Source organism: Dromaius novaehollandiae, chromosome 8 (genome assembly GCF_036370855.1).
Source record: "Dromaius novaehollandiae isolate bDroNov1 chromosome 8, bDroNov1.hap1, whole genome shotgun sequence".
NCBI classification, from domain to species: domain Eukaryota; kingdom Metazoa; phylum Chordata; class Aves; order Casuariiformes; family Dromaiidae; genus Dromaius; species Dromaius novaehollandiae.
This window is the reverse complement of record NC_088105.1, coordinates 13,574,010-13,700,722: the sequence shown is the minus strand read 5'-3', so window position 1 is coordinate 13,700,722 and position 126,713 is coordinate 13,574,010. Positions and strand designations below refer to the sequence as shown.

The 126,713-nt window shown below is 48.0% G+C and overlaps 3 protein-coding genes across 7 annotated transcripts; all 3 read right to left on the bottom strand.

Annotated features, from left to right (window-relative positions):
• Positions 1–7,983: 7,983 nt before the first annotated feature.
• Positions 7,984–9,802, bottom strand: CRIP1 (cysteine rich protein 1). Its single transcript, XM_064515728.1, has 4 exons — positions 9,661–9,802; positions 8,579–8,673; positions 8,441–8,498; positions 7,984–8,352 (listed from the first exon to the last, which is right to left on the bottom strand). Exons 1-4 carry the CDS (start codon positions 9,698–9,700, stop codon positions 8,312–8,314), a joined length of 234 nt encoding a protein of 77 aa, XP_064371798.1. The 5' UTR covers positions 9,701–9,802; the 3' UTR covers positions 7,984–8,311.
• Positions 9,803–16,111: 6,309 nt separating this feature from the next.
• CRIP2 (cysteine rich protein 2) lies at positions 16,112–24,367 on the bottom strand. The gene is made up of 8 exons (XM_026123398.2): positions 24,204–24,367; positions 18,884–18,978; positions 17,562–17,619; positions 17,299–17,439; positions 17,158–17,226; positions 16,924–17,018; positions 16,746–16,803; positions 16,112–16,620 (listed from the first exon to the last, which is right to left on the bottom strand). The coding sequence occupies exons 1-8, from the start codon at positions 24,244–24,246 to the stop codon at positions 16,553–16,555; spliced, it is 627 nt and encodes a 208-aa protein (XP_025979183.2). The 5' UTR covers positions 24,247–24,367; the 3' UTR covers positions 16,112–16,552.
• Positions 24,368–32,295: 7,928 nt separating this feature from the next.
• Positions 32,296–123,073, bottom strand: MTA1 (metastasis associated 1). 5 transcript variants are annotated; one of them, XM_064515723.1, is made up of 21 exons: positions 122,851–123,073; positions 103,254–103,321; positions 100,736–100,829; positions 92,653–92,779; positions 92,422–92,485; positions 86,417–86,534; positions 84,718–84,820; positions 81,713–81,812; positions 80,050–80,238; positions 78,880–78,954; positions 70,516–70,574; positions 63,147–63,262; positions 62,148–62,299; positions 60,286–60,475; positions 59,784–59,873; positions 56,695–56,847; positions 55,427–55,462; positions 47,293–47,304; positions 42,106–42,137; positions 39,181–39,332; positions 32,296–33,951 (listed from the first exon to the last, which is right to left on the bottom strand). In XM_064515723.1, the coding sequence occupies exons 1-21, from the start codon at positions 122,876–122,878 to the stop codon at positions 33,813–33,815; spliced, it is 2,097 nt and encodes a 698-aa protein (XP_064371793.1). In that variant the 5' UTR covers positions 122,879–123,073; the 3' UTR covers positions 32,296–33,812. The 5 variants fall into 5 exon arrangements, with proteins under 5 accessions (XP_064371793.1, XP_064371794.1, XP_064371795.1 ...); XM_064515724.1 differs by lacking the exon at positions 47,293–47,304; XM_064515725.1 differs by lacking the exons at positions 47,293–47,304; positions 55,427–55,462.
• Between the last annotated feature and the right edge of the window lie 3,640 nt (positions 123,074–126,713).

The following is a 126,713-nucleotide window of genomic DNA, read 5'->3' as shown; positions in this document are numbered from 1 at the left end:
AGCCAGTACACCCCGGTACAGCCCAGTATGGTCCAGTACAGGCCAGTGCAGCCCCGTACGGCCCAGTGCAGCCCAGCAGGGCCAGCACAGCCCAGTGCGATCCATGCTGGCCCAGCCCCAGCAGGGAGAAAGCCGCCCCCGTGGAGGCGGCTCAGACCCGTGCAAACTCTGCCGTGGGCCCGGGCTGCCGCCAGCTGCTCGCACTGTGGCGGCGGCACAAACGAGCCGGCACCGCGGCCCAGGGCCTGGCTGGGCTCCCCGGCCCCAGGGCACAGCTCGTGCCAAACGTGGACCAAGTCCACCAGGGTTTTTTTATTCCAAAATAACAGCGCGGCTGTCTGTAGTCTTGGGAATTGAGTTACTAATTTGGTGCAGCCCTGCATGCCTGTGAATCCAGGTTTTCGCTGCACAAACCAGCTTTCCCAGTGCATTGCAAAGCTCCGCGTCATGTTCATAGCGATTTACTGTGTTTCCCAGGCCCCCGAGTGTCAGGAGAAAAATGTAAATGCGTTTCCTTGTTGGCACATAGGAAATGCCGAGTACTGCGGAGCCTGGCCTGGGTGCAGCATCTCCCGCCCATGGGGCAGGGGAGAAGCTGGAAAGAGCCACCGCTCTCCCTGGCTCCTTATAATTCACTGATCTTTTCATTATTGATCCTTTCCTGTGCTCATGTCTTGGGCCAGAGAGCTCACTTCTTGCCTCTCTTGGAGAGTCACCCGAAGCCGAGCAGAAGGCGCACAGAGGAAAGCCGGAGTACCGAGGGCCTCGTGGCCGACTGCGTGGGGCGAGGGAGGGCTGTCTCGCAGCACTCGCCAAAAAGCCCAAGGCAGCCCAGCAAGATCCCCCACGCTTCCTGGCCGAAAGAGCTACTGCAAACCCCGAGCTTCTGCTGCTCTGAAAACGTTATTCTGCTGCTGTCAGAAAAAAGGAACCATTTCTCTGCTGATAGAAGACTGTGCAATTTTGGCAGCAGGGGATCATTTCCAATCCTCGTCTTCTTGAGCTCCTCTTAGTTTAATGGGGCGTGATGCAAAGCTGCTTTCAGGCAGTTCAGGGCCCAAGACATTTATGCTCTTAATTGAAGCAATCCCAGAGACTGATGCCCTTGTTAGGGTACTGAACAGACCTGCCCGCAAGGCACGTCCTCCAGCCCCACCACCATTGCTGGGGCATCGCTCCTGCCTGACGTTCCCCACCGCGCCGGTTCAGCCACTGCGGCCTCCAAAGGCCTCGGCATGTGGCTGGGTGAGCGGGCACCAGGTCTGAAGCAATCCGCTGAGCCCTGGGGCGAGCTGGGCTCCTGGGTCACTGCCAGGACCCGCCATGGCGTAGCGTTCCCACGACCATGCGTCAGCCGCACGCCGTAGCAGTGGCAGTGCAATGCTACCGCTTCAGCACCATCCGCAAGGCGCCGAATCTACTGCCGGGAGAGCCCGGCTACCCACTGACAATTTCGTGGCCAGTTACCCTGTTGATAACCTATGTAACATGGATCTAGCATAATGCTTTTTCTTTTTTTCTTTCTTTTTTAACATCTGAACATCATGAACAACACATCAAATTCCTTCCAGCTATGGAATTGCCTCTGTCAGCCAAACTGTTGCTCGCAATGAGGAGAGAAATCACTTTTGTCCGGCCAGACACTCTACAAAACCCTGCTTGCTAACTTGAACTGTGTTTGCACTCTTTCCTTTCGGTTACCCACTCGCAGGCATTCCCGTCCCTCTGCCTGGGAGTGCCTTCCCCGTTCATGTATTAGCATTGCATTAACGCTCTCCCCATCCTGCAGAGTCTGGCTGCTGCTCCAGACAGCCCTGAAAGGACTCCTGGGTGTCAGTTATCCAGGCTTAAGGGGCTTTTTTCCAAATATCTTCTCTAGCAGCTGTTGTCTTGCATCCTCCTTAGCTCCTAATGGCCTGGAAAGTATTTCCTCAGCCCTGTGCGAATTTATCCTGCTCTAGCTCAGCGATATCTATCCACCGTTTTGCTGTCTTTGCTAACAGGTTTGGCATCTCCATATGGCTGCTTCCCTGGGTACTCCCCTTTGGGTCCCAACATCCTTTGAAGTGCTCTTCTGTGGCCTGGAGCCTCGTTGGACCCAGACTTTCCTGTGCTGTCTTTGGCTTCCCGTGCCCGCCTTCTGCACCGTGCTGGTATCAGGCCCCGTCTGGTCCATCTGTGACACATCGCTTGTGTATTCCCCGTCTCCGCTGCAGTCTCCAGGCAGGAGGACCTTCAGCTGGGGCCAATTTCCTCTGTTTTCTTGACCACGCGATAAACCCGTCTCAAAGCCATCCCTGTCCCCACACACATTCCTCCGTCTGGGCCTCCTCCCTGGGGCAACGCACGCCTGTGCTGCCGCTACAGCAGCAATGGGTCGGTGCGCCCACCCTTCGCCCGGCCGCGCTCGGGACGAAGCCAAGGCCGGGCAGCAAATCCCCGCCACTCTGTCGCCAGTGCAGCTCTCCTCCTCCTCCGCGGCGGCCGGAGGCCCCCCGTCCCCAGCGAGGCCGCGCGGTGCCAGCAGACAGCCGCGCGGCCCCAGCCTGCTGCCCATGAGGCCCAGCTTATCCGCTCCGGCAGCTGCAGGAGCCGCTTTCCCAGGGTCTGAGACGCCAATGGGAAGGCAATGGTTTCCTCCTGCAGGAGCGCGCTCCCGAAGGCACGCGGACCATGCACGCAGCTGCGGAACGCTTGGACATACAGAGGAGCCGTGATGCCGCTGCAGCCTGCCTGCAAACACGGGGTTTTCCGGGGGGAAGGGAACCCCAGGGACCGTGCGGCTTGGGCCGGCGGCGCGTGATGCCACCCGCGGTGGTTTTCTTTGCAGTGTGTCAGCTCAGGTCGCTTCCGCCCGGGGTGACTCACCCGGGGACAAGCGCACTGTGTTTGCTCCCGTGCTATAGCAACCCACCGCCTGCCAACAGCACGGCTCACCGCACGGCTTGCCGGCCGCTGCCAGAGATGACGGCCGTATCCCATTGCCTCATGCAGATTGTATGCGATAGCAGCAATCGCCCGGCGCTGCTGGCTCCAGCCACAGCAGGGCTTCCTGATGTCACCTCGCCAGCCCGCCCTGCCCGGAGAGAGGTGTGAGCTCCCCTCCGGGGAAAAGCGCCCTGTCCGCTCTTTTTTTGTTCCAGTATTATCCTTCCAAACACTCATCCGAGACACAGCCCGCCCCCGGCCAGGCCCTGGGCATGCATCAGCGCTTCCCGCGGCCCCGCTTCCCACGCTCCCGCCACCCGCTCGGCCCGCGGGAGCGGCTGCTCGCCTCCCCCTGTGCCGGCAAGCGTCACAGCTGGTTTTGCTGCTTGCCTGAGCGAGAAGTTGGATGGCTGCAGCATTTCACGCCCTGAGCCGATCGGACCGCACCTCCGCCAGACAGACTGCCGTTTCCCATTGCAAACGTTCCCAGCCCGTTTCCAGGGCCTGCCTGGCTCTTTTAGATACGTTCGCTATCACCCTCGCTGGGATAATCTTGGTGGGAAAAGACAAGGCCTGGCAGGCAGTGGGGCTGGTATCCCAGCGGGAAACACCGTGGGGGTGGAGAGAGGCCACGGGTGCAGACTGCCTTGCAGCGAGGCAGCTGTGCCACCAAGCCGGGGCCTCGCTGCCAGCCGCAGGGAAGGTTTGGAGGGTCCAGGCTCGCATCCTGACTCAGAGAGGTCTCTGCTGGCAGATCTCCACCTCCCCAAGGGAGGGGAGCAGCCAGCTGGGTCTCGCCTGGCCGGCCAGGAGCTTTGCTGGTGTCACCCAGCCGCGGAGTGGCGGCAGCACCGCTGCGCAGACGCCCCGGGGCAGGGCTGTCTGCATGCAGCGCACACGTCTGCAATAGCCTGCAGGGCCAAATCCAGGGCCAGCTCCTGGCGGGTGCACGCCTTGGTGTGGCAGGCCCTCTGAAGCGGGTCTGCGCTTATAGCATGGTAAATGAATTGGGAAGGATTTGAAAGAACAAGCAAACACACACACACACACCCTGACATCTTCTTGCGCCTCCTTTTCCCTGTTACTTGAAAACCAACTTGACATTCCTCTTCACACCCGGCTGCTCTCCTTGAAATACGTGTTTGCTGGGGATTTCATTACCCATCAGGATCAAAGTTCGGCTCCATCGCTGTCGCCTCTGCAAAGCTGCTTCAGCCAGCGGGACGGGGCCTCCCCGACCGCAGGCTTGGCCGAGCTGGGCCAGGAAGCCCCGGCTGGCCGAGCGGGCATGCAGAGCTCCTGCCCGCCCGACGTGAGTCGCAGTCTCTTATCACCGCCTAGATAAGCAGGAAGATATCTGAGCAAGAATCGCCCAAGCAGCAAGCGTCAGGAGATGGGTGGACACTTTCTGGCTGCTCTCCCCAGGAGATATCAGAGTTTTTTGAGCTTAACGCATATTAGCCTTAGGAAAAGAAAAAAAGAAGTGGTTGTGAGCTGGGTACCACCCTGTTACAGAACCGCTGCCCAAGACCGAGCATCTGCCACGCGCTTCCTTCCTACGAGTCCTGCCCAGAGCCATGCACAGCAGCGAGCGGGAGATGCTCTGCCCCAAGCGAGCGGCAGCCCGTCTGCGTGCCCGGCATGCCACGCTCGCCGGCCCTGCTCAGCACAGGCAGCTGCCTGGGGAGCCGGCTGGGCCAGGAGTGCCTCGCACCCCTCCGTCCTTCCCTGCTTCTCCCTTCATGCAGAAAGCCACAGAGCCGGGGGGTTGCAGCAGCGCCACTTCTGAACCCCGCCTGTTCCCTGCCCTTTGCCAAAACCTCTTCTGCTTCCCTGCCCAGTGCTTTCGGGCTGACCCGCACTCAGCCGCTGGAGGAACGGCTGATTTTGTTTGGTTTTTTGTCACAATGATGACATGTTTATAGCAACCGCCTGTCAGCAAGCCGCAAGCTTCACTGATCTCAGCCCCAGCTTCCGAATAATGGTGAAGGAAGGAGGGCCCCTTCCTCCGGGGTTAGCGGCCGCCGCGGTTAAGGTTGCCACAAAGCAGCGGCCTTCGTGCTGCAAGCCATCCAAGCACAGGTGCCTCGGGGCCGTGCTGGGACCCGGCCCGCAGCGGCAGCAATATCCAAAACTGGGAGCTGGCCCCCTCCCCAGGGTCTCCTTTTGGCCACAAGAGCAACCGGTGGGGCACGCTGAGCCAGCATCCTGCCGGTGTGCCGCGAGAATCGCCGGGATCGCCCCGGGCATCCTGCCCGCCTCTGCACCCCCCAGCAGCAGTGGGGTGGCTGGGGCACTGCAGTGCCGGGAAGATGGGCACCGTCCCCGCTGGGGGCTGCGGGAGACCCCATGGTCTCAACCGCCTTGCCGGAGCCGGGAGCGCCGCGGCCGAGCGGCCCTGGAAGCCATGCTGCCGCCTGTCTGCGCGGCTCGCGCTCCGGGCCAGGAGATTTACTGTTTAATGGAGAAAAGATCATGTCTGCTGACAGCCCGCCTCCCCGGCCCCCGCGGCGGTGCCGCACGGAGGAGGGGGCCTGGCTCAGGTGCAGATTTTCCATCCAGATGCAATACAGCTGTTTCTGCTTCCTCTCCAAAGACCGAAGCAAGCTTTAAATCAATTTATCATGTATTCTCCTTGAGTGAGGCTCCGTCCGGATGTGACCCGCGCCTGAACCGCCCAACCTCACGGCATCGAGGCAGGACTCGTCCCTCAGAGCAGGCCCGAGGGCATTACTCGGGCAAGCACAGCGCGCGGAGGGGAGCGTCCCGGCAGCAAGCCCTGCGGCTCAGCGCCCTCTCAGCGGGAGTGCCTGCTGCAGGACGGCGCGAGGAGGAGGACAGCCACAGGCTGATGGAGCTATTTGTAGAGCAGAGGGAATCGAAACCCAAGAGCTCATCCCCGGAGCCCGTTTGAGGCATCCCCAGTTTCCACCCCCCAGGCGGAGGCAGCTGCAGCTGGGGTTTAGCTTCGTTGCGTGCTTCCTGTGGCTGCAGGGGCCTTGCACGGCTCGGTTCCTGCATCTCGGGGCGCTGAGCAAGGAGACTCATCCCCAGCGTCACCAACACGCAGCAGCACCCAAGGCAGGTTGCAGCCTGGGCAGCCGCGAGGAGCCTGCAGGATGGTGATGGACAGCACGGGGCCCCATGGACGCAGGACCAGCCTCGGAGACCCAGGGAGGATCCACCCACAGCTGCTGCGAGACAGCCGCAGTGCACCGAAACCCGCAGCGGTCAGGTACCTCCATCAGTCCACGGGAGGTCCTGGGCTGGGAAGCAGCTCTGGAGGTCTCCAGTCCAAGGCCTGCCCCAGGTGGGGCCAGCTTCCCAACTCCACCAAGCTGCTCGAGGGCTCCTCCAGTCATGTTTTTTCTTCCATTTTCACACGGCCAGCAGACTCCTTCCAGGGCAGCTCCCCACCATCCTGTGCCAGGCCCACCACATTTCCCACTCTGAAGCAAATTGCACTTTCCTCCACGAAGCCAATGAGGCCGTGGGTATGGTGGGGCCAGGGCCCCCCTCCACCCCGGTGCCAGGGCAGGGAGCAGTCATGGCAGGCAGGAGAACACAGCAGATCACCAAGCAAGGTCAAACCTGCCTTCATCACAGTGTGATGGAGCTAAACGATCATAAAACAGCCTGTTCAGGTTCATCCGAGCCCCCTGCAGAGGAGAGCAGGCTGCTCTCACCAGCACAGCGCTCGCAGCTCGCAGCGGAAGGAGGATGTGGTGGCGCAGCCCGAAGCACGGGAGGCTGCAGCTTCCTTGCCCTGTTGACAGGGGCTTTGAAGACACTCTGATGAAGGCAGGGTGCACCTCCTGCCCCAGGTGCCACCACTACCCACTGAAAGTGCTTTTATTTAGAGCCAGGTTACCCTGAACCTCTGCCCAGCCAGCATTTGATTTTGCCAAAACCTTATCTGGTTCCCTGCTGGTGTGGGCTCTTATGCGCTCCTGGAAAGCTGGTCTAAAAAGTTTTGGTTTGCAGCCTTGTTTGGGAAGACCAGGAGACCAATTCACAGAGCCCTCTCCCAGCTGGACGCACTTATGCAAGCCCAGAGGATGATGAGGCTTGTGCCCACTATTATTTTTAACATCAAGGGCAAACTCGCTCATTGGCATGCTCGAGGCCCCTGGGACTGTGTCGCTAGCTCGCTTTGAAGCCTGGCTTGCAGAGGAGAGCCAAGTTCCCCATACCAGAGCAGGCCGGGCGCCAGCTGTGCCTACCGGGGTGGATAGGCAGAGCCCACAGCGCCGTCCGGGGCCAGGTCTCCCGGGCGGGTGCCGTGGGAAGGCTCCTGGCAGTGGCACGGGGCGAGCAGCAAGGCACGGGGCCCCGAGAGACCTCACCAGCAGGGAGGTTCGTGGGCGATGGGACAGAAACAGCCCCGATTTGCCTTTCCATGGCCGCGAGCGATCACCGGGCCAAGTGGGCGGCAGGCGAGGCGGCGCCGGCTGCTTGAGTCCATCAGGCTGCAGTGTGCTTAACGGGCGCGGAGGCTGCTGACATGAGGCATGCGGGCCGTTCTCAGATGCTTGTCAGCTCAGGCTGCCCACAACAGCAAAGATTTTGGCATTAGTCGAGTACCTCTGACCCCTGAGGGTTTGGGGCCAAATCCTACTAAGGCCAGCGTCACAGCAAGACGTGGAGCAGCTTCTAAAGAAATGCCTGTGTAAACCGCGGATAAAGTAGCCCAAATGGGGTGCGGAGTACGCAAGAACACGTAAACGGGGTGGCTGAGGTTAGGAAAAGGTACGCTTCAGGCTCCGCGTCATGCACATCCCTCAAACTGACCTTTTACCCCTGCGGGGGTGCGCTGAGCCTTCCCAAAGGACTTGGCGAAGTTGTAGCGACTGAGGTTTTCCTGATGCCACCGGAGACGGTCCCACCCCAGGGACCCCACGCCCACACTCGGGGCTGCAGCACCTCCTCCCGAGCCCCCGCAGGGGCCGGGGCGAGCCGGAGGGGCTCAGGGGCGCTCCGGCCGGCTCCTTGCCGGGGCCCCGACAAGCGCGGCCCGCGGGAGCCCCCCGCGACGAGCGCAGCCGGCACGCGGGCGAAGTGCCTTTCGGTTTATTGCGGGTCGCGAGTACAAGCGCAGGCGCCGCCGCGAGAGCCGGGTGCCAAGAGTGGGGCTGGGTGGTGGCTGGCGGCGGGGGGGCAGTTCCTCCCCCCACGGCCTTCGCTGACACCGGCCGAATTTCCTACGGGGCGGCGGGAGCTAAAACGCCTGTCGGCCGCGGCGCGCGTGCCAGCTGCGTGGGGGCCGCCACGCCTTCAGGGGGCCGGGAGCAGCAGCGGAGATGTCCCGGGCACGGCGGACGTGGCGGCGCGCACCTTCCCCGCAGGCAGGAGGGGGCTCCGGCGGCAGGCACCGACCCGGCGTCTACTTGAACGTGTGGCTCTCGGCTCCTCCCCGGCCGAACCCTGGCAGAGAGGCAGAGTGGGGTCAGCGCCGCCCGCAAACGGCCTGGGGCGTCCAAGCCGCCCCCCAACACCCCAAAACCCACCTCACCTTTGGGCCCGAACAGGGCGGCGTAGCAGGGGTGGTTGCAGTACGGCTTGCCGTCGTGCTGCGGGAGAGAGCGAGAGTGAGCCGTGGCCCGCGGTGCAGCAAGGGCCACCCCGTCCCCGACCCCGCAACACGCCTCACCTCCGCATGGCCCCCGGATGTCAGGGTCTTGTTGCACTTCTCGCATCTCAGGCAGGGTCGGTGCCAGTCTTTCCCCAGAGAAGTCACCTTCTCGGCTGCCGGGGAAGGAGGGGGGTTAGCGGTGCCGCTAGCTGTGGCGCGGGGGGGGAGGAGGGCATTTTCCGCAGACGCGCGAGCTCCTGCTATGGGCAGCTGCGCTCCTGGGATGCATTAAGCGATAAAGCGGCGTTTCCCACGGGAAGCTGCTAGCGCTGGGTCCAAGCGCTCTTCCCACGCCTAGAGAAGGAGGATGAGCGACAGGATGGAGGCCCTGGGCAGCAGGCGGCCCCTGAGCGCCTTCTCCTCGGGGGCCAAACGTGCCCACGACAGTTTATGCAAGGCACCCAGATGCCACGAGGCCGCCTGGCGCTGTCCTGCCGCGGTGCAAAGCGCTGGGGCCGCGACATCCTCCCCGGAAAGCCCCGGGCAGGAACGAGGGCCTCTCCCCTGCCACAGCGTTTCAGAGGGACCGACCTCCCCAGCGCCGGCGCACCTGCCGGCACAGCAAACCGCGGCAGGACGGTGCCAGGGCGGCATCGCAAGCCCGTCCGCCCAGGGAGCGGGAGGACCCGGAGCGCACTGGGGGCTCCTGCAAACCCGAGTTCAACCCAAGCAGGCAAGCGGGGATGCTCGGCTGCTTCAGCAGACGCTGCTGGCGGGATGGGTGACTCAACCCCCCCAAAACCCGCTCATGGGAAGAGCGCGGGAGCACGGTGGGCAGGCCGCACCAGGCAAGGCTCGCGGTGAGCTGGCGATGCCACCCCCAACGCTGCGGGCACCGCTCTCCCGGCCGGCAGCTCGCCGTGCGGACGATGCGTGGGCAAGCCCCGGACCCCGGAGCGTGCACGCTCGCCCCGGCCGGGCCCAGGGTCCGCAGCGGTGCCGGGCAGGGCAGCCCGAGCGCAGTGCACCTTCTCCTTGGTGGCCTCACGGAGCCACCCAGCCCGGGCACCCGGGGCCCCGCAGCGCCGGGGTGCAAACCGTGGGGGCGCCTCAGGGACTGCAGCGGCGGGGGGCGGGCCGGGGGGGGCAGGGGCCCTTACCGAAGTAGACCTCCTTCTGGCAGCGGGGGCACTTGGGCATGGTGCCGGCTCGGCTCGGGGCTCGGCTCGCAGCGCCTCTGCGAGGCTCCGCGCCGGCCCCGCCGGGTCACTGCGCGCCCGCCCCGCCCCGCCGCGCCGCCCCGCCCGCGGCACCCGCCCCGCGCAGCTTGCGCCGCCGCCCCCCCGCGCCCCTGCACCCCCTGTAACCCTGCACCTCTTGCATCCTGCACCCCTGGTAACCCTGCAGTCTTGCACCCCCCCGCTCCCCTGCACCCCTTGTACTCCTGCAGTCTTGCACCCCCCGCACCCCTTGCATCCTGTACCGCCTGTGCACTTGCACCCCCTGTACCCCTGCACCCCTTGTATTCTTCACCCCTGCACTCCCTTTACCCCTGAATCCCTTGCATCCTGCACCCCCCGTTCCCTTTGCATCCTGCACCCCTGCACCCCCTGTACCCCTGCACCTCTTCCATCCTGCACCCTGACACCCCCCTGCACCCTTTGTATCCTGCACTCCTGCACCCCCTGCACCCTGCACCCCTTGTATCCTGCACCCCCTGCATCTTGCACCCCTGCACCCTTGTATCCTGCACCCCCTGTACACCTGCACCCCTTGCATCCTGTACCGCCTGTACACTTGCACCCCCTGTACCCCTGCACCCCTTGTATCCTTCACCCTGCACCCCTGCACCCTTTGCATCCTGCACCCGCCGTACCCCTGCACTCTTGCACCCCCTGCACCCCTTGCATCCTGCACCCCTGCACCCCCTGTACCCCTGAATCCCTTGTATCCTGCACCCCCCGTTCCCTTTGCATCCTGCACCCCTGCACCCCCTGTACCCCTGCACCTCTTCCATCCTGCACCCCGACACCCCCCTGCACCCTTTGTATCCTGCACCCCCTGCATCCTGCACCCCCTGTACGCCTGCACCCCTTGCATCCTGCCCCCCTGCACCCCTTGTATCCTGCACCCCTGCACCCCTTGTATCCTGCACCCCCTGTACCCCTGCACCCCTTCCATCCTGCACCCCTGCACCTCTACACCCCCTGCACCCCTTGTATCCTGCACGCCCTGTACCCCTGCACCCTTTGTATCCTGCACTCCTGCACCCCCTGCACCCCCTGGCATCTTATGCCCCTTGTACCCCTGCACCCCTTGTATCCTGCACCCCTGCTCCCCCTGTACCTCTACACCCCCTTCACCCCTTCCATCCTGCACCCTCACACCCTTGCATCCTGCACCCCCCGGCATTTGCCCCTTGTACCCCTGCAGCTCTTGAATCCTGCATCCCTAACCCCCCTGGCATCCAGCACCCATTGCACCCCTGCCGCCCCGTTCCCTTGCAGCCCTGCGCCACTTGCAGCCTTTGCAGCCCCACGCCACTTGCAGCCTTTGCAGCCCCACGGCCGCTGCACTCCATGCACCCTGCGCCCCACGCCCTGGCACGTTGTGCACCGCAGCCCGCACCCTCGGCAACCCCTGCTCCCTGGCTCCCTGCCCCGGCTCGGTGGCAGCACTGCCCTGAGCCCAGTTTGGCGCAGGCTGGAGGTGTGACAGCGTCTGCAGCTAACCACGGCCAGGCCCTGCTCTGCGGGGCACGTCTGGGCGTGCGAGGAAGCAGGAGGGGCTGCAGCCCCCCGGTGCCCCAGGCCCGGCGCGGGTGCGGGACACGGCGCCCTACGGACAGCTGGCCCATGGGCATCGCTGCCGCTGTGGCTTTGTGAGCAGCAAGGCCTTGCTTTCCCTTTTGGACTCGGCCCCAAGGCACGTCCGGGGCTGGGGCGGAGGACAGCGGGCGTTCCTCTGCGTCTGGTGGCGGAGGAAATAAAAAGCCGATCCAAAGGTCTGTTTTGTATGAAATAATCGTCCCCAGGGCATGTTGCTGGGCTGGGAAGGTCACGAGGGCTCCTGAAGCCCGGTGGCAGGACGCCCAGTGTCCGCCTCCAGAAACGCGGGGCGTCTAGCGCACTGTGCCTGCACAAAACAGGGCCCTCCGGCTGCCAGAGCCGGCTGTGACCCACAGCTGGAGGGGGCGGGGGGCAAGCCGTCCCCGCAGGAGGAGAAGGAGAAGGAGAAGTTCCCGGATCAGCTGGGCTTGCTTTGCGCCCTAACCTCTCCTCCGGGGGGTGAGTCCCCATCCTCATGCACCACAGCAAGGGAGCTTGGGGCAGCAGTGCCCCCGCTCGCGGCACGGCTGGGCACGGCGCCGGGCGGCTCCCCGGCGGGGACAGCTGTCCCCAGCTCCGCTCCCTTTTAAGGGAGGTTTTGTGCCGGCGCTGGCCTCCCTTGTGGCTCCCCAGGCCTGGCACGGCCCTGCAGCCGATCCCCATGGACCACTCGGCGGCTGGCCCAGGACCAGCACCACTCGGACCGTGACCCCCTCCCAGAGGCCGGCATCACCCTGGCACCACCGTGAGCTGCCCGGCGGGAGCAGAGCACTAGGCTCGGCCTTGCCAGGCCCCACTGCCTCCCCCACCAGCCCCCTTTGGGGTGATTTAGCAGAGCCCGTTGTGGCGTGGCACAGGGTGGGGTGCATGCGCCCTGCACCACGCCTCGCTTTATGTGCGCCCCGTCGCATGCGGTGCAACGTGCGGCCCCACCTGCCTCTTGGCAGGCGAGCACCAGGGTGAACGGACCCGGGTTCAAACACCTGGCCCTGCACCTGAGTCCATGCCCGCATCATGCTCAGAGCACGGCCCCAGCGCACCCCACGGTGCCCCGCTGGGGGAACAACCCCCCACCACTGGCTCCCGCAGCCGCCCCAGCGCCCCGCCGGCTTATCTTATCTGGAGACCTTGCGCGGGCTCATTCAGCATGCCTCAGCTGTCTGGGCCCTCCGATACGCATCTAGGGGCGAGGCTCCGTCCCAGCGCATCCAGCACGGCCACAGCCTCGGAAAAGCCTGGGCTTCCCGCTTGCCGTGAGGGCCGAGCAGCCCCACCACGGCCCGGGTACAGCGGCGGGTGCTTGAGCACGTGCTGGCCCGGCAAACGAGGGCAGCGGCTGAGCCAGAACCTGCTTCGCCCGGGTCTCTTGCAGCAGCGAGGACGGGCTGGCGGGAAGGCCTGCAAGGAGCTTCCTGGGCTCTTGGAGTGGATCTGGGGCACCCCACGTCCCCCGACCCCAGGGAAAAGCACCCAAAGCGGGTCAGCTCCTAGCTCTGTTCCCTCCCCAGCTGTCCTGGTCCCCCTGCCACGGAAAACGCGACCGAGGAAAACCCCGGAGGCGTTGCAAGCTGTGGCTGCTGCTCTCAGCTTTCGGGGAGGCAACGAGCGGAGCTGGGCTAGCAGCAGGAGTTTCCACATGGTCCCACAGCCGCGGCTTCTGCAAAATCCCTCTGCGCTCAGCTGGATTGCAGCTGGCATGCGCCAGAAGCGCGGACCCGCTTAACCGAGACTCTCTGCTGCAAAATACGTCCTTCCAGCTGAACGTGAGGAATAAGCCGGGGGGAATAACTGGGAATGGGGAGGCCGCAGGCGATAGCCTGACGGCGGAGGGGGAGGTCGGCAAGGAGCTGCTCGGAGCAGCGCTCCGGAGCATCCCCCAGCACCCCGGCACTGCCGCAGGCAGACAGGTGGGCGCAGCCAGGGTGAAGTTCGAGCTGTTGGACCTGAAGCTCTAAAGCCTCCAGATGGTTTGAGGCTGCAAAATGATTCCCGACCCTGCTGGGCGGGGTGCAGAGTCCGGCCCTCCCCGGCCACGAATGATTGCACAACTGTTTGTGTCAGGCACTGCAAGTGCGGTTAGGCTGCTGCGTGCCAGTGGGCGTCGCTTGTTCGCCCGCCTCCGGAGCCAGGGCGTGGGTTATCACCGCCCTGTAAATGTTATGCTGCTCCAGCAACAACACACACGTGACGCTTCTGCAGCCCCGCGTCCGGCTCCGCAGGCCGGCAAGGCCGCGCGCAGGGCTGCGCCGGCTCAGCGCATGGGCAAAGGGCTTCGCTGCTGCAGGTGCTGCGCGCGGCTCCCGCACGTGTATCCCCACGCCGGGGCTCCCGGCGCCCAAACCCCGTCCAGCCGCCCGCCGGGGAGGAAGGCTCTCGTCCCCCGCGGCGACGCGCGGCTCGCCTCGGCGGCAGCGCCGCATCACTCAGGTAACCGAGGAGCATCACTGACAAAGTGCTTCTCTCTCGCCAAGCAGAAGGAGGTGCCAGACGCTGAGATAGACGGGGCTTAGGCTTCCTGCAAGTCCCCGGGCGGCATTTCCCCCCGGGAAGGGCGCCGCGTCGCGGGGCGTGTGGGGCTCTGCGACACGGCCGGGCGCCCCGACGGCGCCACTTGGGAAGCTGCCCGGAGGCAGCGCCCGCGGGACGTCTGCCCTGGGCCAGGCCCGCGTTGCTGGCAGCACGCTTTCCCCTCCCAATTAAATATTCACCCGGGCGAACCCTCGCTAGCCGCCGCTGCCGCAGCCCCGGGCTTTGCTGCTGCGGGTGCCCGGCGCCGTGAGGGGGCCGATTTGCAGGGGAGCAGCACCCGCCGCCCCCGGGACGCAGCTGCTCGGCTCTGCCTTGCCCGAGCGGGGCCGCGGACGGCAGGTCGAGAGCCCGGAGGGGAGGGAGGCCAGGCGGCGCTGCGCGCCCGGGAGGATTTACAGCCCCAGTCCTCCTGCGCCTGCTTTCACGCCGCTCCTCCTCCTTCATCCCCGCCCGCTCTCCTTCACCCTCTCCAGCATTTACACCCATTAGTCTAACTTCCCCCTGGGGCCGGGCCAAAGCACGGCCGAGCCAAGCAGAGCCGTGCCACCGGCTCCAGGGAGTGCCGGAGCTGGTTCCCGGCCATGGGGGAAGTGAGCTGTACTGACTGGGCTGCTTTTAATATCCCCTCTTAAATCACGTCTTCCAGCACTTCATCACTTTTGGCTCCTATTTACCAAATTCCCAGCAAATGCTTTGAATCCGTCTTGCTTTTCTGCCCTCCGCACCGCTGCAGCCTGAGCAGCAGCTGCGCCGCACTCTCCCCGGCCGCGGCACCCTCCTGGCGCTGCTGCCTCCCCTTGCGCCCACCGTCCCTGCGCGGACTACGTGTCCCCAGGCCGCGTCTCCGCTCGGCGCTCCCGACCTCTCTCAGTCCCTCCCTGCTGTTCTGTGTTTCCAGCCTGCCAGTCCCCGGCCCAGGGCCGCCTGGGAGCAGCGCTGCTCGCCCCTGGGCACGGTTACTGCCTGCGGGAAGAGGGACGAGGGATGCTCCAGCACAACGCTTAGTTACAGGCGCCCATCGCGGGGGGGGGTCAGGCACTCAGCCCATGCCCCACTGCCGCTGCTGGCAGCACGGGTGCGCCGAGCTCCCGCTTTGCATCGAGCAGCGCCACTAGGTGACAACCCTGCTGCTCGGGGAGCCACCGCGCCGGACGGGGCTGCCAGCCCGGCGGCTCTGCAGGGCAGAGCAACCGCAGCCCGCGGCGCCCCGCTGAGCTCTGGTGTCTCCCAGAAAAAGCTGCCTTAGAGAGAGCAAGGAAAACAGCACAGGAGAAGGTCACAGGGCTGGAGGGTTTCCAGGCGAGCCTGCATCTACCCTGGTATTTTTCTCTCGGTACCCTGGGGAGCACATCCACAATCACCAGATCTCGCCAACTTTCTTATCCTGCTTGCAAGTCACAGCTGAAAAAAATAACGAAATACTTGACATCCCCGAGGGGAAGACCATTTTCCAAGCCCCTTTTGGCAAAAAGGGGGCACTTTTAGCTCACGTAGGTTTCCCAAAAATACATACAAGAATGCAACCCCGTCCAAGGGTCACCAAGCCAGAGGGAGCAGTCAGTGCTGGAGTGCTCGGCAGCAAGGGCTGGGCTGGGCTGGGCTGAGCCCCAGGTCCAGGCTCGCACGGCCCGCGGGCACCCTCTGCGGTGACATCCCAGCTCCACAGCTCCCGTGGCCCACGGGCACCCTCTGCGGTGACATCCCAGCTCCACAGCTCGCCATCCTGGCAGGGATGCTGTGAAGCGGGCGGGGGGGGGCATGGGCTCAGGTGTGTCATAGGAAGCATCAGCTGTGTCACCAGCCTGCAAACATCCCTGCTGCAGCAGTGCTAACGGCCAGCATATTTATCTTGTTAATTAGCGATGGCACCCAAGGATCACCCCGAGAGCAGGCACAGCTTGTTCAGTGCCAGCCTGCGGCACGCCAACAGCTGCGAACCCTCGGGGCAGCCCCCCTGCCCATCACCGCCGCCCCACGGAGCAGCCCTGACCCCCTTCCCCAAGCATCAGGGGGTCAGGTCTCCACAGAAATGGTGCCTAAACAAAAACACACGCATCTGCTCGCCCGGCCTGGGAAACACGGGGAAGGGGCGGCAGCAGCAGCAGCACCCGGCTCCTCCGCGTTGCTGCTGGGTGCACGGGGCGGCTGAGGGGCTCGGGGCCACGGCTGCTGCAGGAGCCCGCGCAGGCACAGCGCCCCAGGCATGATGAGCCCCAGCTGCACGCATCTCCCCCCGTGGCTCAGCCACACCAGGCATCTCTCAAATCCTTTATTGGGGCAAATACCAAGAGGGCCAGCCCTGTGGCAGGCTGGGGGCGGTGATGGCTGGGGGAGCACGTGTTGCTCTCCAAAGCTGGGAGCACGTTTGCGTCTGCTTATAAATAAATGACAAAAAAAAGCCCCCCCCGCAGAGGGGCTGGGGGAGCCAGCAGGGCATGCGGGGCGCTGGCTGTGCAAGGAGGGGCTCGGGAGGGCAGAGCACATCGGGGACAACCAGAGACACCTTCCACCTTTGCATTTAAACACTGAAGCTTATATTAGAGACTATGACATATACTCCGAGGGCAGGGCAGTGCTGCTGGCGCGGGGCGACAGAGCCCGGCTCCGTGGCCAGCCTGGCGCAGCTCTGCTCCGGCCGGCCGCCCACACGAGCGGCAGGGTGGCGGGGCATGGAGCGGGGCTGTCCAGCCGCCCTCTAGGGCTGGTTCTTGGCCTCGGGGTCTTTGTCGTAGATGTAGCTGCCCACAGCGCCGGTGTTCACACCTGCAACGAGAGGGGCGCAGGGGGAGGCGTTTGCAGGCGGGACGGCGGCATCCCGGCATGCACGGGGACGCGGCACACTCCAGGAATGTGGCGCGCTCCGGGGACGCAGCGGTCTGGGGACTCACCCTTGGGCCCGAAGAGGATCCCGTAGCAAGGTTTGTGGCAGTAAGGCTGTCCGTCATGCTGCATGGGAGAAATGTGTCACCCATGGCACAGGGGCAGGCGCAGCAGCCGGGGAGCGAGCTGCAGCACGCGCAGCAGCACGGAGCAAGCTGCAACGCACAGGAAGCGGGATGTGCTTACCTCCGCGTGGCCCCCCGGGGTCAGGGTCTTGCTGCAGCGCTCGCAGCGCAGGCAGGGACGGTGCCAGTCCTTCCCCAGCGAGGTCACCTTCTCAGCTACGGCGGGAGGAGGAGGAGGAGGAGGAGGGAGGGTCGTTCCCCCCGCGCCAGTGCCTTGCACCACGCCGGCACGGGGACGTCCCCTCCGTGTGCAAAACGCGCCCCCGAGCCCAAACCTGCCCGTGTGCCCCCTTACCGAAGTAGACCCTCTTGCCGCAGCGCGGGCACATGTTGGGCTCCCCGGTGAAGGTGGTGACACTGGAGGCTGCAGGGGGAGAGGAGGTGAGCGTGGCGCTGGGCACGCCCGGCGCGGCACGCACCCGGCGCCGGCCCCCACCTTTGCTGGGCCCCTTGGGCGGCGCGGCATTGGCCTTCCTGTCCTCCGCCTTCACGGCGTGCTCGATGGGGCCCGGCGCTGTCTGCCCCTCGATCTGCGGCTTCTCGTAGATGTAGGAGCCGGCGCCGCCGATGTTCACCCCTGCGGCGGGGACAGAGCGCGGCTGCAGCGTCCCAGGGGCTGCGTGGGGTCCCGGCGCCACCCGGCCCAGGACGCGGCGGCACCGCGGCGGCACAACTGGGCACGGCCACGCAGCCACCTACCTTTGGGCCCGAAGAGCGTGGCGTAGCAGGGCTTGTGGCAGAAGGGCTTCCCGTCGTGCTGGGGGAGAGCAGGGCATGAGGGTGCCGGGAGCAGCCGCCAGCGCCGGCGCATCGCCCAGCCCAAACGCGGCCGCGCGACTCGAGCGCCCGGTGACACGGGCTGCTGCAGAGAGCGCTGTTCCCGCGCCCAGCAGCCGGTTCCCACGGGCAGCGGGAGCCAAGTCCAAGAGCAAAGAAAGAGCATTTGTGGGCTGTGGCGCCAGCGAGGCCTGGACTGCAGCCCCCGGGGCCGAGTCCCTGCCCTCGGGCAACCAGACCGCCCCCTCAGCGCAGGAATGGCCCCGAGCCGCCCCACAGGAGGAGGCGCCCGGCTGGCGGGGGCAAAGAGGCTGCTGCGCGCCCCAGGTTTGGGGGACGTCCCTGCGCTGGGCAGCTCCGGCGCCGAGCGGAGGCGGCGTGGAAGTTCCCGAGCCGCCCAGCCGGCTCCACTCCACGCTGCAGCCCTTCGGGCCCTGCCTTTCACCCCCCGCCCCTCCCGCCTGCCCCCGGCAGCTGCAAACCATTGCAAGGCATAAACACGAGTGCACTCAGAGCGTTTCTGCGCTGGAAGAGAAGGTAAACATTTAGCCGGTCGCCCCGCGACACCTTTGCAAGCTGGCAAGCTGGCTTTGGAGGAGCACAGAAAAGCAGGGCAGGGCCCGATCCAGCCCTCTGCACTGCCAAGGGGGCTCGGCTGCCACCTGCCCCCGGAGCAAAATCTGGCCCTATATGGAGAGGCAGCAAACTCCCCCGGGCTGAGCCAGCCTGGAGCACGGATGCACCCAAAAAGCCCCCACGGCGGGGCGAGGGGAGGCTCCGGCTGTCCCTGCCGCCCGCCCAGCTGTGCCACATGCCATGAAGGCGCTAAAGAGCTGGTGACACCGCGGCACGAGAGGCACCGCGCAAAATCCGGGCCACGAGGTGCAAATCACATCAGCGAGACAGTTGCCGCGAGTCGGCTGGCGCGGTGCCCCTGCACCCCCACGGCTGCTCTCGCTGCGCACCGAGCCGCAGCGGTGCCCGGGGGCTCCCTCCCGGCTCCCGGCACAGATGGGCAGGGTTTAATCCTGTTTTCTTGCTAACAGCGTAACTTAATACCTGGCTATTTGTGCTGTTAAGCACCCAGTGAAAACAGGCAGGCTGCAGAGGTGCCAAGCCAGCGTCGCCATGGCAACCTGCTCTCTCCTGCTTGCTGCAGCCCGCTTCCGCGCTGCATCTCGGCTCGGCACGCCTGCAAGTGCCGGAGCTGCCCCGAGGAGCCCACCCCACGCGCGGGCTCTTACCTCGGCGTGCCCGCCCGGCGTCAGCGTCTTGTTGCAGCGCTCACACTTCAGGCAGAACTTGTGCCAGTCCTTGCCCAGCGAGGACACCTTCTCAGCTGCAAGGGAACGCCGAGGCGAGGCGAGGTGAGCCGCCGCCGGCCCCCATCGCCCCCACCGCTGACTCCCTGCCCCCCGTGCAAGCCCGCCACGTGGCAGGGCCCACCATCCCCAGGAGGGCGTCTGCGAAACGCAAGCCCAGCAACGGTAGCATTTTCCTTTTGACTCCCCGTGTCTATTTTTACCCACCAGGCTACCCGAAATGACCTTCCTCCGACTCAAATATTTTGTGTTGCCATGCCCACCCCAACCCCACCCGTTTAGTCATCCCCGCCTCGCGCGCATCCCGCCGAGCTGGCTCCTCTCCCCGCGGCCTCCCATGCATTTCCGTGCCTCCCCTCTGAGCGCCCCGGCTGCTCCGTGGGAAGCACCGGGAGATGCTGCATCCCGCTGCCGGGAGTGCCACGGACGCAGCTCAGGGAGCAAGGCGCCCCGCCGGCACGTCTGCGCGAGGGGACCTCGGGCACTGGAAACCGCCCGATGCGGGGCAGCAAGCAAGCTCACGGGGGAAAATCCTTGGAGATAGGTTACCCAGGGAGACCCTCGCCCACCCCCGTGGCCCCAGGGCGGCTCAGCCCCGTGTTCGCGGCCGCTTCCCTCCCCGCCGCCCTCGCACGCCCACAGACACAGCTGGGAAATGGCACTGCTCCATTAAAACCGCCGTAAAACAAAATCGCAAGAGCCAAATAAAATATTTAAAAGGCAAATAAAATGGCACGGCTCAGATCACCTCCCTGGCGGTACCGTGCTCCCCGGCCCTTTCCACCCCCAGGGCTTCAGCCGGGGCGGCGATGGGGCCGCAGCGGCCCTCCCCGGCCGGGTCAGCAGGCTGCTCCCATTGGCGGGAAGCTGCCGGAGCCCGGCTTCAACAGCGCGCGCCGTCACGAGAGCTGGCGCACAACAGCGCTGCTCCCCCTCGCCCTGGCGCGCGCGGGAATGTGGCGGCAGCAAAGCTGCGGCTCCCTGCGGGCGCTGCGGGAGGAAGCTCCCGGCGGATGTTTTGCCGGAGCCGAGGCCGCATTGTTCGCGCCGAGCGCAGGAAGCAGCTTGCAGCCGCCCCGGCCCATTCCCAGGGCGCTGGCGTCCCGCTCGCGTCTGCGCTGCCCTGTAAATCACTGCGGGGAGAAAACGCCCGCGGGCAGATTTCCCGTCACCGAGCCATGTCTGCCCGCACCGTGCAGGCAGCACCCGGCTGCGCCCGCATCCCGCACACCTCCCGCGGGGGGCAGCTGCAAGGCGCCAGGCGCCGCGTCCCCCCGGGAGAGGGGCGCAGAGGCGCTTCGAAGCGGCTGCAGGCACAAGGGGAAGGGATGAGGCTGGGAAGAGGAGCCTGGCAGGAGGCCGAGAGCAAAGCCGACAGCCTGGGCGGCCGGTTGCTTTCCAGCCGCAGCCCTCCCGCGCCGCGCAGCTCCTCTGCGCCCCGCGCTCCCTGCCTCCAAAACACAGCAAGCGCCCTGCCGCCGGGCAGGGAAGCTGGCACAGGCACAGCAAGATCGCTTCCTGCCCGCGTGCCGGGACCTGCGTCCCGACCGTGCCTCCCCGCCTGGCTCAGCACTTACGGCGTGCCGAGGCACAGGCACCGCCGCTTGCACCGCCACGGCCGAAAGCAGCGCCAGGGCGCACGCCCCGGTCTCTGTGCTCGATTGCAATGCTGCAGCGACGTGTCTTCCATCACCTCTCGCTCGGGCGTTCCTCCTCCGCCTTGCCTTCGCTCTGCCCGCTGCCGCCACCTCTCCTCTCCCGCCTCCGCGTGCTCCCCCTGGGCCCGGGGCTCTCCCAGCCGGCCGGCCACAGCCTAGCGAGGTGGCTGCGAGGTCGTCCTTGCAGGGAGCACGAGCCATGCATCCCCCCTCTGCCCCCCGCCCGGCCGACGCGGCACAGGGGCTCAGCCCCGCTGCCCTCCCCTCGCCCCCCAGGCAGGGTTTGCGAGCACAGGCACAGGGGCAGAGACCTCATAGCCTCCTGTCCCACCCTCCCACAGAGGATTTGCTACTGCTTACGGCATTTTCCTGAGGGAAAACCTAATGCTAATCACCATCCTTGAGCTTCCCGCAGACGCAGCCCCCCCCCCCCCCCCCCCCCCGCCAGGGCCCTGCGCCGGGAGCGAGAAACTGGTGCATCCTTAGTTACCAGTCTGCGAGGTCCACGCGGGCCCCGGGAGCGGCCGCGCTGAGACACCGCAGCAGGCGGTTACGCAAGGAGCCAGCCAGCGTCTGCATCGGCGACCGGAGGCTGTGCCAGTGCCGCCACACGGGCCGCGCTCGCGGGGCCGGATGCAGCTCCTGTGCCGGGAAAGGCTGCAACGCACGGGCGAAACACCCCCCGGCTCCGCCACCCGCTCAGCCCGGCCCAGGCGCCCGCAGGGGACGGCCGGTGCCCTCACCTAAGGACAGCGGTTACTTATTAATCGTGGGGCGGCTTCTGCGGCTTGAATTTCTGCTGCTCTGCAGGAGAGCACCCCCGGCCCCCGTCTCGCCCCGGGCCCTGGGGACACGAGCGTGACGGCGGGATGGCATCTGCAGGCTGCAGCCGAGGAAAGCGGGAATCCTCCCGCCTGGCCCGTGGGGCCGGCGACCCTGCAAATCTCATTTAGGCGATGCAAAAGGGAGCGCGGGAAATCGTGGGCTGCTTGGCTTGGGGCGGCGCCGGGCTCTCAGGAGCTTCCTGCCGGGACGGATAACCCCAGGCCGCAGCCACCTGCCAGCGCGGGAAGGGGAGCAGCCCCGGCTAGTCCGCGGTTAAACATTCACTTGAGCAGTCGGGCCGCGGGAGCAGAGGAAAGCCAGTGCGCCCGGCCCAGCTGCTACTGGAAACAATGTCACAGATCCCAACGCGCTCTAAGGGGGAAAAAAAGCCAAAACCTATTTTTATATTTTCCTGTGCTTTTTAAAGAAGAAAAGCTCATTCTGTAGCTCAGGAAACACCCACATCCTTCTGACTGCGCAGGGCGGAGCCTGCTGGATTTTTCCAGGGAACATGAAGCAACAGGCAGGCTGCAAATTAGTTTTCCATCGGTACCAATTATCGTTAGTTTTGCTCACTCGCCCAGCCGGTCGCGAGGCATCGTGCGGGAGGGCCGGGAGCGGGACGCGCGGCGCTCACAGGCGCTCCGCGGCTGCAACCCCAGGCAGGCAAGGGCTCACTGAGCAGCGGGAGCAGCGCTGCCGAACAAGCAGGGCTTTATGAATCGCTCCCTGCCGCGAAGCCTTGGCCCGGCCGAGGAAGCCGGCGCACAGCGAGCCTCTGTGCGGGGCTGCCCCGGGCGCCCGCGGAGGAAGCGCCGGATGCGCCCGCCTCGCGGCACCGGGGCCGCCCGGGGAGCCGCTTCCCGGCCGCCAGGAAAGGCCGCTGCGAGCTTTTGTTCAATTCACGTGCGTCAAATAAACCGGCTTGGCTTTATTCTTTGGCGGCCCAGGCGGCTCCTCAAAGCGACGCCGGAGACGTCAGCAAGGACGCGCTCCACCGCATCGCCACACCGGCCCGCTCCCATTTCGACCCGTCCCCATCCCCTCCCGCAGGGATGCGACAGGCACCCCCCCGGGCGGCTCCCCCCCGAGCGTGAGGCGCCACGCTGACCCCACACCAGCGCCCAGCAGGCCAGGCAGACAGGCAGTTTTCTGCTTAAAAAGGAAAAGATTCACACGAGGAAGCGCATCCAAGAGGCCGAGCTGCTCCCACCCCCACGCAAATAGATTTATTTAAAGGAGGAAGACAGCAAATTCCTATTTCTCTGTGTTTACTTGGAGATGGCCGGAGAGGAATGAAAGCTCCCAGTGCCTCAGACGCCCAGCCACAGTCAGGACCCGTCGGCATTCCTCTCCCAAGCGAGCTGGCCGAGGCGGCAGGGGCCTGGGGAGCCAGACCCTCGGGGTGGGTGCTCTGCTAAGCCGCAGCGGCACGCGGGAGGGCCAGGTCGCGTCGGCTCCCGCTTCCCTCGCAGCCCTTGGCACCGTCTGCGCCCGAGGCATGGCACTAACCCCGGGATGCCCAGTGTGAGACCCCGGAGCCCCGCCAGCCGCAGCACCGCCCCGGTGCTCGGGCACCCGCGGGCGCTTGCTGCTGCCCAAACGCAGCTGGGGCGCGTCCAGCTGCACCTCCCAGCTCAGACACCGCCTTGGAGAAAGCACCGTAAAACCCCAGCACATGTGTCCGCGCGCCCATCCAGGCCGGGCGGAAAGGCACGCCTGGGGCACGAGGCTGGCAGGGAGCGGGAGCTAAGCGACCGAGCGGGGATTTCGCTTGCACCTGCCCCCTTCTGCTCCTCCACACCAAGAGCCTCCCGCGGCTCACGGATGCTGCCCAGCCCCCCAGGACGGCGCGTCCCAGCCCCGGTGCCCAGGCCACATTAGGTGGCCCACACTCCCCCATGCCCAGGCCAGCGGGTGCAGGGGGACACGAGTCCCCCAGCCCCAAGCATGGCACACCTCACACCAGCCCTCCGCACCGGGATGGGCTGCAGGCACGCGCCCCACGCAGGACCCCTGGGAGAAGACGAGGGTGCCCAGGTCCCTGCTGCCACCTGCCCCCCGGCGTCACCTGCCCCAGGGCTACCCCCAGCTCAGCCCAGGGGAGCAGTGCACCGAGCTGCAGCAGTGGCAGAGCAGGGGGGGGGGCCCTGCCACCACGGGGGGGGACTGGGGAGGGAGGCAGGGGCTCCAGCGGCAGTGGCCCCCATGTTGGGAGCAGAGGGTGGCCGGGATGCCCACGCCAGGGTAAGCACAGGTGGGGACCTGCGACCGGGGCAGAGTGGGGGCCCGGGGATGCCCCCCAGCTCGGAGAAAGGGGACCCGGGCACAAAGAGGGGACCTGGGGATGCCCCCCAGCTTGGGGAAGGGAGACCTGGGACAGAGAGGGAGACGTGGCGATGCACCTGGGCTTGGGGAAGGGGGACCCGGGGATGGAGAGAGGGACCGGGGATGCACCCAGCTTTGGAGAATGGGGACCCGGGGATGGAGAAGGAGCCCGGGGATGCAGCCGGGTTTGGGGAAGGGGGACGGCGGATGGAGAGGGGGCCCGGAGATGCCCCCCGGCTTGCAGAAAGGGGACCTGGGCACAAAGACGGGGACCCAGGGATGCACCCGGGCTTGGGGAAGGGGGACCGGGGATGGAGAGGGGGCGCGGGGATGCAGCGGGGCTGGGGAACGGGGGAAACGCCCTGGCTCAGAGAAGGGGGCGAGGGGGCCGGGGCCGAGCCGGGGGCCGCGGCCGGGGCGGAGGCGCTCACCGAAGTACACGGTCTTGTCGCACTTGGGGCACTTGGATGCCATGGCGGGGAGCGGAGCGGAGCGGAGCGGTGCGGTGCGGAGCGGAGCCGTGCCGTGCCGTGCCGAGCCGAGCCGAGCCGTGAGAGCGCGCAGAGCCGCGCAGAGCCGCGCGCCCCGCTCCGCCCGCCCCCGCCCATTGGCCGCGTCGCCGCCGCCGCCGGGGGGCCGGGGCGGGGCTGCGGCGGAGCTCGGCTCGACCCGGCCCGGCCCGGCCCGGCGGCAGGTGCGCGGACCCGCGCCGAGGGGGCCGGGGGGCGCGGCGCCGGGAGCACGCTGCCGGGCGGGCAGCTGCTGCGCCCCCTCCTCGCAGCCTCCCCAGCCTCCCCCGTCTTGTTGTGCCCGTGCGCTCGCAGGCCTCGCAAGTCCTCTTAGTTTTTTCAGAAAAAGAGGTTGAAATTCGCCAAAATGACTTGGCTTTTTTTTGCACCAGCTCGCGACGGGTGAGTCTGGGCCCAGTCGTGCCCAGCGCACGCTCGAGCATCAGTGCATTGCCGCGTCTGCGCGGGCGGCTGTTGATGCGCGAAACCCGCAGGTGCTGTCCCCACCGCCCCTGGCCCAGGGAGCCGGCACAGCGGCGCTCTCCCAGCCCGCTTTCGGGGCTGGGCGAGGGGACGGGCCGCGCGGCCTCGACGGGGTGCAGCAGGTCGCAGCGGTCCTTTAGCGTTGCAGACTGGTCTCCGAGAAAGCCCCAGCTCTGCACGGGGAAACGTCACCGAACGCACCGGGCCCCAGCGCCGTGGGCAGGGAGCCGCGGGGCTGCAGCGGGTGGCTTCGGCAGCCGGCTCGCTCAGGAGTGCCCTGCACGCCCCGGCCTCAGCTCCGGGCAAGCCGCCTTTCTCCCCTATAGCTGCAAGCTGCGGAGGGTGCGAGCTGTGGGGCTGAGCCATCACCATAACTGGCCCCTGGGAACCTGTTGTGGGAGGATTGCTCCCGCTGCCACCAAATCGGCAGGAATCAGCCCCGAATATGGACTGTACTCACTGCTGGCCACAACAGCCCGGCAGCCCCTCTGCCTGCCGTCCCTGGTGGGAACCGCAGCGGAGGATGCGGCACCGCAGCCAGCGGAGGAGCAGGGGCCGCCCGCGGCAGCCCAGCGCTCCGGCCCAGCGCGGGACACGTGCGAGGTATTCTTAGCCACATTTTTTCCGGATGGGATAACTGAGAAACCCAGATTAAGTAGCCAGGACGACAGGCCTGATACGGGAGACCTTGGGGGGGGGGCATGAGGAGCAGAGATAGCGCCAAGGGCGGGCGGGTGGGTGAGGGGGGGTCCCGGCATGGGGCGGCGCTGCCCAGCACGGGCGCCCGGATCCCGCTCCCAGGGAGGCAGGAAACCCGCCGTTCGTGTGCGTGGAGCCGCTGCATTATTCATGGGTGCATGTTATATAACTCCCCCTTCCCGCCCCACTGCGGCGCAGCACCTCTGGGGTGAAAGCGGGTGACGGGCCCAGGCGCGCAGGGGGCCGCCGGCCCGGTGCCGGGCGGGGAGGGCTCCCGGGAGGCCAGGCGGCCCCATCGCTCGTCCAGGCCGCGCAGCTGCTGCCGTGACAAAGCGCGGCTTTGTGGGCCGCGGGGGCAGCTGGCCGCGGCGCCGGGCTCGGGGGGAAATCAGGCCGCGACACGCGCCCCCAGCCCGGCCGAAAGGCGCTCCGGCGAGGCGCCCGCCCGCACGGCGGCTCGGGGCGGGGGATTAGGACAAATCGCCGAAAGGTGTGAATGCGTGCGTGCTAAAGCCCGAGCGGATGTGCTCGCTCGGGAGCAAAGTGGCTTTAGTGCGTTGCGCCTTAATCTGCCCGGCTTAGGCTGTGCGTGGACCGCTCCCGGGCCTCCGTTCCTCCCGCCCGCCGGAGGAGCGCGGGTTTCCCTGGAAACGGCCGCCGAAGCAGCCCGGGGACGCCCGGGCGCCCCCCCGCCGGCAGCGCCGTCCCCCGGCCCTCGTCCCCGGCGGCGCGCGGAGCCGCTGACCCATTTTCCTGCGATGGCACACGGCCCTGAAACGGCCCCGGGGCTTCCCGAGCCGAGCCGTTCCCGCCAGCTGGCTGCGGCACCAGCCGCACCGAGCAGTAGAGTTTGCTCTCCGCCGAGCTGCCGCCGCGGTGATGGCCCCGCTGCACAGGCGATTTGGGGCACCTCTGACCCCCTGATGCAATGCCCGATGCTTCCCCTCGCCTCATTTCTGGTTGCATTTGTCTCATGTTTTTTAGCATCTAGAAGTGTTTTGTCTTGTTGTGAGGGGGGAAAAAGCTTTTAATAATAAAAAAAGGCTAAATAAAATGAGAAAAGCCACAACGCGTTGCTTGCCAGGTTTGCCCAGCCGCGGCCCCCGAAGCACCGCGGGGACAAGGGCGCGGGCCGAGGCTGCCGGCGCTGGCTCTCGTCAGGCAGCACATGCCCCCCGCTATCTGCAGCGCCGAAAATCCTCTCGCAGCTCCTCTCCTTTAAAGGCAGCAGAGCCCCGGCCGTTATCGGGAAGAGCAGATAGAGGCCATCGCGCCCTCTGCACCGGCTCCACCACCTCCTCGCTCCCAAGCACCGCGGCGCTGGCACCGATAACGGCCTTCGATAACTGCCGCCAGCCGCCTTGCTCAGCGTAAGCATCCTGCTGGCCCTGATCTGCCGGTGCTTACCGAGCCCAGGCACCTGCTTGCCTCCAAAGTCATGATTCAAGCGCTGTTTAAGGGAAAGCAAATTGTTTGGCCCTTGAAAAAACACTCAGATTTCAGGGGCAAAAAACAAAATACCCCAAAAAACCAAAATGTTCATTTTTCATTCACATTTTGGGCCTGGCGCGTGAGCTGCTCTGACCCCGTCCACCGCGCAGGCACAGAAAGGGCTCCGGGGCGCGGGCTGGCCTCCAACACAGTCTCGGCGGCAAAGTTCAGCTTTGGCCCGCACAGCAGGACTGGTTTTTATTAAACTCTCCCTTTGCACCCACCTCCCCTCCCGGACGCACCGTGGCCGGAGTTCAGGCCAGCAGCGCGGTTTGGGATCGCCGCAACGTCTGCAGCAGCAAAGCGCCCCCACGGCTCCGGCTTCTCCTCCCGCAGCACGAGGCGGCACCGGCCGTCAGCACGTAGCTACCCCTCGTATACCTGCTAACCAGGCAGTTTTAACAAGCAGAGGCAGCAGGAGGCCGAGCCTGCTTCCTCTGCTCGGATAGAAAATCCCCGACTGAGAGCAGCCCGGCCGAAGCCTCGCTGCGAGGACATGTAAATCTGCTCGTGGCGCCGCTGCCAGCACGCTGCGAAGCCCGAGCTGTGCACGGAGAGCCCCGCGCCGGGCCGTGGGGGAGAGAGCTGCCTGGTGCTGAATTTATGGTACTAACATTTGCTCCAGGAATGCAGGCGACTACAGTCGCAAAGCCCAGGGCAGGGATCAGCTGCGTTGCAGCCTTGTCCTCGCTTGACTCCTTTCCAGCCGAAGGAGGAGCGGGGGGAGAGCAGAGGGGCTCCCAGCCCCCGCGCAGCCCCTGCTCCCCGGGCTCGAGTCGCGGTGCAGATTGAGCCGTGGCGGCAGCTCTCCGGAGCCAGCTGAAAAACCAGGGACTCCTGGGCAGCGCGAGCCTGGCTCCAAAGCCCCCGCAGGCAGACGCCTAAAAATGCTAAACATTTGCTCAGCAGAGCGCTTGTCAGCTGCCGCCGGCCGCGAGCACAGGAGTCCCGCGAGCTCCCACCTCCCCAGCAGGCCCTAAACCCCCCCCAGGCACCGCTACAAACGAGCCAGGACACCTGCTCCCCCGGCACCAGCAAGAAACCCTCTCCGTCCCCTGCAGCAGCCCAGCAAGTCCCTCCCAGGGCGCTGGGCTGCCGCTGCCGCACACGGCTCTCCTCTCCTGCCGCTTCTCCCTCGCAGCACAAGGCATCTCGCAGCCCAGGCACCTGCGTCAGGCCTCGCGCGTGCAGGAGCGCCAGGCTGCAGCCTCCTGCCAGGAAAGGCGTAAGGGCAGCTCCCTGCATAGCCACGTAGGGCCCGAGCCAGGAGCAGTGGTGCTGCTCGGGGGCGGGGGGGGGGTCAGCAAGGCAAGGGGCCCCGCAGCATCCCTCCTGGTCCCCCCCAGCCACACAGATCTCCAGGCCTGAGCACCCCAGCAAGCTGCCCTGGGGTTTAATGCAGAAGGAAAGGTTGGGTACTGCCAACCCCACGGGGAGAACATGAAATGGAAAGATGCCTTTTAATGCACGGAATGAGGAATGATAATAATGCGCATTATTAGTAGAAGGGGGAGGTGGGGGACCATCACCAGTGCAGCTCTCCGAGCGCTGCTGGAGGCACGGGGGAGCTGCCTCAGGCCCGACTGGGGGGGTGAAGCAGCCCGCACCTCCCCCTGCTCTGGGCTGAGCAGGGACCAAAAGCAGCACAGGCTGCTGCTTGGGGGCTGGGGACAGTGGAGGCAGCAGCTCTCCTGCACACGTGACAGGGCTCCTGCTCAATGAGCAAGAAGCCGAGGAGAAAGCAACGGTGACAGCTGCCTCCACCCTGCCCTCCTCTTCCCTTTTCCTCTCCCAGCTTCTGGCTCTAGTCTCTAGCTTCTGTCTGCTTTCCTTCCTCCCCCCTCCATTTTCCTATTTTTCCACATGGATTTATCAGATTTTATTTAAAAACAAGTAGCCTTTGTCTTCGCTTTCCTTCAGCCCATCCTTTCTCCCCGCAGGTCCTCTGGGCTCCTCAGAGCAGCACAGCACCCACAACGCGCAGCCCGGTCTGCAGCCCGAGATGGCCACAATCAGCATTTTGGGCCTAGGAACAAACACGGAGGCAAAGGCATTATGGAAAGGGGAGGAGGAGAAAGGGGACAGACCAACCCCGGGCAGCATCCTCTCAAGTTACTGCCTGTCTTTTCTTGCGACAGCCTCCCCGTCCCTCCCTCGGGCCCGCACCGGATGAAGCGAGCAGCAGAAGCTCCATCTTTTGCCAGTTTTCCAAGGCAGCTGCCTGGGACGAGCTGCCTTACGCGCATCTCGGGGGGAGGAATGGGGCACGGAGAAGCCCATCCCCTCCCGGGGACGCCAGGGCTCAGCCTCCTCCCTTGGCTACATGTTCATAACCCCGCGGCGGGGATCACGGCACACTCCCAGCACTGCCAGCGCTCACAGGCTGCACCCAGGCAAGCCAGGCAGCTAGAAAAGCATCAACTCACTCATGAGCACGTTTACAGACAAGATACACACAGACAGAGCATGTAACAACCCAGTCAGAGAGGACTGTCACACCACGGCTCGCCTGGCTGCAGAGGTCTCTCGTTTTCTCCCTTTGACACTACTGTCAATGCTTATTCCATGTTAAAGGCGTTTTAATCCCTCAAGAAGGCAAAGTTTAAACAAAAAACATGATAAGGTTATGAAAACTGGACTCTGCAACACTCTTCTTCCTTCTCCCCCCAATCATAAAATTTGCTAAAATATTGTCTTCTCTTAAATCCCACAGCACGGCACACTTCCAACACCACTATGCTCCCGGCAGAAGATTCCACATCAGCATAGCATTTCCCCCAGCAGGTTAATTGAACTTTAGTCCTCCACAGGTCCCACGCGGTGGTGGAAAGCAGCTCCATCAGCACACAAACCAGCCCTCTGAAAAAAGACTCTGAGGTTTCCCAAGGTCTGGCTTGTGTAACATCTGCACCAAGCACCCAGAGCTGGAGCAGAGCTAGCACAGGCTCCAGATGTCCTTTGGAATGGAAATCTCAAAACTTATTTTGCTTTACAACTCTACAGCAATGCCCCAGTAAAGTCCACCTCCCAAAACAGGAGTCCGAATTTCAGAATTGCTAGTTTTGGTCATATTTGCTTTTTTCCCCACACTATTTCAGTAGTGCATGTTGTTAAAGAGAGCATACTGCTGTCATGTTACTGTGTCAGAAGCACAGCTTGCATGAAGCTGCTACTGAAAAGCTAGTAAAATGCAAAACCACACATAAAAAAAACCAACCCAAGTTAACTAAAAAAAAAAAAACAAACCACAAAAACACCACTCTGTAAAAGTGTTTTGTCTTGAAGTATTGTGGGAATATTTGAATTTGTGGATTTTTTTTCTTCTTCCCCAAAGATTATTTTGATCAGCTCCCTGCTACCTTTAAGCCCATAAAGTTGGAAGCATTGCCACAGGTTTAGAGGCTGGTGCCCTCCACCTGCCTGACAGCTCGCCCAGGACAGGGCCTGGAGTACGGCCCTACCCGAATGGAGGAGGTGAGCCCACGTTTGCTTCCCTGCTAGGCAGAACAGCAGGTAAAGAACGAGGATGCCAGCAACACACTTCTAAGGGAAGTTATTCACACGTGCGTGGCAAAACTCTTACTATAGACCGGAGAAATATGCAGCAGGAAACGACTGCTGTGGTTGCTGCGCAGCCCCAAGCCGCAGGCTCCACAGCATGCCAGCTAACGTACCGAGAGGAGAGGACACGTCCCCATTCCTGAACTCAAGCAGTGATCTCCGACTGCAGTCCCCGTCCGACAGAGCTTCCCTTTGCAATTTGCCCCCTACAATCTGCAGGGCTCTTTAGGAGGTGGAAGGAGGATGTGTGGAGGGGACGCTGGAAGCAAATCACTGTCCCAGCGGTACACACCCTTTTACAAGGCTCTACAGCAGAAACAAATCAAAGGCAACCCCTGCAACGACAGCGTGCGTAGCACACCAGCACGTGAAGAGGGTACGGTTTTCAGCAGGAGGAAGAGACGGTGCTGCGGGACAGGGTCAGTGACAGCAGCTGGCTAAAAAGCGACGGCACCTACCCATTATGAATCTCTGCACTTCTTGAAATACAGCATATTTCTTTGGTTTATCTAAAGATACCTTCCAAATCTTCTTTCCAAATATACACAGTGAAACACAAGGGGATGAAGGCTGTTACAATACACCCAAAAACCAGCATCCCTGTTAAAGAACGTGTAAGGGATCCTTCAAAGCCAGGGAGCACAGGATATTTTCGAGGGCTGCCGGGACTCATTTCCGAAGCAATCTCCAGAGCTGCTCTGAGAAAGCTTTTAAGTTGTTTGAAACTGCAGAGCTGGCACCCCCAAGCGGTCACTGAGCCACGCTGTGCGGTTTGAACAGTCAATAGCTCACCCGCTGACAACCAAAGTGCATCACTCACAGCGTGCAGGGATTTTCGAGCTCCCTGAACCTCCGCTGCTATCGGAGCAGACATGGTGGAGTACAGCCCTCTGCTACAGCCGAGGCGTCAGCTCCAAGCACCACTGCAGATGGGCTAAGGCCGCTTCAGATACAAAGACACCTTCGAAGCGATCTCCTCCGATTTCATTCTGCAACAGGGAGAAATCACTAGGGGACCTTCCCCTCCCGGAGGAGGGTCACAAGCCACAAAACCTTCCCGCAGCCAGCAATACTTCCTACGCACAGAGGGCCAGCTCTACCAACTGAGGAGGCAAAGGAAAAACTACCTGCAGACTTCACAGGCCTTCCAGGCTAGCAGGCCTGGTCCCTTCACAGACAGCATATCCTTCAGGTACGGCTTTAAATTATGGATAGGAAAACAGGAGAAGCAACACAGGATAAATTTATAATTATCTGCTAAGCTGCACAGCTATGAACAGGCACCGAGCAAGTCCTACCACTCCCAAGCAGCAAACGAGAACAAGCGTCAAACCCACTTTGCTTATCCCAGTAGGGAGTGAACACAGAAATGATGCGCTTAAATGTCAACGTCTTCTGCACGCAGCCCACAGGGATTTCACCCCACCACATTTCACAGCACCGATCAGCAAGATGTGTGAGCCATCGCAGACAAAAGGCTCATTCAGAGCTTCGGCGCTGCCTCCGCGGCGGTGCTCAAACGCAGGCGGGAGTGAGCCAGCTTCTGAAGTGTCAGGAATACTCGAACTGCGTATTAGTGGCATCAAACCACGAACCTCTCGCTCTGCACAACACAGTGGCCCCGGCGCACAGCGAAGCGCCACAGTTGCACAGGCACTTCAAAGCCCAACACCTCGCAGAGGGACAGGCGCAGAGGCGAGCGCGCCAGCCAGATGGCACCCCAAGCAAGGGGCCTGGTGACTGCTTCAGAACAGACAAAAAGCAGATGTTTCACAAAAGCTCACTTTCCAGGTTTATTAAGTAAAGTTAACTGAATCGATTTCATTTTGTGGGGATTCCTTTCTGTCTAACCCAGCGGGCTGGCAGAGTTGCACAGAATCACGGTTGGACTGTGATAACCCAAATACAACTTTGGCTCATCTCACTGCTGACACATATGGAATGACTTGGGGGTTATTACATGCTGTGTCTGCTTGAGGCAGGTACATGTACAGATCAGCACAAGTTGCAAATGATAGTTTACATCCTTTCAAAACAGAGCAGGGCATTCAGCAAATGCACTGCAATGAGAAGACATATGAAAAAGAAATTATACAGACTTGCAAATACATAGTAAGTTCAAGAGATGCAAAAAACCTCAAACACAAGAAATGTCAAGGGAGGAAAAAAACACTTAATTTCAGACACAATGTGTTCAAATTAAAACCCAGCTGTAATTTAAATTCCCTTCAAAATGGGAAACATACAAGAACGCAATTTAAGAGAAACCAGGTTTTGTCCTGGGAGAGATGTGTCCAAAAACACCGTCGCACAAACAGGTTCAGAATTCTAAGCAAAATGTCCCTGGGCATTGGTGTACTTGACTCTTGGAGCCAGAGCAAAGCAATTCATTACACTTGCTGGACTGCTGGGCCTACTGCTGGGTCTCAGTGGTATAACAGCACGTAGGATTCCAGATGTCAGAGAGAAGGCAGCACGCAAACTGCTGGTTACTGAGAGAAATGCTACAAGCCAGATCTCCCAGGGATCGACTAGAATAAGGACACCTAATTCTGGCAGCCTGGCCTCCACTGCACACAATGTTAGTGTAATGTTCTGCAAGGTTCTTCAGTTCTTAGCTCACTCCTTTCTCAGCCTGAGTTGTTTCTGTCTTGTGCAGGAGCACAACTGGCCGTGCAAAAATGATCCAAAAAACATAAGGGACAGGACCAAAGAAAACTGGCTGAACCTGGGGCTGGCTTTCAGCTCTTATTTCCAAATATCAGTTAAAGGTTGGAAATTTATCTACAAAAGAAATAATATAAATGAAATAAAAAATGGCACCGTCCACAAAATTAAAAAAAAAAAAAAAAACTTACAACACAGCCTCGTAAAAACGGCTTTGCAACGAGAGCTCAGTCACAAAATGAAGGGTTCTAGCTCTTCATACATCAGAAGAGGAAACAAAGCTAAAAAGTACTAGTCCACATTCTCTTAATAAGTTAAACTTACTTTCCCTCCCCTGTCTACAAAAGGGGTAGAAGCAAAGGGGAAAATAGGCTACCAAAAATAAAATAAAAAAAGAAAGAAAGAAGAGAGAAGGAGAGAGCGCGCGCAAGAGAGAGCAGTCTGTGGTCAGAGGCTCAGAGCAGGGCTGAGTTCCTTTTAAGGGTTTAAAAGATGCAAAACAGTTCCTCAAAAGTTCCCTCTCTTCAACAGTTAGTTCAACGCTGTAGCCATAGAAACTCAAGTATACGCTGGAGGAGAGATTCTTTCAGGCAGATCCACCGTCATTCGGCGAGAGCTGCTCAGTGTGTGTTAATCCTCGATGATTATGGGTTCATCATTCATGGGCTGGCGTAGCTGCACTGCCTGCATGGGCCGGAGGATAATAGGCTTGTAAGGGCGTCTGGCGGCTCGCTTGGCTTCGGAAGAGGAAAGCAGCTTGCGGATTTTCCTGTAGAGAGGGGAGAAGAAAGGAACCGATTACAGAGAGCAGATGCTTAGGCATTTTAGATTTTTCTATTCCTCCAAGCAAAACCAGGCCTGCACATGGATAGGCTGCTCACTAACGGGGGGCTGATGCTGCTTACTCCAGCAGTGTTTTCCCCCGGGAACTTGTTTGCTGCTACATAAACCCACCGGGGAAGACAGAATTGCATCCTCTGTTGCAGAATCATTCCTCTGCGCAGCGGAAGGCATTCTCACCCAGCTTTGTAGGGTCACAGCCCAACATTGTAAATATAATAACATGTGAAACCGTTACAACAGTCAGCTTCCATATCACTAGAGGTTTATTTTGATGTGGGCAAGCATGTGTGACACACTGCAGATAGCTTTGCGGGAATCTGCAAAGCCAAGCTACAAACAAATCTCTTCTGGCAACTTTGGTCCCTTCCGCGCCCGTTAATCTGTCTCTCACAGGGCTCGCTCCGACATTCTCATTCCTGAGCAGGTGCACACAGCTGCTTCTTCCAAATGGACGTCAGAGCACAAGCAGCAAAGCCAGCAACGCTTAGTCTCCCATGGAGTTATGCTGCAAGGCCAAACTCCCACAGGGGAGCCCTATGACCGCTATTAAAAAGTAAACCAGTACTGGAGCTCCCCCCCACGCTGGGTGCAGATAATGCAAACACATCGATCTTTCTCCAGAAATTTCCTCTCACACTCTGCACTTCCTCCCATGCTATATGGTACCAACTTAGAAACTGGAGATGAATTCACATCTCACACTGGTTAAGAGTTTCCCTATATGCTAGAAGAAGGGAAACAGAGGCAGGAAGCAGACTTCCAAGAGGAGAGAAAGTAAATGGACTCTTCAGCTTGAACAAATGGGGGGACACGCTCAAGGTTTAAAATTTTAACAAAATGAAGTAGAAAGGGTCAATAGAGGATGATTACTTGCTGCTTTCCATCAATATCAGGCTTAGAGCTAAAATAAGTACCTAAAAAAACACCCCACAGCTTATAGTCAAAATGAGGAAGTCATGTCCACGGGATGTTGTGGTGGTCAAAGGCATGTAGAGGTGAGAAAGGAAAGTTATATATACATTCTCACAGAGGAATAGCTCACCAGAACTTACTAAATACAGATATCTGAACCCTACCATCAGTTTGGGAACCTGGCCAACAAGGAGGGTTTGGTGAGGAAGGACTGCTTCTCCCTTACAGACTCCTACCTTTAAGATGGTTTGACTTACTGCGAGCATGCAGATTCTGGGCCAGAGGAAGGGCTGCCTCATCAGTGCTACACTTCACAAACACTGCCATCTATCCCCCAAAGGCAACTTTCACGTTTTATAACTTGGGCCCCAGAGGAATTAAAAGCAAGGTGTGAAAGCAGTTTTGGTCGCTCGGCATTGTTGGGGCCACTTTTCTCCTCAAAAGAAAACACGTTCTAGATGGAATTCTACTTTTCCCCCTAAAATTTACCCTGCCCAGCAGAATCACTGAGAAGTTAACAGTGACTTCAGCTGAAGATTTTGAACCAGCTCTGGTCAGATTTGGTCATCTCTTCATGTGCTTTTTTTGCCTGCAGAACAGAGCACACCTGCTACATCGGGGTTAAACACACAAATAGACACACTTCTTTTTGTTTGTTCAGCATCCCCATTTCTCCAACTTCTAAAGTTGAAATGGGGTGGGGGAGAGGGGAGATGTCGTGAACCGTGATTTTTCCAAGACTCATTTAGCTGAAGCTGAGCTACTTGGAGCCAGCAGACTCCCTACGGTATCGGTGGGTGCTGTATGAAAGACACCTGCCACCAGAAGCAAGTCTCTCAGGAGTCCTGGATTCTGATCAGGTCACCCCCTGCCTTCCTCTGCATAAATCACACCTACTGAGCTCCCCAAGCTCCTTACTGTGAAGCCTGAATTCAAAGTCTTATTCCTTTCAGTCTACCAAGATTTGAAATCATTCCCTCATAGCTACCCAGTTTTCTAGTACCATTCTCAACAGTACTACCCAAAAGGGGGTAAGGGGGAGGCCAAACCTTAGGAAAACCTGCATTCTGCAGCTGAAAACAGTCTGACCCTCAGCCGGAGGATGATACGCAGATATTGAAGTTAGATTGATTGCTACGGAGGCAACACAAAGCTCAGATTGTTTCAGAGCTCACAAACAAGCCTTACATTCTTGACGCTGGAATGCAGCAGATGGTTCAGGGAAAAGTTAGAGGTGAAATGCCCAACAGAAAACCCGTGCCGCTTACAATGCTACATCACTCGGGCCTCTCTGCTTTTCAGCAGGCTGCCAAACATCTCTTTTCAGTACTCATCAGTCAGCTAAGCAGCAAGTCTGTCAGACAAAGGAGCCCGTTCTTTTTTTAAAAATGGAGGAGATAAGGTCTTACGGAGCTGATGTCTATCACTGCGCTATGATTTCTGCGTTTGAAATGTGGCTGCTGTGGAAGGGATCTTTCCTGCCTTGGTCAGTGGGCTGTAAGAGCAGGCAATTCTCTGGCCCTATAGTAACTTGTTCTCATGGCTGATACCACACTTGATGAATATTCTCACTGTTCTGCAGAGATCAAAGAGCAAGACCTTCTAGTAGGGCTGAGACATTTCTACCAGGAATCTGCAGTATTTCTTGAGGGCTGGATGATAAATATGTCAACAATTGTTCTGTAGATTCAGGATTATGAAATAAGCTTTGAGCATCTAAGGACTGAGCTAAGAGACTGAACATCCTGTGTTTGAAATGGCACATGAATTTGTCTGAGCTGAAAGTCCGTAACAGGATCCCAGTACCTCTCTCCCGGAACATGAGAACAACAAGAATAAGAGAAATCATTTCCCTTGAAAATTAAGCATCTCTCTCACTCTCCTTACAATCATAGAAAGAATCCCACTTCTTGCTTTCACAGCACCTCACGGAAAGAAGAGTAGAAAGGGAGAAAGTGAAGATACTTTGAAAAGACAGCACAGCATACATCATCTGTGCTGCCAAACGAACAGGGTTACACTGGTAAGGGACTTAAGAGAACACATTAGTAACCTTAAGTCTAACAATCTACTTATTCATCCAAGTTACACATCCAGGCCTTATGCTAAGAGATTTCTTCAGCCCTCCTTTTTGAGCAAGGATTTGGTAGGTACTGTGTGTCGTCTTTCCTGAAGAGCATTTCATTAGGGCAAACCTGGTACTACAGGCCAAAAGGACTCAAATTTTATGGAGGTCGCCTGCAACTTCCATCAGCTTGTTTGGATCTCACTGGAATTCATCCTGGCATTTATAGCAGGTCCTTGAAGGAACAAGCAGTTCTTCATTCATATGCACAGCAACCTCACAGAGACTGAAGGTGCAAGATGTACAGGGCTTACGAACTTTTTGTGGCATTGCTTTCAGAGACATCTAGTCATTATTGTGTCCTTTATGTCCTAGAATATGCCTTAATATGAAAAAGGTACTAGACAGCCATAACTGAGCAGTACACGTTTATACTGAAGATCAGTTCTTCCCTTTGAAGTAAATGCTTTTCCTTATTTCCTTCCCTATGGCTTTTCAGGATCTGAAGCTGTCCCAGCTGAGTCGGGTAGAGCAGATTGCGTTGCTTCTTGAGAGGGAGACAGACATGAAACACACAGCTGCATTAGAGGCATCCACAGACACATATCTGACAGGGAAATGAATTGAATGTATATTCTGAGTTCAAAACTAGGGGTTTTCCTACACACAGCCCCCTATCATCAGTGATGCCTTATTTACCTGATGGTCCAATGGATCAGCTGTTAGTAACTAACATTACCACTCTCAGCCTATCTACAAAGGAGACCTTTGGCACTGGGCCTGCAGAAGAGTCACCTGACACTTGAAATGCTCTGGACACTAAGAAAGAGGCTGAGGATGTCAGGACTGACCACCATGCACAGTTCAAATTTAGTAGTAGCACAGGGAACTGAGTAATCAAAACTCACATCTTCCTTGGTTACTTGTCTGGACTCTAGTGTCCAGCAATTCCTAAGTCTCCATTTGCCAGGTACTGGAGGAAGAGACCAGTACTCTGTCTCTTTGTCTGCCAGGGCAGCGATACTGACAGCAGCTGGTAATTCCAGCCTTCAGATGCAGATGAGGAAGCTAGAAGGCACCTCTGCTTGCAGAGACAGCCAAAGAGACAGCCTGCAGCTTTGCTCTGACCTTCCTCAAGGTTACCCAGGAGAGAGACATCGAGTCCTTAGGAGGAAACAGCACAAGAAATGGTCTCTACCTTTCTCACCACACCTAACAGTAGTCCTCCTTTCCTGGGAATAATACAGTACTGAGAAAACAGCCACAAAAGCCTTGCTTTAGGGATCAGGCCACATAGCTTCTACTGCATTGTCCACAGCCTGTATACGGAGTTTAACCTGAAACTCATGCAAGAAAAGTTTTCTTCCCTTATCTTTATTCTGTGGGCAAAGTAGCAAGAAAGACTAGCATAAGCAGCAGTGCATGAAGAAGGAATATGGGCACTGCAAGGCTTAACTACTAGTGGGGGGGAAAACACCGAAGAAATAGGCAACTCAACCCTCTGTGCCACTTGCCATATTTCATTACTCAGCCAGACTCTTGGAGAGACAAACTGAGAAGTAATGTAACAGACTTGAGCATGCAAGAGGGCATCCAGGGTGCACACAGCCTTAAAACCTTATCCTGGCCTAAAGAATCTGATCTCGTATGCACAAGGGAGGAGCACTACAAGAGCGGAACAAGCATTGCTGTCTCCAGGCATAAGTCAGCAGCTTTCAATGTTCTACTAACACAGTTCTGGATGCAAACTAATCCAGGCTTTAATAGCAAGCAGAACCTCAGGTACAAGCAGCTCTGTGCCTCAGTGTTATCCATGAGTCAGAAGGCCTCTATTCCGTTACTGAGATGGGACCTCCAAAGGCATTTATGGGTCTGAAGCCAGGTGAACTCCCCATTTCAGTCTTCCTCTCCTTGTTACCCATCTCCTACAGGAATGGTTCAGGAAGAAAAAGAATCTGCTTGCTCTGGAATGCAGGTGCATGATTAGGCACATCAGTCAGGATTAGGTATGTCGCAGCCTTTGTTCAACTAAACATCTGAAGTGGATTCTGCATTCAATATGTAGCAACAGCTCTGCTAAAGAGATTGCCAACTAACCACAAAATCAGCTGCAGCACCCACAAGAAACAGAAACCAAAACACCTCCCTTAAACCCTCTGAAAAGATCAAGTCTCCTACCTGGTTTCTTCAGTGGCCATGTAAAAAACATCATCTGGTGCATCAATCCAGTTCATCCTCCTCCTTTTCACTGGAGGCATGGATCCACCACGAATTAATCGGACTTTTGTTGGGTATGATTTCCCATTGAGCAGCAAGTTTCGGCTTGGTCCCTAACGTGATACATAAAATAGTACAATTATGGACTGTAACAGACCTGCAGTAGCATGTGATAAGCACTCAAACAAAGGAAAGGAGGATTAAAGTTTTCATATCAGATGTTGAGAGTTTCTGGTAAACATGTCCCCTCTTGCCCGTGACCAAATGCAGCATTCGCAAAAGTGCAATGGCCCACAAGCACTAGAAGTTAGGCACCTTCGATATACAACAGGACTGCAATACTCCAACAATAGGATGAATAATAAGTGGAAAGTATCACCAATAATCTGTTGCTTGTGTCTAAAAGATGACATCAGGCTTGAAAGATTGAGTATAAGACTTAGATTTCAGCCACTACCATAAATCTAGAGTAACTCTACTGATTTGGGGGAAAGAAATCTAGCTACACAACAAATAAGATATAAAACTCAGAAGTTAAAATTATTCTGGGATGCCAAACTTACCTATATCCTTTTTGCTCCAGGGAGGTTAACATTTAATGAGGATAGTATATAATTAAATATGTTTTTGAAAAAAACCCTAGAACTAGAAGCTTAACATCTTTCTTCATAAAATCCTTGTAGCATTTTAACAACAGAGATCTCTCATATATAATATACTTGCTTTGCAAATCAACATGGCTATTGTTTTCCAGACCCACAAATAGCCCCTTCCACTCAACTGAAAAAGTACAAGTTCTTATTAAGAGAGGTGCAGATGCAAGGGAGCAAAGGGAGCAAAGCTTCTCAAATGCAGCTGTCCTTGATCATTTGGAAGGCCGTTCTGCTGCCCCTGCTCTTGCTGCTGATTAGCACATTGAGAAATCCCACAGAAATCAGTAACAGTCAGGAAAGGTGCAGAATGAGGGCCTAGAATATTTGATATGCATAGATTAAAGCTGGTCAAAAAAGTGTCCCAATAGAATAATTCTGGTACATCCTCCCAGATCAGACCATCTCCCCAGATGCACCAAGTCTTCCCATTCTGTCCCCAAAATGGGACCAGAGCACTAGGCAAGAGGATGTCTGGCCTGGGACACCAACCTCCAAAGGGAAGGTTGGCCATGAGGTACTTGGCCCTTAAATGCCAGGGTGCAGCAAAATGACTGATGACTTGCTTTTGACCAGCCTTCATCAACTGTGCTAGACAGATCTGCTTATTGTAGAAAAATAAGAGCTTTAAAGCCAAGCAAACAAAGTCCCACCTTTTAAAATCCTAAGCTCTTTAAAGCAGTGCAAGAGACATTTTAATTTCTTAGTTGTCCAGCTCCATGTTATACAAGACAATTTTGGCACCACAGCAAAACACTGAAATACTTCAAGAATAGCTTTCACATTTGAGATTGATCAGGAACAAGGCTTAGAATAAAAGGTTTGGCTTTTTTTCCCCCCTCTAGTTTTACCCAAGAAAATCCTTCTCATTAGTGTTGAGAAGGGTATTTTCTCCCCTCTTTCTACATATGCAGGAGAACAACTCCAGAGAAAGATTTTGGAAATATATAAAGGTATCCCATGTGCTTGAAGCTTGCCTTTTCTCTACCTGCACAGAGCAATGTGCTTCCAGTGGCACATCCTGAAACATGGACCTTTAATTTTCAGTTCAGTAGAACATTTTATCACGCAACCAGAAATCAAGACAGTTCAGGGTTTTCGCCCTTGTAGCTGAAAACGTTAGGTCGGTCATCACAGATTTCTCCCACTGCACTGAGTTGGTTTATACAGCAGACACAAACAAGTAGCCAGTCTCAGTGACTCTTGTCTCAGTGACAAGAAGTGAAACCAAATTCAATGAGGAATACAATTTACCACTTCATATCAGATGCTCAAGTAACAAGCAGACTGAATGCTCCATTATTACAAACAGACTAGCATGCTCCAGTTCTAGCCTATCCACGTGATATCACGCACTATCCAAGAGCGTTCGTACATTTAGCAATACTTGTGATCATTATTCAGTAACCACCATTCATACCTGCTGCAGATTTACCCATGTCAGAGTGACTCCAGTGACACTAATACACGGTGGCAGCTCACCTAATGAGGCAAGCTCCACTCTATCAACACAAGGAGGAGATGCTTTGTGGCAAAAATTTAAGCTTGAAGTCGTCTCCCATGAGTGAGGAGACATAACATCAAGGTCCCACAAAAGCCATCGGAAAGTGGGGAAACGATGTACAGCCTTTGTGCTGGCCCCTTCACGCACACAGGAATTTCATGAGAAAGCATTTTGCCAGAGAAATATCAATCAGACTGGCTATTTGCTTCTGTCCTTTGATAAAACTCTCAGCATAATGGATGAAAGGCTAGGAATCATTTTTACTCAGAAAAAAAACAAGCATTCTCAGCAGACAACTTGCACACCGACTTCCTAAAAAAAATAAAAATAAAAAAAAATAAAGGAACTGTTTGCCAAACAAACCCTTCCATCATTTAAGCCTTCCTCCTTCAGTGAAACACATTCCACCTAGAAACACATCCCAGGACTTTGCTATAAACAGCCACTCATTTTCTGTATGAGCAGAAACAAAATGTTCCATTCAAAACAGAATCTCAATTACATATACTGATTTGGACGTTAAATTTTAGTTGAGCACTTGGACCTTCCATATGCCCAAAGATATATATATATATATTTTTTAATTTTCCAGCAAGAATCAGTAAGTATGACCAGCTGTAAACAGCAAAGACAGAAGTGAAATACTACAGTTTAAAGGGGTATTCTATCTAAAGAGTGTTAATAATTCTTCTTTTGCTTTTCCTTGTTTTGGTTAAATGAACATTCTCTTACCATTTGTCTGGTTTGTCCGTGGTTAGGCAGACCTAACAAACAGGAAAGAGAATAGAGCTGGTAAGACCATTGCTTTTCCAAGACAGAAAAAGTACAAAATCAAAACACACGCAGCTATGTTTGCAACTGGGTTGCTTTGCTGAAACAAGAGTTTTCTACCAAACTAACTTCTCCCCTCCTTGAAAGGTAACTAAGAAAACAGCTTCCTTAACAACATATTTTGAAGAGCAGGGCCTGCAAATTAAAAAGAAGGAAAAAAAAAAAAACAAAACTGTTCCATTCGCTCATTCTTTTCTCCATTCATTCATACCTTTCTTCAAACTACTGCTGAAAGTACACTGCCTCTTTCACATCTAAGATTTTCCTCAATTCTTTGGAAAAAAAAATCTGGGTTTTTATTTTATCTTTTGAGGAATTTACTGAAATCAAGGAGAAGACGAAAGAAGAAGGTATCATACTGTCAAGACAGCAACACGCAAAAAATCTTTCCTATCATCCTTGGATCCCCAGGGAACGCTTCAGCTCAGACGCGACCTACAAACTGTTAGCAAACAGATTATATCTGCTAAACTGCTCTCAACCTACTGCACATAAATACTGCCATTAGCTTAGCTCTGCCAGTCACAGGCACAGAAACTCTGCCTATCACACAAAGCCGCGCTCCAGTAACGTAAGCAGCACCGTAAAGCACCAAGCACAAAGGCTCGATTTTATTAGACTGCCATTTGCTGTTCTACAAGACACCCTATCACACTGCCAAAAGTCCATGTTTTAGGTGCGATCCAGTGCACGTACCAAACTGTGCCTTATATACATGAGACCTTAGAGGACACACAGAAGTCTTGGGATATAATGAAGTGCTGCTTTAAGGCAGCAAGGTATGGCACAGAATGGACTACAAGTCCTACTAAACCTTTTTGTTACCACTTCTTAGGTTTCTAGGATGCAAGCTCCCAGAAAACACTACTTCATCAACATCAAGGCACCAAAGCATCTTTCAGCCCCTTCTGGCCCAGAACCAAGAAGTTCAGTACAACAAAACCAACAGGTACTACAGGCACCAGGAAACACAGTCACCAGCTGCAGAAGTAATCGCTATTAGTTCTGCTTTCACATTTATAGCAAGTTTCCCAAACTCTATCCATTTGGTTTGACATCTGAAGTTTCCCATTGTTCAGCCAGTTAAGCCGTGATGAAACAGCAAAGCTTTTTAAGAACCCAGCAAAAACTGACTTTTACATTTGTGGCTGTACTCCAACAGACTCCTCGAAATTCTCCTTGGTAAAACTGAACACGATGTACTAAGCAAGTACGCCAGGAAACACATGGCACAGTAATGTGCTGGGAAGGGTAAAGGGGGGAACAGGGGACTTTTTCTGAGCACTGACTATCATGATACCACATTAAAATCAACAGCTGATATAAACGTTATTTTCCATTTCGGCAGGGAGGTATGTTGTTACCTACTTCAAACAGCCACAGCTTCACTTTTTGCAGTGCTTTAGTGCCTAAGCATCCACAAAGATGAAGAAAGAGTTGCCAGATTTGCATCAAATCTGTAGAACAGACGTACCAGGCACCAAGTAAGACGACCAGTAACAATCTTTGGATGCTGACAAAGGCAATGTGAGCTCCAGATAATTATTCCTTTCTACGTAGGAGCAGCAATCGCGTTCAAAACACAGCTGGGAGCAGCTGTTTGAGATGGATGGACAGAGAGCTCCAAAATGCTCGGAAACGGCACAGCCAGCAGGATGCAACCTCGGTCTGTTGACTTCAGTCCAAAGAGTTAAGCTCTAGTACTTTTCTTCCCCCTTCCGTAACAGAAAGATAACATTTCCCTCATTCACAGGAGCTCCGAGATGTAAATCAACTGATGCTAGTCCCTGGAGAGAAGCCAGATATTTTATTTTAACCACACTCAGAATTAGCTCTTTTCTTATACTAAGAACATGCTTGATACCAGAAAAGTCTAGCCTACTGGAGCAGCTGATGTGTGGCTGCTGCTGCCGAGAAGATTATTGCTGGATGTACAGCAGACAGCACTATTCCTATGTATCAGGATTAACCCCAAATCTTCCCTGGTGAGAAGAGATGTTGAGACTGACACAAAACTGAAGGAAGGCTGAGCAGAACTGCTCCCAACTGAGCCTCAAAGCTTCGGAAACCTCAAATAGCAAAGAAAAAAAAAACTGGCTAAAATGTAGACACATCTCGCCAATAAACTATTACTATTAGGCTAGAGACCCATGTCAATTTTAGCTGCAATAAAATAGGACACAAAGTTACAATTTTCAATACAATTTCCATCCTTGCTATCACGCTAATAAGGTATTGATTAGCAAATTAATCCTTAAATACCTGAGAGTTTTCCCTTAGTCACGCCTTGGTAACTGGAGTATGAAAGAGTAAATATAGAAATGGACACTTGAAAGACTACTTCTATTTTGCAATAAAAATCATTACACTGAATCTATGTGCGACTGAAGCACTGTTATTAAATGAATACTTTTTACCAACAATGGCCACCTAGGAGAAGCAGAGAGACAGCATAACATCTGCAACCCATTTCAGACTCGCTGTCAAGTCAACAGGATGCATCCGTACTGGAAGAGATGGATTCTTGCCCAAGAGCTTGTGGTGGCCCCTGTGCAAGAGAGGAGGTCTATGAGACAGGCACCTCCAAGAACTAAATCGATCCTGAGTTTTCAGGGCAAGGAATGGTATAGATAGACAATCCACCATGTGAAACTTGGTCCTTCCTGATGTGCTTGCTCCATTTTCACAGTTTAAGGCTTGAAAGAGATTTCTCACACACATCCACAAGCAGGTTAAAAAAGTAAGAGAGCACATGAGTATAAACCAGGAGTAAAATCTATCAGGGCTCTGGCAGCTCCTCTATAGCTCCAGTACGAGACCAGGAGAAGACTTTTTAAATATTATTTTATTGAAAGATGTCTAAGAAGCCACAGGGAAGTAAGTGCAGACATTCCTTTCAGTGATGTCTAAAGTCCAACTACTTGAAATTAGACCTCTGTGTCAGAAGTGACATTAACTTCCTTCAAGTGAAGGAAAAAAAAAAGGGGGCCGGGGGAGGTGTTTTCAGGATTGACCAAACCCTTAAAACCACAAACAGTAACAACCCCCAGTGAATCTAATCAGGTTTCCTAGTCTTTTGCAGCCAAGGAATTGAAATATTTTCTGAAAACTGAACATCAGAGATTTTTTTCTGTACTACAGGGAAAAAAAAAAAAAGGCCCTAGAAAATCTGCTACCTTTCAATCCCTCCTGCCAGTCTCCTCTACACATATTAATAAAGAGGAAGTTCCAGACGATAAAACGAAGACAAGGTAAATTAAATGTACATCTGAAGATAAGCCTAGATCTCCTTCACCACAGATGATGCCCCACTGTTACTGAAGTAGCAATAAAACAACTAATCACATTAGAGATACTACGTGAGATCCTCCAAGCAGGCCTCGAGTCTTGAGGAAGGCCGTAGAACTTGTTCAAGCATAAGCACAATTACGGATGAGATCTTAGCTCAAAAAAAGTCATGGAGGGTTACTATGGCTTAATGACCCACCATTCTTGAAGTATCAAAGCTGCAGAGAAATACACTTTCAACAAATAAATAAAAGGTGCGAGACCATCACAAACAGCAAATACAATTCTGATACTGCTGTTTCTTTGCAGCTTTCTTTAATATTCTTAGAATGAGACTAGCGGAGAAGCTCTCAGCTAACCAGTCTTTTTCTTTGCATGTAACAATCTCCTGTCATTTGGATCTAGCACACTCAGATTTATTTAAAAAGTCAGAAAATACTCAAATCTGAATTTTGGGCAGCAACAAGCATAACACACCAAGACCACAGCAGGGGAGCGAGGAACTGCTGCCACCCAGCAACACCGAGTGGAACGGGGGATCCCGCTGCCAGGTCAGGCAGAAGACCAACGTATCCAAGCCCGCTAGAAGACTGAGACATGGATGTGCATGCTTTTTACTGATTCAAACCTACTTGCAGCGAGTCCAGCAAGACAACCTTGCCAGCTCAGAGGTACTATTCAAAAATTACTCCCACAGCTCAAAGGCAACCGCCTTTTTCTCTAGCTCCCCACAATACAGAGCTGCCATTGCCAGAAGCAGGAGAGCCCAAACTCTCAGCAGTATCCCATCCAAACAGACTGAAGCATGGGGAAGTTAGCAGGAAGCAAGCATCAAGAAGCTGCAGAAGCACCACCAAGCATTACCATGTTCCTAGTAGGGTACAAATACAGCAATGCCCTTCCATGCCTGAACTTCCACACCATGGCCTGTGCATTTACAGGCCGTTTCATAGTTTGGCACAAGAAGTCTGTGCAGAGCTGACCCTAGTACCAAGGAGGAGCAGCCGCTCAGCTTCCAGCCTCTGAATGTACCTTGCAGTTGTTTAATTTATAGTTCCTAAAACTTATTAACCCCCGTCATTGGCATATCCACTATGCACAAAACTATGGCCCCTTCATCTCATATGAGCCTAATTTATATATATATATATTTTTAAATCAATCAGGACAACAAGCAATTAGTCATGGAGGCTGTTTTGGTTTTACTTCTCTTTAGTAAAGGGAAGCATCATGCAAATCACGCGATATACGACAACATTCATAAGTACATCTTCAATCGCAATGAACAGAAAATTTAGCAAATATTCTCACACTTGGCAGGTTTTAAATATAAGCTACACTAAAATACATGGCTGTGATTTCAAAAGCCACGCACTCTTTATATACACTTTCCTTTTTCAAAAGAAATCCTCCTCCCGGGATTCCATCCTTCCCAGCCGTAACAAAGATATCACCAGTACTGCGTTTTGAGCGGGCTATAAAAAAAGCAATATGCATGCATGAACAAGACTTGATGAACAAGGATTTTATCTCCAAATTACTGGTTTGCTTCAAGTAGTCTGTGTGTTGACACATATAGACATACACTGCAAGCTCTCTTTCTTAAACTGCCAAGAGTGTTACAGCTGTAAACAGACTGAGTGTCCACCTTCTGACAATCAACGAGTAGAGTATAAGCTTTCAGGAATGCAAGTGCAACAAGCAGAACAGAGCATAAACTGTACCAAACACCACCTGGACTAACATTTTCTTAAAATTCTGTTGTACTTAAAAACAATGTTAAAATTGCAATTTACTTACCTAAGTAAGTTCCTACCAAGATTGGCAAAGGAAAAGGAAAAAAAAATTTAATTTTTTTTTTTAAAAAGGAAAGCTTAACACAGTTCAGAATACAGTAGTCCAGTCCCATGCAACATATACAGAAACACAGACTGTTTTGGTTGTAATGAAACACAGGGGTGATCACATTTCTCTGTTGGATGAATAAACCTGGGACAACATTAAACGAACAGTAATTCCAAATACGAGATTCTACAAAGAAGAGTTATTGATCTGAGTAAGCAACAGTTCTTTACCCACGTCCTTCCACTAACCTTCCCATATCAGCCTTGTCGGATGTAGTTCCTGATGTAGATGGACAGTAGTTCCTGAAATGCTCAGTCTACCACATGACATTAGTTTGCTTCACAGTATCTCGCAGATGAGGTCTTCATGCAAAGCAGGAGCATGTGCTAGGAGCACTTCAAACGACCCTACTAATACTTTCTAGGCAGTAACACCCAGCTGCAATGAGCCAAGAAGGCAGCAGCTGCCCTGTGGTAGGTATGTCTAGACTGAAGAGCTACCACCTATCTCGGTGTTGAGTGAATCACTACTGTTCACCTTCATCTGGCTGTGACATGTTGGGGAGGCAGTAAAACCATGCACCTCACTTCAGGATTTGTTGTTCCAAACTATGGGAGCTAGACACAACCAAATCAGTCGCTGGTCTTAGAACTGGGAGTTTTGCACTTACACATATGTATCACACATGTAGATGCCCCTTATGTTTGCGAGTTCAGGATCTGCATCTTCAAGGTCATTTGCAGTTCTGCCCCTACACACTTAACTACCTATTTCCTCTCACATTTAACACTGCCTTAGGACAAGCGCTCTACTCTCACCCAGTTAACATATACATCTTAGGCTGTGCTATCCCTCACAAATCAAGTATGTTTCATAAGTTGATCTGCAGATTGTGAAGCCCGTCTCTTCCTGACCTTGTTTCAAACATATTCCCCATAATATCAAAATTCCATTATTCTCCATAATAGCAAAAAGAGCTAACCACAGTATAATGGCTAAGCTGAAGATAAGTGAAAATGTTTTCACAACTGAATATAAAATGCTAAGTAAAAATTCTCAGAAATAATCTGTACTTTTGGCATGTAATCTAAAGCAAGGAAGCGGCAGTATTGCAGTATTCATTAAAAGAGCACACCTAGGAAGTAACCCCTGCACATGCACAGGCTGCAACTGTGGCTCGGACAGACGCTTTCTTATTCGTTACATGATTACACGACCAAGTTGCACTCTAGTCCTCAAGTGGAGATCTAAGCCTCAAAGCGACTTCACTTTGGGCATAGCAGCCTTTCAAAAATCAAGTCTAAGAAAGAGAGGAGATCCCCCAGTCCTGTGGGGCTATCATTTGCACAAATTCAATAATTAGCAAATTCAATAATTAGACACTTTTAAAGAAACAGGGTAGCAAATGAAGCTTGGCAAGAAAGTTTAAATCAATGGAATTCAACTAAAAAAGTTTCAAAGGGCAGCAGCTTTCAAAAAGTTGTGAAATGTTTCAAAACTATATATAATATATATATATATTTTTTTTTTTTTTTTTTGCAGATGCTCCTCCATGATAATTTCTAAGTCACACAGATCTTCTGAAAGAGCACTTAAAAAAGATGGTCTAAATTGAAACAAGATAAATTTTCTGAACTTTTAAATAGGGTTAAAAAATACAGTAAATCCCCACGCTTATTTTTCTCCCTTGTTCTCTCTTTTTGTCACAAAACCAAAAATTTAACTCTTTAATCAGCTCCACTAGTTAACTAGGCACTCTTTATAGTGGTTCACGACAGCTACTCTGTGTACGGATACGGCTGCATCTGTCTGCAGTCTCAGGCAACACTGACTCAGAGATTTCATTTTATCCCATGCCAGTAAAATCAAACAGAGGCTCTTTTATTCTAGTATCTAAGTAACGAGAACTGATAAGCAATCATGATGCTTGAGAAACTTGCCCTAAAACAGGATTACGCTATGTTCTACTCAATGTTTGCTTTATTTTTGACCAAAGGGAACCCGAGTTCCTCTGGGCTTCAGAATACTACTTTACTGTGCTCTTAACCAGTCCTGAAAGCAGATGAAACACACATTGATCTTCAGATCTGGGGTCAGCTCATGAGCATGGGAAAGGCAATACTGCATGTTGTTGTTTTTTTGTTTGTTTGTTTTTTAAACCTGTCTCCCCTTTTCAAGCTCTGCTGCACATGGCTGAACAGTTTTTTATCCATTCATTTTTACAAAAAAAAGATTATCGGATAAGCTTTCAAACTCCCCTGCCACCTGACAGAGCACTGATTCACCATTAACACTTCCACCTTTGTATATACCCTTTTAAAAACTTTCCCTAATGCTGCCTCTGTTTACACTGTGTCCAGTACAGTTATCTCCAGTACTGCAAAACTGCATAATCACTACACCAGCACGTTTGCTGCTAGCACTCTTAAGTGCAACCTGTTTCAACTGGACAGACCATAGTCTCACCTTCAAAAAGGAACAGGACGCTCTCCTCTGTCTCCTGGAGGTTCACTTTACAGCTATTTATACCATTAACTTTCTCAGCAAATGCTCACCTTATTTTTCTACTTCTCTCCTCAGGTTTTGTATGCTTTTCAGGAAACGGTGTCCCTGCTGGCCACCCTTACATCTTTTATGCCCTCTTGATTTGCTAGCTGCTTTCATCACCTCTAGAAAGACTGTAAAACATCAGGGTCACTGGCCACTGCCTCAGACACCAGCCCATTCAGAGATCTTTTTTAATTAGCTGTTCTCCATTTTATATTCCACCATTGCTCAGGGACCAGATCTGCCCCTGCTGTTCCATATAACTTGATCCGGCCCACGAGACACTCTCCTACAGGTCCTCTCACACATAGGAATCCCAGGCCTGATACAAATACACAGAATATACAGCCATCTGCTCAACTACTATGCATCTACTGATTTTGGCAATCTAGCCAGATACAGCCAGATCTAGAGAAAACAGGTCCGAGTCACGTCCAAAAAGCATTCTCTTTTGATTAAAGTCATTCCCGGATGGACAAACTTCCTTTGGATGGTTATTCTCAACTTCAAAAAGGCAGCCAGTGCCACTGCTGATCAAGGAAGAATTGTAATGCAGTTAATACAACCAGGTACTGCAAAGCAACAATCAAATTTTATGTAAGGTCTAAGTAACCAGAAGAGACCTGTGAAATAAGTCTGGCTTCCTACACAGCTGATGCTAAAGTACTTCCCTGTAGTCCCACCTCAATAGCTGTCTTTGATCAAGAGCAGTGTTTCCACTTTCACACTCATCTCTTGATAATTAAATCCAATGCCACGCTAGGCTGATGAAGCTATAATGCCTCCAGTTCTAGGAGTTCATTCATATTTCCTCAAGAGGAGGTGAGAAACAATGAACCAGAACACATTAAATTAGATCATTCCATTTTGTTTAAGAAATTCCCAGCAGTGGAAGCAAGGTATTTCAACAGTTAATTAACCTCATTCAAAAATTTGCAGCTTTTTTCTAGCCTAAGTTTTTCTGCTGTACCTTCTGGCTACAACAGCTTATTATTCCACTCCTGGCTAGACTAAAAAGCCCTTTATTATCACACTTCTGCTGCTCCTGTCAGTAGTGACAAACATCTACAATTTCCTCTTTGATAAAAACATTTTCCATCAAAAGGTGTGTTTTCCAGCCCCTTCACCATTTTCATGGCTCTTCTATGAACCCTCCCTAATTTTTCAACATACTACTTGGAGCATGATCCACCATCACTTTATTTCAGCATTAAGTTTGCTGCTGGGAAAAGCCTTCCTTTTATTCCAGCTACTCATTCATGCTCTCTTTCTTTCTGCCAATTTTTATAGCGCATGTGATGACCCTGAAAAACAAATTCAATCAGATGAAAGCTAACGTGGTGCAAGAGAGAACAAAGTCCAACAGTGCTCCCTCCCTCCACCCACCCCGTAGGAATTTGCACAAAATGAGTATCACATAGACCCCATGTGTGGACAAAAGTAACCAGGGTCCAGAACATAAAACATCCTCTCCATTGAATATTGTCAGGCAGGCTCCAGAACATTAATGAGGAGAAAAAAAAAAAAAAAGGGAAAAGAAAAAAAGAAGGAATAGACTAATAAATTTTTAACAGCTCACTGCATTCTACAGCTTCTGAGACTCCATGAACTTTTAATGTTCCAAAACCAGCAATCTGCAGGAATTTTTCCATGCTAGCCTAAAGCTGAAGAACAGCCAGGAAGGCCACTGCATGCCTAATGACGCCTCCAATAAGATTTAAAGGAGAAGTAATAAACAAAAATGCAGAAGAACAAACTACACCTTTCTTATACAATGGACCAGGGGGAGAGAAGAGAGATGAGGAGATGAAATGAAGTATGTTTATCTGTTCTTAGAATTCAAGTATAAGCCTCAACTTTGGAGGTCTAGCCAGACAAATCATATTCAAAGCTTGACAAAATTCATCTCTCCAGGGTTAGACAAACACAGATGATTCAGAAAAAGAAAAGTTAAAGAGTTACAGCAGCAAGAGATAAAAGCAAACTAAATTCCAGAGGAAAATTCTAAAGTACTCCCAAGTTCAGCAACGTCCAACCTTTCCATAATTAGTTTTGCTGGCTTGGGCTGCCGCAACAACAGTCGCCTTTCCTTTTCTTTCTTCATCTCCCACCATTAAGATTCCCCTTTTCCTTTGTCTTTCCTTTGTTCCCATTACTACCTCTCTTCACAGAGAGTTCAGGCTGATCAACCCGCATAGGCACCTAGCCTAGGTCTCCTTTCTCCATCCCCTCTACCTTTAGGTGTTATTTTGGCACAACTAATCATTTAGGAACTATTTCCATTTATCCAAGAATGTTCAAGGCATGTCAATTAATTAACTTTTCTGAGGGCTGAATTCTAACCACCCATCCACCGAACTACCAAGGGGCGGAAAAGCCTCAGAGGAAAATCTTCCAGCAGTGGTGCCTGAAAAAGCATGCAAAAAACAACATGAATTGTTTGATTTTCAGCAATGTTGTATAGTCCAATTCTAAATGAAGGTAGGTGCTATGAAGTTTAAATGCCTGAGAAACCGGGCCACCAATATCTGTGTATAAACATGGATCTACATACTTTACACTAGGCAAAAATACTAGTTAATATCAGGCTTATTCTTTGCAAAACAGTCTCTGGCTTTCATAGTGCTGTAAGGCTCTCCTTTTGGCCAGTTCTTACAAACTCATCATAGACCATCTGCTCAGCAACCAGCCAGAATTTCCAGCAGCTGAGATACTTTCCCCCCACAACTTTGGAAGTAGTAGCCCAGCACCAAAGGGCTTTTACCACCAGCTTTCAGCAGGGACACTTCAGCTAAAGCCCACCGTACTACCAGCTGCCCACCAAGACATTTCAGAGACTGACAGAGCAAACTATCCAAACCACGTGTCTCACAGGTGCCACCAACACAGCATGTCAGCAGGAGAGAGAAAAAAACTGGATATTTCATACAGTTTTGCAGTAAGTAAAAATATCACTGAAAACTACTTAAACACTGGTGGACAAAGAGCCTTTCATTTGGAACTGAATTTGTGCAGAGAGAATTTTAGTCTCTCTATGCTGTAGCAGAGCATTTCTAACATCAGCTTTTCTTGTTAGTACAATCGTACAATACAAAGGCCTAAACCAGCCAGTGTACCACTATGATGCATCATTAAGAGGGGAAAAAAACCCTTTCCCAGTAGTATCTATAGTAACTCCACATACGTACCCATGTTTATAAAGAAGAATCTGATTTGTTTCGGCAAACTGATATTTATAATACTTCAATTTCACTCTCAATCATCTTTTTCCTGTATTTTAGGACTGGTACACTCCAAAAACCATCACTTCTGGACAAATGGGTTCATTTTAACCCTTTTATTCTGCTCTAAACTCACTGGCTCCTAAATTCTGGTAGCCAAGCTTCATCATTCTTGGTGCTGTTCACCTCTTCTCCGCAGTGACTCCAGCATGGGCTCTTCCTATCCTTTCACCTCCTCCTCTCCCTTCCCACCAGCAGCCCCCCAAACCAGTAAGTCTATGTGACTCCATCCAGAGACATAGAGGAGCCTCAGCACCACACTCCCAATTCTGGCACAGCACAGAAAATAGACATTAGCTATCCACGCCCAGAGCCAGCAAGCCTTACCAGCCTGGGCTCACACACCAGCCCTACATGCCAGGCTACAGGAAGCTGTGCTCTGAGTCACACTGACACAAACTGGCTCCAGGCCAGGAATAGCTCTACCAAACATCCACCCATCTGTTTCCTCATGCCCAGCACATCATGATCCAAATTCTTTAAACCTTGTTTCCTTGCAGGTGGTTCCCCTCCTGCTCCATCTTGGTGAAGCTTCCAGCAACCCAGAATCAGAAGATATTCCAGAGGAAGCAACTGCAACATCACAAACACTTCCCACTCGCAACTGAAACTCAGCCACCAAATACTCACAAGAATATCCAATTAACACTCCATGCCGAGGGGGCAAACGAGTTCTGGGACTGAACCATGTTGAGCTACTCAGCAGTTACAGGACCAGATAACACTCCAAGTATTTCCGTGGCTGGTTAAGGGTAGACAGTAGATAAGCAGTAGGCACTCAGTGAGAGCCTGTCCCTGCACAACTTCATGTACACTGCAGAAAACCACATATTCTGAGCAGCCTGAACTTCACTATCTTTTTGCAAACTGCTCCAGCAACAGCTATCACTGAAATATAACTAATAAAGTACGTGCACCAGCAAGCAGACATTTTAAAACACTGCCATCGCAATACAACGCCTCCACCTGCAATAGCACATTTGCAGGTTACCAAATCCAGCCCTTTACACAGAGTGCGCCTGGGGGAAGGGGTCAGTTCTTCTGCTTCCCTTCTTTGGGCCACAGCATTTTAGAGCTTCAGGAGTATGTAATGTGCCAGGTGACTCAGCAGGCCCCTTGCTGATGAGGACGTTCAACAGGGAACAGCAGGCATGACCATACACATGTACTTATTAGGGGCTGTGGAAATTCAGAGCGCTACTCTGCAGCTGTTTCCCTTAATTCTGGGCAAAGCTTCTGAGGAAGCCACACTGACTAAATAGGAGTCAGAAGAATTTTGTTATTTTTCCCAAAACAAGAAAATTAAAAGTGACATTAAAAACTCAGCAACACAAAGTATATATTGCCAAGAGAGCAAGAGCACTGTCCTCATCTTTATTGTACTCTCCGCATGCATTTATATCTGTATTTACATGCATGCATATAATAGCCAGCCACTGCCTCAGCTGTTAAACACAAAGCTTAACACATCAGGGCATGCAGTGCGGGTCATTTAATGTTAACACACAGACCTAAGTTATTGTGCATGCCTGTCTCATATTGACATTTTTATATCCTAACTATTCACAAATGGACTGTTTTACCAAATTTGGCAAAGCAGAATTACATGCATTTCTGATGGATACGTTTTCTACGTTATCCCAAACCAAAATTTCCCAGGTCTACTTTTTTGTCAAAACAGATTATTTTTTTTCCCTGTGGAAGTTTAAAGCCATTGATTTCTATTGCAGGTAGAAAAAGCGCAGACAGCCCCACACTGATCTGACCCAACAGAAAATACAGAGGCTTGAACCTGAGACTTGACATGAATACTGTCTCTTATTTCTTTTGGTCAAATTTTGTAAATTTAAATTAGTTTAGGACATATAAAACTTTGTTTTTTTAAAAAAAAAATCAAAAACAGTGAAACAATATCTAGGTTCAACCCAACCATCTCAGGTTTCAGTAGTTTTACAAAACTGCTAGAAAACTGCTGTGTGAACGTGAGTTTAGTAATCAACTCCGAATATCCCTTCTCTGCATTAATACAGTTGTACAACCTGTCTGCACGTGAAAAGCCTGGAAGGTGATCAGCATAACCACAGGTGGAATGGTTACCCAAAGAACGCTTAGACATCAACACAGAATGCGCACACAGAATCATTAGCCACAAAGCACAGACAAGCCAGCAGATGAAACTAGTAGGAGGGAAAAGAAAAAGAAAAAAAAAAAAAAAAAAATCACTCTCCTAGCATAAGCTGAGCACAGCTTCAAGGTCTTACCCCTGCTAGGCATCAACAGGCGCTTCTTCATGTTGCCTGACAGAGCACAAGTGAACAGAAAAGAGAAAAACATCACATCAGCAACCGGAACAGCAGCAGTTTAAAAAGTTCTTAATGTTACAACACAAACAATAAGATATCGAATGTTCATAACTGTATTTCAGACAAGCCACATATAAAGTTAAAATTAAAGGTAATAAATGAGGAAGATTCTGTTCAGCTGTATCAAAAGAAATCACTGTGATTTTACTCCACTGTGACAGCATAAGTCTACAGGAATAAGACACAGCAGGACAGAATGTGTTTTCTCTCCAAGAAAAAGTCTGTAAGATAATGTAATTTAGCTTTTGTTCACTCCTGGGAGGACAGAGATTGTATTTCCCTCCCCACCCACAGTCACTGTTAAAATAATGGTTCCATTCCTCTGCTACAGAGAGCTACGCTCTCCTTAAAAAAAATATGTTTTTATTCCTGTTAAGACCATTTGAACAGGTTCTTTTATCCTCAGAGAAAGGGATTGCAATTTCTTCTTCTCTGGCACTCTGAGGCAACAGCAGCTCTTCAGAACTGAGGCCTGGAGCCCATGCCAGGAACACCTTGCTTCTGTCTCCCACTTCAAACACCTCTCCCACTGCCTTTTGCCCTCAAAGAGATGAAGCTCAGTCTCCGCCGCACGAGGTTCTCCTGACAGGGCCAACAAAAGCGAATGCTCTCTTTCTGAGCAAGGCAAAGGTTTATGACATGCCAGATCCAGCACTTCTGCCTCCCTCGGCTAAGCAGTAGCTGCCTTTCTCAATGGCATGCAGTCTCTGGTAGCTTTGCTGAAACCCAGAAGATCCACAGGTTGCAAAGCCACCTGGGAACTGCACAGCTACTACCCACAAGTTTAGAAGCAGTAAGCCTCAAAAAGAAAATGAAACATCACTGGAAATAGCTTTGCAGTTTTTATTCATATTACTCATTTAAAAATCAAAGGGAAATTTATATCTTTTATTACCCGATTTGCAAGGTTGGTCAAGCCAGACAGAGTTTCACTAGCACAGTAAGTCTATGTCCAAGCACCACCCAGACAGTACACATAACATGTGCACACCAAAAAATAAAAATGGGACACACGGGTGTTTTGTGAGAGGAAAAAATTAAAAACCTTGAGAACAGGAAACTCTGAATTCATATTAGGGCCTAAATAGCTTTAAACAATCTCCTTGTATATGAAAAAGATAGGAGAACCTATACAGACAATATAAGTTTTGCAGAAAAATATTTACCATCCATTCCATTATGTTGTTCATAACTTCTTTTTCCCAGGATAGTCGGGGACCCATTATTAATGACAGGTGTAAACTTAGCAGGCGTCAGATTGTTGAGAGAACTGGACAAACTCTTTGCAGGATCTGGTTTTGGAGGACATGGATGAGACTCTGTTGAGAAAGAGCAGGATTTTCTTTTTGTTAGTGAATATACTGGAATCATAAGTCTGAAAACAACCTGCAAACTTTCAAGGTGACAAAGTATAGCTCACCTCCCCTTACAGGCAAACTATTTCTGAACTCTCATTTCTGAATTTGACCCTAATTTTGACTGAACACTGCTACTTCTATAAAGCTATATCTATTTAGGAATTCGCCATACTAAAGATGTTTAAAACAACATCATAGCTGTAACATCATTATTCTAAAATAAGAGTTCAGAAAAAAAAGTACTTTATATCTATTTCCAAAATTCTATTCTCCAATCATTTGGGATCATTTCTGGGCTTCTCTATATTAAATTATTTTCAAGCAGTCATGCAACATCTCTAAACTCTAGGGAAATCAACTTGAGAAATTTTTCAAGGTTTGTAAAAATAAAATTTCTAAATTGGCCAAGCAAGTAAGGGTTCAAAACAACACCATAAAGAATGGAGTCTGAATTCAACCTTCTGGCTGAGGCAGAGATCAACCACAGGCTGCAAAATGAAAAAAAACTGAAAAAGTTTCAAGCAGCAGGAAATGGGAACTTAAAACGAGTGGGTCCTTCTCAGCCCTAACCATAGAGTAACATTTAACTTGAACAGCGCAGAGCACGACTCCTCCAAAACTTCATCTGCATTCTCTCCACTCCATCAGCTACCCTCCACTCCCTTCTCCCAGCTTAGTAGCCACAGCATGTGACACAGCACTACTGAATTTGCTCTCAGCTAAAATTTCAAAAATCTACCATTACATTCCATGCAACTGTTAAAAGCAGGATTTTATCCAACAGCAAAACGTCTCCTTTTATTGGCTTTATTTGGCTGCACTATGCACTACAGGTTGGGAAGCCTTTGGGTATCTCATTAGTACACAGTACTTTAAGTACAACACTCAACACAGAAGCAGTGAATAATATTTAATACACACTGAACCTTAAAATATTTCATCAAAATAAGTGTTCAGACAAACGCAAGGTTAACTCCAGCGTTTCTTATCAGGGTAAAAAGGCAATCAATTTCCTTGTTAGAAAGGAAGTGTTCAAAGTACCACTCTTCAAGCTAGCTTTCTGTGGTTAGATTCATCTTAACCTCTGCTCTAACAGCCTAGGAACACATCTTCAGGGTGTCTCTGTAACAATCAGCAGCACCAAAGAAAATAATAGTTTATTTTGCATCCATTTGTAGTCCTATAAATATTTCTTTTACCCCCATAGACATCTGCACTTTTACTATTTACTGGAAACCTGCTACCTACACCTTGGACATATCTAAGCCAAGAAAGTGTTTGTGCTAGCTCTCTTTCACCACAAAGTGCAAAGTCAGGAGAGCTGGAATAACTCACTGCTGAACCAGATGATTCTGCACTGAAAAATTATGGTGCTTACATTCTCTGTAGCAAAGCTACAAGATGGGCTACATTGACCTTGGGACTGTAACTCCTTAACCTTCTCTAATCAGATCCAGAGTAACAGATCGGTCTCCAGCTGAGGTAACTGCACTAGAAGACTTAAGGCACTTAAATCCATTTTTTTAAGCTTGTTGGCCAGTCTGAACAATGCAAGCCAGCACCAGCAGAAGCCACCACATAAAAGTATAGAAGTTTTAAAAATCACCATGGCCCTCACCTATTCAATTAGAAGCAGCGTGTTGCCCTCATTCACTTTAAATCACTGTTTAACAAAAAACATCAGAAGTCAATGAATTGCTTCAGCAGAAGCCAGTTTCACCTGGCCACAAACTGCAACCAAATATAGTTAGCCCATATGAGACTTAAGAAAGTGGCTGGACACAAAGTTCAGGTTATCTACAAAAACAGTAACAAAAGGAAGATATTGAAGGAATGGGTTTAAAGGGAGTTATTTTGGAGTGATACAAGGCATGTAAGGCCTTGCCCATACTTTCCAATATCAAAATATTTTCCTACTTTTATAGCATAAGAATACAGTACAGCAAGCATTATTATTAATAAGGATCAAATAGGTCATGATTGTACTCTGCTACTATGTTACATCCTGATCAAGTGAAGGGACCTTCATGCAGGCATCCTGCACCATATTTAAGACATCTATTAACATACCCAACTCGTTTTCACTACTTTTTACCGTCCACTCGTGAGACTTTTTCCTTTCAGTAAAACAAGTAGCAGCTATATAATTAGTATTGTGCTGCAAGTTACTGTATAATTACATTCCCAGAGGGACACAGAATCAATCTGAACTCAAGAGTGGGCGCATCATCTATTTGTCCTCTTTGAACACCTAGAGCTTACACCTAGGTCCCGGACAGAGGTGCTCAGGACCCCTATTAGTTCAGCTGACAAGAGGCCCCAAGTCATCAAGGAAACGGTTAAACAAAAACAAAAAAAAATAAAACAAGATGAAAGTGGAGAACAACAGAAGTATAGGCCCCTGGTCTAGCTCCAATACAGAAACAGCCATCACTTGATTTAAGATCTGTGGGACACACTGCTCTCCTAAACCCAAGAGGCTTCTCAGAGGACCCTACTGTACAAATTGCCTCCAGATAGCCCTAGAATGGAAACCACAGACCGGCCAACTGTTCCCTAAAGATAATATTCAAACCTCCATCAGCAGAGGGTCACTTGTCCACTTGTCACACACAGCAACAAAAGTAGATTGTCCCTTCCCTCCTTTGAAAAGGTTTCTGATACAGGTCAGCAAGTGCACAGTGTAATGCTGAACCACTAGGTCTGTCAAATCAAGTATGAAAAGGAGAAAAAGAAGTTCACAGGAAAGAGGAAGCGATTTTGAACTCTCCCTGTATTTCACAGTAGCGAGTTAAAAAAAGAAAAAAAGAAAAAAGCCACACATACAAAGATCGAGAAAAATTTTGAGAATGGAATCTTTTTTTTTTTTTTTTGTTTGGTTTGTTTGTTTTAAATACCTAAATAACGGAGTACTGCTTCTAAAGGCTTTCGAACCACTTGCTTTAATAGCAATGGGTTTTCCGATGCCTCTGGTAAACGTGCTGTGCCTGTAAAGCAAAGAAAAAGAATCAGAAGGTAAAGACATTTAGGTATTATAGCAAGACTAAATGACTAAATTAACTCTTCTGAAAGAGCTTTCCTATCAAAACGAATATTTACAGATCGCAAGCATGTCCTGGCAGTACAACACAAATGCAGTACAACGCTAAGTGTTTTAGCAAATAAGTGATACTTTAAAACAAACAACAACTCATGAATTTTCAGTGTAATTTGAAAATAACAGCCTGTAGCCTGTGATCAGTTAGAGTACTCTACAAGTACAGCTAGTTATTGCTTGACCACCAGAAACGAGCAAGAGCGCGTCTCCAGAAGGTACAACGCCAACTTCATAGGAAAAGAATCTCAGATACTTCTTTTACTTTGCTTTGTGAGGAGGAGCCCAGCTGCACCACCACTCACACTCTGCTTTGATTGCCGCGCTGTTAATAGGCAGATAGGGATGTCTTGCAGCGTGCCAAGGGCGCAAGATATCTCGACATAAACGTCTGGCAATTCTCGTCAGTTTGGTTGTATGGAGATAGAAAGCTTGCCGTGTCTTCATAGCAAACTTGGGGCTCCCACTGTTTCGCACTGGCACGCCATGAGGACTCTAAATAGAAAGAAAAATAAATATAATTTCTAACAAAAATAATCATTAAAAAACGACTTTTTTGAACAGAGATAACATCATATAAAATAATTTTCAACTACTGATTCACAGATATAGTAACAGAAACAGTACTACAGATGAAAATATTTTCAGCACAGGTCTTCCTCATTCCCCAAATCTTACCCATCAGCATTTGGCATTTTCTTCCAAAGTATCTCAAAGGATAAAATGAAGGTTAATGTTTTCTCTTCACAGAAAAGTATTTGTTTCTGTGCTGTCCCAAAACCTTAAAGCAGAGATCCAAAAGCCAGACCTAATGAAGTTAGCTGATGCTATCACATGATTTAGTGCCAACCAGAGTCAACAGAAACACACTCAAACTTTGGGTGCTTGGAGTTGCTCTGGATACATAATGCAAACTGCTCACAACAAAGCATTTGCAGGAGGGAGAGGGAAGTCAGAAAGTAGATGTATGGCCAAAATATACATCACAACCTGACTTCCCAAAGCAAACTGTTACAGCATGCAAGAAACTTTTTGCCTCAAAACAGAAGTTCCTATTAATTCTTACTTTGAGCTCAATGAATAATGCATTTATAGAGTTGTCAAATAATCATTGCACATAATGAAGAATAATACTGAAAGATATTTATCTACTAGAAAAAGCAAAAGCAGCATCTTTTTCATGAAAAGCAGCTAGGCCAGACAGTGAAGTAGTATCTTGGTATCTCAAAACACACCCGTTGGTGGGAAATGGGAGGAGATTTCAGTTTAGGGAGAACAGCGTTTCCCCTTCTCAGGCCACGTAACACAATTTTTAAGTAACAAACAAGAGTTATAGGGCTGATAAAAGCTGGCAGTTAACTCCACAATTAAGTAGCTCCAGAGGGCAAAGAGAAGCCTGGGAAGGAGAGTGGCTAAAGGAAAGAGAGAGAGAAAGCAAAGACTGGGAGAGAAGAAGGAAAGAATCTAAGAGCAAAATTCAGTGTGTCATATCCTTCTGTGCATGTAAGGCAGCTGCGCTTTCCAACCAGCCCAACAGATGATGCTCCAAGACTAGACTTTCAAATTCAGAAAATTTTGGAGAGTTTTCTTAATTTAAGTGAGGGAATGGGGGGAAGGAGAGGAAGTCATACAATGACTACTGAAGACCTATACAAAAGAGAGAAGGATTAATTTAAAAAATAGGATGAAGTAGAGAAACAAGATAAGGGATCTCTCAAAGCTACTAGCTATTTGAGATACCTAATTTTGAATGTGTCTTGGGGAAAGCAACAGCTTGAAGGAAATAATGAATTTCTTTATAGAAAATCAATCCTCTTCTCCCTACAGCTAAGACTGTGGAATCGGAATACCCAGAAACACTGGCCTTTTTTCCCATCTTTATTAAATTATCCCAAGTATTTGATGGATAGTTTGCTAAACAAAGAATGGTTTTTCTCTGGGCAGTATTGGGCAACAAATTATATATAGCCAAAGCTAACGTGCCAACTTCTGCAGGTCTACATCCATACCAGGTCATGAAATATCAAACCCAAGGACAACAATGGGGGTTGAAGGTGTTCTTTTTGTTTTGTTAAATTTTTAAGAACAGTGAACAAATAATTATGCATGAGAGTGCACCTAACTGCCTAGACAAGAGTACTGAACAGTCTGCTTTCATGATACCTACCAAATTATTGCGGTTTGGTCCTGGTCTCTCTCCATCTAACCGTGTTGGCATTTTCAAGCCACCGTATTTCTTCCAGTACGTCCAACAGGATGCACAGAGGCGACACTGCATGTTAGGGGGACCCCAAGAATACCACTGGTAAGACTGTGTGGCTAGAGATAACAAAGGTGAAAATTATATATATCCTTAAACAGGATCACTCTTCAGAACTTATTCTCTTTAGAACTATCACAAAAAGAAAAACCCCACAAAGACAGCGCAAAGCTCAAACAGACCTTAAAAACCTGATGATGGCCTTCCTCATCATCATCACTGTAAAACGTGTTTGCGATTTCAGCAAAATCGGTTACACATATAAAAACATTTTAAAATATGAACAGTAAAAACAAGCAGTAGGATGCAAAAATTTCCTGCCAATGAAAGTAAAGGCTCTCATTTTGCAAGGCCAATAGACAACAACTTCTCTGCAGCATGGGGGGGGGGGGGGGGGCGGATTCTCTTCAGAATCTCCCCATACATTAATTTTACATCTAAAGAAGGTAAAATAAGTTTTTGACTTGACTCCTCTTACAGTCCGACATTCCAGCATAGCTAAAGGCTCTCCATTAAGGAAGAGGACAAGCATTATAACTCAGTATACTAATATGAGACAGCAGATCAAATAGAAATGTATGTATTTTACACTCTGCACAAAAGTTGTGAAAAAAATTGTCAAGTTCACACCTCAGTCATTTAAAGTCTTTAATAACTAGCCACCTGCAATTATGCAGGACATATACTAGCCTCCCCCCCCTCCCCCCAAGTACTTTGCAATTATATTTACCAACATAATATCAATAACTCCAGAAAGCCTTACTTAAATGCTGCTGTATCAAATTGTGTGTTCCCCCCCAAAGCCTTTTCTCCCACCCTCCCACCACGACAAAGTTTTTACTTTACTGTTTGCAATACAGTACTTGTACTCTCTATGCACAACTGCTATATTTGCATGTCACTTACTATAACAGCTTTCACAGGCCCGTCCTGCTCCCGTGTTCTGTGCCTGCACTCCAGTACCATTTACCACTCCTGGTTTGACATTATTTACATTGATCTGGTTGGGGTTTGGCTTGTTACTTAAAACACAAAGCAAAAAGGAGGACAAACATTAATTGAGGCATGCAGTTTCCTATGTGACTTAAAAAAAAGGCCCAAAAGGTTGAAATAGAAGATTTAAATTTCTTTCATCCTATGGCTTCCAAAATAAGAAGCCTTACTTACCAGGACTGTGACTTCCACAAGTACATTTTCTTATGTCCATATTATATTAAATGCTATTTTCAGGAATCCAAAACCATTTAAAAAGCAATAAGCCACAGAGGTCAGGTAGGTATCTCAACTATAATCCCAGACACTCTAATCTAGGTGACAAAAGGATCGTACCTACTGACATCTCTCTGTCCCTCAATGTGAGGGATATTTCACTTAAATCTTCAAAAAGAACAAAGGGGTAAAAGGACAGGAAAGGTAGGCAGGGAAAGGCCAATCCCTTCCTTGTTCAAGGAAAGGTTACCCTAGATTGCAGTCATGTAAATATTTCCACACCATCTTACTGCAAAGGCTTGCCTCACATGGTCACAACTCTTGCCAGCACAGCCAACACATCAAGCAAAATCTCTGATCCAGCGTATGCACACAGATGTCTGTCTGCTGCACTTACTCATCAGGTCCAGTCATGCAGCTGAAAAGGCCGAAGTGTCTGGACCTTGCCAGTCACCAGATAAAAGCCTATGACCCAGTGGGTGCATTCTTGCTATTGATTAAATTGTGGAAGTTTTGTACAAAAGAGGCCTTTGAAACTTAGAATCTCTAAGTAACTCGAAGAGATTCTAAGCAACCTCTTTCAAGTAAATGGCAACCACTTATTGCCTCATAAATACATAAAACAGCATCGTGTTTACAAGAAAGTCCTCAAATGACAGGATGAGATCCTAACAAGCCAAGAATCTGTACAGCTCAACAGGACTAGAGTCAAACCCCAGTTCAGTGATTCTCTATGAGCAGAGCCCGAGGGATTTAGCACTCTCAGCACACCAGGGATCACTCTCAGGAGAGCATGTTTCAGCTGAGACCTGAGCTCTAGTTCCAGCTCTGCCCAAAGCCACGAGCTTTGGAAGCTCGAGGAGTTGAGTCATCTCATCTCACCAAGCTTCCTTTCCCAAGGCCTGCGAGGTAGCTGACACTTCCCTACTCCACACTGTCTATCTCACCTTCTCAGAGTAGAAGTTTTTTAGGATTCTTTTGTTACAGTTCAGAGGACTCTGTAGCCATTGCTGTAGCTGGTGATGAAAAACAATAGTTCAAAAATCTGACATTCCCATCACGGGGATATTCTTCCATAACATAAAGCTTGGGAACACCTCATATGATCAATTCCACAAAGACACTGAAGGCTCTAGCAAAAAGGGGCAGTCCTAGCAGCTAGGGAGAAAACTGGAAAATTGGTTTAGAAGTGTTAGCTCTTCAAGGCTGCACAGTCTACAATCAGCAAGAGAGTTTTCAACTGTTGCTCACAAGTTTTCAGGAAGAGGAAAAGAGAAGAAGAAAAGGAGAAAAGCAAGCAGATAACTTCCAGGGCACCCAAAAAAAAAAGTTAAATGAATATGAGCCTTCTGACAAGTCTTTAAACCATGATCTGCAATTCTGCTAGAAAGCATTTAGGCTTCAGTCAATTGGACAAAGTCTGAAAGCCTAACATCTGCAGAGCAGGAAATCCATCAACCGCTGTCATTAGTACATTCTAGTATAATAATATTTGAACCATCTCAGCTCCTCCCTATACTCTTGTTAAAATGTTGACTCAGAAAGAAAGCTACTGGCAAGAGCTGAAATCAGAAAGGCAAACAAATCTCTGGCAGAGAAAGAGCAGAATGGAAGAGTACAAAACCTCTGCAAAGAAAAATAAGTGTCTGAGGGGGAAAAGGAGGTATACAAAAGAAACTTGGTACAGGAGGGAACAGGAGGCACAGAGAACCTCTATTGCAGGGACAGGGCTTTTGGGGGATGGAGGAAGATGGGAGAAGTTGCACAAGAAATTGAGATGAAAACACACAAGGAGATTGTATATATAAAACCCCCCCCACACCCACACAACCACACCTCAAGGACTCCAAGTTGTTAGGAGCTTGGCTTACAAAAGAAACAAAAAGCAGGCAGCCCTTGGTGGTAGCTTCTGAGCCCGAGTCAAAATCCTACATCCAGGTGTTTCACCCCCATTCTCCTACGTGAAGAACGAAGACAGCGGGCACATTCCTTGTATTTCCAACTAATAAACCCATGATTTGAGGTCCATATATTCAAGCACAAATATCTTAAAATGAGCTCTACAAAATAGCTTTCAGAAAACACACCTTCTTACACATCCACTGCGCACTGACACAGGAGTCGCACCGATTTCAGTGACCCAGAGTATTTATTACTCCTCACTCTGGTTAGCGTTGCAAGAAGAGCACCGTGGAGAAATGCCCAAATTACTTTCTTTCTAATGTAGCATCCATATTAGGTTTCAAATTCTCAGAAACGACCACTGAAAGCAAAAGAGTCCCATACGACTGAGTTCAGAAGACAACCGGGCTGTGCAGCTTCAGAACAAAAATCAAACTTAATTTGAAAGCTTAAGCTGCACTGGAAGCTAAAAGATCCTCTTTCTCTTCATTTGAAAATGTCGGATCAGGCACTGAGATATAGAGCTTGGTAAAGCACCATTTTTATGGAGACAGAATAGATTCTGCTATAAATGACCTAAAAAGACCACACACATACTACACAAGGAGGTAAGAGTATTTGCCCAGTCAAAGAAGAATTTCAGATAGCATTCAGATGTTGCTCCTCCCTGTAAAGCTTGGGGTGGAAGAAATGGCTTAGGCGGCTTAGTGGTACACAAACACTATAAATAGCTTGTTCTTTCAGTACACTGAGCAGCCCAAAAGTAGAGAAGAAAAAACAGTAAGGGCATTTAGATTAGCAAGCCTGATTAGGTTTTCTCATTTTGCTTATTAATTTGCCTGGCTCCTACAAGGATTGAAGTGTTTCAGGGTTATTAGCAGAATGGCATAAAGTGCTGATGCCACAGATGGCATGAGATCCACAGACGATTTAACAAAGGGAAAGTTGAAGTGGGGTACGTTCAGGATACCTAGCATTTTGTTCTCAGGATGTCACTACAGTAACTACTGCAGGGGTACTTTTGCCAGTGATTCACCAGCAATCTCCATGGGCAAACATTACCAAGATTCTCTAAAACAAATAACCCTCACAGACGCACACTATTGCAAGCAGCGTTGCCCAACAGACTGAAGTACAGAGAACTAAGGCTCCACTCCAGGTCCTACAACTTGACCTCAGGCACATTGCTGCCCTTCTATATGTTGATTTATCCTCTGGAAACCAGCAGTAAAGGAGTCTGAAATCCATCAGTAAAGCACATTTCAATGAAACACAGAGGTTCTGTATCTGAGCAGCAGGCCCAGAAGCCCAGGTGCACGTGGTTGTATACAATTAGCTGAGAACAAGACTGCATGCCTTGACACGTACATCCAAAATGCTAAGATCATGCGTAGAAAGGCAATGGCCAGACTCCGTTGTCCTCTCTACCACCCTTATGAAACCGATCTTGCAAACAAGTGAAAGTGATGCGTGGGTGAACGCTGATCACAGAGATGACCATGGTGCAGCTGCAACAGTAACTTCACGTCAGGATTTTGGAACAGAAATTAATGTAGCTGCAGCAGCAAGCACCAGAAAGTCTCTTGCCCCAAAGCAAAAAGTAAAGTTTCACAATTGTAGTTAGAGAAGAATTTAGGCAGCTACTCTTGTCATCACATCACAAGCAAACAGTTCTTGACTGTTGATGATTTGTTAATTAAACTTGTTTCATTTCAAAGCCTGCTAGAGTTATTAACAAGAGAATTAGATGAATAACTGAGTGAATCATTAGGCAATTAATGAAGTAAAAGATGCAAATAAGGTAGTGAGAATACTGATGGTGTGGTAAACTATCATTTCCAGTTCTTAATTCAAGATTGGAAGCCTCTTAAGCGAATTTCAATTGCAATGGAGTACTCAATTATGCTAGACACAGGGATCATGAAGCACAGATTTCTGGGCTATATTATGCAGGAGATCAGTCTCAACTAAAGAGATTAAGATGAAAAGGCACACACAGAAAGAAGGCCCTGGAAGCCAACCATCATGAACCGAAACCCCTGCCCAAAAAAACCCAACGTGAAGATAATCCTGAACCATGCAGAACACTGAAATCCTTTCGCTACATGACTGACTACTGACGTTTGACCTACAGTACAGTGCTAGATTTTGTTTTAGTGCTTAAACAAAAACAAAACACCGCACTAAGTTTAATATCATTAATGTATGATTCCAGTTATTCAGGTAACCACAGTGGTGTTAGATGCAACAGAGCAATTAAGAAATAACACCTTGGAAAGGGAACAATTTTGAAACCTTTGTAAGGAACATTTATGCCATCTACCCTTCGGCATCGAATTCAAGTGTCTGAATTCCTTATGCAGACAGTGGAGAGGTGAGTTCTCATCACAGCAGTCCAAGGTAGCGTAAATACCCACTTCTAAGAACAGAACAGGACTGTTAAACAGTGCTTTTTGAACACAGAAAGCTTTCTGCAACAAAAGGATAGAGATCACTGTCCTAGCTATCACAGCCACAAAAAGAAAGAACAGGATTATACTTCTAATAAGCTTCCATGCTATAATGGACCTCTGTACAATTAAACAGGAAAGGAAAAAAGTCTTGTTCCTCAGGCACAAAGAAACATATACGGGAATTATCTTCAACTTTTAAAACAGTCTCCCCTTGTAGTCATCCAAAACTCTGACCTATTTCTCCAGTTTCCCCTATCAGTTTAATTAAAAAAAAAAAAAAAGGAGGAGGTAAATAATATTTCCCCACTTTACACAGGTTTACAAGACAGCATTTGCAGCTTGTGAAAAGTGCTTTGAGATTCTCAGATAAAATATTGTAAGTAGAATGTATTAATTTACATTTACAGATTTCAGTTTACAATTTTACATCAATACATTTTGGAGACTGGGGATCATACAGATCATTTCTTTCTTCCCTTGCTGTTCTTAACCATTCTGATATCATTTAGATCAAAGCAAGAGAAAGAAAAGCCATGCAAAATTGCACATCTCAACTTTCGTGATTTGCAAATGTCCTAATCCCAAAAAGCACCACCTAAACAACCAGATCATTATCAAAAAGAAGCAAGTAACTGGGAAGTATGATGCGCATAAGGTTAATAAAACTAGAACATGACTTAAACAACAGGCTGAAAATGCATTTGGGTAAATACTAGGAGGAGGAGGAGACAGACTTCATCTGCAGCTAGAAAGTTCTCCGAGCCCTGCATTAGCCCTGGTGAATGACAGGATGAAGTGTAAAGCACACAAACCTCTTTGTACATTCAGGATTCTGCTGCTACTTCATTTAACACCACTCCCACTGAAATAGAAACTGCTCCAGAAAATAATTAAGAAATTTTTCACTATACCCTGAATTCTGCATTCAGGGTATTTTGTACCTTTTCCTTTCACCACGAAAGCCTATTAGTGCTTTTCATCCTCCGGGATGCTTTACAAACCCATGCATACAAACACTGGGTTCCATCGTATCTACTGCAGACGTCTGTCCCAAAACCATGGGCTTTTCTCAGGAGGAGAACAGGAATGTTTGTCCAGGAGCTCGGATGTTGGTTTAGGACCTGAGGCTCTCAAGTCAATCACTTGTATGACCCTGTACAAGGCACCTGGCTTCCCCATGCTTTGGTTCCCCGTACTATAAATTTGAGGCACACTGTCAGGCTTAAAACTATCAACTATGGAGCTTTACCTAGAGCTGTTATTTTTCACAGTATAATACGCACATGAGATGAAAAATACCTTTGAAGGTTGCTTCTATTGTTTTGCTTATTATTCCTAAAAATTACTGGGATTAAAAATCAAAGGCAGGGACAACAATAGCAAGCACATGGGAAAAGACAGAAGTCTTCTCTGAAGCACAGAGGGAAGTTGCTGATTTGATTACATTCTCTAGATAGCAACAGGAATTATCTTGCTCAGATACAGGGTTGAGGGATAAGATACCACTCCAGACAGTCATTATCAAATGAGCACTATAATCTTTCAAATACAAAGCCCTACATCCATTATAATCCTAGAGCAAGAGCAAGCCTACCAGGCTCTCTCTTCTATAATATCCTTTTGTATCTGCAGTCTAAATTTCATTGGCTTTTGCTTTACAGGCCTAGCACATCATGAATTCATGTTTAATTTGATGTCCAGTCTCCCCTTGCACAGTAACAGCATCCATAAAAAGCAGTACCATTGAAAAATAGCATGACAAGAAAGCCTGTTTGGCTTCACTCTGAATATCACATTTGATATTTGTTAAATTTACCAGATATTGACACATTTCAAAAGGGGTGGAAAAAAAGGGAGAGGGATTGTCTTGAAAGATAAATATGTAAATTTTAGTTTTGCCTTAATTAACAGAACACATGGTAGAAATTCATAAATATTTGAAAGGAGGTAACATAAAAGAGAGGACAGAATTAATGAGGGTAATACACATGAGAAGGTATCCAGGAGTGAAATTCAAAAAGAGGAAGGGCAGGTGGAGATTTGATTTCCATGTCATGACAACTGCTGACTAGGTTTTGCCATGCTGAAGGACAGAACACAGGGGAAGAAACCTTTTTCTAAGAATTAAAATATATAACACATTAGGAAACAGCCACCTACGGGTGATCCACTGGTGAAAATAAATAAGAAAAAAAATAAAAAAACCCCCACACAACTACGCACACACACAGCACAGCACCCTAACTAGGAAAGCCCCAAGGGGAAAGTCCTCCACTACCAATGGAGGAAATACCCTGTGCTCCAGAAGTAGGAAGTCAGTATGAAGGAACAGCTTTGTCTTCTGCGTACTCGTAAGCGGACGTGTAAGCGCAGAGACAGGCACTGCTGTGCTCCAGCCAGCTTTGAAGTACCAGAGCCATCGTGTTTTCTTTCGCAAGGCTCCTAGCTGTTCATTAGCATCTGGGTCGTTAGCATTAATTCAGTTAAATAAAAAGGAATTCAAGCTTATTTAAACATCAGCAGAAAGTTCATTATATTGGTAACCTAATTTAATAATTCTCTGATATATTTGTTCTACTGTTTTTTTTTGTTTTGTTTTTTGTTTTTGGACAATTAAAGCAAATATGTAATACCACCAAGGCCATGGAAACTGCAACACCAGAGCTTCGGCAATGAAACGCGAAACAAAATAACACAAAGAAGATACTTACTAGTTGGGTATATACACTTGTTTTAGCTTGCTTTCTGCTTCTGCCGCTTTCAATCGTTTCTTTAAAAAGAAAAAGAAAAACATTAGAATAAAATGAAAATAACGACTACTTTATTTGGGAGTCAAGTCAGTCACCTGTAAGCACCTTTAACGCTCATTAATAAACATGAGAATGAGTTTTCTTTTCACGGAGGGCTACCACAAAAATCTTTTTCCAACAAGATAACCACTGAAAATGATTGCGGGTATCAAGTGACATACACAGCCTCCTGAGAAGTCAGAGATTACAGACTACTACTTGCAGGGACAATCTTTTCATCCCCATGCTGTCCAATACAGATTCATGCACTGTCTTGCCCATAGCCCTTTTTTCCCCTTGCAGAGACAGGTCTGACATGTCAGTCTCTCCTCCTTGATGTTATGCACCAGTTAGATAAGAACTGGTATGGAAAAATACCTTCTCCATCATGTTTCCTGAAGAGCTGAGCCAATTCAAAGAGTCTGAAGGAAGACTTCTTGCTGACAGTCCTCATTTTTGTAACTAACTGAAAACTGACTGACAGGGGAGGTTTTCTTTAAAAGGCCAAGAGCTCCACTCAAAACTGATACAGAATTATTAGATGAGTTTATTAATTATGGTATGTCATCACTTCAAACCAAACATCAGCCATAGGCAATTTGTACATTTGCACTTTCTAAAGGTGAAAAGCTTTAGGTACAAAAGCACTAAATGTTTACCCCCTTTGAGACAGAAAAGAAATAAACCCCCCACACATGCCCTAATCCCAGAGGGCAGGTGGCAAAAAAGAACACCAAGAGAGGGGAAAAGCAGGGCAGGTGGAATTAACCATAGAAGCAACAGGCTCCTGATGAAAAGTACCTTTCTCAGGAGATACTAAGGAATATAACAGAGATATGTTTAAGGGAAAACATGCACAAAAAGAATAGCCTTTCAGGGTATAGGGACGCACATTTAGAAGTGCGCATAGTTTCTCTCTTTGCATGGCCTTACTTTGGTAAAGCCAGCCATTAAAAGTTTTGCCCACATTTCTGGAGTAGATGGATAAAAGGATCCTTTCAATGTGAAGTACGGAGTAAATTCACCCCAAACAGCATTGTGCTTTTCCTTTGTTCAGCTATGGCTGTAAACTTGCTGATAGCCCACCAGAACGTGGCCATAGGTAGTCAACGAGCATGAGCTTTACTAACTGGCCAAGAATTCCTTTTACAACTCAAATAGTCACACTCTTTAGAAAGTAAAAGAGAATTTCTAAGTATTTAACTTCCTTTTTATTACATAAGCTAAATGAATTAACTACAGAATAACTTAGGGCTCGAAGAACCTCCAGAGGCTCTGGTCCAAGCCCCTGCTCACAGCAGGGTCCATGCTCTTCTATTCCTCTGTCAGAAACAGAAGTCCACATAAAGCCACAACAATGTTCCCCATGCAAACCAACAGTCCAGTTTCTGCATAAAAGCTGGAGGTTTTTGACTGCTATCAGACTGGATGCATCAACTGCAACCTGAAAGCACTGCTATTTTGAAGGGGATTGTTTGCTCAGCATTTTACACATTTTCTAGACAAACAGATTAACTTAACACTTTTTGTACAGCAGCCTCAAGGCAGAGCCTGGAAAAATAACTGTAAAGCAAAATCAGTCTCTGCATAGAAACAGGAAGTACTAGAAAACATAAAACTGAAAAAGTGTGTCACTAAGGAATTGGACAAATATAAAAATCCCCTTTACAGGGACATGATGGACAGATGTAGAAACAATGAAGTAAATGTTTCCAGTAGGCATAAAGCTTGCTATGAGCAGAGGGACAGTCTGAGCAAAAGTTTTCCATTTGACAGTGTGACAGTTCCTAGCCCAAACTCTCTAGACTCCTAAAGAACTCCCACCTTACCTTTTCCAACAAAGGAAAGTCAACCTATCTTAAAAAATCAAATAACTACATTATCAGACAAAATAAAGTGTGAGAAAACAATCAGAACTTCTGAAAGTTATTGAGAGACTACAGGTATACCTTCAGAGCGCTGCACTCAAAAGCAGACTTTCAAAGAAGAAAAAGAGGGACTTCCTTCTGCTGGCAGAAGTGAATTTCCCACATCGCTTCTGTTAAATCTGGTCCCACAAAAGGACAGCTGTCCTGAAATTGTCCTCAAGAAAACTCAAATGAATACTTGCACAGATGATCTGCATCAAGCATACAAACTTAGAGGAATCAAAAATCCACACTTTATTGTCAATCAATTTTGCAACTAAAGAGATTTTCTCTCTGAATACAAACCAGAAGTTCCAAACCGAACATTTTCAAAACGTCCTGCTCAAGTCCTTCAACATAAGTGACCAAAGCATCCAATGGCCGGTCTCAAAGTGCTGCAATAATGGTTCCTCAGCAGCATCAGAAACAACTCTCTACCTTCCAGAAGAGATACCACCACAGGAAAAAAAAAAACACCCACAAACAAACAAAAACCACCCACACAACCTTCAACAGAATACGCTCAAGTGCCTTTCTGCCATGAACTGCATGCAGTTCCACCCTCACGCTGGACTGAAAAACAGGTCTTCTTTCCACAGGCAACCAATAGCACAGACTATCATGAGCAGCTACATCAGCAGACGAACAGACACAGAATTTACACTTTGTCCAGGAATAACATGAAAGTCTAGCATCAGATACCAATAAAGGCCTTAAAATATTCCTTGAGGAACCTTGTACAAGAATCTTATTTTCCTTGAGACCAAAGCAGGAAATTCAAGGAACTTCCACTGGTAGAGAACTGTTTCCCCTCCTCCCCCCATTTGGAGAGGGGGAGAGGAGGTGTAAGGAGAAGTTTTTTGGCAAAAGCTCCCAAGGGGACTAGCTTGAGTCATGTTATGACATTCTTGGAAATCTGCAAATGGAAAAGCTTCAAGCAAGCACAACACATTACCAGCAGCTGAAACACTCCACTATCCACTTGGAGACACGGTTAATTTAGGCTATTAAGCAACACTTTAGTAAATTGATGATGAATATCAACCTTGCACCACAAATTTTCTGTGTGGTTGATGACTATTGTGCAAACTCTGAGCTAACAAGTCCCACAGGTCATCTGGACTTCGCAATACCTTCCTCTCCTACAGGTGCCTGGAGATCACAGCATAATGCTACGTACAGTATATACCTTTATTTTTAAGAACACTGTATAAATAGACAAACTAGCAAACCAAGAAGGTGAAGCTTTTCAGAGTGGTACCATGACCTACTGGATAAGAACAGGCCAGTTTTACACTGTATGTGGCCCTGAGGAATCACTATACCAGATTTGACCAGTTTCCTATTCTCTGACAGTGACTGGTACCAGAAGGTACAAAAGAAAGGTGTTTGAAATGCAGTAATGCACAATAACAGAATAATCCCTTTACAGAGAAAGTGCCTCACTAGTTCCTTGCCAGTTAGTAATTGATTTGTGCCTGGAGCAGATGGGTTTTAATGCCTTAAATTTTTAATATTGTCTGACGTAGTTTTGAGTGTTCTCATCTACCAAAAACAAACAAACAAACAAAAAAACTTGAACATTAAGTTTTTCCTAGAAGTCTGGCATAAATGAAATCTTTATCTTTGTGAGTTATTAATACACATGTATCTGAAGTATTTCCTCATACTCACTTCATCTTACTTTTCCCATCTATAAGAGGGAGCTATTACCAACTTGCCTGTCCCACCAACACCAAGGGGATTAAATCACTGAGCACCATACAGACAACGATGCAAACATCTGTCCTCTACACATCCTCTCCCTAGCCTTAGCAACTTTCACTCTACCTACCGAGCTTGAAAGTCTTAAACATGTGACATATCAGAGCAAATGTTTGGGGTCGCTTTCTGAAGACTGAACATTTATAAAGAGAAAATAAGAAAAGAAATCCAGGAAAGCAGGGGATATTTCAAGGTCCACAACGCAAGAGATGGTCTGGTAGACTGCACAGAGAGGTCTCAATTCCTCAAATATTAAGCATTTATTAGTTCGAGCTGGGGAAGAACAGTCTCTAGCTTTCTGAATTTAGAAGAGAGCTTTCACACTGCTTATTCTTTTTCAAAACTCTTGGTTAACAAAACTGCCATGCTTCCATGTTACTGAAGGCTTAACAGGAGGTATTTGGGGATGAAGTGTCCTATGTATGTGGAAAAACACTTCTTTTCTATTATTTCTGCTTTGCTAGCACACAGTATTTAGGAAGGTTAATTCATTAAGGTATCACACACAGCTCTTGGTTAGATACGGAGAAAGGTAGCTTTCCTTATTAAACGAATCTATAAGCCAAGAATATCTATGTGTCTGTTATCTAGATATCAAGATTTACTTAGCCTTCCCTCCTGTAAGCTGTGGAGTTGAAATAGAATGACATTTCGACTTTCTCCAGTATCTTCTCCTTCATGCTCATTTTTCAGGTCTGTGCACAACTTAATGATTTTCTGTCGCTTCTTCCTACTTCATTTTTGTCATGCAGCACTTTTCCTAATGACACTTCCACAAAATACAAGTTTCTACACTGTTCTCTTTTTAAAATTCGATCTTCCTCTTGAGGTTACATGCTCCTCATGCACAAATGAAATGCAAAAAGTAAAATTAAAGCCTTCAGTGCTCAGAAAATATACGACTAATTCAAATGATCTTTTGCCACTGCCACCTCCTGAGCTGTTTATCTCAATGACTGAAAAGTGTTATGTTTCAGAGTCCTCAGGACTTTCCTGCATTGGTATGCAAAAGAGCACAAACATTTAAAGAACTTTAAAATAACAAACAAAAACCCACCCTGGAATTCACAACTACCTAAGAACCTAACCATAACTTGTAACCTTGAATGAAAATTTAGGCATGCCTGAACATTGCATTGTGTCTTTAAGGGTTTTCAAATCACTGGGGGAAGCCTCCAAATAGCAGTTACTCAGTGGCTGCCATTTCAAACACTTTGATTCAGAAATGCATGCTCTAGTGAATACATGTGCAAAATCTGTCTCAAGAAAAAGACACATTCAAAGGAGACATGGGATACTGAATTTGGAACGGATCTTCCTCATTCTTTTCTTCAAGACAAATCTGAAAGGGTGTCTTATCGGAGAAGTCTTGGGATCACTTTGAGCAGAAGTTCAGGAGCCTACATCGGACCATAAACTCTGTGTTGACATTGCAGTGGGCAAAACCTTCCCTCTAACAGTTCTGCTCTGGGGGTACTGGTCCTTCTCTTGAAATTATTCAATTCCTATGTTGGCGACCTGCAAAAGCAAGGTGTAACTCAAGCCAAATAAAAATCACTGGATAAGAGATCCAAGTGCATCCTCCAAAACAATACAATTTTGCATCTATCTCAATCACAATATCCTAGCCACACAACAAGGAAGCACTATATTGAGCCTTCCCATCCTAGGTATAACAAGCATATTTTTTTTTGTTTGTTTTGTTTTTTGGTGTTTTTTTTTGACATGCATACAAGCACAACTCTTCCTGTATGCTAGCGCTTCAACAAGAATACCTTGTGTGGTTTATTTTTACAATACTCTGACTACTGGAACTGTAGTTTCAGGCTTATACAGGATGTAACTTCCTGGAATTAGAAGATCTGGCTGCACTTTCCTTACTCTTCAGTTCTGAAAAGGGGTCTTCTGTTGAAGGCAACTCAAAATTTAGCTTCTTTGATGGCAAGCAGCAGATGAATTCTGCTTTAGGATTATGACAGCCATAATCCTTTCTTGCTCCAAGAAAACCTCAAAACAAATACAGAAGGTGGTAAACAGTTCCCAGCTAAATGGCTTTCATCAAAACAGGCAGTTTGCTAGTGACAAAAGCTTCATTATTATGTTGTGTAACTCTCAGAAATAGACAGGTTAAATAGATGTTTAAGTGCATTCAGCCAAAAAGACTCTACAAGAATGAGTACGTTATCAGTATTTTTTTTTTTTAAACTAACGATGCTTTACAGAGCTGGAATACAAATTTAATCATCCTTATAGGAGGAGGACAAGTGAAAGTGAAACAACTCAGGATACACACTTTTCATATCCTTAGCATGTTTTCAATACCTCATGTATAAAAATGCTGTTAGTCCCAGAACCATTTTGTGGTTTTGACTAAGGAAAGAATCTACACAGACAAAATACTTTGAAGTAGATGGAAAAATTGGTGGGGAGTGTGCTTTGTCAAAGACTTTGCACATATCAAGTAAAATATAAATGCAAGACACCATTAGTTCAAATACCACTTCCTGGGGGTGGATGGGTGGGTATTTCTCTATATATATATACACACATCTCTATATCCATCTCCCTGCCATTTTATAAATGTTTAATAGTATTACTTGCTTATAAATTTAGGGAATTTGAGATGAGGTCTTCAGCTCGGTTCAAACTTAATTGATGTGATATCTCTGTACTGCAATTTCTACCTGTTCAGCTTATGTTCATGCTGTCTCCTAAGTGTCCAGGCTCTAATTGGAAGTATTCCCCAAATCCCACTCCCTGGTACACTGCTAGGCAGCACACATAAGGTACAAAGCATAACCGTGATCCTAAGACACACCGCATAGGAATGCGGCAAAAAAGTATGATAAACTGGGGGCGGGGGGGTGTTCAAAATGCTGCAAGAACAAATCATCAGTGTTTCATACAACTGTCCTCTCCGTAATTTTGTCTACGTAATGAGAAAGTTCAAAAGAGTGGAAAAAAGCCAAAGAATTTAACCACTTCCTAATTGAGACACAGTTTCTCCAGTTGTTTTCCCTTCCCAAAAATATTAATGTTTCCTCTGCTGTCTAGGACTGGAAGCACTGTTTCAAGAGCTGGTCAACACTGTTAACACACACAAAGAGCACGAGAACTTCACTGGCTTTGACCTTACTGCTGCATGCTCGCAAACATTACCTCTCAGTACCCTCCTCTGCTCATAGGCCTGGAAGCAGGCACTTGGGCCCCAGTATCCAAGAGCTAACAGCAAAGAAACTGCTCCCCCTCTTTACCCCTCCTCCACCTTAAAGGAAAAAAAAAATGGGGGGAGCATATAGCAACATTTCCTTGCAATAACCAGTGGCTTAGGGACTACCTGCACAAAAGGTAGTTGTACCTACATAGGTCTACATGGACTTTTCTCCTTCTCATGAATTTGTCCATTTTTCTAAATCCAAATAAACTAGAGTCTGCAACATGCCATGGCAAGGGGTATGGCAACTTAATTACATGCAATCTAAATAAACACCACAGTCTGAACCTGCCATTTGCATGCAACAATCCCTAGATCTTAAATCGGAAAGGACAACGAACAAGCATTCCCCAGCCACGTTCTCCAAACCACTCTCGCGGTTTCTTACCTACCATACCCTCCCCACATCCACCTCTCTACAGTGCAGAGTCTAAGGCTATTTTAGTTGTTTATTTAGCATTTCCATATCTTTCATCACTCTTGTCACTTTTTTCTGCACCTCTCCCCATTCTGTTATATCTCTTGAGATGGGCAGAGAGCAGAACTTCACGGCTGCAGACATATCATGGATTTACCGAGCAGGATAGTGATGTATTCTGCCTGCTGTTTTCATTGCACAGGGGTGACATTTTCATGCAACAGACTATTAAGATTCCAGTTTTCACTGGCAGATGAAATAACTTTCCTCACTTTTTCCATTTCCTACCCTATTGCTAGATGGATGTTTATGGTTAAGAGTGAAGAAGAGGTTAGATAAAAGATGCAAGGAAGGAAGAATAAGTGGATTCCTCTTTGTGTAGATACTGTGCATAGCACAGATTCCATGCACCCAGCTATCGCACTCTAAACAGCTGTCAACACACAGAAAAGCAGCAGTCGCTATATCAGTCACACATATAATTCAATGAGGAAGAGAAGATCATGGCCTAGTTCGCCAACACCTTTTTTACCCACCATGCCAGCTTCCATCACTGTCCCACATTCCTACTGCTCAATTCTTTTTTCGAAGCAAAAGTTTGATCAAAGAAGAAACTCGGGAAAATGTGGACACGAGGATGCAACTATTAAGGTCTGACCTCAAACTTGGTTAACAGGCAGAGATTAATTGTATCTCTTCCTCAAACTACTGAATTCCAAAACAGGCATTTGAAAGCTCCGAACAAGTGAAGTAGCAAAAAGCATGGAAAAGAAAGCACAAATCCCAGTGCCAGATGTTTATATCTGCAGGATGGCCTATGAGATCAGCGACAAGAGAGGGTGTTCTGGTCCTTCAAATCCTTACAAAATCCATCTATTGGAAAGGCTGAAGCCCAAGAAGGAGATAAAGCAACAATGCTTGGATTCAAAGGCAAGAAAAAATAACTTCTGTTAAAATGAGAGAGGTGACTTTGAATTTCTTACCTGCTGAACGTATCTGTCTGTAGTTTTCCACATATAATAGTATTCTATTATGCTTGTTAAGGACTTCCATGGGAGCTAGGGTCATAAAGGAAAAGTCAGTCATTGCAGGGAATGCCACAGAGCCTCATGGAAATCACAAGATTCCTCTGACTGTCTGCAGCACAGTCTTGCTACTACTAACCCTCCTAACAAAAAAAGGGCAGTGTCTGAATCTCCTAACAGCATCAGAAGCTCATGGGTCCTAAGTTAAACCAAATGGCCTTTCAAAAGGTAGTGCCTTTGGTGTAGAAGCAGAACAGGTTACAGGTAAATTTTCATGCCGCATTGGCACCACTGTATACCATTCAAGAGACAGGCGCAATGTGGAAAAGAGACCCGGCTGGCTCAGATGCTCTGCTTGAGCAGCAAAAACCCAAGCAAGAGCCACAACTATAGTGTCACAATTCTGATTTGCTTAGTTTCTATGGAGTTAGACCATTTAAAATAAAAACCAACAACAGAATTGTGCCATGCCAGCTCTATTCTCTTCTTGAGGATCTCAGCAAGACCAGAGTGCTATGCTGCTTCCAGGTCCCTCCATCTAAAAGATTAGAGCACGGGACAAGCTACAGTGAAACTGTCTGTTCTGTTGAAGAGGACTCAAACAGTGAAACAGCAGAACTGGGCTTTATTTACAGTGCTCCATTCAACCTGCAGGCTGAGCACCTAGGGCGGAGCTTTGGCCAAACTATGGGACACTTCCCTTGGACTCTCAAGATTCATTCTTTAAATTTTCCAAGGGCCCTTTCTGAAATACTGTTATAAAAGTGACTGAATGTTCATGTTTCAGAAGGCCCAGCACTTACTCTCCTTCAGACACAAATTAATCTGAAGGCAGCTAGGCTGTCATAACGCTTTCCTAAATCATCTCTCAGTTGTATTGGAGCAGATTACTTTAAATTTACATCTCTGAAGGGAAAGCTATCATCTGTGATTTGAAATTCTGACTGTACAGCGGGCTGTCATCAGTATGAGATCTCCTTTTCCCCAAATGACAACAAGACGCATGCTCTAGTTCCAAGCCCTCTTCTTCAGACTGAAGAAAAACAAGGTAGCGTAGACACAAGCTGTAAGGCAGCTCTGTCACTGGTCAGAACTGCTCACCATGGGGCCCTCATTTTGTATACTTACAAAATCTTGCTGAATGTCAGTGAAATCTTTTCCATATTTTTCTAGTGCTTCCTCAAAGAGGTTTGCCTCTGAAGCAGACCACTCCTCCATCTCATCTCTGCACAGGACTGGCCCACCCTGTGGCACAAGCGCAGAGATCGCCTTGGAAATGTCATAGACATTTTTGTGCAAAGTGTCCATAGCGTGGAACTACATGGTAATAAAAAGAAAAACAAACATAAGGACATTCAATGGAAAAAACACTGAGAAATGAAACAGCCATAACAAAAACATGCAAATCATGAGATTTGAGGGTGAAGTATTCTGTATCCACACAAAGTCAGTACAAGCTTGTTCAACCTCAGACTCACTATAACTATCAGTGTACAGGTCTAACATTCACTAACAATAGTGGGATTTTTCGGAACAGGAGGCTCTGCATATCCATAGTTCCTACTTTATCTACACCCCAGCAGCAGCAGCGTAGCATACCCGTTAAGGAACGCACATGATATAGCCCTGGCTCAGCAGGACTAAACAGCCCTGTTAGGTTCCATCCACAGATGGGGCATCAGGGTAGATATCTGAGGGCAGATATCTGAGGGCATATTGTCTAATAAACTTAGCTATGCATTTTCTTTGTCAAACAATCCACTAGATTTTCATATAAAAGCAAATATTTAATAAAAGCAGCATATACACACACACAACCACAAAGGCCTCAAATCCTAAAAAGGAATTAAGTCAAGTCACATAGCATAGCTAAGAAGGAAACAAAAAAATTACTCCCAGGAGCAATTACTCCTCAGAAAGCTGAGCTACAACTATCTGCAACTTGTGATTTGCAAGAGGTAGCAACACGCTGAGAGAGAGAGAGGAAATGGTGTTAGTAAATGAAAGCTTGGCTCTATTTCTTGATTTCTGTTGTTTTAATTAGGATGTTGTTTGCCTTTCATCATGCCAGAATTTTGTGCACAGGCACAATTATCCTACAGTGTTTTATCCTAGAATTTGCTCTACATATGATTTCACGTTACTTCAGTTATGAGGTGAGGCTTTGATAACAGTACTCTGGAGACTTCATAAATTTTGTTCACATTTGCATTAAACTCTCTCTAGCACAGAAGTACAAGTTTTGCCTTTCCTCTGTCTATTCATAATCATTTATGATTATAAAATATTAGCAATATCAATCACCACTCCTTAGGTACTTTAAAACAAAGCTCATAAAAGAGAAGAGCCAGCTCAACTTAAATTTCTTATCTGACTGCAAACTTCTTCCCCAGACGATCTTGCCCGAGGGTGCCAGTGACAGTCCGTGGCGTTGGGGAAGTGATGAGAAGTGGCATTCCAACATTATAACATTGCAGACAGGCGAATAATCATTCACATTCTTTTCAAGACAGCCACTAAGCCCATGCAGGAGATGGGCTGGGTAGCACGTGGTCAAAACATTTTAATAAAGCCAAAAATTCTGGTAGGCATATCCATCATGGATCATAGGAGTCAAGGGCAGACAAAGTTACTTCAAATGTAAATAAAGGATTCCTTTACAAAGACAGTACCCGGACCACAGTAGGCCACAGTTACAGTCCATCTGCCCCTCTAAGTTAGCCAACTGCTATTGTAGAGGTGAATATTTTACGCCTCCTTTCAAAAACTTACGATCCTCTTGAAATCTTACCAGTGTGATGTCCCTAGAGGCTGCTGCAGCACTCATGTGCAAACTTGGCTGTCTGACAGAACTACTGCAATCTAGTGCTCGGGCAAATGTACCAACAGACCTGAAAGAAATTACACAGAGCATTAACTTTGCATGCAAAACAAGCATAAATATAAACACCCAACCAACACTTCTTAAGATTAGCAGACTCCATTTCTCAGTAACAAGATTATACAGTTTGGCTCTAGTTCTGAGCCAGGGACCATTTTCCTCAGATGTGGTTTGTTATTATGAATGCTTTACTCTACTTAGCTCATATGGCCAAACAGGCTTAGGAGTAGGAGAGGAAACAGTAAAAGACTCCAGAATCACAAATGGGTGGTTTTGAACTCTCTTATCCCCTCCCTCTAAGAGGCTCCCTGAAACAAGGTTTAACAGAAACTGATCATAATCAAGCTTTATGAATGGCAAAATTTGTTCCACAAAAACAAGAGCAGTGCTTGATTGTCCGAAGGTATAAAGACAGATACCAAGACCAGACAGAAAAAAGAAATGCAGCAATCCAACCACTTTTCTAAAAGTTTCAGACAAATTAAAACTGTTCTTTATTTTAAAAGTATAATATAATATTTTTATATAAAATTATATATATAAATATGATACTGATCTTATCATCTTTATACTGACTCCATTTACAGCATGAATCCACAAGCAGCTGTAACAGCACACCAAGCGGGCAGCAGTGAACAGCCAGAGCTACCTAGAACAGCTTCACTGCCAAAAGCCTACACATGCCCCACCACGGAGCGGCTCCATGGTCACTCTAAACCAACCCACGTGCAACCCACCACCCACAGGGGCACTTCCACCCTTGTGCTTCCCACTAGGTCCTCCCATCACTGACCCCAGAGTACTGTGTGGCTGAGGGGCAGTTTGAATCAATCCCACTGAAAATTAACCCAGCAAACAGAGAAGCGCTCAGTGTTTTGGTGGTGTCCTGTACTTCACTTGATCAGAAGTGACTGCAAAACTGCACCCTTATCAAGGAGGGACCCATAAGAAGCAAGAATATCCTTTGCTAGAGTCGCTCCCAGCTCATCACTCCATCTGTTTTTCCCACCTTGCTGGTGGAGATCATCACCTCCCCACTTTCATCCATTTCCTTATGCTCATCTGATAAAGCAGAATTAATCTGTTGTACATAAATCAGTTTGTTCAGTAAGTTTCACTCTACTGTTGGTGCAGGTCAAGGGAAACAGCAATATACAGTGTAAGCAGCACAGTGAAACTTCCAAGTGTGAAATTTTATGGTGATTCCTTAGTGCAGCCATAACACAAAGGATTTTTTTTTAAATGAACCTAAAACAATAAGCCCAGACAACACAAAGGACCTATTTAAGTGAAGGCAAGAATATGCTAAGTGATTTCAAGTATGAGATTTTCTTCAATCTAGACAGCAGTGAACATTTTATCTTAACTAGGCAAGTTTCATTCCCTGTTATGGAACTCGCACACCAATCAAGCAGCCATGCAAATCTTTTAATGTTCCTCAAAACAGATTAGCTGGTCAAAATTGCCCAAAATTTATAATAAGGGCAAGTCTGATCTTCAGACTACATAGAAAATCAACTTCGTTGTACATTTTTGAGTACACACACTTCTCATCTTGTGTCCTTAAAATACTGCATTTCACTTCTCCATCATTTTCCTCAATTCATTTTTTTTCTCCAAAGTTTCCCTCAAGTTTATATCATTCAGCTTGTTGAAGGCATTTACTACTTCAATAAATGCACTCTTGTGGCATCATTCAACAGTTTTTGATCAGAAGTAGAGCACCCTGATCAAAAGAATTTGTCCAGACAAATTCTTACATATAAGCTCTAGTGCTGCCTCTTTAGAGAGCACCCCCTTAACTTATCCCGCAATGGTCCATAGAAAATTCAACACGATGAATCAACAGGGAAAGTCAAGGATAGGATGTCCAAAAGAACCCAGGTCAGATACTCTGCTGAATTGGACAAGTAGATTTAAGTTCCTGCTTTTCAGGGCTAAAGCCTTTGGCTGAAGGCAGGTGCTCTGCAAGTCAGGGTCCACATCTATCAGATAACATGACCAAAGAGCAGAGTTGTGAAGACTAGCAAGCCAGCTACTACAAGTAGTTGTAATTCTGCACACCCTCGTCCTACCTCTAATCCAACAATAACACAATAATCCAACAATAACACACCAGTAGGCCCAATTATCCATCTTCTCGCACTGCTTTCACCCACACTTCCAGACAGTCCTACAGACTTGCCTAACAAACACAGTAAGAATTTGAAGAGTATTACCACTCTTTGATGGTTAGAATTATTCAGTCACAGGTTGCAACGGGAGCCTAAAATTTAGTATATGCTTCTGTTGATATAAATGCATAACACTGTAGAAGCTCAACAACATTTTAAAAAGCAGAAGTAGATGGACAAAGATTGCTTTGGGCTGCCAACAACAACAACAGACACTAAAAAAACCTCACCATACATTTCAGCATCTACCATCTCTACAGACTTACAGGCTTCACTTTATTGGGCCTACCTACTTGAATCTAGGCATGAGAAAACACCCAGACTCCATCAATAAAGTGTTTTACGAGACATCTAAGCAAATTATTATTGGATGTTGAAATGTCATTGACTTAAAGGGAGAAAATGAGCAGAGTAATGAACCGTCAAGAATTTAGTTGACTGAAGTCTTCTGCACATTGTCCAAAGTATTTGAAAAACCTCACCCATTACAGGATAATGTTTATATGCCATTTGCTTTTATTTTATGAAAGTTATTAACTGTGAAATGTAAATCTGTGTAGCTGTTCTGAGTCATGCAACTCCCCGCAAAGCATGTAAAACATCCATCATTTCAAAACAGAGCACATGAATCAAGCAACCAAAACTAGCTTTCACGTTAGTAAAGCACAAAGAACATAAGCACTAGAAAAAGAAGTGTTATTAAAAATGTACTTATTCAAAGAAGAGGGAAAACGTTCTTACCGTGCTACCACCAAGAACTGGTCTATCTGCTTGTCTACTAGCGGGTTAAAGGCTTCCCAGACTTTTGTTTCAAGTTTTGACTGATCTCTTCCATCATCCTCACCTGGTTGAAAAGCAAGTTAGAAATGTTTGGTATGACTGTTTTAAAATAGAAGTATTTTCTATCTCATAACAACTCAACTGCTGAACCATCTTGGATTTCCTGCTTTACAGGCAGTAAAAGTTAAAGTTTCATTCACCCATTTGTCTCTGACAGTATCAGCTGTACCTAGCAGCTGGACATGCACAGCAACCCAGGTCATCTGAATCAATCAGATCTTCAAGAACTGGTTTCAAAGGGCACACGTAATGGCAAACAGAGTACGCTTTCTCTGAACAAGACAGTTTCTCTCCCCTCTAACTTGCAGCAGTTCCAGAAAGAGACACATTCCCAGCTGCTCTGAGCAGGCAAAGAGTAGCTAGTTGAACTGCGTCAGCACACTCTCTAAGAGGGACCTCATGGCAGACTCTTTTGCTTCCATTTCCCTGACTCTATACAAACCAAAATACCCTGAAAAAAAAAAAATACAGGAGCTACTGAGGCCTTTTTTTTTTTCTCCCCTCCCTTTAAAACATCTGGAGATTATCCTTCTCCCAAGCTCAGTCTTGGCCTGCTGAGGAAGAGAATGCCTTTCAAATTAGTTCATCCTCACTTCGGAGGCCAGCCGAGCTGCTGAATAAATACCAGCTTCACAGGCAAATCAAACAAAAGTCCTGACCAGTCCATCTGCCTGTTCTAACATTAGGCCAGCAGCATCAACAAAGCTCCTAAGCAAAGATGGAAGCGCCTTCTTACTTTCACATCTCTGCCCATAAAGACAATTTGGTGAAGGTCTTTCCAATGTGGCTCACAATCCCTTCTGTTTTGGGATGAGGATACTGAGATATGTATCTCTGTGCATCACATGGGTCTCAGAAAGGAGCAAGTAGATACTTGTATCCCCACCCGTCTCAGGTTTTACACACACACACACACACACACACACACACACACACACCTGGATCTGTGGGGTAGTGCAATGAAAATCCAAAATAAGTTACTATTCTGCTTCCTGTTCCTTGGGCCAGGCTCCTCATGCTCCTTCTGCTCTATGATACAACAGGGGAAGGCCAGGGTCTCCCAGCACATTCAGATCAGCAAATTCTTCCTCCTGCCTGTTCCGTAGGTGAGAAGTCTAGGCTGGCAGCCAAGACTAACGGCTGGGGAGAGGGCTCTTAGGAAGAAGGCACCCAGTGGTAATGGGCAAATTGATAAGGAGAGACAGCATCTAATTGGTAATAATTTGGGAGGGGCCCTTACAGGGAAGTGAGGCTTGATTAAACACACAAAAGGCTTTTACAGACATGATGGAAATTTGTACTTCCCATGGAAATTCTGAAACGTCTTAATAAAAAGATCGCAAGCTCTAAGAGAGCCAATTAATTCAATTTGTTTCAACAACTTTTATGATTTGGACAAATGCCCACTTCAAGACTGGTTTTAAAGATAACTAATTGCCTTCAGTGGGCAACAGTTTCAGTCACTAACAAATCAGGCCGTCACTCTACACGTGACCTGGAGATGGATCCCCCATCGCCCGTACCCATGCCAGCTGCACACATGGAAGTGGCCATATTCAACATGGCCTTTTGACAATTCTAAATAAATCATGGAAATTACCTTCTTTTAATAAGTCTGTTATGTCTGCCTGGTATCTGTTTCCAACTCTAATTTCTCCTTTATCAGCAAGTAGGGTCTTTTGTTGAGGATCATATACTAGTGAATAAAAGAAGAAATCCTAAAAATAAAACAAGAACAAGAAAGTAAACAATATTATTAGCTTTTATTTTAAGCTTTGCAGACATACTAGCAAGCTTTCAAGTTTGGTTTTGCTACCTGTATATATGATTTAAAAATCTGGTGAACAAACAAACAGTAAACAAAGCACCAGTTTTAAAACCCAACGTTAAATTCTGTCACTTTTTTTATGTTGAAAGTGTAACAGCTGTCCTCAAAAAACAGCAGTTCCCTTAATATAAAATCTTTACAGTTAAAGTGAGCACAGCTCCTCTTGCACAAACAGGGCTCTTGCATCAAGAGGGCCAAAAGACAATTCTCAGTAGTAGCAGCCATTTTGGAACACACAATTGCACGTTTGCATATACCAAAATAGCAGTAAAGAGATGTTAGCGACTTACCTACACAGAAACACTAATACAAATTAAAGCATAACTTCAAATTGTTATAGCTGTACCAACAAAATGCCCCAGACAATCTTGGTGGCCCATGCTGGACTCAATTCAGTATGACAGCATTTATCGTGTGCTGGGCGACCCAAAAGGGAACCAGGACTCCAGACATGCTCTCACAAGTGATGAGGAAAGGGGAAGGATCCCTTCCCTCTGCCTGCTGACTATACCCTTGCTAATGCAGACTAGGATGCAGCTGAAGGTTCCTTGTCGTGACGACACACCACAGCCTCACGTCCAGCTTGTTGCCCACCACCATCTAAGCTTAAATTGCCATGTGTCCTTCTACTAGTTGTTGGGGGAGGAAAGAGGGGTAGTAAATTTGACAGCAGCAGCAACTAGCTGCAGGTGGTAATAGATTAATTTGTTGCCTTTGGCTCAGTCAACCAGAAAAAGGCTAAAAAGGCTGTTTGGCTTCTGCCACCTGGGAAAGCATAAATATGAAAAGTTCATACCAGAATAAGAATGACCAGCCAGGGTGGTGGAAGAAAGCAACCACAATTGTAACTCCTTAACTATGTGATAAAAGTGATTAAACTTTTTTGCACAGATAAGTGCCTAGCTATAGTTACTCAGTGACACATCAGAGCCCACGTGCATTCTGTGAAAGAACAATGGGGGATTTGGGGCAGCAAGAGCACTCTGTTAGGTTTGATGCTTCATGTCCTATCATAACCTCTGTTCACAGTAACGCCACCACCGGGAAGAAATGTTTCTGGGCAGAAACACAGGATGTGCCATTTTTCACATCTCAAGCTTCTGGCTCTGCGTCAGCACCCTGCTTAGTACCTCTCATTCCATGCTCGCCTCATTTTCCCTTTCCCTATATCTGCATGTCAACAGCAAGAAACAAGAATCAGGATAAACACAGCATCATTTCAAGCCCTGTTTATCTTCATGAAGAGGAGGCCGAGAAGAGTCTCCCAACCACTCACACAAAGCCTGAAAAAGGAAGAAACACTGCTAGTTTCTCCAATAACGTGGCAAAAATTCTGTGGGCTAGAGACTCAAAGCTACATATTATTTCTGCTTCCACAGCCCTGCTCATTGCACACACTCGTCCAAGACCGATGCCAAAATGGTAAGGTCTCCCACGTCTTCCCTTAACATCTAATGCACTTTGCATCCAATTACAGAATTGGAGAACTGAAACACGGTAGCTCTATACTTTCTGCTGCAAATAAAGTCACCATTTTTCAGAGGAGGGATCAATGTCTATGAAAGGAAAAAAACAGCAAGCCAACCAAACCTGCCTTGCTACTTGAGAAAGCATCGCGTAAAAAGATGTCACCTATAGAGCACAGCAAGAGGCAAAAGAGGAATCTACCCTGATCTCCTCCAGCAGAAAAAATATCCCATTTCCCCAGAGTGAAAGCAGTAACTTCAAGGGTAGGAACAATCTCACATTATATCATGATAACGGGATAAAAGTCGTAACTAAGGCTTGGCAACGTACTGTTCTAACACACAGTCACGTCAGCTTAAGGGTTTTGAGGGGGGTGGCGGACCACTGGGTTTCATCCTAAATGAATGACATTCTTGACAGCATTGGATCCAACTCCCACAGGCACCAGGGTCAATTTACATCAACCTAGCAACAGAAGGGAGCTTCAGAGTAGATGAAAGCTCATTTATATTATAGCTGTGTAAGGAAATTTGGGTCTCTTGCTCCCTGACACACACAAAGTTCAAGATACGATAATATTTTGAGGATTTATTGTTGCATAAATAAAATGTAGAAAGAGGTTCTGTCTTGCACGCTTCCACATTATAAATATAGTGAGTGTTTTATTTGCTCCAGCTCCAAAATACCTAACTGTAGGACAAAGTATATGCAGTGCAACAGTAATGCTTTTCAGGCACACTGCCCAGCAAATATACAAACCAAACACTAGTATAATCACACTACAGGCTCCAAGGAAGGCCAGATTCTGCAGTCAGTTTCTTAACGCTGTCTTTGTTGGACGGGGAAAACCATTCATTGTGCAAGAGATTCCTCCTATGATATTTGACTGTCGGATACGTTATTAAACCTCCTTTATACATTATTACTGTGTATTTAGGGGGCTAACAAGAATCAGGTAGTCTATTTGGATGTTTCATCACATGTTTCTTGTTGCCCTTTTCCCCCCACCCTTTTTGGGGGGCAGGAGCAAGAGAACACAGGAGAAGGAAGGGAATAGTCTTGTAAAAAATAAAACTCATCCCTCTCTACTGGTCTCAGGCAATCTCTTTGTATCTTGTCCAGTTAAGTGTTGGTTCAAGTGTGGGTAAAAGAAAGACTGTCGTCACCAGTTATAACACAATAGCACTACCATCTGCCTCCATAGCAACGTGAAATTCAGCTGATAGAGACAGAGCTGGATTTCTGAAAACATTAATAAATGTCAGTTTAGTGTCAATGCAAACTATAGTCTAAGGAATGGAGCAGTTCCTTGTATACTCCAAAGGGCAAGGGAGCTCTTGACCACCACTAAGCGAAGAGAATCCTACATGACATTTTTCAATAGTTTCACAAGAAAAGCAATATTCACCAAATAGCATGGTTCTTCAAAAATCTCTGAACTCACTTAACTGTCAAAACTGTATATGTTGCTATTGCAACAGTGAAGAAAGAGAAGAGTTTTCTGTTTTAACTTCAGATCCCAGAAAACATTCTACATGTTTGGAAAAATCACAAGGACCTGCCAAAAGTTAAAATTAAACCATGACTTTCTACTTCTCCAAAGTGTTATACAGACGCATATGCTCAGAGCTTCCCTACCCAAGCCCCTAACTACCAGTAGCTATAGCCAAGAGCCAAAGCCAATAAGAAACTGCAAAAAGATTGGCTCAGAGTGAAAGTACAGTACAAAATTAGTGGTTAGTTCATCACAGTTTGCAACCTCACTTTCATGAAGTCACTTGGGGTGAAGGGGGAATATGTTTTAACTCTGCAGAGTTTTATTTTTAGGGGGTACCAAAAGGAACAGAAATACCAGACATCTACCCAGCAGGCAAATTTCACACAAGCCCCTGCATATATCATGGCAGGGCAGTAAAATAGATAGGTACATATAAAATAGCTTCCTGCAGAATAGGGAAATCTAATGCTCCTGCCCTTCTTTTGATCTCCCTGAGAATTTAGCATCTACTGGAAATTCAGGTTTTCCAGTTGCCTTTTTTCCCCCGCTCTTCCTCCTATTCCTCACTTTTCCTACTACAACCCCGGTTTTGCCAGGCACAGCAGTCAATGCTGCCCCCCTCTTCAAATCTTTCTCCCTGCTCCCTTCCTTCCCAATTTAACTAAGCAATCTACCTGAGGAGTGAGACAGAGACAGAGACGGTGGAAGGAAAAGAGAGACAACACAAACATAGTTTTGCTGTGCTTATATCTCCCCAAATTTCCATCTGTCTGAGTGTTTAAGGTCCTTCAAGGCAGACAGCCTTGGGATGAAAACCCACTTTTAGTGGTCATGTACAAGAAACCAAATGATAGATTCCCTAGAACTGCTTATACTTTATTGACAGAAGCCACGTTAAAAAACACTTTAAAAGCCAAGGGAGAATTAATAACGGGTTTGGAACAATACCATCCACCGCTATGAATTCACTGGGCAACAGCTACCTCCTTTTCTTAGTCTCTTTACCCTCCACCCAAGCACTGTTGTGTTCTTGAGCTTTTCATTTCTTTACCATCTGTCCCAAGTTAGTTTGCACCACAGTGAAGTACTGTGTTAAGTGACAGGAGACATTCAGGAAACCCTCTCATTCTGTGAAATTTCCAAGTGCCTGCTCAGTTTAAAAATAAGCCGCACCACTCAGTTGGCATATAGAGAGTTCAGAAGGACGAAAAACAGAAATCTCTTTTCCCTACATCTGCAACTGAGCAGTTGCACGACTGTAGGGAAGACAGTTCCCTTCTCTATGCACCTACCTGTAAAACTGGTGATAATGAAAATGTTTTGGGAGCTACCGAAAAGGAACGCTGCTTAAAAGTTACGTATTAGTAAATCTAAAGTAATTTCAGTACGATTAGCTTTTGCTTTCAAATTGGCATATCCTATGCTGGTAGCTGGTAACGAGCATTTCTGAATACGAGGGCCTCTGCTTGCTGCGCTGCCATTTGGCAGCCCTGAGCAGATTCAACGTGTTTTTGGTTTAACATTCCAAAAAGAAGCCTGACTACTTAATCCCTATGCTTTGTTTTAAATTCTCCTCAACTAGAGCATCCGATTAGAATTAATCTTATGCTTAAATAACTACTAAGCAAAGTTAAAAAAAATGCATTTAAAAAGCCCAACTATGAGGCAGACTACCATATGCACTTTGCAGAAATGACCTGTTTTTCCCTTGTTTCTTAAGGGCCAGTTAATGACTGTTACTCTACTGTTTTCAATTACAAGATTTTCTCTGTTGTATAACATTTAAATATTTTCAGATGCTTGCAGATGTATTCAAATAACAATATACCAAAATTGGTTATTTTTCCTCAATATAAAAGTTCAAGAAAAAATTGCTACTGATCTCCAAAAGTAAAGCCCCCAGATTGTTAAATCAAATTCCAAGACTGTCTAACCCAGCAGGCAGCCCACAGAGGCCCAATCACAATTAAAGGTACATAAATGTATTAATAAAGGATTACAACTGCAATGTTTAAAATCACAGAAATACCTGAAAAAGTAAAGCAAGATTTAAATTCTGAATAGTGATTAACAGTTCAAGACATTTTAGTTTCAAGTGTTCAGTTTGAGGCATTTTTAAGGAGCCAGATTGCTAAAATTTCAGCAAATGTCAGAAATTAGCTGACAAGCAGTTTTTCAAGGATCCAAATGTCTGTGGTAGCATATGAAGAGCTACCGGCAAACATTTTGGAGTCCTTTAAAAACCTGTACATATGCTACTCCTTGTTTCAGATTTTGAAGCCTGAACAGTTGGGCTTTTTTTTTTTTTTTAATTTATTAAAACAGTTCTTTTATTTATGAATCAGTGAACTCAAAAACAGGTAACGAAGTTCCTCACAAATCTGAGGCAAGATCAAGCTTAAACCATTTTACCATAAATCTCTAAGATTTCAGGAGAAAGCAAGCATACAGAATTACAGTACACTGGCTTCCTTACTTTTCTACAGTTACCCCATCTCGTAGCCTATACTGTCAGAGGGCATGAACCTCCCCTTGAACTTTGACCGCCAGGCTGATGAGCAAGTAGGGTTCTCTCTACAGCATAAGAGACTGCTTACTACCACACGGACGTATAGAACAAGTCTTGCCTGCTAGAAATGCATCAGAAAGAAACTGATATTGAGCCTAAAGCTTCCCCATTATCAATGCCCCTTACATTTAAGAAATGAAAAAAGAGCAGCCTTTGGATTATAAAACTTGCAAAAAGCCACCAATCTTAAACTGTGCCAAAATGAACTGTTCGATCTTGACAATTCACAAAATGGGTTCATACCTCCCGTTCCAGATATGATTTAAGGGATTCGGTCTCATTTAACAGAGTAACGCTGCATTTGCCTCTAAAAAAAAGAAAGGAAAAAAACATGCATCTTAAATGTTTGTGCGATGCACAAAATGGTACTGCAGAAGTTTTGCACAAAATTTATTCTTACATTGAAGAATACTTGAATAACCATAACGACATTTGGGTTTTGAATAAAAAGCACTGGATGAAAATAGCCATTACCTAATGTGTGTGGCTGGCAGAGATTCCAGCTGTCGTGAGAGAAACAATTCACGATGTCGCAGCTGATGCTTCTGTTTCTCTGGTAAATCAACCATTTCTGGATTTTCCATCTCTTCTTCCATTTCTCCTAGTCATAAAGAGACAAACTGAACATCAAGAACACAGGGCAAGTATTGATCCTTGGCCAAACAGAATGCACTGCTCCATAACCATTGCTAAATAAGAAACAGGTACAACAGAGATGAAATCTAACTTCATCTGAATCCTCATATTTCAATCAGCTGAACAATTATCTAATTAGTATATATCCTTTTGATTATGTCTGTAAATAATTCTAATTGGTCACCATCAGAATCAAGGCTTTCCAGGTACACACAAGTCACACCAGCTCACCAAGCTGCAAGTCACACCAAGATTTGCTGCCAACAAGACTACTCTAAAAAGAGCTGTTCTTAGAGACCATCACTGCACTGTCAGCTTCAGCAGGAAGAAGCTGACACACAATGAATGAGGCAGTAAAAGTGAAGTCTTTTTTCTTTGCCAGGTATCAGCAACCTTATACCCTAATTCTTCCTTCAGAAAGGAATCACAGCCACAGACTGCCCCATCCTGACTTCAACAGCTTCTGAAGGAAATGCTGACTGAAAAGGTTAGTTCTTTTATTTTGCGTATTTTATTCTGTCCACCCCAACCACAGCCCATAGATCCCAGTCACAAGATTAACTGGAATGCAACCAAGTCGCCTTGTAACCAGCCCTCCCCTACCAGACCACAAGCATGCGACCGTCTGCAGGCCTGTCTGCAGGACTGCTGCATTTCAAAAGCTGCCCCTGTTCTGCAGCCAGGATCTGTGATCTCTGACTTTGAGCTACGCTATCCCCATTCAACCATTTTTTAAATGAATGCCAAAGCAAATACATGAAATCACATCCATACTGACATGTAACTGATCCAAAACATCTCTAGGCATCTTTCTAGTAAGAAATAATTATTCTTATGTTTTGTGTTCATTAGCATGTATCCTCTCCATTACACCAGATAAAACAGTAGTAGGGAAAAATAGTCCAAGGAAGCAGCAAAGCTTCTCCATGATGAAGGCCTGCAAGAGTAAACACCTGACTTTTCCCTTCCCTAAGAAATAAAGGCAGTTACTATATTTTCCAAAACCATGGAAAAGTTTCCCAGACTGTAGCAGAATAAGCTGTAAAGCCCTGTATTACGAATAGTAAAACTCTAATTTTATTTCAGCAATACTCTCAAAAACCAGACTTCTGCCTGCAGCTTAATTCAACAGTTGCTGCCAAGAAACCTTTCTCTAGATACAGGCACAGTTGTGATTAATGTACCCTTAAAGATTAGTTACCTATAATCCTAAAAGTTATCCCAAAAGAAAGTAAACAAAGAAGATATCTGCATTTTACAAAATGCTAGATGGCATTCAGTTTTAAATAGGCCACCATTACGCCAAAAGGGGTGACTAGAAAAACAAGCAGCCAACCAAGAAAACCACGCCAGCCCCTTCAGCTTCCACACAATTTATCACTCTGCTTTACTGCCCTGGAAGTACACCTGTGGTTTACAAGCCCCCCAGGTAAGCAGCTCCAGCAAGAAAGCAAAAGCAAAAAAAAGTAGCATAATTAAAGCAGATTGCAACATACAATAGCTATTATACCACATAAGCTGTTAAGCATACAGGAGCATGCATTTACATTTTAGTATTTTCCTAGGACACAGAATTTACATTTGTGCCAGTTTCACAGTTCTGCAATTTATGTACTGAAGTGAATTCTGTTTTAGCTGAAAATTAATATTGTGGCTGCTGACCTGCACTATAAATATACCAGCAGCAATCCACAAACAAGTCAGGAAGTTTCCAGCTAGCTTCTTTGAAAAGCTATGGACACAAAAATGCAAAGGCATTCATGGCTGCACTTAGTTTTAGAAAATGAGACCAGTGCGCTGTGTAACACAGGAGAGAGACAGTAAGGAGAGGCTTAAAATACTTAGTACCGTCAGTATATTTAGTAGCCTCAAGCTTTTAAAAGTTACCTTCTTTTTAGACATCTCAACAACTATTTGCCAATAAAACCTGCAAACAGAATGAACCCAGCCAGCAGAACTGAGCTGGTCTCAGGAACTGCATCACCTTCAGCTAGGATCACCTTCCAGCTGGTATTTATTTATGCATCTGGCTTTTGTAACAAAACGAGGAAGGTGGGAAGCACACATTTTCTTCATATAGCTCTGCTAGGCAGCCTTTCAAAATAGAGAGGCACAATCCATTTTAAAAAACAGCTATTTCTACAGGTAACGCACAACACCCCGTCGCTCCATACACATAATATTGCCAGAGTTCCCAAAGCCAGTGGTAGGATGGAAAAGAAAAAACCAAACACAAAACAAAGCAGGCTCTATACAAGTATCTTCCCTCTTTTTTCAGACATGATTTAGTACCAAAAAAGAGTGAATCTGACAAACCCATTCCAAAGCAAATGCACATGGAGAGAATACAGGGTTCAATTCGGCACGGGGTCCCGAGTGCCTCGCTCAAGTGAGGCAAGACTGGCTTTGCCAAAACTAGCAATGATGTCCCCAGAGCCTCTGCGCACCGGGGCTGACCCGGACCAACTCCCGAGGCCGGCCTGTGCCTCACGCCTGGGCTTCACCCTCATATAGCTCGACTATTCAAGCTTTCTAAACGAAGCAGACTTTATCCTAGAGAACAGTGACCCCCAAGAAATCAATGGCCATCGTCTTCCCGCAAAAAATAAATTTTAAAAAATTTATACATATATATATACACATATATATACAGATATATATATACATATATATATATATATATAAAAAATAAAATTTATTTTCAAACAGGTTTGCCTGCGTTTATGACCATACTACAGAATACATGCCGAGGGAATGCAGTAGATACAGTATATTGGGACTCAAACAAATCATTTAATACGCTCATAAAGTCTTAATTCAAAATTAATCTCTGCCTGATAGATGCGCTCATGCAGATTTAAGACTAAACATTTAGTCTTAATACAAGCAGTAATAGCTCAACTGTGCAAAAGTAGCCAATGGTATGCTGCAAGGAGTGCATTAGATTAAGTATTATTTGATGGCACCATTTTTAATAGCACTTTAAAAAAGCTCAGAGATGACGTTCTGTTGGAAACAAAGACAGGCAGGTTGGTCACAAACAGCAAGACTCATGTGAAAACTAACATATACAGGGAAAAATTATCAGAAAGAGTAAACATTGAACTGGCAGGAGAAACCCAAGAGGCAGAAATTGTAATTCAGAAAGACTGGGTATATGAGATGCCAAATTAAACATCAATATTTGCTAGACTCCAGAAAGAATAGCGATTTGATACGGATCAGATTGGGCTCTCGACAACATTAGAGGTAGAGAGTACCAGCTCTTTCTCCACAGCCTCTGTGTTGGGTCCCGCGAGTTACTACCAGGCAGAATTCAGAAGAGCAAAGGCAAACAAGCTACAGGAATTAGGTTTAGAGAGCTCACCCAGAGGTACAGCCTAAGAGGCAGGAAAGTCTATAGTAACAGAAGAATTAGTTAGCATGGTATCACTAACAACAACACTTAAAAAGTGGAAAGGGGGAAAAAAAAGGGGGGGGGGGAAGGTCAAAATAGCAGGGAAACACAGAAGTCAGAGCTACTGACCTGCAAAACAGTTCCTTCAGTAGTGAAGGAAGCTTAAGCTCTTGGTGATTCAACAGCTCAACTGTACAGCTTTGAAGGATGTTGTAGAAATGATGCATTTGAAGAAGTTAACAGTATAAAAATGGATTTCCTCTCCCATGTCTAATTTCTAATGGTCTACATTAAGCCTCATTGCCTCATTTATTTTCTCTCTACCAAAAGCTAGATATTGGTTCATAGGTACGAGAAATACGGTGGAAGTTTTAACAAACTGCAATCCTTATACTTGGATGGTTTAGGAGGCGCTTGCCACGTTATCGAGACAGGCAGGACGCAGAGCAAACAGACCCTGCTTTTGGCACTTCGCATGTTCTTCCCTTGCCACCCACGCCCAGAAGGGGAAATCGCAGCTCCATCCTCTCAGTAACAGAGTCAAAAAATGTCATTAATGGATCAATGAATTCAACTCCTCTGAAATCAGCACCCATGGTGTGGGGAGAAAGCAGAAGTGGGCTAAGCTAAGAGAGCAGCTAAGAACTCATTCATGAGGCTGCAGGCAAACTGCATTCGACTGACTAGTGTTATTTAAAAACAAACTTCACAGACCTCAAACTGTTTAGACACACAGGCCTCATGCAACTCATGGACTGATTGAGTAATGACACCTTACTACTGCAAGACATTTATTTTTAGAAGCTTCCGCACTTACACAAGCATGTTGCCATATATGCCTGGCACCCAAACACCAGCTGCTGAAATTTAACCATAAACATGTCAAAAGCTACTCCTGCTACCCAGCCAGCACCAGCTACTCAGTCCTCCAGCTACCAACTACTTGCTCACTGATTTACAAAGTGGGACTATATAAAGTGCATGTATATATGCATATATATGTGTATGTATATGCACATGTACATATATATATATACACACACACACACACACACACACACACACAGTCACAGCACCCATTAGCAGTTTAAGGAGTAAACTGTAGAAGTCATAATGCTCTTCTCTTTCATCAAGTCCTGCCTGCACTTCTATTTGCATACAATATTCTGTCTTAAGCTACTATGAAGTCTTTGTGTAAGCACATTAAATAGTAGTCTTCTCCTGGTGAAGCAGGTTCATTTCAGAAACAGGTGGAGAAATGCCCTAGAATAATTTGCAAGGTGATTAAAGAGGCTTATGAATAAAAAGTGCAAGCAATGTATGGAAGCCATCATACAGCCGTCAGATTTATAAGACAGCCCAGACAAGCTTTATATCATATGATAAAAATAGTAAGATCACAGATCAAATCCAGGAATCAGGTTGCATACACCAGGTACTAATTCACAGTCTCCAGCTACAGCATAGGTGGCTTCCAACTCATTTTTCTTCTTTACAAAGTGTTATGAGAAAATACACCATATCTAAGTTTTTCCTGTTTCTAATACCTAATGGGTTATATCAATACAAAGAGCAAAAGGTTTTTTTAATTATTATTTTTTATTAAATTTAGCAACATCCATTTCATAATCACATTTCTTTGCTTCCCTTGAGAGAAACATTTATTGTAAAATATATATTTATATAATGTTCATGTTCTTCCATATTTGCCCAATATTTGTTTATCTCACTGCACTGATCCCAACAGTAGGTCTAAAATAAAGGCATCTTAGACATAAGACGGTGTGAATCCAGAAACGTCTGCAGTCAGAAAGCTCCATTAATCAGCTGAACAAAGGCAGTTAAAAGATCAGCAATGCAGATACGTACATCTACTGCAAATGCATCAAAATGAGGCAACAGGAGACTTTATGGAAATGAACTCAAAGTCAGTGACAGTGTTGAGTATCTTTTCTAGAATCTTAATAGCCACAAAATTTAATTTCATTGTATCATGCAGGATGTAGATTTTTTTTTCCAAAGTAAAGAACTGCTATCCACATGCATAATTTTGCTCTCTCTTCCCGCTCCTTAAGAACGGAAGCCACACAACCACAGATCCATCTAAACAAATGGAAGTCATTTAGTGGCAATTTTATTCTGCACCAAAAGGAAACGTACAGAAAAAAAATAGTTATTAATGAAATTTACACTAAAAGACAGCCCTAGTTTTTTCTGGTGGCTTTATTAATAGGATTGTTCTATAGAAGAATTTTCCCGTCTTTCAAACAGATATAAAAACGAACAATGAATTATTTGGTTGCACCGGGGGGGGGGGGGGGGGGGGGGGGAAATCCTACCACAAAAAAAATCAGTCCTTTCTGGCTCAGAGAACATTTACTTGAGTTCAAAGAAAGATTTTTCAGCCTCAAACATTGTATTTCTTTGAGTCATTCCTACCTGCTTCATTTACTAAATTTACTGAAATGAGATACAGATGAAGTAATCAATAGTCATGTTGTTTATGGTCAAGCTTCTATTAAGCTTCAGTATTCTTGGATAAGATAAGTACTACCACATTAAGATATCAAAAAAGCTTTACCTGCTACCACGATTCTGCAACACAGTGAAATCTCATCTCAATGCCACATGACTGTTTTCCAATGAACAGTTTTTACTAATGCAATATAGAGACTTATTTGGACATAAAAACTACAAGAGAAAAATATTCAAAATTATCAATAAGGAGCCAGTTTTGCTGCATTTTTTCCCCCAGTGGCATTACAGTGCTAAAAACACAGCAAGACATTACATTCATTGTTAAAACTAGATATCTGATTTAATCCCCATGCAGCACAACTATGCAGATTGGTATTATATATGCATCACAACCTGTCCATGCATATACTGAGAAGTATATTAAAAGACAATGATGCTTTTTTACCTAAACTGAAATGTTGACATACGCAGATCTGATTGCTTCTCGTTCATTTATCTACGTGCCCATGGGAAAGCCTTTAATTACAAGGATAGATATGACTATCTAGCCATGCCTTTTGCTAAATTTTAGCAATCTAAACTCTTAAATCTCTTATACTTCATTATTAACAAGCAAAGCCAGTTTAGTAACTCAATCTGCTTTTTTTTTTTTTCCCTTTGTAACATACCTGTTTTGGTAACTGTTGTTAGTACTATGTCTATGAGCTCGCAAGGATGGGATGAGAGGCACACTAAACTGGCAGAGGAAGGTGTAAGGAAGCTCAATCTAATCCTCACTAGCAATTAGAAGAGAGTCAAACAGGCTGGAAGCATCCCAGACAAAGTGCCCAACATCACGTTAAAGTTGCACTAATTATCCTCCTGGAGATGGATATTCCTCTAGAGAGGTAATTAATGCACCATCCTCACACCATTTTAATTGAATTTAGATGCACCTATCTACAGAAGCTTCTCAGCTGTTTCATGTGCTTTTTTTGAACTACCTCAGTGTTTTTGTAAATTCTTGCCTTACAGATTTACACAGGCAGATATCTAATCTATACTTACATGTTTCTACTTTTTTGCACACCCTTTCTAGTATTTTTAATCTGTTTCTCTAGTTGAACTGTAACACGTTTGTTTTAAAATAAACATCCACCTCCACTCAGCTAGGTATCTCACACGTCTCTGATATGCTTGACAGAGGAACGTAGCAGCATAAGGTAACAGAGCATTCTATAAAATAATAGAACTGAGAAATTAGTTACACAATGCATACATGCAAAGAAGTAGGTTTTAGTCTCAAAGTAAGGTTGCACAATCTTCTGAATTTTATGATAGTTCAGTTTCAAGACTTTTCCCCCCCCCCTCTTTTTTTAATCATAAAATAACAATAGTACTCAAAACAGTCAGGGTTTTCAAACCTCCACTCAGCCTAGGGACGATTATTCTTCTAACAGAACAAGCTGAATACACACACACACACAAAACAAGGTGTCCTAAAATTTACTAGCTTTCAAAAAACTATTTACTGAATATGTTCAGAGGAGAACTATGTCACTTGAAATTTCAATATTAGTAATGTTTTTCAAAGAAAATTCCTGTCAACTGAACTGGATGTTTAAAGTTGGCTTCCAAAGCTCAGGCTATTTGATTTACTCAGAAGAAAAAAGTTTAAGGTTTTTGTTTTTCTCTACCAATCAAAAAGAACATTTCCCCCCTTTCTTATATTACTTCTAATAAGCTATTTACTCTCCTCCCAAAAATTACAAAATTCACTTTTTATAAAGAAAAAAACCAGACACCTTTATTCAGCCCTAACTGAAAACTTCTGTCCCCTCCACCATAACTAAACCATAAACCAGCTAACTTTTCACATTTTCATATAACTTTTATAAGGAGGAAAAAATCAAGAGTCAGCCAAACAAATAATGCAATTCATTGGAGACGGATACAGGGAAAGGACATTTTAAAAATTATAATATTGGTACTTGTAATTGCAGTATCAAATTTCTACCCAGGTTTGGAAGTTTTGTGTAGAAGTGACTTGAACACAAACAAGCTTACTTGCATGTTTGTCTGCCAATACAATAAGTGTACTTGATATGTCTCTTCTTCTGTAGAAACATACCACCTTTGCTTCCACATTTCCATTGGCAGTCTGAAACAGGAAAAAGAAAAATTGAATTGAGCACAAATCAAAACCTGAACTGTAAGTACTGAACTAGAAAGCTTCATATATAACGAGCAATTTTGCCGCAAGGGCTATACAGGATCACCTTCTAGTATCCTCCAACTGCACAGACTTTTTCTAACATGCTAACTCCAGTGTGATCCACTCTAGGGTTTCTAGGTAGGGAAACTGAGCTTGGTCCTTTGCTCCTAATTCTTTCTGCAGGATCACCACTTTAAGCAGTTACAGATATTTCAAGGGGTGAGAAAACACACTTACCTGCAGTTACAACATACCAACAGGCCACTTTGCTACTTTTCAGGGGATGCCTGCATTTAGCAGAATGCAAAAAGCATCTTTAAAATCCCAATAAAAATAACCATGAAATATAACAACAGAATACAGGCTTAGGTTCAACTTTGTTCTCCAAACTCAGAAGGACAGTAGAAAAAGCAAGAAAGAACCTAGTCACTACTATCTTTACAAAAGAAATAGATAACATTTCCCTTTTCTGACAGCAATGACAATATTCTTCCAGCTAAACAATAAGCAACTCGAGAATCATTCTAAAAGAAGAAATAATGAAGCTACAGCAGGCAATCAACTCTACACCAGTGACAACATACAAAGAGGTCTGAATTCTGGGTATTTTTTTCCCCTTAAAACTCTTAAGATGAGATAGGTGATGAGTTTCTTGTAAGACAGTACCTGATAAATTGTGCCTGGCTTTATACCATTCCTAGAGAAAGTATATCTACTGGCTAACAGTCACAGCCAGTGAATCGTCCCTGAAATAAATAATAAAAATGTAACTTAAAGAGCGGACCCTGTCATTGAAAAGCCCTCAAAAACCAGAATAAAGACATGCAGTTTAATAAACTAGAAGACTGATAGACAAATGCACTTCCAGGAAGCCTCCAAAAAATTTTGCTGGTGGACCAGCAATCTGTCCACAAAGAGAGAGAAGAGGAAAAATAAAAAATAAAAAATAAAAGCTTGAAAATAAAAACAAGAAATATCAGCTGAAAATAATGAAAATAAAAAAAGTCAGCTCTGGCTGATAAAATATGAACAGTGGAAAAGCTTAATGTCTTATTTTAATGAGAGTTCTCCTTATTTTAATGAAAGTTCTCCTTACAGAAATAATAATAAAAAACAGACAATATATACGTGCACAAATATTTTTACTGGTAGCCTACCAGTTTTTGGTGCAGTGCCTGTAGAATTTCTAACAAAAGTCTTCTAACCGTCTCAGATATGTCATGCAGAACTTTTACATTTTGAGGAACCATAACACAAAGGTAAGAGTCAGCTTGTTAAACACAGACAGCTACAAGGCAGAATTATCCATTTCAGTTAATCGTCTAGACTCCATTTACACTCAATGAAAGAAGAAAAGGGAAAAAAGGCAACTCAAGGTATGATTTATCTCAACCAGAAATACCAATTTCAAATAGTACGGTCAGAGAAATCACAGCCCAAGCAAGCCTATCTTTCTCCATTGATGATGGATTGAGTTTAGAATGACTAGCTTGGCTATATATATTTATACTATGTACCTCTGAAGTCTGGAAAGGCAAGATGAGAGACCCAGGCTGAAAGCACCATTCTTTTTACAAACTTGGGTGGGTAGAAGGAGAAGAAGAAACTTTCCTAGAAGGCAACCAGCAAGTCTGCACCCTTTAACTGATGGATTACAGCTATTACTATCACCTGGATATGGATCCTCTTAGCTCTCTTCAAGCACAGATTATCCAAAGGAATAAAAGAAAGGCAGTTCTCCTTCACTGGGAAGAAAATATATACATTTATCCTTAGCTGCCTAATACACAGGACAAGTTCTGGACTTTTAATGCTGAGACAAGGTAGCAAGTCCACCACTAGCTAACCATTTTAGGAGATCATGACTGTTTCTGCAATGGAAGAGGCACAAAGTATTCCTGCAGAAAACCTATGCTAAGAGGAAATTTGGCAGCTAAGGTACGCTGGCCCAAAGGACAACTAGGAAAGACAAAATCTGAAGAAGCAGATAATAGCTCCAAATCTTTCCATTGAGTGAGAGCCTCCCCCAAGAAAGTTCAAATTACAAACCACTTCAGCCTCTTGTCAAACTGATATTTATCTTCATATCACATGACCATGGCACAAAACTGAAGAACTGCAGAAACATCTTGCCCTAGAGGTGGGCATAATCACCTTGCCGCTGACCTGTAGTTGACGCTCTGTCCTTTCATGCCAAGGGAGAAAAATCTAGCAGCTCTCAAAGTGTTCCAGAACATCACCCCAGCAAAAGTATTTGTAAGCTGCTAATTACCAGACAACTGCTAAAGAACCATTTTGATTTTAATCAGATCAAACAGATCATAAAATCAATTGCCTCCAAAGATTTGAGGGGAAAAATTAGTAGTTTACCTTATTGAGTTCTTCTATTCTTCGTATCAAATATGGGTTACTTGAAGAATTTTCAAAATAGACGTAATCTGACAAAAAAATAAAATCTTTAAAGTATGAACTGCTAAAATCAAATAAAGAATGTCACATGTATACCCATTAATGCCACCATACCAAATCCATTTCTTGGCACAAGCAGTATTTCCAAAGTCCCCACTAAAATCAGGATGCTAAGCGAGGAGAGACCAACTCTAGGCTAGTATTTGCTAACCAGAGATACAAGGAACATGCATTAGTGCAACCTGAAAGCCATAAACTCACTTTCAGAAACAGAGCTCTGTTACCAGCCTGTATATTGGGAAAGCGAAGCAACATGATGATCTTCCTCCCCATTCTGATCACATTATTTCACTTTGATCACACTATTTTCTTTACTTGCTTCCTTTTCTTTCATATCAAAATTTAGCTGCTTCCCCTTACCAGCAACAAGGCTTATCCTTCTCCCCCCAGTTCAGCTCCAATCTACTGCCCATTTACTTAGACTATGAATAATCTTGTTCTTTCTTTCTCTATCTTTTCCACTGCTTCCTGGTCTTCTATGCCTTAAATCCCTCTATTATCCCAGAATACCCTCAACAAGACTCTATGGTAAGCCAAATGCAGGTCAATAAAGTTCATATTTTCAAGCAGTAAAACCACCTTAAATTACAGGAAGAAAAGTAGGTCTTTACCCAAAGTAACTCCTTTGGGGAAAAAAAAAAAAAAAAAAATCACTAGAAACGCACCAAGAAGTACTACATGACTAACTTAGTATTACTAAGCTCCAAGCTTAAACACTCTTTTTTACAGATGAGGAACTGGAAGCTCAGAGTTTTGAATGGACTTGGCTTTTATCATCCAAAAAATAGGCTAGAACCCAAATAATTTTAAATCTTATCTGAGGCAAAAAGAGGGTCAACTCCAGCTCCTCCCCTGGGATGCTGATCTTGCACAGTCCTTAACCATTATAGATTTCTCTTAGATGCAAAAACAAATCTTTCCAAGACATGCCAGTAAATTTAAGACAGCCTCCCTTTAGATTTCCTAGTCCATTTGTATTTGGAGTACAAAACCCATAGTCCCCAGGGCAAAAACTCTGGTCATCTTTTTAAGTGAACGCATTAGCATGATGCTCCACTGCTGAATGGCTGCTTGGCAGTGTTAGCCTTTAGTAAATAAAGATAACAACTTTAGCTGTTAGCTTTAATCTTTCTGGAATGGTTGTTAAAAGGTCAGTCAGCACCAGGGATACTCTTACGCTCTTCCTCAACCCAGAGGAGTGGAGACAGCCCTAGGGCCTCTGCTACTGGAAAGCTGCACCATGAGGGTTAAAGAGTCCCCTCTTACCTTAAGGGTGGTGAGGGGAGATGCTGGAGCATTCCCTCCCACCTCCCAACCTTTTTCCCTCCTTAGCCCAAGGCTCACTGCAACCCTTCCAGGTCCCCAAGGAACAGTACTCAAGCTCCGGGCATGGATTTTTTTCAGGATACTGCCTACAGCCCACATTATCCATAGGTCTCCATGGAGTTAACAGATCAAATCATTTGCCAAGTGACAGACGCAGAAGCAGAGTAGTGAGCACTGAGCCGATGAAGCAGCACGAACCGCAGCCCTTGCTGGCTACAAACACCCGACTTGTTCTTGTGTCAGTTCAACAAGGTTGCACTGGTTTAAGAGAGTGAGCGCAAATCAAGAAATCCTGGGGTACAATCCCAAAAGTGGAAATTTTAAGAACTGGTTCCCAAGCTGCTCTTTTGTCTTTCAGAAAAGCATCAAATGCACCGAGTTTTGAAGACATCTTTAAAAAAAAAAAAGTTTCAGCACGGACATGGTTGAAGTGATGAGCGACGAGGCTGCGGTGTAAGTATTCAAACAGCACAAAGCATGCGCATCTTGGGTTACATAACTGTACACAGTGTAACCTGGGCTAACAAAGCACAGAAATACTACACTTTTTTTTTTTTTTTTGCATTCTGTGTGAAGAGTAGACATCCAGACCTTTCTGACTGAACAGCAGCTATCTTCACACACACATCCATGGCTCCAAGTAACTCCAGAACTTTCTTCCCAGCTCTGCAAGCCCGTTCTTCTTAAATATCACTTCCCTTCAGGCTTTAAACTTAATAATGAGCTCATCTAAGGAATTCAGATTTGACATTTGGTTTGGAGAAAAAGAGAGTTTTCAGAAATGGTTTAAACACCCAGGTTATCAGGACCTAAATTTCCATCCAAAAGCACCAGCTTTGTGTAACAACCTGGACAGAAACCATGACTTCAATATTGCTTTGACTAGCTCTACTAAAAGACACAAAAGGAAGCAGAAGTCTTTAGCAATTCCAGAATAGCTATTACAGACATTAAAGCATTTACTGATCAATAACCAGAGTAAGAAATCCTTGCTCTCATAGTAGAAAAAGCACAGATGTCCTACAAGGGTGCATACACTGAGTACAGCAAAGGAGGAAATGGAGGCTTCATCTGCTTTAAGGTACCTCGAAGCACATCACTATGTCTGAAGAGTGAGAGACTGTTCGCCTTTAATTTTAAGGCTCCACGACTTGAAGAAGGGATGAGTTACACATACAGTCTACAACTCACTACCATTTACTTCAGGTTGAGGCCAAATGCAAAAGAAAAAAAAAAAAAGTTACATTCGTGAACACTACGACTGAAAATTTAAAAATGAAAACTAAAGAAAGGTCAAATTTCTACTTGAAAATATAACCTTAAATCCATAGGTTTAAGATAACCATTACAAATCTTTATAGTTCACATCATTTTTAACAGCCTTTGTGTGTACACGTGTGCATATATGAACGTGTCTCGTCTGTGTTTTAGACAAGCCCCACAGGCGTGCTCAGCATTTCACCAGTAGCTATGCAACGAATGGAGACCCATTTCGCATTACTCAAATTACTGGGAAACAGGTCTCTTCCTCTCTGCAGGTAATGCAGAGTCCACTGCAAACCACATAAAACAGAACATGAGAGAAGAATAACCACAGAGACTTTAAATACTTCTAACTAAAATTAAAAAGCTATCCTGCACAGAAAAATACTCAAGCTACTCACTCTTTCATACATACCACAAGGAAATTTAAAGTTCAACAAACTACTCTTCAAACTGATACCGTAGCAGGTGACAGCACTCCTCTTTTGTTCCATACAGAAAGCCAGTTAAGACTGGCTTCCTACAAACTGGAGTTTAGAGGAGGTAAGACACCATTCCCCATTGCCTCTTGCACCCCAAAACACTCCTCTCTCTTTGAGCAACACTTCCCTTCCTCTCCAGCTTCTTCCCATGCCAAGGTAAAGGCATCCTTCTCACACTGCCTACCCAACAAATACTGTTCCCAAACAGTCTGCTTGTGAGACAGTAGCTGCTCCTACACACACATATCCAATAACAGCAGTCCTCTGTAAGCTCCCAACATTCCCAGTGTTACTGGGAGACATCCTATACGCCCATAACTGCCAGAAATCGCTGTGCGTTGGTCTGAAAAGAAGAATGGGGAAAGAGACAAAAACCAACAAGCCTCTAAGTAACAGGAAGACAGACGCAGTTCAACTCCTACCACAGAACAGGAAGGAAGGAGTGCACTAAAAACAAAAAAGATTTAGAGACCTGCCTGATAGCAAGTAAGATGAAGTCAGGCCCTTCAGACACACCAGACTGACTATCCTTCCCTGTTTATCGGCTTTCCTAGTCAGTGACTGACGAACAGGACCAGCCAAGCCCCTCTACACTCCACAAGCACAGCACACCTCCTTACGAGTGGCCACCACCATACGCACACGAAGCCCACACCTTACCACCCAACCACGCGTTGGAGTCTCCCGTACCCTCACAACAGCTTGTGACTTCCACCCACCCACAAAGCCTTGCTCGGTCAGCCATGGGTCATGCAGCGCTGCATGAAAATCATAGTTAATAGTATCGCTCTTACACACCACGGAATTTTCTATGGTCAGGCTGAAGTAAGAGCTGAGGAGTTTGGCGATATGATAAGACAGGAATGACTAACATGCAGGCCACCACCTTCTGCCACAAAAAAGAAAGGATGCATTTCTTTCTCTTGCCCATGCTGTTGTAGAGCAGAAGTACCCACACACATAAGTCTACCCAAACAGCCCTTCCACTCCATCTTTTTTCTTAAGATTACTGGCAAGAGATGCTATTATGCATGTACTGAACTGCTAGAACATACAGACAGTCACACAACAGTACAGAAGCTAAAAACTAGAATGACAACCTGGGGACAACAAAAGGTGGAAATTTTCCATAAAGGCAGCAAAGTAATTCTTCTCAATTAGCAATAAACAGACTTTCTTTTTCCTCTCACATGCTTTTAAGACATTATTGCAAAATTGCTTCCCCCTCTGCCCTCTTTGTGTCAGCTGCTGATTAAGTCTCCATCATCCATGGAAAAGAAAATCAGGAGGGGGGGTATAGCAAAAGAAAGAACCAACACTGTCTAGGTCATATATTTACAAGATTAGCCATGTCTGAGCTACCTAAAAGCCTGTAAGATTATTAGGTGATCAAGTTGCAAAAATGCCCCAAAGTATTTTTATCCCTCCCAATTTACACTTGCCTTTGAGACTACAGGCTATTTTTTGAGCACCAACCCCACTGAACATTCCCTACATTACCTCCAGAAACAGTCACAGAATACGTACTGCACTTGCTTCCCATGTACTCTGGAAACTAAGGAGGCTGACGCCTCCTCTTTGCACACTTGCCACGTGCTGTACTGTGCGTTTCCAAACACATGATATGGAAGTGACTTCACGGTTGCAAATATCTCCTCTTCCCAATCCACAAAGCTGCTGCCCTAAATTAAAGATGGGTGTCAAGAGAGCTCAGACTTACGATGAACTGGTTACTTTATGACTTATCTTACCAGGAAAGATATGCCTCCTCAGAGCCTAGATTTCCAATTAAATTTTTAACAAGGTTTTTTTTTGTTTGTTTGTTTGTTTTTTTGGGTTTTTCTAGGTAAGCTCCGGTTTTCAAAGTATTCAGCAGTTTAGGTCTGGAACCATCCATCTCTTTACATTTGTGGTAATACAATCCCTCCTTGTCTGTTTTCCTGGAAGAGGCGGCCAGAGACACTATGCTGCTTTTAGTCTGGAAGTCAAGCAATCTCACTTGGCAGGGCCCAAGTCCCATTCCCTTTCAGCTTTCAAAAAAACACCATCACTCACATTAGCTGTCATCCGATGAAATGTTTAGTTACAGAATAGATTCAGTTTCAAAAGAGAAAGCCTTAGGAGCACAGTATTTTCATTACATAAAATGTAAAACTGAAACAGTTGTTTCTGTTGCTAAGAGTATGAGGTCCAGTTCAGGCAGCAGTATACATGAACCAGATACGCAGAGTTAATTTCTATCCCAGATCCACAAAGGTATCACAGGTATACTGTCAGCACGAGCTCAATCACATTTCCCAGACTGCAGTATTTGCGGCTGCTGCATGCACAGACTACCCAGGGCTTGGCTTCTTCCTCACTTTGCCATGCTGTCGGCAACACACCACTGGTACCACTCGAATCCTTACACTGAAAATAGTGGAAATGGAGCAACCACCCAAGCACACAACTATCTTAAATACCTATTGTCATCTGGAAGGGGCATGGCAAAAGCCATCAGTATCACCTGCAGAAATCTCTACTCCATGCAGATAGCAAACCCTCACTAAATTTAATAAGCACAGGTTGAGGTGTCCCAGGTAAACCACACTAGTTTTGCTCTTCTGACCTAAGTGACCAAGTCAAAAGGCTGATGAGGATAAACAGAGCTCAAGACACATAACCCTTGACTGAAATCTTTAACCGAGATACACGTCCCAAAAGGGAGCATGCTTGTTAGAAGGATCTGCTGCTCACACAACATTCCTGAGATTAGCTGCCTGGCCTCAATCGAAAGGCTTAAACTGAACAAAACAGCAAAACATTAAGCGACAAGTTCTCGCCACTAAAGCAGAGAGCCTAGTTTTCAACCAGGGATCCAGAGTAACAAACCAGTGCAAACTTCCTTCAGCCCGAAGCCTGCAATGAACTTTCTAGATATGAATTAGCAATGACAGCCCAACTCAGCAAGCAAACATCCATCCACAACACGGATTGCCTTGTCTCTAATCACACAGTGAAACAGCCCAAAGCCAGGTAACAACGGACAAGGTTTCCCTCAACGAGGAGCGGTGCCATCCTACAGAGCTCCCGGCCGCAGGACGCAGCCGGCTCTGGCAGCCAGGCAAACGTCTCGGGGCACCGCGAGGTCTGCGGACTTCAGTGAGGGCCAGACGGCTCCATGCGCAGTGATTCACAGCCAAATTATCCTTAAGTACTTGCAGCTCTGCAAAGAGAAGCCAGCCAGCACTTCTGAGGGAACTGTTGCACCTCTCCCCTTCCCTTCACTATCGTCAGCAGTTAACAGTCCCTGGCGCGGAGTTTCTAGAGCGTGGTTCCTCAGTTAGCGCCCACAGCACTCCAGGTTCGGTGCACGTGGCCCTCACAAGAAGTTACGTGAGCACACTCCTTCCAAAATGGCAGTTAGGTCTAGTTAACTGCACACAGAAACTACGCGTACAGGCTAACCTTATGCGGGCTTTTAACTATGCAAAATGCTCGTTTCTGCTATAAGACCAACTGTTCCAATCAATGAAAAGTTGCTTTTCCGTTGTCTCCATGCCCTCAAGCAGCTTAACAAGGGTGCCTGTATGATCTTGAGCATTTAAGGATGTATAAGGAGGACAACATCCTAGATATTAAAAACAAGTTATCACCACATCCCAAGGACTTCAGTAGTGAACATGCATATGGTGTCTCTAGGTCTGCTAGTTCTTGTAATATGTCAGGTATAAGGAACATACTGTAACACCTCTCAGACAAAAAGGAATTTACAGAAATATGCAAACAACGACATGGCGTATGTTCAGCTCAACCTCACTTTTTTCCCCTTCCCCAAGAAGGGCAACATGGCTTAAAAGAATGCTGATGCTGTAAAACAGAGAGTCATGATACGCGTAGGAAAAGGACAACTCTGAGTATCACTTAACAAACCAAAGCCTCTATTACCACAATCAAATTCCAAGCATACATCTACATACATACACATGCAGAAGCACTGCTCAAAATCGCATACGAAAGGAAGTACAGTTTCACATGTACAAAAAAGCACAACAGGAGCCCATGGTCTGAATTTCAAACTAACTTCTATTCTGTTTTTCAATAATAAAACATAGAGCAAGATGCCATTCCAGCCCCAAGCACTGCAAAGACCAGCAGTCAGAAGGAAAACAAAAGTGGCAAATTCAAACGTACACAAGTAAGAAAACCTGGTACTTGTGGCCAAGTCCCCCTGAAACATGTCAATGCATGAAAATGAGCAGAAGCTAATAAGCAGTGCAAACACCAACACTCCAGCCATACTTCATCACAGAGTCAGCATGCTTGTAACAAACAGATGGCCAATTCCCTAAAATTTGTTAACTCAATTCTTTTTCCAGTGTTTTACTTCTAAAGGTGGGTTTCCCTGCAGAATGCGATCAGAGCCATGAACATCAAGAAGCAATAAGCAGCTTCTCTCTCTTCCCCAGACTGTAAAATGCTCAAGAAACAAGGATTATCTACACATTCAAGTTGGGGAACAAAATGTTTCTCACTACATTTTTTTCAAAATGTACAGAACTTCTATATAGAAAGGGACAGCCAAAATAACTTGGTTGTTTTAGGATGAAAACCATACATCAGTTTTGCTGACTCGCCTCCAAAAAAGAAAAGAAGCCAAGTTCAATATTCCCTAAACTACAACCTTGAAGTGGAGGCAATTCACGGCAAGGTCCAACTAACAGGACCATGGATTATACACAGACCTATGAGAAAAGCTGGTATAAACATTTATCAGTGCAAGCCCTCTCCACCTGGTAAAAGAAGTTACCAAAACAAAGAGACAACACACCACTCCACTCTGAAGTGCCCCTAACACTTACAAACAAAAACTCAGATATTCACCACTCCGATCTCTACTCAAGATAAGAGATAGTCTCTATATTTTTGGAGCGAAAGCCAACTGAGCCAATGACATACGACTTGCTTACACAAACTGACAGTTGCCTGATCCAATTTTAACTCTGAAACATAAAGGAATTGGGGACTTCACAAAGGTTTTCTGTTCTTCGTTTTCTGTCACGTCAAAGAGGGAAAGAAAAAAATCCTGTCCAGCCACCTCATGTCATTTTTTTTTGCCTGAATCTTAATGAAACAAGGTTTATGCAACTTCTTTATCCATGCATTAGTTCTTCCCTATTAACTCCTGAACCTTTTGTTCATGTTCCAGCATTTCAGAGGGACAGAAGTCTCAAAGATAATTAAGTTCTGATGACTGATCTTAAAAAGGGAGATACTAAAACTACAAAAGAAACTGAGAAAGGTAAGACAGACAAAGATAAGAAATAGTTCTCACTTCAGGAACAATTAATAGACTAGATTTAAAACAAATCACTGGAGGCTCCACAGTATTTGGGGGAATTATCACAAACGCATGCTTTCTTAGGCGCTTCCCACCACCTCTGCTGTCAGTGCTGTTCAAGACAGGTAGTGGGCTAGATAACTTCTGGGTTGATTCAGTGTGACAGAAGTTTACTATCTCCACCAGGGAAGAGGGCAGATGCTCTGCCCACTAGCAATGGAGCCGAGATCGCAGCCCTGGACCAGGCACAGAGCAGGTGCTGCATCTTCCCAGTAAAAGGCAGGATTATGAAGGAGGGGGTCCTCCACCTCAGGGAGCAAAGAAAGCAAATCTTAGAGAAATTCACTGTTATTTCTGTTCCTCACAGAAGAATTTGCTGTCTTCAGCATGCAGAAGACTCACGGAAAAAATGAAGGACAGCAATCTGCCAGTACTAGTGAAGAACAGCAGTTAGGGGTGTTGGAGGAACCTTGCAGGTCACCGTTCTCAGTGAGGACTCTGCTACATTTAAGTAACTGCTACTAGGGATGCCAACCAAAAGGTAAAATAGCAAGAATGTGTACAAACAAGGCTTTAAAAGTGAATTTGTGAAAACACCAGAAACAAAATTAAGCTTCCAGAGTACTACCCCGAGAACTGAGAAGCAATTCTGCTCCTAAAGATCAATTATATGGCAGTACAAGGAAACCCATTTCAGTTAATCCACTCCCAATATCCTAGTGATAACCGAGATGCATTTGCATGTGGCACTGACCCTTTAGGCTCACAGGAGTCAACTCCTCCAGGTTCCTGCAGGATGAGCGTACACTAAGTATTCCTGGAGAGCCAATCCTTTTCCTCTCTGCTTTACATCAGATATTTAAGCATGATTCTAAGCCCTTTGGACACAAAGCCTGTTCTGTCTTAGTTTTTCCTGTCACTCCAGTTCCCAAGGATGCAGCTATGCAAACGTTTTCTCCAGTGGCAAAATTGTATTCCTACATAATTTCAGTTGTGCCAGTACAACTCTTCGTGGAGCAATTCCATAAACCAGGCGTGTTGGGAGGGAAGACCAGGACAGTCTAATTTACAGAAGAGCCACGCAAACATTTGAATAGACGGAGAAACTCAGAAGAGGCAAAACTCTTTAAACCTTTTTTTTTTTTTGGGGGGGGGGGGGGGGGAGAAGAGAAGGGAGTATCCTCAAACTGCACACTAACAATCTCCTTTTCTGGCAGCAAAGAGAACTACCTATTCCACCGTGAGCCTCACTGCTAAAGACAAAGAGGAAAAGCATTCTTTTCTAAGGGATTTTAGGCATTGCAGAGGATCACAAGAAACCAGCCTGATGTTCCCTGAAAGTTTCCCACAGGTTGCAAAACAAGAACCTTTGAAGTATTCAGTTACCAAGTTTAGTATCAACCTTAGGCCATGGAGGGGGGGGAAGACAGGTTATTATTCTGAAAAGTATGTTCAGCTTCACTTAGCTAACACAAATTAACTGCCTAGGCCACAGTATGACTGAGTCCAGGAGTTGGGGGATTAGTGCCAGATCAAAAACATCATGGCTTCACCACATCAAGCACAGATCCAGCATAAGCCCTTGCTGTAGTTTTGCAGTGCCAGAAGCTGATTCATCCCCTGCCTTCTCATAGCACGCCCTCAAGTTGTGACAGCTTCTCTTTGGGTGGAATGAGGGAGGCACACACATGGTAAACCTGATTAAGAAGTGATCCAGGACAAAAAAAAAAAAGTCTCAGAACCAAACCAACTCCCTGATCTGCTTCACTGCGCAGCAACGCCGAGTTGCGTAAGCCCAACTAAAGAAGCAGCGTGAGGACAGTAACAAGTGTCTGAGAGCAGGCGCTGCTTAAATTGACACCACTAACCAGAAGAAACATCCACAGAAACTGTCTCACTTGGCTGGTTCAAATTTGCTCAGAAGATGTTGACAACTTAACTCTGTAATGACAAGCTCGATGCTAAATTGAGAATCATCTGTTCACACCACACTAACTTTATGCTTGGTCAAGTATCGTCTGTCCTCCTACGTCTCGCATAGAAGCATGAAGTCCCCAAGTTGCACACGATGTACTCTAGTTAATTCAACAGAAACATTTCTATGGGCCACAGCTGATACAGATCACATTTGGTGATCTGGCAACAGACAGAACCAGAATTGGGAAATCACAGGTACCATGAGAACTACACACCTTGGAAATAACACACATGTAAAAGCATGCAGAAGCCTAAATTTCTTCTCAGCTTGCAAATCCACTTTAAAGCAAGTTAACTTCGTTGATCAATGTCAAGTAAGAATCATCTCAAAACCGCTCCCCCTTTGGAAAGGCAATACAGCAAAGGAGCTGGAAAAATTAAAACATTTGCATGCTTGTTTCCGGGCTAGACTACACAGCCTAAAAACTCCATAGGCACTGCCCTTAAAGGTGATCCATTTTGCCTATAACAGCCCATCACTTACTTCAGCAAGCAGAAACACAGGTTTGGTTAGGAATGATGTACCAGACAAAGATGTTCAATTCTGCACAAGACCACAAAGAAAGTTTCATTGTTCATGACTTAAGTTTTCCCTTTCAGTATCGTGGAAAGAACAAATCGAAGAAGTCTTCACTCTCACATCCCACAAGCAGTGGAGATCCATGTGAAGAACAAGTCCCCACACTGGCGGTAGACCACCCAAGATACCAATCAGAAAGCCCTGCTTGAAGACTCTCCTCTCTTTGGAGAGCATTAGGTTGAATCCAACCTTCAGTGTTCATGAGTAAACAGCAAAATTTATCGTGGAAGTCAAGTTGCAATTTTAAGCTCTTTTGTGAGGCAAATTATGAGTAAATCAGAAGCACGCAGGCTATTCTCTTTACAGGCTGAATTCCACACTGACATAGGAGTGGTTTTGATGCATCTTAAGGCATCAAACTGCATTCAATTGACTAAGAATCTTCCTGAAAAATACTGGCTTCTGAGAAGTATAGGAGAGGCACAAAGGAGGAGATATGGCACTTCCTGAAGCTTCCACAAAGAACGCTTTCTTCCTTAAATTCATCTTTGGCTTTACTACATATTTAAAGAAAATTGGTGAAACACATGGATGTTTCTGGCAATCTTTTTCTTTTCAAAGCTTAAACTTTGCCATGTTTGAACATCCAACACCAAGTCTGAGGACCTTGCAAGGTATTAACCTCCAGAAAAGGCTGCATCACACATCCTACTAGACAACATGAGAAACTTGCCATCTGCGATTAGGAATAAATTAAATTATTCATCTAAGTACAACGGTTCAGCCCCCTTTGAACTGCGGTGTAACAAAGTTCCTTTAGAAAAATGCTCCAAACACTTTCTTTTATGTGACAATTCCTTGATGTTTTTCTCCTACTGAAATGCTTCCTTATATATTAAAGTATTACAGAAGAAACTCATCAGTTCTTGCTAACAACATACAGTCCAACAGACCAAATTTGGCCTTACAAGTTAAAGAGGAGAGGAGGAATCGAATAGGACTTTAAAAAAAAAAAAAAAAAAAAAAAGCTTTGAAGCGAGGCTTCTTTGTGTATTACATCTACAACGGTGAACTCAGATACTGAAAACCTAGAACTGTAATATCTTCTTACGAAAGCATCTTTCCTGACTATTCCCATTATCTAGACTTCAGGGGAACTCGGGCAAGATCACTCAAGTTACCTATTTGGGGATTAAGAAAATATTATTAGTTTTGCAAAGCAACAAGATACAATGTAACAACCTGTCAATTGATGCGGAAGCGAAATTTACTTAATAGATTATTTGTTGTCAAAGACCTGCAGAAACAACAGCAAGGCACCTCCAACAGTTCATACCCACACTTTCAAGCTACCCTAAACTACTCAGGAGTAGTTTAGAAATTGAATTAAAAACAACAACAACCTTAATCCCTTCTGAGGAGGCCAAGAAGAGTGCAAGTACTCTATTCATTTAAAACTAGGATGTTTAAACAAAGTTTTTATTTGAGAAAACCACTCTAGGAAAGTGAAAGGAACAAAAACTCTTAACATTCACGCACAACTCAAAATTTCACCAACTTAAACAGAGAGGCTTAAGAGCCTCCCAACTACTAAACAAGTCCCTTGGTCTACACTTTCTTATCAAGTTGTCTTTTATTCACCATCACTGAATGGCAAAAGAGTGAAGCAAAACTGCCTGGACTCCAAGGGTGCCAAAGAGGCAACCAGCAGGCAGGGCCGCCTGCGAAGCTGCTGCCACCCACCTGTCTACGGCCCCCGCAGGGAGAAAGGGTCCCCATCCCTCCCTGCATGCTGTCCCCCCCAGCCTCCCGCACACCAGCATGGACCAGCTTAAATTCAGCAACTCAGCAGCAAGCTATCTGTGTTGCTGTGCTAGTTTTCTAACAGGGTGGCAACACCAGTCTGGTCAAGAGGGGGCAAGAGAAATTGGACTAGGTAGGAGGTAAGACACCTTGCTGGGCGCAAGGAGAGGAGAAACGAGGTTTTCATCTTTTGGCAGAAGCAAGCTTGGGGCTTTTACACAATTTTGTGAACTGCACGTAGCTCCACAGTTATTACAAACCCATGGAGTTTATTGACACAGTCATTAAGTATCTAGCACCCAAACACCCCTAAGCCGGCTGACAACACACTCCAGACCATGCAACATTTCCTCAACAACCAAAAGCTAATGGACACTGAAGCAGCCCGATATGGGGTAGGGAGAGGAAAACTGTAAAACAAAAGAATATAAATCTTTGTGTAAAGGGAAACAATGAACGGAAAAGATGAAGAAAGCCAATGGCTGGCTGTTGCTGAAATGTGATAAGCAAGAAGCTGGCACATATTTATTAGAACCAATGACTGTAGAAGTCTATTAGTAAGTAGCAAGAATAAACTCCCTCATTTCTCTTATCTCTACTAGTTATGTAATCTCTTTCTCCAGTAAATCCACTCTCAGCTCAAGTTACTTTCAAACACTCAACTTCAGCTAAAAGTTAATAAAAAAAAAGAAAGAAGAAAAACAACTCACCTTCTGACAAAGAATACAGAACCAAACAGTACACTGATGGAGCTGTGCTCCCATTACCCCCTCCAGCAGCTTGATACATATAAACACCGATAATACAGACAGATGATAGAAGAGGGTTTACACATGCCCTTGTAGTTACAAGTATCTGAATAATATGCTCCAGATCTGGATTCATCAACACGCTCCTGTGCAAGCTTTCTTAATAGTTCTGTATTTCAGTTCTTCATCAGGAAAAGCACAGAAAATTCTTACTGACATCACTGTGATGTCAAGAGAAGAAATTTACTCCTCTCTTAGCAGCTCTCAGGCAGTAATACAGATGTTAGGAGTCACAAGCCACGAGGAGAGTTCAGATTCCACACTGTGGTATGTAATTGGATGGGGGCAGGTCAAATCGCGGTCCTCAGTGATGCATTAATAACACCTTATAATAATAGAGAAATGATGTCATGCTGCCATTGCGATGTAGCCATCCCCAAGGTTTTGACAATCAGAAGTATGACTGAGCACAGACAGGCACCAATACCAGCTCTAATCTAGCTAGCCTGACTAACAACACCAATTAAGCTGTGCAGCTACAGTCTCTAGCACACTGCAATAAAGCTACTGCGTAGTCATGATTTCACTTACTTTTAACACGATAAAGCTAGCACAGATGTACCTGACAGTCCTGTGATCACAACTTCCAATGCAATTTAAACACACCTTAAATCTACTACAGACTCAAAAGCAGTGCTAATTTTGTGGCCTAATACACTCCTACACAAGAGGATAACTTTTAAAATTCCAAAACGTATAAAGAGCTTTTCAACTAAAAGCATAAGTTGACATTTGTCTCAGCAAAAGCGTTGGCTCCATCCTTCCTTTCCTTTCTTCCCTCCATCCCCTTGTTCCCAGCCCTCCCACTGAGCCCATTCAGCTGTTCACACAGTCCCCATAGTGAACCAGATCAGGTAGCTGGTACAGATTAAAAATAATCCAGGAAAAACAAAAGTTAAGGAGGAGGAAAGATGGAAGAATTCTGGAGTTCCTCAAATCGGTACAACAGGGAAATTCCCCCCCCCCCCCCCCCCCAATCTTTGTTTCACTGCAACTGAGGGAATGCCACAGGGGAATAAACCTGCAGTGGGGCTTAAGCAATTACGCCCACAGAAAGAAATACTTATAGTACAGTTAAACCCTCCCCGAGAAGAGAGAGGCAGAATGGCTGTTGGAAAGTCTCTTGATACCGAGATGACCTGTTCTCTTCCAGGAAGCTGACACAGCGCTCTCCTGAAAGGGGAAGCTGGCACTAACTAAAACAATGAACATCTCTCTCCCACACGCATTTTTTCATCAGAGGCCCTCAATCCCAGCCAGACATCCCAAGTTTCTTAGATCTGGTGTTTATCCAACATTCCCATACGGTCTTTGATCGTGCAGACAGCCAGGCCTCTCTACAAAGCAGCAGGCCAAACCACCATGACTCTTTCCAGGCAAAGTAGCCCACCTACGTCATGCTACCTGTCAGTTCATAGCTGCATGGCAGCTGTTAAGAGCAGCTTCACGTCACTACGTTAGAGGCACATAACTTCAAAAGTTCCTTCCAGATAACAAGTAAGATTCCATACTTCATTTTGGAGGGTGATACCCTGGCCTCTTCCCTATACATTTAAAAGATTTCAGATCACCCACGAACCACACAAGAAGTGGGTCCACCTGTACTGCCAACTGAGCCCCCTCTCCTCCCCCATTAGAAGTGCACCAGTAGGAGCTCACCAGGAACCAGGAGAGCCTCCTTCTGTAAGCAACTAGATGCCACCCCTCAACTTACACACAGACTCGTAACCATTCGAGCGGCAGCTCCCAGCTCCCTCAACATCTGCTCTACTACACAGAGTTAAGACTTGCACACCACTTTTGGCCCCATGCTGCAGGCTGCTAAACTCCTCTATAAATGAACAATGGTATGTCAACATTAAGAGGCAATAAGATACTTCATGTCCTACAGAACAGAACTGATAACTGTGCTTAAAAGAAGCCTTTATTAGAAAAGTGTAATCCAGCTACTCATTTCTGAAAACAAAAATTCACAGTTTCATGACTAGGCTATAAGTAATCACCATCCATTCCAAATCAAAGCACACTTCAAGGAGTATTATCGATCTACAGCGAACGAGATGCCTTTGGCAGCTGTTAGGTCTGGAGTCCATATACACAATTCAGTAACCACAAGGACGATAACAGACTATCTGTTGAATGTTTGTCTTCCAGTGAGAAGTATATGAAATGACTATGCACAAATCCCATTCAGGTTTTAATCCCGCCCTGGAGTTCACGCAGAATTTCAATGTGCACAGTCATTAACGAGAGCCACCAACATCAGGACACAGAAACAATACAGCACTACCAGCTCCTTCGGCTCACGCTGAACAGAGCGGTCATACAGAAACGGCAATATCTATCCATATGTTGATCTTGGTGATATGTCAAATCAAGATTTTACCCATATGGGGAATAATGGAGGACTGTAACTTTGGCTATCAGCCAACTGCCTCACCCTTCACCTGGAAAGGTTACAGAGCAAATCCTGGTCACCATTTTCAAGCACATGAAAGACAAGAAAGTGACTGAGAACAGCCGAAAGGGATTTACCAAAAGCAAATTGTGCCCAACTAATCTGATTCCCTTCTGTGGCTCTGTGGTTAAGGGGAGAGCAGTGCACGTGGTACACACTGTGACAAGGCCCTTGCTTGTCTCCCACAGCATCCTTAAAACCAAATTGCCGAGATATGGACTGGATCACTGGATGGTAAGGTGGGTGGAAAATTCGCTGGACCACCCAGGCTCAAAGGTTTATGATTAGTACAGCATTCACTGGGCTGTCAGCAGCATCCCTCAGAGATCAGTACTGGGGCAAATCTTGTTCAGTATTTTTATTAATGACCTGCATAGGGGCTGGCTGCACTCTCGGGAAGTTTGCGGACTTGGGAGGAGCAGTCCATACACTGGAGGTCAGGGCTCCTATTCAGGAGGGTTTCAACAAGCCAGAAAATGGGTTAACAGGAGCATCAGGAAGTTCCACAAAGGCAAATGCAGAGCCCTGCCTTCGAGACAGAACACCTCCTTGCAACGGCACGGGCTGTCTACAAAGCACCTTTGCAGAAAAATACCCAGAAAAACAAGTTGCCCAGGAGACAGCATTGCACCCTTGTAGCAAAGCGGGTGGCATCTTGGGCTGTGTTAGCAAGAGTACAGTCAGCAGGGTGAGGAGAGAGATCCTGCCCCTCTGCTCAGCACTTGTGAGACCATCTGGAGCGCTGGGTCCAGTTTGGGCTCCCCAGCACAAGGACAGTGACGTACTGGAGCAAGTCCAGTGGAGGCCACCAAGGTGGTTGGGGCTGAAGCAGGAGATGTACAAATAGAGGCTGAGAGAGACAGGTTTGTTCAGCCTGGGAAAGAAAAGGCTTGGAGGCAGGGATGGACGTTACTGCTATCTACAATATAGAGCGGACAGGGCCAGGCTTTTCTCAGAGGTTCACAGGGACAAGGGGCAACAAACACATGTTCCAACCAGACATAAAGAAAACAACTTGCCAGGAGGGTGGTCAAACACTGGAAGAAGGCCCAGAAAAGAGGCACATCGCTATCCTTGGAGCTATTCAGAACTCAACTGGACACAGCCCCAAGCATCCTGCTCTAACTGGATAGCTTTTAGCAGGTGGTTGGACTAGAGATTTCCAGAGGTCCCTTCCCACCTACACGATTTTACGGGGAGCACAATCCAGGTTTTGTCATGCAAAATACTAGAGATGACATTCAATGCAAAACTAGCACTTGTAACCTTAAATATTAAACAACGATTCCCAGGAAACAATTCCCTTTACAAGTCACACCAGAAACCAAGTTGTAAACTCCTACAGCACACTTTGCCTTTCATTTTTCTGCTCTGAGCATTTCTAATCCAAAATAATGGTACACACACCCCACCAGCTTGTAGCAACCCAAGAAACAAAGCTGGGACAGCTAAGATGCACATCTTATCCCTTTATGAAACCAAGTACAACCACAGAAAAAAGTATAAATGTGACAACAGACGTTGACACTTTTCAGAGTGCAAAGTAAGGGTAGGCCAGAAAAGTGGAAAGAACCAAAAGTAGTTGTCGATGGAGAGCAGCCAGACAGGATGGCTCAGCCACCTTCACTATATTTTCCCCTTGTTTACTTTACTCCACTTTTACAGAACTCCGAGAGAATGGGGTACTTGGAAAAGGAGGGAACCCCACAGAAACATCTTCCTTTCCATCCTGTGGTCCCAGGAACAAGGAAGTTCCACAGAACAGCTTTCATGGAGGAAAATGGCTGAGCACAAATTCGTGCCAGACCACCCTCAGTGTTTATATTCCATAAAATTCAATCCCAAACCCTGTTGCCTCTCCTTTCTCTTCACGTGAGTTTAAACAAAGGACAATCAGACAGGAGTGCAAGGCTCCGAACAGAAGACTAATGGGAAAGCACACAATAAAACAGCACGAATGGAAGGGAAGGCCAGGACTAGCAGGACTTGCTTCATGCGACTGCCCTGGTCGACCAGTAGTCTCTGCCTATCCCTACGCTCCCTCTTACCCAGCAACTCCCTGGGTGTCCCCATCCTCACAGCCTCACATAACCCTGCTCTGAGCAGTCATTCAGCCCTTCGTTCCGCCCCAAACCCAGTCCTGGCTCTGCCTCCCCACTGTCTCCAGTCTTGCTCTCATAGGTTGCTCCAGCCCCACCAATCCACCCCTCCCGCTCATGCCCCCATCTCAGATCTGCCCTCCGCTTGCCTCTGTCCAAGCCCCCCAACTCCCCACGCACATCTCACACACGGAGCAGGCCCCTGTTATCCTCAGCCCCATATAGCCCAGCAGGGCTCTTCTCCATCCCCAGCCCTCACAGGTGTGTCCCCACCTCTGCCCCACACCCCGTACATTGCACAACACCAAACACACCATCTCCACCCCCAAATGCACCATCTCATCTCCACCCCCATCTCGCAGGCGAGCCCCGAGCCCCGCCGCCTGCACAAAGCCTCCCCAAACTGCCCCCACAACAGCACTTCACGCCATTTAATCCCACCGAGACCCCTCTGTAATATCCTTCCCCGCGAGGCTGCAGCCCGCACAACTCCACATGTGCGCCCCCCACACCCATGCCCCACGTACCCTGTCCCCTTCCCCACATCTCCAGCCTCCATCCCAAACCCATCCGCGCCCCACACACCTGCTTCCAACAGCCCTGTGCCCACCTGCCACTCCCCATGCCAGGGCCACCCACCCCCCGGCCTTCCCACCCTCCCAACGCCTCCCAAACTGCCCCGGCCCCAAAGCCCACACCCCAAACCTGCCCCGTGCCTCTGCCCCACAGAGAAATCCCCCAACCTCACCCCCCAACAGCCTCCCACCCCAGGCAGCTCCCCCCAAAACTGCCCCTCAGCCCAGCCCAGCCCACCCCACCCCCTAGAGCCCATCCCCACACTGCCCCACACCCCAACACCCCCCACATCCCATCCCAAACCCACCCCACAGTCCCGCTCACCCCAACAGGCCCCACAGCCCAGCCCCACGCTGCCCCACACACTGCACAGCCCACCCCAAACCCACCCCCACAGTCCCGCTCACCCCAACGGGCCCCACAGCCCATCTCAAACTCCCCCCACAGCCCAGCCCCACGCTGCCCCACAGCCACCCACGGTCCTGCCCACCCCAACGGGCCCCACAGCTCACCTCAAACTCCCCCCACAGCCCAGCCCCACGCTGCCCCACAGCCACCCACAGCCCTGCCCACCCCAACGGGCCCCACAGCCCACCTCAAACTCCCCGCGCAGTCCTGCCCAACCCCCCGCGCCCCCGGGGCCCATCCCCCCCGCGGCACCCCGGCGCCCCGAAGACCGCCCCGCGCTGCCCCCCCGCGAGCCCCGCTCCCTCGCCCGCCCGCGCCGCCGCCCCGCCCGGCCCGGCCCGGGCCTGCCCCGCCGCCGCGGCCCGCCGCGGCCCCTGACGCGCCGCTCGCACGCGGGGAGGCGCCGCCGCGCCCGGGCCGCGCGGGGCCGCGGCCGGGGCCCCGGCGGGGCGCTTACCTCCGACCCGGTACATGTTGGCGGCCATGCCCGGGACGGGGCCGGGTGCAGGGCGCGGGCCGCTCCCGCCGCCGCCGCCTCCAGGTGCCGGATCCGCTGGAAAATGGAGGCTGGAGCGGCCGGGCGGGGGAGGGGAGCGAGGGAATTAAAGGGGCCGCGCCGGCTGCCGCCCGGCCGCCGAGGGGAAGGCGGGCGGCGGAGGGCGGGGCGGAGGCCGGCGGCGCGGGCACGGCGGGGGCCGGGGGCGGCGGGCCCGGCGCGGCCCGCCAAGGGGCCCGGCGGCGGCGGCGGCGGCGGGGGAAGGAGCGGGCCCCGCCGCCCAGCCCGCACCATGTGACGGCGGCGAGCGCCGCGCCCGCCCGCCGGCGGCACCACCAGCGCCGGGCCGGCCTCCTCCGGGCGGCGGCGGCGGCACCACCAGCGCCGGGCCGGCCTCCCCCGGGCGGCGGCGGCGAGCCCGCGCCTGCACGCGGCCCCCGGCCCTGGCACACGCACAGGCCCTCGTGTGCACGCTCACACACACACACACACACACACGCACACCCCACCTGGCCTCACAGCCCTCCTCACACACACACCGCCGGTACTCCCACACACCGCCTGGCCTCACAGCCCTCCTCACACACACACACACACTGCCTGTACTCACAGCCCTCGTCACACACACATCGCCTGTACTCGTGGCCCTCCTCACACATGCACTGCCTGGCCTCACAGCCCTCCTTGTACGCACACACTGCCTCTCCTCCCACGCACTGCCTGTACTCATACATGTGCCTGCAGCTGTCCTCACAGCCCTCCTCACACACACACTGCCTGTCCTTACAGCCCTCGTCACACATGCACCACCTGTCCTCACACACACACTACCTGTCCTCACACATGCACTGCCTGTATTCAGCCCCCCTCACACACCGCCTGTCCTCACAGCCCTCCTTGCACAAACACACCACCTGTCCTCACACACACTGCCTGTACTCATACATGTGCCTGCGGCTGTCCTCACAGCCCTCCTCACACACTCCGCCTATACTCACACACATACTGCCCATCCTTACAGCCCTCCTCACACATGCACCGCCTGTCCTCACACACACTGCCTGTCCTCACACACACACCGCCTGTCCTCACACATGAACCTCATCAGCCCTCCTCACGCACACACCACCTGTACTCGCACACACACACCGCCTGTACTTACGGCCCTCCTCGCACATGCACTGCCTGTACTCTCACACACACACCACCTGTCCTCATGGCCCCCCTCACACACACACTGCCTGTATTCACACACACACACACAGCCTGTCCTTGCAAACCTCCTCACACACACACTGCCTGTCCTCACACATGCACCGCCTGTACTCATGACCCTCCTCACACACACACTACCTGTCCTCACAACTCTCCTCACACACACTGCCTGTCCTCACAGCCTTCCTCACACACACCGCCTGTCCTCACACGTGCACCACCTGTATCCATAGCCCTCCTCACACACGCACCACCTGTCCTCACAGCCCTCCTCACAAACCACCTGTACTCACACGCACATGCCGCCTGACCTCACACATGCGCCACTTGTACTCTCATACAACTGCCTGTCCTCACAAACCTCTTCACACACACACACACACACCCCGCAGGTGTCCTCACACACACCCCTCACCTGTACTCACGCACATCTGTCCTCACAGCCCTCCTCACACACACACACCTCCTTTCCTCCTCACACACCTGCCACACCCGCAGCCGTTCTCCACGCACACCGCAGGGCTTGCACACACAGCCCTCTTCACACACACGTGCACACACAGTCCTCCTCCTGGGCTGGCGTCACCGCGCACCTGCGGGCCACTCACACCCGCAAGCCCAGCACGCACACCGCGTCCACCCGCCTGTACCCATGTACCCCCCTCGTGCCGCAGGGAGGGCGGCCACTCACCTCAGCACGCCACACGTTTGGGAATAACCCATAAGCGGTACCCCGACGGTCTGGCTGGGGGTGCCGCCTGTCCTGCACAGCCCGCGGCGGCACCGGGGCCTGCTGCTGGGGAAGTTCTACATCAGCCAAAAATGTGTGTAATAAAACTCTCTGCAGCCCTGGAGTAAGCAGCTAACCAAGCACACGGTCACACGTTGTACCGGGGCTGAGCATGGCAGCCATCTGCACGCTCAACCCTAGTTTTCATGAGCTCCTCAAACAGTCACAGAGGGCTGCCCAAAGTTTTGACACCTGCCAAAATATGTGTATTAAAAAAGAATGATTTTTTTGCTTGAATTCTTTTTTGTATGTTAAAAAAACCCCTATGACTCCAGTAAGACATTTGGATTTGTTCCCCTTTCTTATTTCCAGCATACGCAAGGAGTGCTGCTGAACAAGGAGAGCGTCAGCTAGTTAGCCCGGCATGCTGGGGGTCCTCTCGTGCCACCGCGCTGTTTCTGCCTTTCCTGAGCTGGCCCCATGGGAGCCGAACATGAGCGACTTGGCCTTTGGGGACCCCACAGAGCCCACGAGACCTGCCTGCCCATGTGCTGGGCGCGAGGACTGGTCCTCCCCAGGCTGTTTCTGCAACCGCTCTGCAGAGTGGAAAATAATGCAGTAGGACACAGAAAAAATATCCAAATTAAATATTTACAAATGGCATCATGGGGTGGTTGGTAGTTGCACACGAAGAAGTGGCTGCCCACGTGGTGTTGACTGCTTTTTCCAGACGCTAAATTGTTTTTTAAACGATAGCAACAAAAACATGTCAAAACTTCCCTGCTGTTACTCTTCCACGTTGAGCAATAGCTGTGGTCGCCACTGGAGTGTTGTGCAATTGGGAAGGAGGGGAGCTGGCTCCGGCAGGCACATCCTGGAGAGGCGCTGGCTCTTGCAATGCCCCATCTCCCACCACCAAAATCCCGGTCCGGTACGTGCCACCAGCTCCTCCTGTAGCAAACCCGGTCCTCTGAGAACGGTTTCTGTGCATTTTGACAGGAAAACTCTATAGGTTTAGGTGGCCGAAATCTGTCCTGCTCCTTCAAATGTGTTTGCCCAGGTTGGTTGGACTCACGACACTCTCCTGTGCCCGGAAGGGGAAACTCAATGTCCCCCGCCACGCTGAAGCCTGGCGCAGCTGAGTAGAGCTATGTTACAGCCATCTGCAGTTACCCCAGTGTGACTTTCCCACTCGGAAAGTGTCAGCCTGCCTTCCCAGCCACGCACTGTGTCTTCCTTACACTGCTTCCACGGCAGTCTTGGGAAATGTTTGCATTTCAGCCATGCTGCAGGTGTGCCTAGGATCGAGGTCTGCTTTCCCGTGCCTCCAGAGGGGAGTTTTCCCTTCTGCGCTTGGGAGGGCGGCTGACCCCCCAGAGTGGTGCCAGGAGCCCCCGCTGTAGCCCACAGGGCTGTATATCCTTCACCAGGATGCACAAGCGGAAACTGGACATGGCTCCAGCTGCACTGACAAAGCTGCATCACCACCACCTCCCCCTTTCCCTCACCCGCCACCCTACAACCAGCCACGCTGGCACTAACACAGGCTATTTCTAGAAACGCACCGTCTGCTGCTGTCACACCCCCGTCCTGCTCCAAACCACCGGGCCACAGCCTGTCCCGAGCATCGGCTGGGTGTAATCAGGGAGGATTAACCGGGAAGAGATAAAACCCAAGTGGAGAGGGAAGGGGAAATATCTGTCACTCGAGCTGGGAGGCAGCGGCTGGGGCTTTGCAGGCCTCCATGCAGGCCGGCGGGCGGGCGAGCAGCGAGCGTGGGAGCTGGGCACGGCAAGGTGGGCCAAACCTGCCGGATGACAGCCAGGACGAGCCTCCTCCACGTGGCTGGGCCCTTGGTACAGGTTTACAGCTGAACCTG

Coding starts and splice junctions, on each gene's coding strand:
- CRIP1 (XM_064515728.1), bottom strand. CDS start 9,700: ATGCCCAAGTGCCCCCGCTGCCAGAAGGAGGTCTACTTCG. Junction 8,674..9,660: donor CCAGAAGGAGGTCTACTTCG/GTAAGGGCCCCT, acceptor CTTCCCCGGCAG/CCGAGAAGGTGACTTCTCTG. Junction 8,353..8,440: donor CGCCCTGTTCGGGCCCAAAG/GTGAGGTGGGTT, acceptor CCTCTCTGCCAG/GGTTCGGCCGGGGAGGAGCC.
- CRIP2 (XM_026123398.2), bottom strand. CDS start 24,246: ATGGCATCCAAGTGCCCCAAGTGCGACAAGACCGTGTACTTCG. Junction 17,620..18,883: donor CGCCGGGCGGGCACGCCGAG/GTAAGAGCCCGC, acceptor GCTCTCCCCCAG/CACGACGGGAAGCCCTTCTG. Junction 17,440..17,561: donor CACGCTCTTCGGGCCCAAAG/GTAGGTGGCTGC, acceptor TCCCCGCCGCAG/GGGTGAACATCGGCGGCGCC.
- MTA1 (XM_064515723.1), bottom strand. CDS start 122,878: ATGGCCGCCAACATGTACCGGGTCGGAG. Junction 86,535..92,421: donor AATCATATCTGGAACGGGAG/GTATGAACCCAT, acceptor TTTTATTTTTAG/GATTTCTTCTTTTATTCACT. Junction 63,263..70,515: donor CAAGTGTATATACCCAACTA/GTAAGTATCTTC, acceptor TTGTGTTTTAAG/TAACAAGCCAAACCCCAACC.